General features: G+C 44.3%; 2 protein-coding genes across 5 annotated transcripts; both read right to left on the bottom strand.

The window, feature by feature from the left end:
• Positions 1–6,060: 6,060 nt before the first annotated feature.
• Positions 6,061–99,184, bottom strand: MYOCD (myocardin). 4 transcript variants are annotated; one of them, XM_061391116.1, is made up of 15 exons: positions 99,087–99,184; positions 67,532–67,597; positions 62,569–62,612; positions 57,819–57,874; positions 56,153–56,228; positions 53,958–54,119; positions 40,800–40,975; positions 33,306–33,419; positions 29,173–29,417; positions 28,035–28,188; positions 23,385–24,326; positions 20,493–20,636; positions 18,926–19,054; positions 15,520–15,577; positions 6,061–12,171 (listed from the first exon to the last, which is right to left on the bottom strand). In XM_061391116.1, exons 5-15 carry the CDS (start codon positions 56,166–56,168, stop codon positions 11,600–11,602), a joined length of 2,712 nt encoding a protein of 903 aa, XP_061247100.1. In that variant the 5' UTR covers positions 56,169–56,228; positions 57,819–57,874; positions 62,569–62,612; positions 67,532–67,597; positions 99,087–99,184; the 3' UTR covers positions 6,061–11,599. The 4 variants fall into 4 exon arrangements, with proteins under 4 accessions (XP_061247100.1, XP_061247101.1, XP_061247098.1 ...); XM_061391117.1 differs by lacking the exon at positions 99,087–99,184 and adding an exon at positions 98,224–98,240; XM_061391114.1 differs by lacking the exons at positions 62,569–62,612; positions 99,087–99,184 and adding an exon at positions 98,224–98,736.
• LOC133232114 (small integral membrane protein 20-like) lies at positions 38,354–40,791 on the bottom strand. The gene has a single exon (XM_061391118.1). It carries the CDS (start codon positions 39,097–39,099, stop codon positions 38,845–38,847), a length of 255 nt encoding a protein of 84 aa, XP_061247102.1. The 5' UTR covers positions 39,100–40,791; the 3' UTR covers positions 38,354–38,844.
• Positions 99,185–121,896: the final 22,712 nt, after the last annotated feature.

Here is a 121,896-nt window from a genome sequence, read left to right as displayed (position 1 = left end):
AGTTGGACACGACGGAAGCGACTTGGTGGCAGCAGCAGCATTATAGTGCTCTTTTAATTTGCAGCATTTTTCTTCTTTTTCACAGTAAACATGCGTCTCACGTTTCAAGGCTATGAGCATTCCTTCTTCAGTTAACTGCTCACTTCTTCATGTCCTCAGCCTGGTTTTCTCTTATGGGGCTCCATATTATCTTATTGATTTTAAAAAGCTCTTTAGTTATCTTAACTACACTGATGCTATTGTTATCTTATGTCAGATATTTCCTTACTTTTGACCTTCCCCCTTTAATATCTCTAATGTTGATTTTTGTCTTCCAGGAATTTTACATTTTTAATATGGTCAAAGCCATCCATCTTTTTCTTTATGTTTTATGCCTCTAGTTTAATGCTTAGAAAGCCTTCCCTATCCCCAAAGGGTAGAAATATTCAACTGTATTTTCATCTAAGATCCTTCATTTGTTAATTCTCTTTATTTAGAGTAAATTTTAAATTCTGTTTTGGGGACCAAAAAGTTAAGTAGAGCCAGTAGCTTTGACTCATTTCTTCCTCCAATATCATTTTGAAATAACTCAAATATATCTACACACACACGCACACACACACCAGAGAAATTCTATGTCACTCATGGAAATTAGGGAAAGATCCCACTTGCTATCTTGGCAGAAAATGGAAGCAGTCACTACATAGGAAAACTCAACCTTAAGAGTAGAGACTTCATCTCGGACCTCTTTTTGCCCAAAATAAGACCTGGGTATGTAGAAGACGTTCAACAAGCGTTGATTATGATAAGGAATATATACAATGGAAATGGAAAACTGAGATGGAAAGAACTGGGAGGCTTATGCAGTAAGTTCCGATGGCAACCGCGTCAGATTTTAATGAAGCAACACGACATGACTAAGAAGCCCAGGATCAGTCTTGGCGTGGTCACTTACTGAGTGATCCAAGACAAGTTACTCAACTTCTCTAGTAACTCAGTTTCTTCCTCTGGAAAATGAAGGCAAGAACCTTGTCTCTGCTGGTCACCATTATACCTGCAGTTCCTACTTCGCAAGATTGTTATGAAGATCAAACACATTAATGCACACATGTGAAATGTTTGCTACATTGAAACTAAGGAAGTGGTCATTATTACTACATATATTAATGCTAATAAATTTTGTTCTTACAGGAAAAAAAAATGATACCAGTGATTTCTGAATCAGGGAAGAACTGGCCAGGAAAAAGTTACAATGTGTGGTAACCTCTTGAAGGAAATTAAATGGAGACTAATACCATCTCTGATAGATCACCTCCCCCACCATCTCAGCCACCAAATCCTGACTAATCAGACCTCTCTACCTGAGAATTGAACAAACAGAAAAAAATCAGTAATTAAATATAATAGTAAAGATGATGATAAAGATGATGACTACAATGATGATCGCAAGATACAATGAAAATAATAAATCATATAGTCTTAGTTGTTTAGTCATGTCCAACTTGTTGTGACCCCATGGAGTTCTCCAGGCATACTGGAGTGGGTAGCCATTCCCTACCCAGGGGATCTTCCTGACCCAGGGATCAAACCCAGGTCTCCTGCATTGCAGGTGGATTCCTTACCAGCTGAGTCACCAGGGAAGCCCAAGAATACTGGAGTGGATAGCCTACCCCTTCTGCAGGGGATCTTCCCAACCCAGGAATAGAACTGGGATCCCCTGCATTGCAGGCAGATTCTTTCAACATACATCATCTTATTTAATCCTTAAAAGAACTTTAGGATGAGGGGTTTATTACACCCCTTGAATAAATCAAAGCTCACAGGGTTTCTGTGAAGAGTCATTCATGCATCACCACTGAGATGCCAGGTTTTTCTAGTTCAAATGCTTGTGCTGTTATTACAGGTTATTACCTCCATAAAACAGGGAGGCTAATCTGAGAATTCAGAGAACTGTCCTCCAGTGAAAAAGTTAATCAGGAAGTAAGGGAAATATATTTTTAAAGTCTAATTTGTATTCCTGGTGAGAACAGAGAGAACACTGCTTTAATATGACAGGAGCAGGCTGCCATGAAAAAGAGCCATTTTAAACAAGGAAGGAAGAGTTCTCGCATAAGAAACACATGACTTCTAAACTAATGAAACTCAATAGAGGAAGGAAATAACAGATTTGCCACTGCCCGAAGCCAGACTTCGGAGTCCATTCCAGGATGGGCTGGAAGAAATCTCCCAAAATTCAGAGGAAAGAAGGAGGTAATTCCATGAAAAGAAGGGAAAAGGCAGAGATGCAGAATCTTCCTCAGAACATTGAAAAATATATATGTAATAGCATTTCCAGAGCAGATGATGAAGAAGAAAATAGCATGGAAATTCTTGAAAAGATATTTTGCACAGCTGCAGAAAGGCCCAAATCAAGCTTGAAATCATTCATCAAGTGCCAGAAACCACTACTGCGGCGGGTAGAGGTGGGGGCCCCAGAAGTAACTGGGTAAAATTTCTAAATTTCAAAGCTAGATACATGTTGTATGCTATATCTGAAAGTTGCTAGGAGAGTAGATCAGAGAAGGCAATGGCACCCCACTCCAGTACTCTTGCCTGGAAAATCCCATGAACGGAGGAGCCTGGTAGGCTGCAGTCCATGGGGTTGCTGAGGGTCGGACACAACTGAGCGACTTCACTTTGACTTTTCACTTTCATGCATTGGAGAAGGAAATGGCAACCCACTCCAGTATTCTTGCCTGGAGAATGCCAGGGACGGGGGAGCCTGGTGGGCTGCCGTCTCTGGGGTCGCACAGAGTTGGACACGACTGAAGCGACTTAGCAGCAGCAGCAGCGGCAGCAAGAGAGTAGATCTTAAAAGTTCTAATCATAGGAAATAAATGTAATTTGTGTGGCATGGATGTTAACTAGACCATATTAACTAATGATCACTGTGGTGATCATTTTGCTGTATGTACAAACATCACATCATTACATTGTACTCCTGAAACTAATATAATATTATATGTTAATTACACTTCAATGGAAACAACCACCAAGGCCAAGGGGTGGCGGCGGGGCGGGGGGGCGGGTTGGGTGAGTGCTGAAGTGGGAGTCTAGGGTTAGTAGATATAAGATTTTATATATGGAATGGATAAACAACAGGTCCTACAGTATTTCACAAGGAACTATAGTCAGTATCCTATGATAAACCATAATGGAAAATAATGTAAAAAAGAATGTGTATATAGTATATGTATAAGTGAATCACTTTGCTGTACACAGCAGGAACTTACACATTGTAAACCCAGTATACATCAACAAGCAAATTAAAATAAAACCACCACCACAATATAAATACAAAGATAGATATAAATGTATATAAGTACTGTTCAGAGAAAAGAAGTTTCTCTCTGAAGAAACGCTGATTCCCTCAAGCTTCCTTTTTGCAACAGTGTAATAAAATTTTGAGCAATATTTACAGAGCTCAATGGAAACAGGTTGTAACTAAAGTGGGACTCAAAAACTGCATCTGGTCTAACATTCACAAACAAGGGTGAAAAATAAGATGTTTTTAAACATGCAATGAACTTAAAAGGTTTATCAGCCACCCATTCTCTAAAAAAATTATTTTTCCCAAGAGAAATAAAAATCAAAATAAAGAACAAGAGAGAAGATTTTCCATAGGATCTTGGAGCAGGGAAGGATTCCTTAAACATGATACCAAAAATTCTCACCTTAAAGGAAATCTTTATAAATTGTATTACTTAACAATAAAAGACTTTGGTTTATGAGATAATATCATTAAGAGAATAAAAAAGCAGTCCTTAGAGTGGGAGAAGTTACTTGCAAAAACTATATAATAGTCAAAGACTCAACTCCATAATACGTAAAGAGTTCTGCAATACAACAGGAAAAAGGCAAGAAACTTAAAGGAAAAATGGGCAGGGGACCTGAACGGTCACCTTACCACAGATAGGAATCCAAATGGCCAAGATAATATGAAAAGTTGCTGAACCTATTGGTCATCCAATCTATGCCAGGCAATTTTACAGGGAATACCAAAACACATCCACAGCATGGCTAAAACTGAAAAAGACGGGCAAAACCAAGTGTTGATGGGGACATAGCTCAGCCGAAGCTCATGTATTCTGATGGGAGGGGTATGCGGACAAGCCCCTCAGAAAGCTGTTTTTACGTCATTGGCTACGACTTAACGGTAGGCAAACACCACGACCCAACAATTTCACATGTTCAACAAAAATGTAAGGAGACTTCCCTGGTGGTTCAGTGTTTAAGACTCTGTGCTTCTACTGCAAGGGGCATGGGTTCAATCCCTGGTTGGGGAATTAAGATTCCACATGATGCAAAACTCAGCCAAAAAAAAAAAAAATTGGTAATGTCTTTACCAAAATGGATGTGCCAGGATGTTTGTATCAGCAACATTTCCAATCGTCAAAAATTGGAAACAACTGAAGTGTCCATCAACAGTAGAGTGGATAAATAAAAAGTGAGACAGATGTCCTTTAAATTTCTGTCTGCTCTGGTCTTGTGCACTTTCTTCCTCACATGGCCATGCCCCTTGAAAGGAGATGCCTAGAGTCAGTCTTCATTTTTTCATCACCCCCACCTTTTTCTTTTTTTTTTTGGCCATGCAGCACATGACCTGTGGGGTCTCATTCCCCGACCACGGCAGTGAAAGCCGGGAATCATAACCACTAGGCCAACCAGGGAATGGCCTCTTCATTGCCTTCCAATTCCTTGGTCCACATCCACCTGGCTTTACCACTGCACCATGATGCTCTCACCTTTTCTACCGACCAACCACCTCCTTATTATTAAATCAAACAGTACTCTTCCTTACCTTACAGAAACAGCAGCACTAGACAGGATTGAAGATTCCCTCTTTCTCCCACCTTGGAGCCTGGAATACTTCCTTCTTCCGGTCTTCTTCCTGGTTTCCTAGTCCCGCCCCTTCCTCCCCTCTACCAATAGCAAACCATGTTGGTGGTCCTCGGCATCCCCTTTTCTTATCACTCCACAGGTTGTGTAGGCCACAGCCATCCTCATGATTTCAGTGATCTTCCAAATGCTGGTATCTGCCACCTCTAAATCTATGTGCAAAGGACTCTGAGCTCCAGACCTCTCTAGTGAATGCTTTTGACTTGAGCGTCCTACAGGTGACAGGCACTCAGATTCACGATTTTTCATATTAAGGTTACTCACTCTGGCCTTTTGCCTCTGTGAATGGAATTAACATACACTGGACATTCATCTGGGCTTCCCAGGTGGTGCTAGTGATAAATAACCCACCTGCCAATGCAGGAGACATAAGAAATGCAGATTCCATCCTGGGTGGGGAAGATTCCCTGGAAGAGGGCCTGGCAATCCACGCCAGTATTATTGCCTGGAGAACTCCAGAACAGAGGAGCCTGGTGGGTTACAGTCCATGGAGCCACAAAGAGTCAGACATGACTGAAGCAACTTAGCATGCATGCACGGACATCCACCTCTCTCTCCTTTGCCATTCCCATCCCATGATCAAATCCCATACTTTCCATTCTATTAACATGTTTCAAAACTACCTTAGTCTCTATTCCTACAGCTGTTTTTCTTAGTCAAGTCACCATCTACTTGGCTGGTTTATTAAAGAATCTTAAGTTATTACTTTCACTCCAACCCTTACCGTTACCCCATCGTTTCTTCTGTACTGAATTCAGTATGTTGCATTCCCCTTGAAGTTCTTACATCTGTAGACTAAGGAGGGCACCAGTGATTTATCAAACTAATTCACGATTTACTGCGTGTATTTTAATAGCATATATGTAACTGTAGGCTCACTAATGTCCTCATTTGATTAGTGTGGGTGAGATGTACAGTGTGTGAGATCAGAAGCACTGCAGATAAGTAAAGTGTGATTGCTGGTTCTGCCAGGTTGCAGATGTGTAACCTTAAGTGATTAATTCAGCCTTTGCAGACTCAGTTTCTTCATCTGTAAACTGGGGGTGATCGTAATACTACTGTTTCATGGTACCACTGCGGGGATTTGACAAAATAACAGCACAATGCCTGGTACATTGCACAGTCAAGAAAAAAACTTTCATCTCTCTCTAAAATAAACATTTTATTTAAAAATATACATATATTTTTTTTAAAAAGAACACATGCCAACTTTGGTATTTAGCCATTGCTTCTTTTCTCTTCCTGGTCACCCACATTTCTTCCTAGTTATGTATAGTTGAGTGAAGGAGCCAACGTGAAAGCTCCACCACACGGGGTCCCTGCAGAGAACATATGCTGGCTCTTTGGATTTCTTTGCAAAGTGCCTCTTTGTGTTTCCAGGAGGCAGGATTTCAAGCACCCAGCTGTGCACTGCCCTCTTTCCTCACTGCAGGCACGTTGGAGAGAACTCTGGGGAGCAGCGTGGGTTCCCTTCCTTTGGAAAACGTTACAGCAGCCTCCAGGATTGCCATCATTCTATGACCTTCTCCCAAAAACCCTCTGGAACTGTTAAAGCACACACAAGGAGCTCACAAGGCTGAAGGTGATTGAAGTAAGCGCAAGAGACCACCATGAGTTTGTCTTAACCCATAGAATTCTAGAAACTTAGATTCCACCAACTCCTACCATCAGAAGGGAACTTCTTCATGTTACCAAACCCAATGAGTCTACAGCAATTTCCCTGGGAGGTAATAGAGAAATTTTTCTCGGATCTCTTCCGGTCTTAAAGTCATTTCCTAATGCATAGTCTCACCCTAGCCAGGGCTCCCCTGAAAACGTGGATTCCAGAATCAAACCCAGCTCCTCACCACGCTGAGCAGCTCTCTAGCTTATAGGACTGTCTTGTTGTATGTGTAGTAATATCATCTAATGCTAGTTGAGTTTCCGCATCTCAATTGCCCCGCTGGCTTCTACTGGATTTGTAAGAAAACTGAAGACTCCAGACTCTCACTCTGAGTTTGCTTACAGCTGACAGCAAACTTGGTGCATCTGTGGGCCACAGCCAAGCCCTGAAGGTGGAGGGCAAACTGCCCTCACAATCCTGCAGCTTTTTTTCCCTAAAAGACAGAGGCTCTCCATGGACACCCTACCTTGTAGGTGTCCCTTTTGTCCAGAGAGCTTGTTCTGAAGATCAAGATGAAGGCATGGGACAAAATAATAATAATAAGTTTCCTTTGTCCTTCTCTGATTTTCCAAATGTTTCTGTATCTGGCAATGAAGATAAACCCTAAGAGCTCAAACAGATGTTTTAAGTGGTAGAAAGACATCTAAGTCATATGTTGCTGCTGTTTGATCACAGAAGAAAAAAATGCAGCATGAGTGTAGGTTTTAGCTAAAAAGCCCCTCTCCTTTGGGAAAATGAAAACCACCCCCCACCCCCTGCCTTGTCATCATAGGTAAAGGGATTCTGGTTGGAAGACTTGGAAATTACCAGGCTTCTTGCAACCTCCCAGTCCCTCAAGATCGGAATCACCTGTGCAGAGTCTACATGGTACTGGACATCTGGGACAGGGGATGTGCTCTGCACAGGTGAGACATCAAGTTATTATCTCCAGGATGAGTAAATCTGATGCAGGAGTTTTTGGCCAAACCAGCATTGGTTTCTAGAAGAGGTAATAGAAACCTCTTCAACAGGTCTTTAGAAAAGACTGTCTTGAACGCTTGGGGTAGGTTTTTGATCCGCCCCACCTCCTTTTTTTCAGATTGGAAATAAATGTTTCTGGACGGCAAAGGCCACCTGTTCACAGATGTTGGTTGTTCAACTGAAGACCCTCCTGCTTTCCTTATCTGTCGGGGCGATCACTTCATGGAGAGAATGGTTTCTCATCCCAAACTTTTCGATTTCCTTTTCGTAATGTAATGTCTCAGCTGAACTGAGAGGCTGTGGCCTGACCTTCCTTCCCTTCCTCCCTCTTTCCTTCCTTCCTTCTTTCCTTTCCCTCTTCCTCTCCCTTTCCTTATAGTAGAATGTGTGCCATCTCAGTAACAGTGTTAGAAGCAGGGCTTCTACTGAGCACAGGCTTAATGAAGTATTTGCGCAAAGGAACTTCCTGAATCCATTGGATAAGGGTGAACCCACAGGACTGCACCAGAGTTGGGAGCAGCTGCAAATGTCTGCAGGTCAGCTTAACCACAGGGTGCTCCTGGGGGTCTTGAGAGGACCACATGTGGTTAGTTTCAGGCTCTAAAAGCCTGAAGAAACTTGACCGTGGCCATCTTCTTAAGCCTCTGTACATCTTTTAGTCATGCCCAATTTGTCACCAGAATAGAAGACACAATTAAGAGTTTAAAAGAACTTAAAAAAAAAAAATCTCCCTTATAGGAAACATAAATTAACACAGATGATCAGGGAGCAACCAGCTTCATCAACCTTTTCCCAATTATCCTCAGTTTTATCTTTCAAATCTCACATCAGATCTACAGAAAGAGAGCGTGAATATGGTGGGTGGGGGTTGTGGGTGGAGGTTGAAAGCAATGATCCAGGAGTCTGCTCTGGGTTGCGTGCTGGTTTGTAGCAGCAAATATCTTTCGTTAACTGTGAGGCATATATGTCAGTGCCAGATAATAGCCTAAAAATATCCCAATGAAAATGCATAGCCTTACAAAGACAGAGGCCTCCTAGCCAAGTCTAGCCCTTCAGACAGAAATACCCAAAGGAAAAAAAAATAATTGACACTCAGACCAGAGTCTCAGAGATTGCTGTGAGGTTGTTCTCCAGAGGAAGGGGGATAAAAATAACATTAAAAAATTCACACAACTTGGCACATGAGAAATGGACTGACCAGTGAGCTTTGTCAAGATCCCCCCAAAATGTCAATGTCTGAGGAACACACAAAGGTGAGGAATGTGTCAGGAAGATTTTCTTCCCCATAGCTTCATCATCAAAGAAGAGATGGCAATTTTCCCCTCAGAATCTTTGGTTTTGATGACAGACATCAAAGCAAAGTGGAAAATGTACCGTGTGGCTCTTTTAAAGCACAAGGCAGATGAAGGAATGTAAAACGACTGTCGTCTTCCACCGCTGCTCTCTGTGAGAGGAGGCAGTACCTTTCCAGTGACCAAAGGTGAACGCTCCCTGTCTCTTCACATCACAGTCACTCTCGAGACGGGCTTGTTCATCGTGAGCAGGTGGCTGTGCGTCACTGGCTTGGAGCCATGAGTCATACATAGAAGCAACTTGTAGTCTGGGTGACGAATCGGGAACTCGCAGTGAGAAAGGCCAAGATCATTTCACAGCAGATGGAGGCTTAAAGGCTTTTGGTATAGAACTCTGTTGCACTGCCTTGAAGATACACACACATACACACATGTGTATGTATATGTACATATGGATGTGTATATATGGATACACATATCCACACACACCTATAGACACACATACATATACATATGTATATATCTATACACACATGCATATGTGTGTGTGTATATATATATATATACACATATATAATATATATATATTCTCCTCCTGCCCTCCCCACCCCCTCAGTAAGATGCGGCAGCTTTCAGAGTAGCAATCACCAAAAACACTCTGTGTTCACACATGTTAACAGGTTAACAATGGAATGACTTCTAAATCTTTTTTTTTTTTCAAAAAGAGAACCTCTAAAATCACAACATGTTTGGTTATTTTCTCCATAAGTGCACAGTGAACATTTTTTTTTTTTACAAAAGAAGAAAACAGTGCCTTAGTGATTTAAATAAAAAATAAAAACAGCGAGAGCTACCTTCTACAGCATGCAACACTATGAATCCGTGCATTAGAACCACAGTGAGCCTTAGAGACTATCCTGCAATTTAAGTTTTCAACTCCCAGCAAAAGCAGGGGAAGTGGTGAGGAATGCACAGTAGACCATCGTCTTTTTTCCCTTCCGTCCTTTTCGACGTGCGATTGTGTTTTCTTTCAGAAACCCAGACCTAAAATACTCTTTCCTTGGAACTATACTATATATATAGTATAGTTACTATATATACAACGTAACGATTTCCGGTTTTCCCCAGAGCAACCCAAATCAGTGATCTCGAACCAAATGAGGGTAGGGAGAGCTTCACGACTGATGGACGGAATCATTGGTTTCTTTCCTTTGATTTCTTTCTTTTGACTTCCTTTTACAGCAAGTTATTATGCAGATGGAGAATCGGTTACCCGGGAGAACCGTGACTTTCAGCTTTTTAACGTATGGTTTTATTAGCAGTAGGACAGCTGATAAATGGATGAAATCCTCTTCTCCAAACGTTGGGGCAGAGAAAGGGAGATCTTCAAAAGAAGGGAGAGAACGGATGGAAAATTTGAAAGAAAAGTAGAGTGGGAGAAAGATAATGGAGGTGAACCCCTCCTTCCAATAAGAAAATAAAAAGAGAAGCCGAATGTCCATAAATAATCACCCTGTTATATGAATAGTAACCCACTGTGTTTATTCCCATCATACATGAAATGATGTTCTTTAGTGCTGTCTGCATTATTCCTGATAACAGTTACTTGAGACCAGAGAGATACTCTGATTTGCTTACGTGGTCGTCTCTAGTCTTTGACACTAAAGGAGGTTGTGCTGGAGAATGGCAGGAGGTTTTGTCTCTCTTCTTGCTTTAGGGTTCTCTCCTGTTTCACAATGCTTAACACCATGGCGGGGATTCCCAGGTGGCTCAGTGGTAAAGAATCCACCTGCCAATACAGGAGACCGAAATTTGATCCCTGGGTTGGGAAGATCCCCCGAAGGAGGACATGGCAACCCACTCCAGTATTCTTGCCTGGGAAACCCCACGGACAGAGGAGCCTGGCGGGCTACAGCCCAGGGGGTAGCAAAGAGTCGGACTCCACTGAGCAACTGAGCATACACATCACCATGGAGACAGTGACAGTGATCCGGCCACTGGTTAAGAAAGGGAAATTTCAGGTGTGCTTCTTTGGGCCAAAGGTAGGTTGGTTGTTATCTGTGACCACATGGAGTCCTGGGTACAGGGTTGGGGTCACTCTAGCGGGGGCAGCTTTGTGGCCAAGGGATACTGAATTCACTTCACTTCCCTGGGAATGGATTGGTCCTGTCCCTCTGTTCTGCCTTAAGAACCTGACACTGGGCCTGACCTCTGTTTTGAAAGGCAAGTGATGGAGACATGAGAAGCAGCCTTCAGGGGTACGACTTCCATCTACTTTGAAGGACTGGCTTCTGTGTGTTCCCCAGAGAGCTTACAACTTCTTTCCATGGTAAGAGTAACAAATTCATGAGAAAATCTTACAAAGTGAGATTATGCCCCAACAGTGCCTGAAAAAAATACAAGCTAGAAAAAAAGATTAGTGTTTGAAAGGCATTGGAAGCAAAAAAAATTTTTTTTGTATTCTTGATCTGAAAAAACATAATTTTGAAACCATTGCTGAAATCAATAATAGTCACTGAACGTTGGCAAATATTACACTATCCATCTATTAAAAAAAAGACTCCTGTTTGTTCTTGCTGGTTGTAACTGAAGTCTCCATGCTTGTTTTTCATTCTCTCCAGCTCCTCCTCCCCTTCTTCCTCCTCCTTCTTCTTCCTCTCCTCCTCCTCTTCCAGCTCCTCCTTCTTTGGGAGAATGTAAATATTTGTGGTCATGTGCTTTCCCCGATGGGATTCCTCTTGGCCTTCCTTAGCACTTCATCAGGTGTTTACCACTGCTGTAAGTGGAGGTCCATGGGGGAATTCAGATTGAGATCCGTGACATCCAGGAAATCAATGTTGAAGATGCTGGGGCCCCCGGTAGACAGGGAGCTGAAGCTTGGGGTGGAGCTGGGCGGTGTGAGGTCCAGCCACTCCATGCTTTCCCAAGGAGATTCTGTGAAGCTTAAGGGCAGTCCACTGCTGTCCACAGAGGAAGGTGAGAACTGGGTCTGCATGGGGGACAGGGGGCCCGGCAGGATCTCGTGTGCGTTGAAGAGGTCTTCTGCAGCCTTCCCTGAGAATCCATCCATCATCCCGTCGAAAGGAGGCTCCTCACTCCCGATTTTCAGAAGGGTGGTGTCACTCACCTTCCCCAAGGGGCTCTGAGAATTTAATAAGACTTCCAGGTGCTCGTCGCTCTCAGCACCGAAGTGATCAAAGGAGAGCTGGCCTCCTGCGGATGCTGGTTCAAAGGCTGCTGAGGACTTGGGGAGGGCACCAGTGGGGCTTCGAGAAGACCCAGGTATCTTTGGGACTCTGTGAAGACATGAATGATCTTCTCTGGCGTCAGCGGGCATTTCTGTTGGTAAAACACAACGGGAATTGTTCAATCACTTCCGATCGATTGTGATCATTCAAAGATTGATCACTCAAAGATTGATTCATTCACTTGAATGAATCTTTGGAATGAATGAATGACTTACAGAAGGAGATGGCCATGCTTCTTGGGTCACGGCTCTTCACCTGGTCTCACCCCTAAACCACTCTGTATATTGCAAGTTCTTCCCTTGGGTCTCTCCCCAAACCCTCTCTTGCTGGAAATTCCACTCTGCGATTATCAGACGCTCAAAGCAGGTGCTTTTACCTGCTCCTTCACTGACACCTGGCTGCCCCTGAAGACACTGCACCCTCACTATACCCTCACTGGGGGCTCTTTGCTGCCCAGCCAGAAGATGAGTCATCAGGTCCTTTCCTGCCACCACTGTCTGATCGTTACTCCTCCTCCTTATTGTAACTCCTCAGTGGTTTTGAAGGTCATCCTGCTCTCAAAGTCCACCCCCCACCCCCCCCGTCTCCTGGTCCTTCCTCCTCATCCACAAAAAACTACTCCCTGTTCACTGCCTTTCTTCCACTTCAACTCTTGTCATTCTCCGTGACTTCAGTATCCCAGAAGTGACTTGTTGTCCAGGGGGCCTCTCTGTTCCCTGATACCCCATCCCCCCCAGTGCAAGTGATGCTGCCATTGCCACTCTGCTGGACACACCCTGGACCTTGTGGCCCCAAACACTGCATCCTCTGAAAGTCCCGTTTCAATCACCCTTTCCAACTCCCTGTCCATCGCCTCCCACTCCTCAAGTTCACTTCATAAGGACCCTCTGATAACAAATTCTCAGCCATTTTGAGTCACCCCAGTCTACTGACTCCACGATTTTCTCACCATCCATCAGCTTCTTCTGATTTTTATTTATTTTGGCCAATACATGCGGCATGCGGGATCTTAGTTCCCTGAACCAGAGATCGAACCTGCCTTCCCTGCAGTGGAAGCATGGCATCACAAGCACTGGACCACCAGGCAATTTCCTCGCTTTTACTCCTTTCCTCGTGCAGTCTGTACTCTTGATCCACCACTCTAATTACTCTCACATGTATCCTCAATCCCCCTGCCCTTTCCTTCCATCACCGTATTCCCTGGGCAAAACCCCACACCTGGATGAATCTAACCGTCTGTTTTCTCCGAGTCCTTCCAGGATTGGTTGGACTTTTAAGAAAAAAATTGCACAATGAAGTTGCCCAGTTCATTTTTAAATTCATGATGTTAAGTCGGCACTTAATACTGCCTAGTAGGGGGCTTCCCAGGTGGCGCTAGTGGTAAAGAACCTGCTAGTGGTGAAGAACGGCCATCTCCATTGTAAGATGTGAAAGACACAAGAGACGTAACAGACGCAGGTTGAATCCCTAGGTTGGGAAGGTCCGCTGGAGGAGCCCGGCAGGCTACAGTCCATAGGGTTGCAGAGTCAGACACGACTGAAGCGACTTAGCACGCATGCATTCAGGCACAGAGAGAGGGTGATCCTGCTGTTGTTTCTTTCTTTCTTTTTTTTTTAAATTTTATTTTATTTTTAAACTTTACCAAGTTTTGCCAAATATCAAAATGAATCCACCACAAGTATACATGTGTTCCCCATCCTGAACCCTCCTCCCTCCTCCCTCCCCATACCATCCCTCTGGGTCATCCCAGTGCACTAGCCCCAAGCATCCAGTATCGTGCATCGAACCTGGACTGGCATCTCATTTCATACATGATATTTTACATGTTTCACTGCCATTCTCCCATATCTTCCCACCCTCTCCCTCTCCCACAGAGTCCATAAGACTGTTCTATACATCATTTCTTGTGATCGATTCATCACTGTTCTTCTTTCCTGGAATTTCCCAGGCTCCACTCCCACACCCTGTTTGCAGACCTTGCCACATACTTCATTAAAAACATAAGGGTATCTTCACTGCTGTATTTAAACTGGATAATCAACAAGGACCTACTGTATAGCACAGGGAACTCTGATCAGTGTTATCATGTGGCAGCCAGGATGGGAGGGGAGTTTGAGGGAGAATGGATACGTGTATATCCATGGCTGAGTCCCTTTGCTGTTCACCTGAAACTTTCACAATGTTGTTAATCGGCTATACCCCAATACAAAATAAAAAGTTTAAATACAAAATATAATGGTGTCTGATAGGAACCTGCTCATCTTTCCATCATGAAACTTAACAACAATACAGACATCTATGCCCATGTTTTTCTTCTTCACTTTTGTTACAGGGGAGGAACTGCCTATTTCCTTGCATGATGCCCATCTCTCTTGCCAGACAGCAAACCCCCTAAAGGTGGTGGTTTGCCTGATTCAGCGATGGACCTAGTCCGATGCCTGGCCACTTTCTCTCTGAAATTTTCAATGCTGTCACTTAAGCGCTCAGCACTGAAGAATTGATGTTTTCGAACTATGGTGTTGGAGAAGACTCTTGAGAGTCCCCTGAACAGCAAGGAGAGCAAACCAATCCTAAAGGAAATCAACCCTGAATCCTCATTGGAAGGACTGATGCCGAAGCTCTAGTACTTCAGTCACCTGATGCAAAGAGCAGACTCATTGGAAAAGACCTTGATGCTGTGAAAGACTGAAGGTAGGAAGAGAAGGGAATGATACAGGATGAGATGATTGGATGGCATCACTGACTCTATGGTCATGAGTTTGAGCAAACTCAGGGAGATCATGAAGGACAAGGAAGCCTGGCATGCAGTAGTCCATGGGGTGGCAAAGAGTTGGACTTAGGGACTGAAAAACAGCAACAGCTTGAGGGCTCCAATATGGAGTCTTTTCTTTTTATCCACACATTCTCCTTACATGGTCATAGTCACTTGTGTGCTTTCAGATTTTAGGCACAACTGTGTAACTGTTTAAAAAGAAACAAACGAATGACTTACAAGGAGGCAAAAAAGAACACATTGACCACTGACACTGCTTGAATGACATGTGAACATGAAGGGCCCATCGGTGGGAGATTCATTTTGAGCAGACTTGCTTTACCTGCTTCCTTCTTCTCATAATAAGAAGAGAGGGACGTTGGGATTAGAACAGTAGGGGAAAATGGTTTAGCAGGAAAAACATTTAGGAAAACAAGGACCAAGCTGAAAGATGAAAACTGTTAAAACGATTGCTGAAAAGTTTTCTGAGGAAAATGGGACAAAGGTGATGAGGGGTCACCCTCTAGGACTTCTTTTATCTGCTCCAAACATGGACAGGAGGCTCAGAGGCAGAGACGTTCTACCCCGACATGGCTCTTTCGTCCAACTCACAGTGAGCATCTGACCTTGGCCCTGAGAGTCCACACCCTAGAGTGCACACAGGGGCAGAGCATCCTGATGTCTTACCTCCACTTTCAATGAGGACATCCAGGAGTTCGTCCATCTGCTGGCTCCGGGTCATTTGCTGTTGCCAATTAACCAAAGGAGAACAGAGAAATTAAAACGTAGCGACTGCTTCTGTAGGAAATCATCGGAAGCAGTATGACAGGTTCTTGAATTAGGTTTGGTTAGTAGTGTTTTTTTTTTTTTAAATTGTGGTAAACTATAAACAACATAAAAATTTACCATCTTAACCATTTCAGAGTACAGTGTGCAAATCCACTAAGGTCATTCACGTGGTTGTCCAACTGGCACCACCGTTCAGCTCTGGAGCTTTTTCATCTTGCAAAACTGCAACTCTGACCCCACTGAACACTAACTCCCCACCCCCTCCTCCCTACAGCTCCTGGACACCACTGTTCTGTTCTCTGCTGCTGTGGATTTGATGACTCTAGGTATCTCATATAAGTGGACTGATACAGTATCTTTGGGGCTTTCCTAATAGTTCAGTTGGTAAAGAATCTGCCTGCGATGCAGGACAGCCTGGTTTGATTCCTGGGTGGGGAAGATCTGCTGAAGGAGGGATAGGCCACCCACTCTAGTATTCTGGCCTGGAAAATTCCATGGACTGTATAGACCATGATGGGGTCGCAAAGCAGACACGACTGAGCCACTTTCACTTTCACAGTGTCTTTCCCTTTGTGGCTGGCTTATTTAGCTTAGTTTGGCCACCTCATGCGAAGAGTTGACTCAATTGGAAAAGACTCTGATGCTGGGAGGAATAGGGGCAGGAAGAGAAGGGGACGACAGAGGATGAGATGGCTGGATGGCATCACCGACTCAATGGATGTGAGTTTGAGTGAACTCCGGGAGTTGGGATGAACAGGGAGGCCTGATGTGCTGCCATTCGTGGGGTTGCAAAGAGTCGGACACGACTGAGCGACTGAACTGAACTGAATGTCTTCAAGGTTTTGCAGCAGGAGTCAGACTCTCCTTCCTTATTAACTCTGAGTAATATTCATTGTGGGGCTTCCCAGGTGGCCCTAGTGATAAAGAACACCTGGCAATGCAGGAGACTATAAGAGGCTTGGGTTCAGTCCCTGGATGGGGAAGATCCCCTGGAGGCAACGCACTCTAGTGTTCTTGCCTGGAGAATCCCATGGACAGAGGAGGCTGGCGGGGTATAGTCTATGAGGTTGCAAAGAGTCAGACATGACTGAAGCAACTTAGCATGCAGGCATAATATTCATTATTCATTGGATGTATACAATATGTATTTCATTTATCCATTCATCCTTCAATGAACACTTGGGTTGGTTCCACCTTTGGCCTTCATGAATACGGACGTTAACTGGCTAAAGATTTTGGTAGCATGCGTTTTTGGACAGGAAAACTACTAAATAAAACGATCTGACACAACAAGAGAAGGGGGAAAGGAGGCAGAATGATCCCTAGCCCAGAGTCATTGAGTAAATTCAGTTGTTTGAGAAGTTCCCATTCCAGGAGATGGGCACCTTAATATATAAGTAGTATGGCCATTTTTATCACTTTGAAGTGACTTGGCTAGGACACAAAATAAGCCTCAACAATCAAGCATCTTTTCTGATCACAACGTTAATTGCGGGGAAGCCCCACAATGAATATTACTCAGAGTTAATAAGGAAGGAGATTCTGACCCCTGCTGCAAATTAATCAGAGAAATTAATCAGAAATTGATCAGAGAAAAAGCAATGGAAAAAAATGCTTATTTGGAGGCTAAACAACATGCTACTAAAACATGAATTGGTCAGTGATGAAATCAAAGAGGAAATTAAAAGATACCTAGAGACAAAGAAAAGTTGGACTTAGTCTAAAAGTTGGACTATAAAGGAAGCTAAGCACTGAAGAATTGATGCTTTTGAACCGTGATGCTGGAGAAGACTCTTGAGAGTCCCTTGGACAGCAAGGAGATCCAACCAGTCCATCCTAAAGGAAATCAGTCCTGAATATTCATTGGAAGGACTGATGCTGAAGATGAAACTCCAATACTTTGGCCACCTGATGAAAACAACTAACACATTGGAAAAGACCCTGATACTGGGAAAGATTGAAGGTGGAAGGAAAAGAGGGCAACACAGGATGACATGGTTGGATGGCATCACCAACTTGATGACAAGAGTTTGAGCAAGCTCTGGGAGTTGGTGATGGACAGGGAAGCCTGGCGTGTTGCAGTCTGTGGGGTCGAAAAGAGTCAGATGTGACAGAGAGACTGAACTGAACTGAGAGACAAATGTCAATAAAAACACAAGCATGCAAAATCTATGGGATGCAGCGAAAACAATTCTTAAGAGGTAGTTCATAGGGATACAGAAGTTCCTTAATAAAATAAGAAGAATCTCAAATGAACCACCTAACCTATCATCTAAAACAGTTAGAGGGACTTCCCTGGTGGTCCAGTGGTTAAGACTCTGCACTCCCAATACAGAGGGTGTGGGTCCTATCTCTGGTTGGGGAATCAGATCTCTCATGCTGTGCAGTGTGGCCAAAAAAAAGCAACTAAGGAAGGGGGCTGGGGAAAAAAAATTAGAAAAAGAGCAAACAAAACCTAAACTCAGCAGAAGGAAGGACATTAAAGATCAGAGAGGAATTACATAAGATAGAGATGAAATAACAATAGAAAAAAAATCAATAAATCCAAGAGCTGGTTCTTTCAAACAGAGAACAAAATAGACAAACCTTTGGCTCACCAAGAAGGACGGACCCAAATAAAGAAAATAAGAAGTGAAGTGACTTGGATCTGCCTCCCGTCTGGGTGCTGGGGATGTGGCTCCCGTTTCTCTGGCTCTCCACTGCACTTGTAGTGAACACAACTTCCCCTCTGGCTCATCTGAGTTAAGTAAGCTCTGTCTGTGGAAGTCCACTTTGCCTGGCCCTCTTCTTTTCTTTTGAAACCACAAAGGATCCATTTGATGTTTACAGATACCAGGGCATGGGAATGAGGAGGACAAAGGCATACACGGATCTCAGTCCCTGGGATCACTGAGTTTGGAAGCTAGGAAGAACCTTAGAAACAGTTGCCCCAGCATAACTCTCATGTGTTAATATTTGAGTACGTATCTTGTGTCAGGACAATGCGATCAATGCTATGTCATCTAGCACCCTTATCCAGTAGATACCGTCTTCATTTCACAGAAGAGAAGTTGAATTCTTGACCAGTGTTTGTGGCAGTGGCAGCTGGCACCAAGTCTGGACATTTGGATGCTAAGTCAGCCTCTTGTCTCTCTGCCTCATACAGCGTGTCTACACACACCACGCTTCTTCACAGTGAGCATCTGGACAGTCTGCTTGTTCTGGCAGGGGAGGCCACAGAATCTACATGCGTGAAGCCACATCGTATAAAACAACATGCACTGAGTCAGCCTGTTCTTCCATGAAGATCAAATCGTGCGCTTACCTGCTTCACTGCATCTTCGTAGGATGGCGGCTGGGTTATTTCTGAAACTGCGGAAGTGGACTTGGAAAAACTTGGGGATGGAATTGGAAACTTTGGCCCTGCCTTATCAGAAGAGTGCAGACCCGCCATCTGCGTGAGTAAAATTCAAAGAAAGACGATCAATCCATGCATCGACATTGTATATAGCTCCTGTTTTAGAAACTATAGACTCAACTGTAGAAAAAATTGATTAAAGGGGAGAAAGATCTGGGGCTTAAATATATATCACAGATATGTTACAGATGTATATGAACAACAGGACACATCACTGTGGATGCGATGCTGGAGGCATCTCAGGATGGGAGCCTCAGAAATTCATTCCCCTCCTCTAAGGGGCACCCTGTCTGTTGGGAGAAAGCGAGATGAGAAAGAAGCCAAGTGTCTGTTCAGTCCAACACAAAGAGCTCTATCAACCCAGGCATTTCCAGAGTAATTTATCTCTCAGCCTGTGTTGTTCCTAAGTGAAAGTATTAGTTGCCCAATCATATCCAACTCTTTGCACCCCATGGACTGTTGCCCTCCAGGCTCTTCTGTCCATGAGATTTCCCAGGCAAGAATACTGGAGTGGGTAGCCATTCCCTTCTCCAGGGGATCTTGCTAAACTAGGGATTGAACCCAGGTCTCTCAGATTGACAGCAGATTCTTTACCATCTGAGCCACCAGGGAAGCCCGTTTCATTCCTAAGTGAGTGTATATGCAGATATTGCTGGAGTGTCTCTTCATAAGCCAGCCCTGTGTGCTGTAAGTGTGTTCTGTGGGGGTACCTAGGACATTACAGAGTCTCCATCCCCAAATGATGCCCTGCCCTGTGGCATGCAGCGCTTTTGTGTCATGGTCAACTCGTGTCTGCCACCTTCTTTTTTTTTTTTTTAAGACTAATTTTATATTTTTTTTGAACTTTTAATTTTGTATTGGGGTATATATAGCTCATTAACAGACAATGCTGTGATAGTTTCAGGTGAAGAGTGAAGGAACTCAGCCATACATATACACGCATCCATTCTCTCCCAAGCCCCCTTCCCATCCAGGCTGCTACATAAAAGTCTGCCTCCTTTTTGACTACCTTCCCACTGCTCCTTGCATTCCCCATATCCTGCATCTTTTACCTCTCTGATTCTCCCGCCTACTGACATGTGTCATCTCCTCCCTTTTACTTGGCGACTCCAACTTTCTGCACCTCTCCATTCATTTCCGAGGATCCACTATTTCTCTCATTCTCTGCATTTTTCCCCCCATGCTCCCTGACTCCTATCTTCAACTTCACTGAACTTGGTCTGTTTGCCACACTCTTTTGCAAACCTGCCAAGGCCATTTTACTTGTCATAATTTCTGGGATGAACCAAGGAAATGATGCCTTGGAATACTCGGACTTATATCCGTATATCCATTTCTGTCCTTTTCAAGTAAACTTGTTTCTATCCAAAATGTCATTTCTTTCTGTTTGAACCTCAACACGGGGAGGAGAGGGGCCACAGAGATAGACGAGGCCAAGTTGGCTCCCAGCTTAAACCTTTCTCCAGGTGCCTACCTTTTGCTGCACACCTGGGCTTTTGGGAGAAGGTCTGCCCCCGACAGCATGACTGCTGTCTGCCGCAGCTCCAGAGAAAGGGGGGTGAAGGCTGGGAGGCTGGGGAGAGAAGCTTGGAGGGTGGCCCTCGTGTGCCCCTGAGTTCTGTGGAGAGGAAGAAGGACAGATGAAATGGCTGATCCCTGCCCTGGTGTCTTATCTTTCCAAACCTCCCTAAATTCCATCACCAAGGCCTCAAATCCAGCTTTGGACACTTCACCTTCTGCTCACAAACTCTCCATGGTTTCCACACGTCTACAACGGAGGGTCCACATCTAACCAGGGTGAGTCTTCAAAATGCTCCACAGTCACGCATTATTCATTTCCCTCTGTGAGCTTGCGTGTGGGCATGTTCAGTTGCTTCGTCACGTCTCATTCTTTATGACCCCATGGACTGTGGCCCACCAGACTCCTCTGTGCATGGGATTCTCCAGGCAAGAATACTAGAGTGGGTTGCCATGGCCTTCTCCAGGGGATCTTTCCAACCCAAGGATCAAACCCATGTCTCCTGTATTATAGGTGGATTCTCTACCACTGGGCCACCAGGGAAGCCCTCTGAGAGCTTAAATTCTGCTAATCCAGCCACAACTTGTACATTTTGCTTATGCTTTTTTCACATGGAATGACCTTTTCCTGATTCTCCTCTTGCAACTCCTCAAGTCCAAATCCCTTTGCAAGTCCTCCCACTCTGCTAGCCCTTCGTGGTCGACACCCACTCCCCTAAGGCTCTGTGTAGCATTTAACATCATGCTGCTCAGTGATGTTATCCTATATTGCTCTTTGTCTTTTTATTTATTCATTTTTTATCATGGAATCATTCATGCCTTCAAAGAGTGCTTTGTAAGCCATCAATTACTGTACAAGTGGTGGTTCTTCTTGATAGCATCCATATCATTCACTTCAGCATCTTATGGTCCAGAGGTATTTCAAGAGCTACTTGTACTTTTGATTCCGAGAACACCACATTGACACCTGTTGTCCATAAGGATGAGAATCCATGTTAAATTTCAGCTCCTCCCAGAGTGCTGACTCAGGAGTGAGCATCCTTCATGTGAATGTGTTGCTCTAGTGGGTTCATAAAAATGTATCTGCATTACCCCACCTCATACTCCCAGGGTAGAGAATATTCAATGTGAAAGAGGCATACATTTTATTAATAGTATCAGATAATCCTTGGTTCCATGACCCTGGGCAACTGGCTTCACCTCCCTGGGCCTTATTTTCCTCAATAGTGAAGAATAGCAAATTGTAATTTGTAAGGCTGTTTTGGAATTCGTAAGGACTTCCCTGGTGGCTCAGATGGTAAAGCATCTGCCTACAATGTGGGAGACCCGGGTTTGATCCCTGGGTCAGGAAGATCCTCTGGAGAAGGAAATGGCAACCCACTCCAGTACTCTTGCCTGGAGAATCCCATGGATGGAGGAGCGTGGTAGGCTACAGTCCATGGGGTTGCAAGGAGTCAGACACGACTGAGTGACTTCATTTACTCACTCACTCAAGGCTGTTTTGACAATTAATGAGTTGCTCACATACATACCTCTTTTGAAAAAAATACAGTGATTTTTTTTAAAAGATCATCTTATTGTTATTTTTTGACTTATTGACAGATTGATTTTGTTGCTCTGGGTCTTAGTTTCAGCACATGAGATCTTCAACGTTCGTTGTGGCATAGGGGATTTATAGCTGCCACTCGTGGGATCTAGTTCGCTGACCAGGGATCAAACCCAGGCCCCCTGCATTGGCAGCATGGAGTCTTAGCCCCCGGACCGCAAGGGAAGTCCTGTACATTGCCCCTTAATACCTGGCGCATGGCAGGGATCCAATTAACTTTTCTTATTCCCTTCCTAATAACATAGATTTCAGAATCTTCGTAATTTTCTTTCTCAAAGAGACTTAGACTTTTCTAGTAATTCTTCGGTTTCATGGACAGAGGAAGTCTTGGATGCTCCCCTTGGTCTAGTCTTTGAACCGTATGTTCTTCTGGGCCTTCCCTATGACACCCTTCACTCTGCTCCCGCCACACCAACTTCTTTCTGGTCCTGGACTATCCCACATAGGCTCCTAGAACAGGGCCCTTGCACTTGCTCTTCCTCCTTTGCGTATAATGCCTTCACCCCAAGCACTTACAAGGTTTTCTCCTTTACCCCCTTCAGATGTCCCTGGCCCTTCCATTTAAACTTCCAAACTTCTCATTTCCCTTGTCTGCTTTTTCTCTGTAAGATGTTTCATCTTCTAATATATTAAATACTTTACTTAGATCTTTTGCTTACTGTCTGTCTCCCCATGAGAATAGGAATTTTTGTCTGGCTAGCTCAACACTAATCCCCAGATACTAGAACAGAGCCTGGCACACAGTAGGTAAATATTTGCACTTTACAGACCATTACTCAGAGAGAACAGTAAGGTCTGATAACTTTCCCTTTGGCCCTTTTGATGAGTTAGTTTGGCCTACAATGAAGTTTGACACCAAGGGGTCTTGGGAACAGCCCCATGAGCCAAATCCAGTCCCCAGCTTGTTTTTGTAAATAAAGTTTTATTGGAACAGCCATGTGCATTCATTTACCATGTTGTCTATGGCTGCTTTGGGGCTCCAGAGGTAGAGCTGAGTGGCTGTGACAAAGACTGTACATTCCACAAAGAAAAAACATTTATCATCCAGCTCTTTACAGAATAAGTTTGCCATCCTTGTCTCATAAGTGAGTTTGTCTGACTGTAAAGGTTTGTGGATCGTGGTGCCCGGGAGTTACTATCAGACTTTTAGCAAACCCTCCCCATGCAAAGTTCCAAGGTCAGCTCCTTAGCAGTTGTAAATTCACATCGCACTTTCGGGAAGAGCACGGGGCCAGTTCTTACCTGTGCAGTGCACACCTGGCTGCTGACAGGTGAGGAGACCCTGTGTTCTTCTCCTTGGGCGCCTGATGATGGGGGAAGGAAGTAATGGTTGTTTGGCGATGGGGGCAAACTGATGTGCTGTGGGCTTTTCACAGCCCCAAGGGGTGAATGCTGCGGTGAGCACTGCGGGCTGAGGAATGTGGAAGACAGTACGTTGGTCTGACCCGAGGGCTCTGCACAGTGAGTGCTCCCCAGGGGCAGGAGCTGAGCGTCTTCGCGAGGCGGTGGCGGCTGGCCCTCCGAGCCAGTGCTCTGTCTTTTCATGGCTGTTTGCCGGGATGAGAAAGGACAGCTGGACACGGCATCTTCCTGCTTGATGGGGGCGGCTGGGAAGGGGGGCGGCTTCTTGTCGGGACAGCCGCTCCTCTTGTGCTTCTGCAGCTGCAGCCTCAGCTCCTCCACCTGCCTCTGTTCTTGCTGGAGCTTCCAGGTGAGCTCGTTGATCACCTTCTGCTTCTCCACCAGCATCTTGTCCTTCTCTGAGTCCAGCCCGTCCAGCTCCGGAAGCATGGAGCCGCCATTCAGACTGCCCATGAGAGTTTCCTCGGCGCACGCGGGGACCGGGGAGGGATGCAGGCCAAAGGATGGGGAGGCGTCGTTGAAGGTGTCCGGCAGGGACCCCGCCACCGACAGGTCAGACGAGGCGGGTGAGATTGGGGGGCTGGAGCTAGTGCTGCCGAAGTGGTAGAAGCCGTTGGACAGGGCACCGGTGGAGGGGGAGGACTGGTAACTGGGCAGCGCATTGCTGGGCGTCACCGGAAAGGTGACAGTCGTGATGTCACCGAAGTTGGGCACAGGGTTCCCAGAGCAGTCCTGGAAGGGCCGGAGTCGGTCCATGAGGGCCGTCTTGGTACCGGACACAGGCAAACCTCGTATTCGAAGCTGTTGTCTTAACTCAGAGACCTGAAGAAACCAGGCTGGCGTTAACGCTGCTTAGTGACAATCTTTTTTTTTTTTAAGTATTGTTATGGCAGCTTTAAGATGTCACAAATGGAATCTAACATGTCCCCTTATTTGTTAACAATTTTGATATCATCTTGCACATTTTCAATGATTTGTAAAAAAAAAAAATCATACACCATGTTTTCATGGTCTCACATTATAGAAATGTCCAGCTCAGATGAACCACGGGGGTTATCTGGTCTATTGCCTTGCAACCCCCATCCTAGTCCTTGCCCCCATTTAACAGGTGACAAAGCTGGTACCTGCCTGGGTTTAGACGTCAACCCTCAACCAGCAACACAGGGCAGCCTGACATGCTAGGGCCTCTGTGCCTTTGGTGAACAGCCTGCTCATCCCATTTTCCCCACACCTGGCAAGAACATTAGAGCAGAGCCATGCCCCCCCATGGGGTTCCTGATTCAGCAGGTCTGGGTTGGGCACTGAGAATCGGGGTCTCAAACAAGTTCCTGGAGGATGCTGTTGGTGCCAGGACCAAGTTTTGAGCATCACAGTTCTGCATTGCCATGAATGTCCTAATTTTAGTGACTGGCTGGATAACAGTCATATACTGAGAGAAGTGTGTGCGGAGATGAGACCATCAGTTCAAATCCTGGTCCTGCCTCCTCCCAACTCAGTGATCGCTCTGTGAAATGGGGTGACAGTACCTCTCTTACACAGTTTTGTGGGGATAAAAATGGCTTAGGATTTGTTGGTGCAAGGTTCTTGCTTTATTGTTATGTGGACTCACAAGGAATTATTTTAACCCCACATTTATATCCATAAATGTCTGTTGCTGTTGTGTTAGCCACCCCAGTCGTGTCCGATTCTTTTCGACCCCATGGACTGTAGCCCACCAGGCTCCTCTGTCCATGGGATTTCCCAGGCAAGAATACTGGAGTGGGTTGCCATTTCCTTCTCCAGGGGATCTTCCTATCCCAGGGATCAAACCCATGTTTCATGCATTGGCAGGTGGATTCTTTACCACGGGAAGCCTATAAATACATGTACGTGTATATATATCTAAACGTCTGCTTGCAGATGAAAACGTCTGGATAAAAATAAGCTAAAATTCTACCAACAGTTCTCTTTATCTGCATTTCTAAAATAGCCCTCATCAGCATATTACTTTTGTAATCAAAATGGAAAATGTATCAAATACCTAAGTGTCAATAATTCAATACAACAGCCAGAAATCAATAGGGAGATACTCTTGTGATGTTTTGTACAAAAAGGTCTTTTTGAACCTCAAAGCTAAGAGACTAATAATAAAAATACTGGCCACAAAACTGAAAACTATAGGTCAAAAATACTGGGAGAAAATACAAATAGCCATCTCATTTTTAAAAAAAAAGCAGGGAAAATAATAGTAAGCTCAGCATATCCACAGGAAAATATTGACACCCAAACTAAAACTGGGTAATGGACACAATCCAACCCTTCACAAACAAAAGATAAAATTAAAAGAAAAATGGGGTCTTCCCTAGCAATACATTGGTTAAAACTTCACCTTCCAATGCAAGTTTGATCCCTGGTTGGGGAGCTAAGATTCCACGTGCCTTGTGGCCAAAACACCAAAAGATAAAACGGAAGCAATATTGTAACAAATCCAATAAAGACCTGAAAAATGGTCCACATCAAAAAAAAATTATTTTTTAAGAAAATTAAAAGAAAAATAACCTATAACATCTGAGTACCAGCTAATATTCCAAGAAATAAATATGTACCTAGCTTTGCGTTTACCAGATAGACAAAGAAATGAATAATAACACTTTGTGTCAGTGAAGTAGCAGCAAAAATAATTGTATAAAAATGTTGCTGCTGCTGCTGCTAAGTCTCTTCAGTCGTGTCCGACTCTGTGCGACCCCATAGACGGCAGCCCACCAGGCTCCCCCATCCCTGGGATTCTCCAGGCAAGAACACAGGAGTGGGTTGCCATTTCCTTCTCCAATGCATAAAAGTGAAAAGTGAAAGTGAAGTCGCTCAGTCGTGTCTGACTCTCAGCGACCCCATGGACTGCAGCCTACCAGGCTCCTCCGTCCATGGGATTTTCCAGGCAAGAGTACTGGAGTGGGGTGCCGTTGCCTTCTCCGATAAAAATGTTAAGGAAAAAAAAAAAGCTTTTTAAACCTTGCTATTCTGACCATGGGCCCAGCAGCATCAGACAGCATCTGGGAGCTTATGATAGAAATGCAGACTCTCAGGGCCCTCGCCACACCTATCGAATCAGAATCTGCCCAGGTGGACCACTGGGCACGTGCCGGCTTGAGGGGTTTTGCCCGAACACAGTCCTTCTGGGAACAGATTGGCACAGACATTCAGGACAGGAATGTGACAACACGGACAAAGAGCTTTCAAAAACAGTCATGCGTTTAGGTTCAGGAGTTCCACTCCTGAACCTGTATTCAGCCTGGGGAGATAACTAGAGAAATTAAATGTGTATGTGAATTATACATTTCATAGCAAAAATTTGGAAGCAGAAGTCCAATAGACGGAGGTCAATGAGGTGGAGAAATGATATGCCAGTACTAAAAAGAAAAACCTTACTGAAATATTAAAAGTTATGAAAAAGTCCATGATAAATAATACAATAGAAAAGCATGCCAGAAGTATATACTCAGTAATTATTTTAAAACCAAACATATTCACAAATATTTTAAGTCTAAAAGGAAATACTATAGAATCTGTGAGTCAATTGTCTTTTAAAATACTTTTTTTATACACTATCATATTTCAGTAGTGAGTATATATTACCTTAAGAGTTACTTAAAAAATTATCTTCAAAAGGATTGCAATTACTGACTATATCACAAGCAATAAGATACGCTCTCAGCCCCCTAGCCTGGCTAGCCTTGTCTTGCCATTTTCTTCTATATTCACTGGTTTGAAAAAGTGAAAAATGGCAACTCGTTATTGTTTTAATTTAGAATTACTTAAAATTAATGAGCTCTACATTCATTTTTAGAATCCTCTCTAGCACTGAATAATTTAAACTACATTATTAAATAATGCAGCTCATATTCTAAAATAAAATGAATACTTGTTCAGTCCAGTTTACTTTAAATTTCAGACTGTTATGCTGTGTAGGCTTGCTTGGCACAAAGATTTGTATTCACCTCTTTTATACATTCACTGGTGTTTTAATTGTTGATGAATTTTTAAGTCAAACCAGCCAATCCTAAAGGAAATCAACTCTGAATATTCACTGGAAGGACTGACGCTGAAGATGAAACTCTAACCCTTTGGCCACCTGATGTGAAGGGCCAACTTATTGGAAAAGACCCTGATGCTGGGAAAGGTTGAGGGCAGGAGAAGGGGGCAGCAGAGGATGAGATGGTTGGATGGCATCACTGACTGGATAGGCATGAGCTTGGGCAAACTCTGGGAGCTGGTGAAGGACAGGGAACCCTGGAGTGCTACAGTTCATGGGGTCACAAAAGGTTGCACACAACTGAGTGACTGAACACCAGGGCCTTCTCTGGTGGCCCAGTGGCTAAGACTGTGCTCCCAATGCAGGGGACCTGGGCTCCATCCCTGGTCAGGGAACTAGATCCCACACTCTGCAACTAAAGATCCTGCATGTCGCAACCAAGACCCGGCACCGCCAAATGAATACATAAATAATTTAAAAATATTTGTTTTAAAAAAACAAAATAATGCCAAACCCTATACCTTCAGATCATCTAGGTTGGATGGGAGTGGGCCTGGCTTGAGAGAGGAGACACCAGTTTGTCCAGAAAAGCTGTTTTTGGCAGGAGACAAAGGGGTATTGCTCAACGGTGCTGAAGAAGCATTTGGATTTCTGGCCATCTGCTCATTTGGTTCCCTGTAAAACAAACACAGAAGAGGTACTGAAAATACAGTCAGATTTATGTATGGGGATATGACATTGTGATTTATAATAGGAAATGTATATATTTGGTCTTCATCCTGGTTTCTGGCACAGCTTCTAAAACCCTGGGGGTTTCCTAAGTCATGAAAACAAAAGCTGTCTTTTGTTATCCTAATGAGGTGACTGTTGGAAGCCACTTAAGCTTGGAGGCTGGTGGCCTGGAGACTGAATCATGTGATTAGAGAGTTGGAGTTTTCAGTCCCACCCCTGACCTCTAGGGAAGAGAAATAGCTGGAGGTTGAATTGATTCACAAAGGCCAATGATCTACTCAATAACGTAATGAAACCTCTATAAAAACCCAAAAGAATGGGGTTTGGAGAGCTTCCGGGTTGTGTAGCAGGTGGAGATTTGGGGAGAGTGGTGTATCTGGAGGGACATGGATGCTCTGCCTGACTCCCATGTACCGCCCCAGGCCTCTCTTCCATCTGGCTGCTCCCATGAGGACCTACATGCTTTTACAACAGACTGGTAGTCTAATAAGTAAAATGTTTCTCTGAGTTCTGTGAGCAACTCTAGGAAATTAATTGGAACCCAAGGAAGAGGTTATTGGAAAGTCCAGTCAATAGCTGGTCTGTCAGAAGGACAGGTGACAACTTGGACTTGTGACTGGTGTCTGGAGGGTGAGGGGCCAGTCCTGGGGGACTAAGCCCTCAAGCTTTGAGACTGAGATCCAACACCATCTCTGGGTAGAGGGCATCAGAACTGAGTTGAACTGCGGGACCCACCCCCCGACCCAGCTGGTGTCTGGTGGTTCGGGGAAGACTGGGCGACCCGACCACAGGACGTGGTGCGGTGTGGGACTCGCTGGGTCCTCTGATGGAGAAGCCACAGCCAGCCTCCATCCCCAGGTGCCCCCCCACCCCCGCCACGTCCTCCCCCCTCCCCCCTCCCCCGCCCCCCAGGCTTGGCTGACTTACTTGGGTGGAGCTGCGTGCAGCCCGGGGTAGCTGAAGCGGTGCTGCTGCTGCTGGCTGAGGATCTGCAGCTGCAGGAAGAGCTGCTGCTGCTGGAGCAGCCGGGCGTAGGCAGAGTCCATGGGCGGAGGGGACTTCTCCGCCTTCTGGTCTGGGGGGATGTACTGGTGGTACTTGAGCTTCTTCACCTTTGGCTTGGGGTCCTTGGGCTTTTTGTGGCGGTTCTTGCTGTCGCTCAAGGACTTGGACTGCAAAGCAGATGGAGAGACGGCATGTGCTTTTAGGTGGTGGATGGGAACGGCTTGGCATCAGGAATATTACCTCTAGATTTTATCTGATGGGTGTCCTTGAACCCCCGACACACAATATAGCAAAGACAGGAGGCACGAGGAGGTCCTGGAAGTTAAGGTACCTAACAAACAAATCCATGCAAATACATCGCAAAGGATGGACACTCCTTAGGCAGGAAGTCTTGAGTCTTAGAAGTGGCTTCGGGGAACTTCCTTCCCAGAACAGAGAGGTAAGTCTATGTTTCACTGAGGCCAGCTTCCTAACCTAAAACCTAAACCTGATGACTAATGAAGACGACATTCTGTTCTTGGGTTAGGTTCATAAGAAGGTTCTTTTTTTTGGAGGGGGAAAAAAAAAGTTCACTGTGGACCATTTTTAAAGCCTTTATTGAATCTGTTGCACTGCTGTTTCTGTTTTGGTGTTTTGGTTGTGAGACATGTGGGATCTCTGCTGCCCGACCAGGGATTGAACCCACACTCCCCGCATTGAAAGGGCAAGTCCTAACCGTTGCATCACCAGGGCGGTCCGAAGAAGGTTCTTTAGTCTGTATATGTGTCATCATCTTTAGTGAAGCTCCTCGTGAGCTGACTTATTAACAACATAAAAGGAGATGAAATTAAGGCTGTCTCTAAAAACCCAAAAGGTGGATTCTTGTTGCTTCTAAATCAATTCCCCTTCCCACCAAATACTGATATAAAATCAGGAAGTGACACCCTCTGAACTAAAGATTCTTCACTGACTACAGGAAGGACAAGTCACCCACTGAGACCTTTCCAGAAGTTACCAATCATGGTGTACAGTTTGGATCCTTGAAAAAAGTTAAGGACGGAGGCCTGGAAGTGAAGACACATTTTTGAACATGGTATAGTTATCCAACTTTACTATATCTCAATGACCCCGACCTGCAAGTTGGGTAAAATATTCTCTACTTTTGATTTCAGTAACCAACGGGAGAATGGTAAAATATATTGTTGAAACAATTAAGATTTCAAAGGACAGTGTGATTATATTTATAACCTGTCCCTGAAATCCAAAGACCTCCAGAGACTGAGAAGCAATAGGTCTGTACTTCACTCAGTTAAAAAAAAAAATACATTTCCAATTCCTGACTGTATTATAGAAGATTGAAATGAACAGGGATGTGATGATGGAAGGGTCTTAATCTGAGAACAAGCCGGCAAGGGAAGGTGTGGTACCAGCAGTGTCCAGAAGAGGGAGCTCCTGAATAGCCAGCAGGCAGGTTGTCACAGGGAAGCTTTCCCATTTTAACCACGAAACACACATCTGTAGGTGACTTATTGGATTTGCTTTTCTCTGACTCAGCGTGCCCGTCCACCAAAGCCTTTTTGTGTGTGTGTTCTCAGGAAGGCTTCTTGTACACTTAGCTCAAGGATTCCTATGGGCCAGGGGCCCTCCTTCCTGCTCAGTCATCGATGAGTTAGTGCTCCAGGTAACGAGTCAGCCTTCTGTTCTTGGGAGAGTTTCCCCCAGCTCCTGCAGTCAGCTCTGCCCTGCTCGCACTCCTCCTAGGACCTGCTTGTCTGGGGAAGCTGCAGCCTTGCATCTAAAGCAACTAAATCAGGGGCTCAGCCATCTTCTCTATTTGTTGCCTTATTATCACGGAGACTCTGAGCATTCAGAAGGTATTGTAAATCAAACCGTTTGCTCCAGATAGTGAGAAGCATGGACCACGGAAGCCACGGAACTCTGAATCACTGGAACTTTGTGTGTGCTGCACTCATTTGCTCAGTCATGTCTGACTCCATACAACCCCATGGGCTGGAGCCTGCCAGGCTTTTCTGTCCATGGGATTCTCCAGGCAAGAATATTGGAGTGGCTTGCCATGCCCTCTTCCAAGGGATCTTCCCAACCCAGGAATCAAACCCGCATCCCTTATGTCTCCTTCATTGGCAGGCGGTTTTTTTTTTTTTTTTTTTTTTTTTACCACTAGCATCACGTGGGAAGCACACCTGGAACTGTATAGTTGCATATTTTTGACATGACTCTTAATTGAAATTGATTGTCCTTTCTCAGGACAATTACTACACTTTCTTAGTACGAAGAGGCTGAAGGCTCTGCTCACTTGCATTCAGTTCAGTTCAGTTGCTCAGTTGACTCTTTGCGACCCCATGGACTGCAGCACACCAGGCTTCCCTGTCCATCACCAACTCCTGGAGCTTGCTCAAACTCATGTCTATAGAGTCGGTGATGCCATCCAACTATCTCATCCTCTGTCGTCCCCTTCTCCTCCTGCCTTCAATCTTTCCCAGCTTCAGGGTCTTTTCCAACTCTTTTGCATTAGGCAAAATTTAAACACTTCAGTAGAAATATTAATACAATTTCTCTTTGCTCCCAATGGTGGAAATCACTGAATCATATTAATATTAAAATATAAATATTCTCCCAAGTCAATATGTCTCTTCCCTCTACCTGTAATGAACAAAATTCACCAATAGCCACATAATTTCAAAGCTGTTGAGCTGAGTGGATTGTGAAGTGAAAGTCACTCTTTGCGACTCCATGGACAAGTCCATGAAATTCTCCAGGTCAGAATACTGGAGTGGGTTCCCTTCTCCAGGGGATCTTCCCAACCTAGGGATCGAACTTAGATCTCCTGTGTCTCCTGCATTGGCAGGTGGATTCTTTACCAGCTGAGCCACCAGGAAAGAGTGGATTGTAGGCTGGGTTTAAGCCACTGCAGTCTGGGGAGCTTTCCTGGGAATCAGAAATGCCTGTCATCCATTCAGAACATGAAAACTAGTTTTGTGGGCTTCTCTGGTGGCTCCGTGGTAAATAATCTGCCTGCCAGTGCAGGAAACATGGGCTTGATCCCTGATCCAGGAAGATTCCACAGCAACTAAGCCCAAGGGCCACAACTGCTGAGCCCACTTGCTGCACCTGCTGAAGCCCGAGCACCCTAGAACCCGTGCTCTGCAACAAGAGAAGCCACCGCAAGGAAAAGCCCGAGCACCGCAACTGGAGAGCAGTTCCCACTCTCCGCAACTAGAGAAAAGCCCATGCAGCAGTGATGACCAGCATAGCCATAAAGAAACAAACAAAATTAAAAAAAAGAAGACCACTTTTGTGTATATGCATGGACAGGGTGGCAGGGCCATTACTTTAACACTGATTCTTACTCAGCTTGCAAGCTTTTAAAAGTATTTCTTAAGAATCATCTCAGCATTAAGTGCCAGCTTTAGAGCTGAGAAAATATTAATATGCCCCCAAGTCAATGAGAAGTTATTTGGGATAAAATATTATGAAAAAAGTCAAATGACTACCAGTTAACTGAGGAGAAAGTACTTTGTGAATTGTTAGATATAATGCTGAGAAAATTAAACCCAAACTACGCGATCCTGCTTATTCTGTGCCTCCTGCGAATATGAGGCCTCCGTTCATGTCCACAGGGAGACTGGCTTGACTGACAGAGGTTTTACTTTAGGCAAGACCTTCAGGCTGGCCTCCCTTGTGTAAAAGCCACTGTCCTATCTAAACCTGTGTTACAGCGCGTGCAAATCCTGTGTGCACTGAGGTCAGTGTCTGTCTCTAGGCTAAGCTACCGAAGGCTTTCAAGTCAGGAACCTGCTGGCTGAACTGTGAGCCCAAAGAAAGGAGCCACAGACGCTTCTTGTCTGTGGGGAAGATCCCTGATGGGCAAGAGCCTCTTGGTCCATGTACGGTGATAGCCCACTTCCCACCCCTGTCTAGTGATGCTCCCAGTGGACTGAATCCATCCATCGGTCCACATGACTTTCCCCGTTGCCAGACCTAACTCAGCATGCCCTGCCCCGCAATGGCCCCGTGAGCTGCATGCTCAGGCGGGCGTGGAGGCTGGCCCATCCTACCTTTACGGCTGTGTGCCCAGTGATGGGGGTGCCCAGGGAGCCAAGCCCCTGCTTGCCCGGGTCTGGCTGGTTGCCGGGGTGTGGGGCTGGGTCACTCCTCTCATTTTCTGAATCCTGAAAATCCAAATTTGAGCCTGATTAGGATGCAGGAGCAGAAACAGTGACACGGGGATGCTGCAGTGGAGGCGCCCACCCTCACCCTCCAGCTCTGCTGCATCAACCCCAGCTTCTTATCTGAGGAAAACCTCAGACTCTGTCCCCAGGGGTGGAGAGTCAAGTACATGATCTGTCAACCAATTGAGGACTCTTTTTAAGAGAGAAAGCAGGCATGATAAATAATCATTCCATCCAACAAGTATAGAACTAGCTTGGGCTAGGCGAACTGGGACATCTGGTCACCCTGTGGGCGGGATCTACCTACTTGCAGTGAGGTCTACATGTTGGAATTGACAGTGGATTGAAAAAGAGAAGAAGCGGGAGGAATGAGTGGAGGGACTTTGGGGGAAAGGTAGGACAATGAAAAAGTCAGATGAGAAGGGGGTTGGCAGATGGAAGGAAAGTGTGTAGGTATGTGTGTGTGTGTGTGTGTATGTGTGTCTCTGTATGTGCATATATGTCTCTGTGTATGCTTCTGTAATGTATGTGTGCATATGTGTATGTGTATACATTCCTTTGCATGTGTGTCTGTGTGTGCATACCTGTGTGTCTGTGTGTATGTCTGTGTATATAAATATGTGTGTGTAGGGGTGCAGCATCAGGAAAACCTTAATGAGAGGCACGTTCCCACACATAGAGGATGCAGAAATGAACGCAGCATCCTCTTCCTGTCCCACAGTCCTATGCCATGACTTTCAGAAAAGGCCCCTGAGCTGCCCAGTCTTTGCCTGAGCACGTGTCAAAGGTCTGTAGCATCCTTTTCTCTCAGAGCCCATGCCCTCATCTCTCACTTGAGGCTGCTGGATTAACTGATGCAAAATGATTTTTGCATTTTGCCTGACATTGCTCAGTGCTCATTCCCTTCTTCCCACTTCAAGGGTGAAAAAGAAAATGCTTGTGTCTTCTCCCCAAACCATCTTTAAATAAGAAGCTGAAGAATTTACTATCAGAGCACTAAGAATACAAATGGCCTGAGGTACTGTTTGATGTTATCAAAGACTCTGGGCTGCAAAGAAGCTTGGGATGCAGAGAAGAAAAAATGCTTTGATTATAAACTCTTGCACAACAAACATGCAGCTCTTTTGGCTCTGCTTTTTCTGTCTTCTGTCTCCCTCTTGTTCCACATTTCCTCCTGGCAGCCTTGAATTTGCTCTGATGGAGTGAAGAAGGGCCTGACAATGACCAGTAACAGTACAGCTTCAGGAAAGAGGGTCATGGTAAATAACTCCTGAAACTGTCTCTGATCCCTGCATGCTTTACAGTATAAAAATGTTTTCAACTAATATGGGTTTAAAAAGTACAAACATCCAGGTATACAATAAATTGTGCTTCCCTGGTGGCTCAGCAGTAAAGAATCTGTCTGCAATGTAGGAGACCCAAGTTCAATCTCTGGGTAGGGAAGACCCTCTGGAAAAGGAAATGGCAACTCACTCCAGTATTCTTGCCTGGAGCATTCCATGGACTGGGGAGCCTGGCAGGCTACAGTCCATGGGGTTACAAAGAGTTGGACAGATTGAGCTACTAACATACACACACACATCCGATAAATAAATCCTGGGGGTGTTATGTTCAGCATGGTGACCATAGTTAACAAGACTGCATGGTCTCTTTGAAAGTTCCTAAGAGAGTAGATCTTAAAGACTCTCATCACTAGAAAGAAAATTTGTGACTGTATATGAAGATGGATGCTAACTAGAATTATCCTGGTGATCATTTCACAATATACATGATGATATATTGTATCTATCATATATATTGTGAAATACACACATAATTCACACATGTATCACATGTATATGTTACAGCACATGTAACATATACACACATACATCACATGTATATGTTATATTTCACAATATATACAGTAGATATAATATCCAACAATTATGTTCTACAGCTGATATTGACAGAATGATCTCTGTTTGTTTCCAAGGCAAACCATTCAATATCACAGTAATCCAAGTCTATGCCCCAACCAGTAATGCTGAAGAAGCTGAAGTTGAATGGTTCTATGAAGACCTACAAGACCTTTTAGAACTAACACCCAAAAAAGATGTCCTTTTCATTATAGGGGACTGGAATGCAAAAGTAGGAAGTCAAGAAACACCTGGAGTAACAGGCAAATTTGGCCTTGGAATATGGAATGAAGCAGGGCAAAGACTAATAGAGTTTTGCCAAGAAGTGCACTGGTCATAACAAACACCCTCTTCCAACAACACAAGAGAAGACTCTATACATGGACATCGCCAGATGGTCAACACCGAAATCAGATTGATTATATTCTTTGCAGCCAAAGATGGAGAAGCTCTATACAGTCAGCAAAAACAAGACCAGGAGCTGACTGTGGCTCAGACCACAAACTCCTTATTGCCAAATTCAGACTTAAATTGAAGAAAGTAGGGAAAACCACTAGACCATTCAGGTATGACCTAAATCAAATCCCTTATGATTATACAGTGGAAGTGAGAAATAGATTTAAGGGCCTAGCTATGGAATGAGGTTTGTGACATTGTACAGGAGACAGGGATCAAGACCATCCCTGTGGAAAAGAAATGCAAAAAAGCAAAATGGCTGTCTGGGGAGGCCTTACAAATAGCTGTGAAAAGAAGAGAAGCAAAAAGCAAAGGAGAAAAGGAAAGATATAAACATCTGAATGCAGAGTTCCAAAGAATAGCACGAAGAGATAAGAAAGCCTTCTTCAGCAATCAATGCAAAGAAATAGAGGAAAACAACAGAATGGGAAAGACTAGAGATCTCTTCAAGAAAATTAGAGATACCAAGGGAACATTTCATGCAAAGATGGGCTCGATAAAGGACAGAAATGGTATGGACCTAACAGAAGCAGAAGATATTAAGAAGAGGTGGCAAGAATACACAGAAGAACTGTACAAAAAAGATCTTCACGATCCAGATAATCATGATGGTGTGATCACTGACCTAGAGCCAGACATCCTGGAATGTGAAGTCAAGTGGGCCTTAGAAAGCATCACTACGAACAAAGCTAGTGGAGGTGATAGAATTCCAGTTGAGCTATTCCAAATCCTGAAAGATGATGCTGTGAAAGTGCTGCACTCAATATGCCAGCAAATTTGGAAAACTCAGCAGTGGCCACAGGACTGGAAAAGGTCAGTTTTCATTCCAATCCCAAAGAAAGGCAATGCCAAAGAATGCTCAAACTACCGCACAATTGCACTCATTTCATACGCTAGTAAAGTAATGCTCAAAATTCTCCAAGCCAGGCTTCAGCAATATGTGAACCCTGAACTTCCTGGTGTTCAAGCTGGTTTTAGAAAAGGCAGAGGAACCAGCGATCAAATTGCCAACATCCGCTGGATCATGGAAAAAGCAAGAGAGTTCCAGAAAAACATCTATTTCTGCTTTATTGACTATGCCAAAGCCTTTGACTGTGTGGATCACAATAAACTGTAAGAAATTCTGAAAGAGATGGGAATACCAGACCACCTGATCTGCCTCTTGAGAAATTTGTATGCAGGTCAGGAAGCAACAGTTAGAAGTGGACATGGACCAACAGACTGGTTCCAAATAGGAAAAGGAGTACGTCAAGGCTGTATATTGTCACCCTGTTTATTTCACTTCTATGCAGAGTACATCATGAGAAATGCTGGACTGGAAGAAACACAAGCTGGAATCAAGATTGCCGGGAGAAATATCAATAACCTCAGATATGCAGATGACACCACCCTTATGGCAGAAAGTAAAGAGGAACTCAAAAGCCTCTTGATGAAAGTGAAAGTGGAGAGTGAAAAAGTTGGCTTAAAGCTCAACATTCAGAAAACGAAGATCATGGCATCCGGTCCCACCACTTCATGGGAAATAGATGGGGAAACAGTGGAAACAGTGTCAGACTTTATTTTTCAGGGCTCCAAAATCACTACAGATGGTGACTGCAACCATGAAATTAAAAGACGCTTACTCCTTGGAAGGAAAGTTATGACCAACCTAGATAGCATATTCAAAAGCAGAGACATTACTTTGCCAACAAAGGTCCATCTAGTCAAGGCTATGGTTTTTCCTGTGGTCATGTATGGATGTGAGAGTTGGACTGTGAAGAAGGCTGAGCGCTGAAGAATTGATGCTTTTGAACTGTGGTGTTGGAGAAGACTCTTGAGAGTCCCTTGGACTGCAAGGAGATCCAACCAGTCCATTCTGAAGGAGATCAGCCCTGGGACTTCTTTGGAAGGAATGATGCTAAAGCTGAAACTGCAGTACTTTGGCCACCTCATGCGAAGAGTTGACTCATTGGAAAAGATTCTGATGCTGGGAGGGATTGGGGGCAAGAGGAGAAGGGGACTACAGAGGATCAGATGGCTGGATGGCATCACTGACTCGATGGATATCTCAGTGAACTCCGGAAGTTGGTGTTGGACAGGGAGGCCTGGCATGCTGTGATTCATGGGGTCGCAAAGAGTTAGACATGACTGAGTGACTGATCTGATCTGATATATTGTGTATTTCATGACATATATGGTATCAAACAGTTGTGGTGAACACCTGGAATTAGTATAGTGTTATATGTCAATTATATACCTCAATTGAAAAATTAAAAGTGCACACAGATATAAAATATCTATATATAATAAAAATAAGATATAAGATATCTATATATAATTAAAATATATAAAATAATGCATGCTCAGTTGTTAAGCTGTGTCCGACTCTTTTTCGACCTCATGGGCTGTAGCCCACCAGGCTCCTCTGTCCATGATATTTCTTTTTTTTGTTTGTTTGTTTTTAAGTAAGAGAAATCATTTTAATATATATATTTTCATTTCAGTCAATTCAACAATGATTTCTAATAGGCATGCAGACCCATTTAGTTTGCTTCAAATTTGTTTATTTCTCAACATGCAGCAACCTTCCTAATGAGATAGTTGAGTTGAACTATTTATTCTTAAAGAGTACAATGTACCTTGTCCTCAAAGAGTTTTATCAACTTTAACATTTTCAAAGAGCCCTATGAGCCTGCTCAATGTGGTAGCTTCCCCCTGAAATTTCCTATTTGGAGGATAGCAAAACAGTCTAGAATCTTCCCCAGTCTACTAATTGCTTGTATTCATATCACAGCTTGGCTGGCTAAGAGGTAGAGAGTGAATAATATGTAGATAGCCTTCAAGTCCAGCTGAGTGAGACAGCTTCATTTTTAGAAAGGATACCAAATCATGAAAACCCTCCTAATAGTATGATTTGTTCCAGGGTCCTTTTAAGAAGGGACCTACTCCTCATGCATAGGACTTTTTACGGTCTTCTAGAGTTTTCTGCTCCAGCCAGCGTTCTCTAGCCAGGTGACTTATTGAACTTACTGCAGAACTGAAAGCATGAAGTCTCTTGTCTACTTTCATAGTTAGAGGTGGTGTTAGTCTTCTCACTTCCGGCCAAATGGATCCGACCACACTTTCAACCTTGGTGGCTGCACGTCTTCTTGAACAATACCAGCTCGATTTATGGCTTGTTCCTTCTTGCACTTCTCCAGCCGCATTAAGGGCCAGAAGTAGATGGGGTAGAAGGCGGCGCCGATCAGGGAGATGAAGCCACCGAAAATGAGAGCAGTGCGCAGGCTCCGGGACATGGCTCTAGCCAGGGCTACCCGGATTCTCCGAGTGCCCGGGACTCTGTCCATGATATTTCCCAGGCAAGAATACTGGAATGGGTTACCAGTTCCTTCTCCAGGGGATCTTCCCGACCCAGGGATTAAACCTGCATCACTTATGTCTTCTACATTGGCAGGCAGGTTCTTTACCACTGAGCTACCAGGGAAGCCCCATATAAAATAATATAAAAAAAATAATAAAAATAGGCAATGTGTGTGTGTGTGTGTGTGTGTGTGTATATATAGTATCTGATTTCAAGTCATTGAACAATTCCTGTGAGGCCAAGAGGAGTGAGGTCTTCCTGAAAGGAGGGGGCTGAGGGTGGAGGGTTCTCTCCAGAGTCGGAATGTGGTGGAAGATTCACATCTTGCTGTCACATGAGTGTGACCCCTTCTCTCCTCCTCCTATGCGGACGCTCACACTCATCTTCTCTGGGGGCTCCAGGAATACCATCCTGCCAGGCAGAGGGGAGTGTCATCAAGGCTGGATGTGGCTTCTAGAGGGGATGCTCCAGAGTTGGAGGGTGGGTGGTCTGTGGTGCTCCCAGGGCCACACTCAGCCTCACCAACTCATTTCCTTCTCTGTAACATCTGATAGAAAACGCCCGCAAGGTGCCTAGCACTGGTCCTGGTACACAGCTGGTGCTTAATCATGGCAGTAGCTGTTGACAGCTATCATCCTGCTCTTTATAAATGTGCTTTTAATAGTATTTGCAACATATATTTATCATGTCTGGACAGTCTGTAGATTTGTCCAGAAAGAAGGGAGTGCTACGTTTGGGCTAGGGCTGGAGGCAGCCTTTGCAGAATTTGGCGTGTGGACACCTGCTAAAGGCAGGAGCAGCTTGGGTCTCCTGCTTTTTAGCCAATCAGTTTTTCCAGTAGTGAAGTACGGATGTGAGACTTGGACCATAAAGAAGACTGAGTACCAAAGAATCAATGCTTTTCCATTGTGGTGCTAGAGAAGACTCTTAAGAGTCCCTTGGACAGCAAGGAGGTCAAACCAGTCAATCCTAAAGGAAATCAACCCTGAATATTACTGGAAGGACTGATGCTAAAGATGAAGCTCTAATACTTGGTCACCTGACATGAAGAGCCAACTCATTGGAAAAGATTCTGCTGCTGGGAAAGATTGAGGGCAGGAGGACAAGTGGGCAGCAGAGGATGAGATGAATTAAATAGTGTCACTGACTCAGTGGACATGAATTTGAGCAAACTCCTGGAGACAGTGAAAGACAGAGGAGTCTGGTGTGCTGCAGTCCTTGGGGTCACAAAGAGTTGGACATGACTTAGCGACTGAACAGCAACCACCAGCACCTCCAGCTCCTGCTCCCCAGATCCTACAGTGGCAACTCAATCACAGGAAGGACCGTGAGCTTTGAAACCAGTCCTGCAGTGGCCCTTTCTTTCCAGGAGACTGTCGACTGACTGTCAAATCTTTGGGAGCCTCATTTCTACCTTGTCTGCAAAAATGGAGATAAAAGAGATCTACTTGGTCAAGTAGATACTGAAAATTTAAGTCAAAGGACATATTTCTGGGGACTCTCTCTCTTGGTGTTTTCTGGAAGCTCCTGCCCTCACACACAGAACCCTGAACTGAACACGGTGAGAGTTAGCAACAGGATGATGTGTTGTGAAGAGACATCTCTCAGGTCTCTATGCTAAACCCGCCGTAGCAGCCGTGATTTCAGGACTGAAGAGATGAGCAGGCTGGAAGGGGGTTTGTTTACCTGGACTGTCCTGCGAGGACCCGCCAAAGGGGTCTCCATAGCTTTCGTGTCCGGGGGGGATCCCGCTGAGCCTTGGAGGTCTTCCCCTCGAGTCTGATCTGGAGAAAGCCCATCACTGCTGCTGTCCTCCTCAAAGGCAAATGCATCCGCCGACTTGGAGAAAGTCACCTGGTTCCCTGAGGGAGGGGAAGCCAAGAACTGGGTCAGCAGACAAGCTTCCAGATGTCGCCCCCATTCGGAGCACTACCAGCTGCCTTCAGAGTTCCCAGCTCAAGGAACCCCGGTCCCCTGCACTACAGGTAGATTCTTTACTGTCCGAGCCACCAGGGAAGCCCAAGGTAAGAGTGAAGGTAGATTTAAAATGATTTGGTCTCTCCTCTATTTACTCCGTAGAGGGGGATGTGCATTTATAAAAGTGGCATGTTTGGCGGGGAGGAATGAGTGACATACTAGAGGTCTATCATCACCTGTCAACCTTTACTTAGTGTTGATCCATTCCTGCACATTTTGTTATGTGAACCCCTATCTTTCTGGAGCTAAATCAGGGAAGATGAAGGAAAGAATGTGGGCCACTGGGGGAGAAGGCCCCCTGTCTCCCTCGGGCTTTACGAGGAGAGGTGAAGTTGATGTGACGGCGTGCCATTTGCATCGTGTTCACATACAAAGCAGGCACCCGGCACGAAATGTTTTGCAAACTTTGCTATTAAGGATAAGCCAGGGGAGCGCCTAAATTTAAATTTCTAAATGTCAGAAGAGGCCTAATGTCACCAGGGTGTACTGAAGCTCCATTCAACAAACGCATATCTGTTTATAAAAAGCCATAAATGTGTCTCAGAAACTGGAGCGTGATCTTTATTATTTTTTTTTAATTCTTTGGATTTTGTTGTTATTCCTCTTATCTTTGTGTCTATTTTGGAAATCCCCAGCGACTCATACATGTTCAGATTCTTCCCCAGCAGCCTTCATGGTTTTGGGAGGGGAACCCAGGCCTGGGCTTGGAAAGTGGGGTTACCAGACCAGGTGGGACTGTGGTGACATCCTTGAATGTCCCTCCCATTTCTTAGTTACCAGATCTCCTCTCTTATTATCCAAGTGCAGAGTACAAAATGTGCCGAGGCCACAGAGCCCTCCTGACCCGCTTGCAGGCACAGCTCTTGGAAAGGAATTTATGTATTATCAGCAAGTTTTCCAGCCCGGTGTTCCGCAATCACGCTGACAAGAACTTTTGACTCAAGCTCTGGGCAGATAAGAGAGAGGAGCTCTCACTGGGGAGATTGGAAAGGAGCTGGAAGTAATGGAACAAACGTGGTTTGGGGCTTGTCACCGCCACCGCTGCTGGCATGCGTCCCAGACCCCCACTCAGACACGCAAGCGTCAAGTCAGAAGGGAGGCCGGGCAAGCACAGAGCCGCTGAGAACTCCAGTCGCTGGGCAGACTGCTAATCTGGAAAGGCTAGGGGACCAGCCCTGCTGCTTCTCGGCTTCCAGGATTCCTTATAAAACTCAATGTCACTTTTCTATGATTATAAAAGTAATTTTTACTTATAAAAATTCATTCGCACCATATGAAATGAACATAACAAGGTATATAATAATCCCACTTGCATTAATGATTTATTTCTTCTTCCGGATTTAATTCTATCCATATAGCAAGACACACACGGATTTAAAAAGCATTTCATTCAGTTAGGACTGGGTGAAAGAGACCATGCTGAAATTTGCTTTAAAAAAATATATATATTTTTTAACTCCACAGTGCTTCTTGGAGATCTTTGCATGTGAACACATAGAGATGGGCCTCAATTTTTTGGTAACAGCTACACAGTATTCGACTGTCTTAATAGGAACTTTTAGTTTTCAACTTTTATTCCCCAAAGGGCCCTTATTTGTATCTATAAAAATTTGAAATAATAGAAAAGTGCAGAGAAGAATATAAAACATCTGTTCATGTATCATCTGAAATAAATACATGCCAGTATTTTTTATGTGTGTGTCAGAAACCAATTCATTTTCTAACAGAGGGTTATTTGACAAATGTCTGCTTTTTCTTTGCAATCATGGGTCACTTTTCTCTCCCATCTGGTCTCAGACCACTGCACCCCTGCCCCCATCCTCTATTTTAAGGGTCCAGAGTTAGATCACTCCCTCCCTTCTTTTCTCATGGCAAACCCTGGACTCTGCAAAGAAGCTCAATTTGTTTTTTTCACACAACGTGAAGGAATTTTTATACTGTTTTCCCTTTCTCCAGGAGATTGTGTGATCTTCCCCGGCAGGTCCTTCTGGAAGCCTCTATGAATATGCTTCCATTGTAACTCAACCTGTTAATTTCTTTACTTTAGAAAACACGTTTTCACTGGCATTTCAACTCCTACTTCTGTTTGTGGAATTAAATAAAGGCTTTGTCCCGGGACTTCCCTTGTGGTCCAATGGCTAAGACTTTGCACTCCTGATGCAGGGGCACTGGGTTCGATCCCTGGTTTAGGAACTAGATCCCACGTGCCACAGCTAAAAAACCTGCAACAAGGATGGAAGATCTCATGTCCCACAACCAAGACCCGACACAGCCAAGGAAGTAAATAGATACATATATCATTGTTAAAGAAGGCTTTGTCCCTGTTTAAAAGATGACATGTGTTATTCAGGGCCAGCTGGGCATAGGAGTTGGGGCTGAGTGGGTATTAAGGCTTCCTCACTGGCTTAAAACTCAACATTCAAAAAACGAAGATCATGGCATCTGGTCCCATCACTTCATGGCAAATAGATGAAGAAACAAAGGAAACAGGGACAGACTTTATTTTTTTGGGCTCCAAAATAACTGCAGATGGTGACTGCAGCCATAAAATTAAAAGACGCTTGCTCCTTGGAAGAAAAGCTGTGACCAACCTAGATAGTGAATTAAAAAGCAGAGATGTTACTTTGCAACAAAGGTCCATCTATTCAAAACTATGGTCTTTTCAGTAGTCATATACAGATATGAGTTGGACCATAAAGAAGGCTGAGTGCTGAAGAATTGATACTTTGAACAGTTGGAGAAGACTCTCGAGAGTCCCTTGGACAGCAAGGAAATCAAACCAGTCAATCCTAAAAGAAATAAGTCATGAATATTCATTGGAAGAGCTGATGCTGAAGTTGAAGCTCCAATACTTTGGCCACCTGATGTGAAGAACTGACTCATTAGAAAAGACCCTGATGCTGGGAAAGATTGAAGGCAGGAGGAGAAGGGGACAACAGAGGAAGAGATGGTTGGATAGCATCACCAACTTGATGGACATGAGTTTGAGCAAGCTCTGGGAGTTGGTGATAGACCGGGGAGCCTGGTGTGCTGCGGTCCATGGGGTCACAAAGAGTCGGACACGACTGAGCGACTGAACTGAACTTATCCACAGAAATTGCAGCATTTTGTTGGGGTTTACTTGGTACAGGGCCTGAGTGCACAGCGACTCAGAGAGCCCAGAACTGACTGTGCTAGCCCCCAGGGGCTGTCAGCCTCCTCTGCCCAGCAGAACTCTTGATGGCCGAGCATTAGCATCTTATATTCCCTCCCCACTTCCTTCAGTCTGAACAGGTATGGATCTTCTCTGTGTGATCTGACCCTTCATGTGACAAAGAATTGACCCCCTGCCTCCCTGCCCCCCAACCCCCACTCCCCACTCCATACAAGAGTATTACATCTGAAACTCATACAAATGAGAGTGAATTAATTAAACCACAAAGTTGTCCAAGGGTTCTAACTCATGTAGAAATATCATAAGAAGGGTGGGGATGGAAAAAGAGAGAAAATTTCTCTTACTCCCTGACTACTCCCCTTCAATGACTTTAAGTGGAAAGATAACACATGATGAAAATAGTAGTTTGTGCAACTTCCCTGGGTGGACCAGTGGCTAAGACTCCATGCTCCCAGTGTGGGGGGCCTGGGCTTGATCCCCGGTCAGGGAACTAGATCTCACATGTCACAACAAAAAAGATCCCTTGTGCCGCAACGAAGATGAAAAATCCTGTGTGCAACTAAGGCCCAGTGAGCCAAATAAATAAACAAACACTAAAAAACAAACAATTCCCCCCACCCCCCCACACACAAAAGATAGTAGTTCAAATCAGCAGTCCATTTAGCAGTGGCAGCAGTAACAGAAACAGTCAACTTGTGTTTGGCTTCAGAATGGCCCAGGAAGTCAGAGTAAGGACTGCAATCTCTCATCCCTCATCACAAGGTCCAGGCTGGCCCCAGTTCTCTAGAGATTGAGCTAAGACTGAAGGTCCAGCCTTCAGATGCTCAGAGTCCCAGCAGAGGGGGTGGCAAAATGGATTTTCCTCCAGGGAGGTTGTCAGATGTGTGTTGTTTCGGGAACATGTTAAGACCTGCTGGGCTGGTGGGTGAGGTGGGGCTGATGACGTAGAAATCAGCCGTGTCCCTTTTTCTGCACATGTGTGCTAAGGACAGCTCCATCCTTCACAACATCTTTTACTTGAGTTTTTGAGATCTGAGGGAATGAACGTGACACCCTGACCGTGAGAATAAAGGAGGCAGGGGATCACGACAGTCTTGTTGCCATTGTCTCAGAGAAGGCGTGGGAGGACTGTGGAGCCCTGCTGTCGTGGTCATAAATCAGCATGTCCTTTCCACTCTGACACTGTGAGTACATGCTCAGTCACTCAGTCATGTCTGACTCTTTGTGACCCCATAGACTGTAGCTCGCCAGGCTCTTCTGTCCATGGGATTCTCCAGGCAAGAATACTGGAGTGGGTTGCCAAGCCCTCCTCCAGGGGACCTTCCGGACCCAGGGATCGAACACATGTCTATTACATCTCCTGTGTTGCAGGCAAATTCTTTACCACTAGTGCCACCTGGGAAGCTCAGCATGCAACAACTAATATGCAGGGCAGCCAAATTAATAAATAGGTATTTTTCAAAAATCAATGAGATAGCTTTCTTAAAATAAAAAAGCATTGAGGTTGACATATGTTATATGTTATTCACAAGGTTCCTGACACACAAGTGTCCAATCATTTCTAGCTGTTGTTATTATTATTGGTTTTGGTAGGAGTGTCTGCCTGTCTCAAGTTTACCATGATCAAAAATTTTAAAAAAGACCACCCAAGAGGCAGTTGATCCTGTGGTTAGCTGTGCAAAAGTCAGCACAACTCTGGAGCCAGAAACATCAAGAGGTTCATTCTGGGAAAGCGAAGCAGACCTTCTCCAGAGCACAAGGGACATCGCAGGAAAGGCTGTGCGCTCCCCCCTCTCTTGCCTGGTTCAGGCCAGGCTCAGTGAAGAGGGACAGAGGTCACCTTATCTGGCTGCCGCAGGAACAAGCAGAGTCTATCAGCTCCGTGTTGTGACCCAGGGCCCCTGCTCCAATCTCCCGGGGCTCGCTGGGAGCTGCTGGAGTGTAGGGCGCTGGCTATTGTCCCTGGAGACACGTCGGGCCATGTGATGACAAGGACCCGCTTCGGGAAGTCCTGACATCACCCCGCAGCTATGCCCACAGGGCTGACTCCGGGCCTGGCCTCTTGGGGATCTCAGTCTGGCCCCTTGGCGCACCCCCACTCCTCTTTCTCTCTCTCGGAAGTGATTAGATGAATGAGTCAGTTGGACTTTCCTCTGTATAAACATTTAAAATTCCGAGATTACAGTAAGATAGTAAGGGTCCTGGTTACCTTGCCTCTGGATCCACACCACGGACTGGAATGCAGGGGGTGGAACACGAGAACGAACTTCACTCGCTTATCTGTATGCAAGCCTGAGCGGTGCATGTATGAAGGCTATTTTAATTCTCGGTCAGCCCTTCTCCTAACATCCTCCTGGAAGAGGCGGAAGCCAAATCCACTTCCTGAGGGAGGAGGTGGTCGGGTGCCAGGAGCTAGTTTAAATGCAGCTTCCGCCTAAAGAGGTTCCTATACACTGAGGATACTACAGTCTGGAGGAGACTGATTGAACTGTCCAACAAAGGCCGTGGAGCCCACGGCTCTTGAAGGGGATCAGATGGCTTCAGGAAGAGAATAGGTGGACATGGGACTTTGGAGAAACAAGCATTCCTTTATCTCAAATTCCTGGCACTTTAGAAATTGACTTTATTAGGGGAGAATATATATACATGAAAATAAAAGTGTTAGTTGCTCAGTTGTGTCTGACTCTTTGTGACCCCATGGACTGTAGTCCATCAGGCTCCTCTATCCATGGGATTCTTCAGGCAAGAATACTGGAGTGAGTTGCCATGCCCTTCTCCAGGGAATCTTCTTGACCCAGGGACTTCTCTGGTGACCCAGATGGTAAAGAATCTGCCTGCAATGTGGGAGACTCAGGTTCCATCCCTACATCAGGAAGATTCTTGCCTAGGAACACCCATGGAGAGAGGATCCTGGCAGCCGACAGTGCATGGGGTTGCAAGGAGTAGGACGTGGCTGAGCGACTAACACGGTCCTTTCTATGTGCTGTGCTGTGCCTAGTCACTCAGTTGTGTCTGACTGTTTACATACATACATACTACAGTGTACATATTCATTTATGTACATGTATTGCTGAATCTCTTTGCTGTCTACCTGAAACTATTATAACATTGTTAATTGGCTATATTCCAATACAAAATAAAAAGTTTAAAAAGAAAAAAAAAGGAAACTGACTTTAAGTCTCTAGACAGACCCTGATGCTAAGGACTACAGGAGTTGGGAAAAACAGTTACGCTGCATCAGCACTTGTTCTCTATTGACCATTGAAACCAATTCTCCAGGAACAAAGAAGATTGTTAGGTGGGTAAAGATACATTAGCGTCATCTTAGAGCACCTGAACTTTCCTCCTTGACATCCCCGACCCCCAAAGCTACTGGCTTCCTGGTTCTCTTTTCCCACCACCTTTTTTAGAATCTTCCTCAGAAAAGTATTTATCACATGTTTCTTTCCCTCAAGGATCATTTGCACTTTGGAAATCCTTTCTCATTATGGAATGATAGATTCTGGTCATGAGAAAGTTATGCCAAAGCAAATGACCCCGCCATCTGGTTTAGGGGCCATGGTTGGTGTCTATTTGCCTTGAAAATGGATGATTAGAGAGTGTTGAGACTTCTAGAAGTCTGAAGGATGGCTGGATTCCTAGTAAACAAGAATTTTTGTTTTGTTTTATTATAAAGTCTTAGCCTTGTGGTTATAAGTGAGCTGAGACTATCGTAGGGTCTTTTAGAAAAAGGTACATGACACTTGTAAATGGATGATTTCTGGGCCATCCCCCAGGGACAGAAATGTTGCTTCCTGTGTTGAAAGGTTACAGTGATAGAAAGAATGACTTCATCTTTGAAAATGGGGCTGTATATTCTGAATCAGGCTTCACTGGTGGCTCCAATCATGAAAGAATCCACCTGCAATACAGGAGACCCAGGTTCAATCCCTGGGTCAGGAAGATCCCCTGGAGAAAAGAATGGCTACCCACTCCAGTATTCATGCCTGGAGAATCCCATGGACAGAGGAGCCTGGTGGGCTACAGTTCATGTATGGGGTCGCAAAGAGTCAGGCACAACTGACAGAGTGACTTTCATTTTCTTTTCATTCTGAATTGAGGGTTCACTTTTTTTAAAAGAAGCTGAAAAAACAAATTCAGGCATTCAGGTGGGAAGCCTGGCTGAATCCAAGGAAAAGAGGAGGACACTTTAGGGTGGAGGAGCTTGCCCCCTGGAGCAGGACACCAGGACCCTTTTATTGTCTAAATAGCTGGGAAAGCCAGTCGGGGTTCTCCTTTCCTCAAGCAGAAGCCAGGCCTCTGGACAATAACAGCTTCCTTGGTAGCTAAGGGATGCTCCTGGCAGTGAAGGAGATACTCGGATGACCAAAGAGAGGATTAACCAGCTCGGAGGAGAGCTCTCCAAACTGAGAGTGTGAAGTGCCGATGACCACACACAAGCAGAACAAAGCCAGGCTCAACTCCAGTGCACATCTTCTGGTCTCGCACGGTATCCCTCCCTTATGGCATTTGTTACATTCAGTGTTCTGGCCTGAGAGAGAGAGAGAGGCTGTTGGTGGTTTTCTAAGTAGGAGAAACAGGAAAACAGGTGTAGGCTGTGAGATGTAGCCACGAGGAAACCCCGAGTCAGTAAAATCAGAAAACCTGGTATTTACCATAGCTAGGACATGGAAGCAACCTAGATGTCCATCAGCAGATGAATGGATAAAGAAGTTGTAGTGCGTATATACATGGAATATTACTCAGCCATACAAAAGGAACACATTTGAGTCAGTTCTAATGAGGTAGATGAACCTAGAACCAATTGCATAGAGTGAAGCAAGTCAGAAAGAGAAAAACAAATATTGTATACTAATGCATATATGTGGATCGAGAAGGATGGTACGGATGAACTTATCTGCAGGGCAGCAAAGGAGGCATAGACATAGAAAACAGACTTGTGGACACAGTGGGGAAGGAGAGGGAGGGGCGAATTGATAGAGCAGCACCGAAACGTACACATTACCATATGCAAAATAGACAGCCAGGGAGCCCAGAGCTGGTGCTCTGTGACAACCTAGAGGGGTGGGATAGGGAAGGAGGTGGGAGGAGGGTTCAAGGATCGGGGGACATAGGTATACCTTGGGCTGATTCATGTTGATGCATGGCAGACAACAACACAGTATTGTAAAGCAATTATCCTCCAACTAAAAATAAATGAAAACCAAAACAAAAAAGAACCTAAAACACAAGCCCCCTTTTCTTTCACATCATATCACGGTAGCCCACACAAGCCTAAGTTTCCTCCAGCTGGAATCTGTAAACTTCTACCTGACTCAGAAAATAAACCTGCAGGCTGGAAGAGTGAAGGTTGGCTGGCACCCTGAAGGAGAGGAAGGTGCAGGGGGAAAGATTTGCTACAGTCACTCAGCTGAGGGCAAGGGTGGGGACATCTGCCAAGGAGAAGAAAAACCCCACAGTGGGGGCTGGTTCTCTGTCAACAGCCTCCTTGCGAGATGTTCTAGTTTATTTCATCTTCGTGTTGAAGAAAAATTGGTCTTGAATAAAACCTGGGCGGGGGGATGGGGAGGAAGACAGTGAGAGTTTCGCTCTGGGATTGGCAGAAACACAGACGCACAGCTGCGGAGGGAGCTGGAAAATGTAAACACATCTGGAAAGGCGCGTGGACCAAGGACGGAATATACACAGAGGCCAGGAGAACAATACACAGAAAACCACCACCCTGAGTTGCTGCTTTGCTGAGGGTGGAAGATGAGATCCAGAGAAGTGACAGCCAGGAGAGGGGTGGGGACCATCAGTGCCATTGGAAGGGTTACTCAGAGGGCTATTTCTACAGCTGGTCTCTGAGAAGCTTCCTCTGTCCCTATGACATGTCATAAGATAGATGACATGTCATAAGATGCCACTCATTTGAAAAGACCCTGATGCTGGGAAAGATTGAAGGCGGGAGGAGAAGGGGATGACAGAGGATGAGATGGTTGGATGGCATCACCAACTCAATGGACATGAGTTTGAGCAAGCTCCAGGAGTTGGTGATGGACAGGGAAGCCTGGTGTGCTGCAGTCCATGGGGTTGCAAAGAGTTGGACGTGACTGAGAGACTGAACTGAAGATGCCACTGCCTTGCTGGTAGAAACTCACGCACGTTGAAAGATTGCTGCTAAACAGGCTGACGCATGGGGGTTCCCTGGATGAGGTCAACCTCTGCCGACCTTTTCTCTAGCTTTTCCTTCTCTTTATTCTTCACAGATCCCTACCTCTGTTTATACATTATTCTCTTTGTTCTTTATACTTCCTTCCTTCCCCCCAACCACCCTCTACTGGGCACTCTGTACCCTGCACAACTTCTATTTTCACACCATTTATCACTTTTTATTAGGATATATAATTATTCACGGGTTTTGCTGATCATCTGTGTCTCCTGTGCTAGAATATAAGCTCTGCTAGAGCAGACGTTTTTGTAGGTTTTGTTCATTAATATGTCACAAATGCTTGAACAGTGCCTGACACACAGAAGATGCTCCATAAACATTAAATGAAGAAATGAATACATGAAAGGGATCTCTTAGCAAGTCCATCAGTTTAAGTTTCCTTAGTCTTCTAAGTCTGTAGCTCTAGACCAAGACTTTCTTCTGCAGTCTAGTTTGGTTGAAAGCCCTGCTTACTGAACCCCTGCCCCTGGAGTTCCTGTGGACCCCTCAGCTCCAACATGAAACAGGAATTCATCATCTCTCCCCTGATCTGCCCCTCTGCTCACAGTCCCCATCTTGATACATGGCTGCCATTTAACTAGCTGACCAGCAGGGGAACCAAGGTTGGTCATCTGTGACTCTTCCATTTATCCACACTGACACATTCTACCAGTATCTAACAATGCATATCAAGTACTTCTCAGATGCTCTTTTTTTTTTTTTCTGTGCCCACAGCATGGCTGTTGTTCAGGCTCTTGACCAAAAGCTACTCATTAAAATTTATACCCCCCCCCCCCTTCCACAGTACAGAGATATTCCTGTGAAATTGCTGTTCCTTCCTTTCCTCTTCTCTGGCTAGATTTGGAGGATGATAAGGCTGCAGGGCACAGGTTGGCAAATTTATGGCTGGTGAGCCTGCTGTCTGTTTTTGTAAATAAAGTTTTATTGGAACACAGCCATGCCCATTTGTTTATGTATTGCCTGTGGTTCCTCTTCCACTACGATGGCTGAGCTGAGTTGTTGTGACAGCTCGGAGAGCTTGCTTACTCTCTAGCTCTTTAAGTTTGCCGCCTTTGTGCTAGGGGATGATGGAGCAGCAAGACCAAAGGAGTCTGTGTGCCTGAAACGTTTGCCATAGAAGAAAACCCTCTCTGGACCATTTATAAATAAGAAATAAATGTCTGTCAAGCAGCTGAAACTTTGTGGTTTGGTTAGCAGCTTCTGTTATCCCAACTAATAACAAAAGAGATGTAAAATTCGCAAATAAAATATTAGCAATTTCTAGGGGGGAAATATCCATGTAGGATTTATTTCCAGAAATACAAGGATGATTAAGAAAGGCAGTAGTATCACATTCCTAGAAGAGAGAAAGAAACTCAAATGGTCATCTTTTCATGAACGTGGAAAGCATTTTAAAAACTAAACATCCATCTTGCAAGCTACTCTTAATAATGGAATAGAACAAACACTTCCTTAGAATATCTGTTTATAGCAAAAGTCAGTATCATATTTAGAGGTGAATGACTAGAGAAATTCCCAAGGAAGACTGAATCAAACAAAAGTGTTATCACCAACATCACAAATAAAACTGGACTAACTTTTTGGCCAATCCAATATATAACATTATAATACTGTTTTTGAACCACTGGCAATATAGCAATAATAATAATTTTCTTCTATGTAATATATCAATAATTATTAAATTATACAATAAAGCTGTATAATGTAAAGATATAAATTATATGTGTTTTATATAATTCATACATATTTTATAGGTTAGATACACACCTGTATATTTTATGTATAATAAAATATATATATTATTAGACTTATATAATATAGTCTATTGTTATCATTTATTTATCATTTACAAATACAAACAGGTAACTTATAAATAAAATACACAAAATTATATATAATTTGTGCTATGAATATACTGCATGTAACTTAAAATGATATTTTGCAATTTACTAATAATTCCATGATGTTTCTTTTCAACAACCAGCCAGTGTTTCCAGACAGAAAGGAGGAACAAACCAGAAGGCACATCTTCATTATTTGCAGATGATGTGATTATATATCCAAACAATTTAAGATAAAAATGAGAAACCACTGGAACTATTAAGAAAATCTTCAAAGTGCCCCAGTTACAGAATAAACGTGCAAAATTAATAGGTTTCCCATACGCAAGCAATAACTGAGATGAATTTATTTTTGAAAACCTTACCAAGGGAAATTTTTAAAAAAGGCTCGTGTAGGTGAAAAGAGATACTATCTTTTTGCCACAGAAGAATTCATATAATTTAAACATATGAATTCACCGTGACTTAACCCATAAATTCACTGCAATCCCGAACAACATTCTAACAGGATCGAAGTTGGCATGTTACAAACTGATCCTAAATTTCACCAACCAGAAACTTAACAGAATAGCCAAGAAACATGAGAAAAATCAGGCCAATGTAAAAAAAAACTTGTGAAGACAGAGATCAAGACACATTATAACACAAACCACTAAAACTGTGGAAAAAAGAAAACTAAACCTTGTCTCTTAAACCACGCACTCTCATATATAAAAGTGTAAATACTTTTATATTTCATCATAAAGACTGAAATATAAAAATGAAGTATAAACATGTTAGAAAATAGAATAGGTGAATAACTCCATTCTTGAGGTAAGAAGTGTTTTCAGTAAGCAGTAACATCCAAAAACTCAAAGAAAAAGATTAAGAGATTGAACTATACAGAAATTAAAAACTGCTACAGGTAAAATACACTACACAGAAAATCAAAAGACAAAGGACAGAAATAAAACAAACAAAAAGGTAAAGGACATGTTGACAAAAGGATGTGTAATATTTGTAACAGATAGAGGATCAGCTTTTTAAAGATATATTTTGTGTATATATATTTTTTTTTTTGGGGGGGGGTGGAGGGGGCTTCCCTGGTAGCGCAGACAGTAAAGAATCTGTTTGCAATGTAGGAGACCTGGGTTCAATCTGTGGGCTGGGAAGATTCCCCTGGAGAAGGAAATGGCTATCCACTCCAGTATTCTTGTCTGGACAGTTCTCTAGACAGAGGAGCCTGGCGGGCTACAGTCCATGGGGCGGCAAAGAGTCAGACACAACTGAGTGACTAACACTTTTCAACCCACAGAGCCCAAACTGGGCTTAGCGCCCAGTTCTTCCCACTCAGGTCCAGTGCTCTTTCTGTTCTGCCAGTCTCCACCCCTTTAAAAGAGGGAACCAAGGAGCACCATGACTCCAGAGTGATGGATCCCCATGGGGGAGATGTTCTGACCTGCTTGACCAGAACCACCCTGGTCTATGTCAACCTGACGTTGGAGGCAGGTGGCTGGGAATTTCTTCCTTGTTCCTGGGATTTCTGGGAACATTTTGGGACAGTAACCCCTGGATAGACTCTTGTTTAGTGACACACCTTCACCCCCAGGACCTCAGCACTTCAGAGCCACGGCTGCCCTCAGATCCCAGCACGGAGGAAGCCTGCCATTGGAGCTAATTACCTTTAATGGCCTCTTTCACAGCAGAGTCCACAGGGAGTATGTTCTTCTCCACCAGCTCCAGCGGCCCCGGCCGGAGAGCAATCTTTTCGTTGAGGTCATCTGCGAGACGGGCTCTTTTCAGCTTCATCTGGGCAGTTGGAACCGATCTCTCTGCAGTGGAAGCTGAGGGGTTAAAATCAAGAGGATTGGCTCTAGAATTTAATATCATTTTTGTGGTTTTATTTTTATTCTGTTTCTTGCTTCTGTAACCCAAACACTCTGACACATTGTATGCAGCCATCCTAATAATTTTTTGATGCAATCATCCTCCTTTCACATGGATTAGCAGCAAAGACTAGACAGTTCCAAATAAAGGCAAATTGAAGAGCATAGAAGTGTTAGACAAACTGGCTTTGTGAGGATTTCGGGAGAAAAATGTGCGATTTGTCGATTCTGTAAGCAAACAGTCCACAGGGCCTGCCTCGTTTACTGACTTTAAACAACAGCATTCACATGCCCATCCAGTCTGTATGCGCTTCCCTGGTGGCTCAGCTGGTAAAGAATCTGCCTGAAATGCCAGAGACCTGGGTACTACCTGGCCCATGATGAGCTGGCAGTAAATATTATCTATTGTTATAATTGGGGCTTCCCTAGTGGCTCAGCGGTAAAAAAATTTGCCTGCAATAAAGGAGATGCAGGAGATGCAGGTTTGATCCCTGGGTTGGGAAGCCCCTGGAGAAGGAAATGGCAACCCATTCCAGTATTCTTGCCTGGAAAATCCCGTGGATAGACAGCCTGGCGGGCTACAGTCCTTGGGGTTGCAAAAGAGTCAGACACAACTGAAGGGACCTAACAATCCGATTCAATTGTAATAATTGCGATAGCATGACTTCTTAAGGGTTTCAGACCTGTTGAGGTTGTGATACTAACCGATTCAAATGTCCTGATCTGGTTGTAAAAGAGAAACAATTTTGGAGGGAAATGGTTATTTAATTAAACAGGGATTTAAAAAAAGAATATACCCAACAGGCAGCTCAGCTTCTCATCACTGGGAGGGTGAGAACGATCACTGACAAGCTCTAAATCACTCTTTATTCCTCTCTGGGCGGGGCCCTGACTTATTTCTGTGCAAGAACATGGAAGAGAGTCTTGAAAGCCAGTTGTTGCAATAAGGCAGAACCGGAAGTTAGGGTTCCATGAGAGTTTGCCGCTTTCTGCTCAACTCTGAAAATTTAGAAGGTGAGATCTTTCCAGACCTCATAGTACCACTGTTCTATTCATGTGTGTGTGTGCTCGGTTGCTCAGTTGCATCCGATTCTCGGGGCTCATAGCCTGATATTTTAATTCAAGATGCTAATGATGCAACAGATAACATTCCTTTTTTGATTATGTATTCTTATACATATATATTGCTGGAAGTGTAGAAAATGTTAAAAAAATTATGCAAAAGAAATGAAAGCATTGGGAAACCTCCTCCACTTAGAATCTACTGTTTTTAATAATTGGGTGTATTTCTTAATTACTTACACAGTATTTATTGTTAGGTCTTTGTCTTTTCATCATAGAATCTGACTATAAATACAATTTATGTATATACTTTGCTTTCCTGAATTCGACTGTGAATATAGTTTTGTTTTCTGGTCTCCTCAGTAAACATCATTTGGTAAGCCTTGCATGCTCAGCTGCTTCAGTCGTGTCCAACTCTTTTGTGACCCCATGGACTGTAGCCCGCCAGGCTCCTCTGTCCATGGGATTCTCCAGGCACGAATACTGGAGTGGGTTGCCATGCCCTCCTCCAGGGGATCTTCCCAACCCAGGGATCGAACCTGAGACTCCTGCTTTGCAGGCAGATTCTTTACTGCTGAGCCCCGGGGAAACTCTTTCAAAACTAAACATTTATTACTGGTATGAAGGATGGACATTTTAAAGGAAGTTGATATATGTTGGCCATGCCCTGTGTGCGCAGAGAAAGCTGAGCAGTGGTGCAGCTCAGATTGGACCCCAAGTGTGGTACCTTCTGGGGCCACCATATGGCTTCTCAATTTGACCATCAACATGGCCTCGAATGACTAGGTGACAGCTCAAAAACCACTTCAGAATGGAAGTGGCTCCTTTCTAAGCGGACTCAGCCACTGTGCAGAGACAAAGAACCGTGAGCAATGGTCCGTGTTCCCTCTCACCGACAGTACTGCTTTAATGATCTCGAGCAGCCCTACCTTGGAGTATGTGCATTTTCACCACGGCTGCACGGTCAGACCTGCTTCTTGCCTTGCGCTTCAGGGTGTCTTCAGCCTGTTGGACACGAACATGGAATCAATTCTACTCTCAGTATCATACAGCCGAATCATCTAATTTTAACTTTAAAAGAAACCCCTTTTCTCTCAAAAGGAAAAAAGCATTACTTTCTTACAAATGAAACATGCAAATAACCCTGTTCTACATTCTGATGAAGGAGGACTCATCTAGTAAAACCTCTCTAGTAATTTCAGGATGGAGAAATAAGATAAAGAGGTCAAAAGCTTTGGTCCATCTCAGCGCTCCAAACTTAAAGGGCAGACAGGTACAATCCCAAGGATGGAGGAGCCTGGTAGGCTATAGTCCATGGGGTAGCTAAGAGTCGGACACGACTGAGTGACTTCATTTTCACTCTTCACTTTCATGCTTTGGAGAAGGAAATGGCAACCCACTCCAGTGTTCTTGCCTGGAGAATCCCAGGGACGGAGAAGCCTGGTTGGGCTGCTGTCTGTGGGGTCATACAGAGTCGGACACGACTGAAGCGACTTAGCAGTAGCAGCAGCAGCAAAGTTTTTTTGATGATGGAGTTGTCTGCAGAGACGGTGTGGGCTGTGGCAGAGCCATAACCGAACTTCAGGGCCCTCATTTCTGGGTTCTGATCTCAGTGTATTGGCCCCCAGAAGAGGAGTCTGGGGCTCACTCCAGTTCTGATGAAAGGCAGTTATTCTCCAGGCAGCAGGAAGCACAGCCTCCCATGAGCAGCCCTAGGGAGTCCTGGAGCTCCGCCCCTCTTCCCTGCTCCCCTACCCTCTCGCTAGCCACTAGGATTCTCTAGCAGTGGCCTCCCAGGAGAAGGAACTTGCTGGCCTTCCTTCTAGGTGCGCTGCTGATGCTCCCTAATTAGCACTTACGGTATCGATAAATTCAATTGCAGAGGCTTGCTCTGAAGGTAGAGAATACATGCTAATTTCCCCCCTCAAATGCTAAAAGAAAGAGAAATAAACAGAATTCCTTCAGCCTTCCATTGTTGTTTAGTCACTCAGTCGTGTCCAACTTATTCGACCCCACGGACTGTAGCCTGCCAGGCTCCTCTGACCATGGGATTCTCCAGGCAAGAATGCTGGAGTGGGTTGCCTTTTCCTTCTCCAGGGGATCTTCCCAACCCAAGGATTGAGCCTGCATCTCCTGCATTGGCAGGCGGATTCTTTGTCACTGAGCCACCAGGGAAACCTCTTCGCCTTTAAATAGCCTCAAATAAGCCAAGTATCCGCAGGCCTTATCCTACCACTGAATTGGATTTAAAATCATCTGTTCATCACTGAGAAACGCCTGTTATGAAAGACAGGCCAGCTTGCCAACCCACTTCATCTACCTCATTTCATGTCTCTGAAAACTCCTTGTAGGGATGCCCCTGCCGACATCAGAAAGACTGGGGACATCTTTTTTTTTTAAAGCTCACCAATAGCAGTTTCAAAGCCAACATCATTGATCCTATTTCCACAGTTTTCAGAGCCTAGGAGGAAGATGCCACACAGTGTGGGGGGAGGGGACCAGCCAATTGTAGGAGAAATTTGCCCAAACTTAGTACCTGGAGATCCATAGCCTGGAGTCTGAGATCAGAAAGATGGGAGGTTTGCAGAAAGTTACCTTGTCACTATCCAAACGTTTTCTTTGTTCATGGAATTCAGGTGGGCTTTTCAGGGCTGAAACAGAAAGATACAAACGTGAGCAGGGGGCCTTGGGGCCCGGAGCAGCGCGGCGGCGTTTGCCGGTGTGCTTGCTGAGCTGTGCACGGGGGCGGCGGGGAGGTGATCGCCTTCTTCAGGCCACAAGCAGTTGAAGAAGAAAGGCCTGGAGGTCACCAGCTTCCCCGAGGCCGGAGGACACAGAGAAAGGTGGACGTCAGCCTCAAACAGGAGGAGCAGCAGGGGCAGAATACACAATAGGAAAAGGAGTGGCAGAGACGGGGCATTCCAAGATTCCGAAGAGGGGCAGGCCCAGGGGTGGGGACAGGTGATGCTCTAGTTTTAGGGAGATGGGGAGACTGGGGTGACCACCACTCTCTTTGACTTTGCCCTGCCCTTGAGTGCAGAAGTCTGGGTGGAGGTCAAGGTCAGTGGAAGGGCTGTGATCCATGTTGTGGGAGGTGACTTGTCCTTTTGGGTCAGGGAGGTGGCTGGTCGGGCAAGAACATGCAACCAAAGGGTGTTGAGAGAGAAGCACGGAATGAGACTTTGAGGGCTGGAAGGGACCTTGGAGATGGTAAAATAATGGGGAAACTTAAGGCCCCTGGAATGGGATTGACTCGCCCAGGGTCACACAGGTAGGGCTAGGAGCCAAGGTCCTCTGACCATCTAACTTCTCTTCAGCTGTGATGCTCAAAACACTGATGACCGGGAGACACGGGCACTGGGCCCTCACAGTCCACAGCAGCCAGGAACGACCTGGACCGGACGCCAGCCTCCTTCTCTCCACGACCCCACTGCTTTTCCTCCTACCAGCTCCCAGCAATGCCTCACGGGGATGAACTTTTGGCTTTGCTTTTGCAAAAATCTGCCTTTTCGTTGCCTTTCCTGATCCCCTGGAACAATCACAACCCAGAGCCATAAACAGTAACTTTTCATCAGAAGTGATGAGGTTGATCAGCGGTTGCAGAATTGCGTCAAATATTCTCCTGGACTGGAGGTCTGAACAAGTGGGTGGATCACGTGATCCAGAATTCTAATATTACTTCAACAGATGTCAACTCACAAGCTGCAGGCAAGGAAACAGTCTTCTAAACTTTGACTGGCATAAACAAACAAACAAAAAATTGGATATCTAACCAGATGGACACTTGTGTGTGAATGTGTGAGCACGTGCATGCGTGTGAATGTGTGTGTCTCATTCAGCCTCAAAACCATGCCTCATGTGAGCCCAGCTCTTGGACGGGCTTGTTGGAGAGAAGGGAGACTCCACTCTGGGTCCTGGCAGCTGGTCAAGCCCATTATCCTTGGATATTGCTTGGGGAGCTTGAGGAGCTACTGAGGCATCTCTCCCTAGACTTTCCTGTCTCACCCAAACTACTGCAGAGTTGACCAAAGGAACAGGCAGACTGGTCCCAGCTGGCTGCCTTGTGCCAAGGAGACTGGACAAGTCCTTTTCTCCTCAATTTGACCAGAGACTAAGGGGCTTCCTTTTTATAGGAGAAAAAAAAATAAATTATTGCTTGACCACCACATCTCCCATCGATCTAACACCTCCAGTTTCTCTTTGCTGCTTTTCACTCTTAAAAGGAACCTCTCTGCCAACTCTGCCCTTTTCAATGGCCTCTTTCCCCTCCCCTGTCCCCTGACTCAGTGGCTCTGGAAAAATGTGACGGTCTGCTGCATTGCTCATACAGTTTCTCTGACTTGGGTCTGACCCCCATCCTGAGTCAGGAGGCTTGTCTTTATTTGCCTTTGATCACAGCTGCAATTTACACTGATGGAGTTCTGAAACCATCTGCTATTTCCCCAGGCAACCAGATCCTACAAATCTGCTTGAGGGCCACTGGGTCCTGGTGAGTCTGTACCATCTGAACCCATGGGTCTTCACCTCTGTCCAACAGTCTGGTGGTCACCTAGGTATTATAATACTGATGTGGCTTAATCCCTTCCACAATCCAGAAAAGGAATTGATTTTAGTGTGGCCTTCCTTACTAAGTCATTAAAAAGAGTGACATAACTTTTTCCTTAAGAAGCAACCCTAAGGGGACAGCATGAATCTATCTTGAGATGGCTCTTACATTCCAAACTCAATTGGTTTTAATTGGGCTTAGGGTTTAGGGGGAATTTATCTGCTTCTCTTATCCCTGAGGCTTTTCAATTCTTATTAGTAGAGCTTATTAACTCTTCCATGAAATGCTGCATTTCCTGTATCTTAGAGTTACAATTCATCACTCTTTGGTGGTAACAATTCCCCTGTGAAATGACTGAATAGTCCAGTTCTCTGATGCCAGGCACACAATGGTCTTCTGGAACCTTCTGCCACAGGGTGGGAGAGGCTATGACCATTCAGCAAGGACTTGGGAAGGAAGCTAAAAAGATTCACACACTGGGTTATACCCCATGCTCTTCTTTCTAGGACTTAAAAGATGTTACATGGGGCACTGGGTTGGCCTGCCATGGCCTCTGTGACACGTATCTTTTCTGGGATTCCAGAGAAAAGAGGGTTTCATCCCCTCCCCCCAAGGGCCAAAGAAAGTGAAACTGCATTCCTGTGTACCACATTGACTTTTTGGAAAATCCATGAAGGACCTCCTCTGCTGACAGCCCTGGGAGTATCAAATGGCAACATTTTGTATTTAAGGGACATTGACATTTAGGATTGAAAAAGGAATTTGGATTGCTAAATAAAAAAAAATAAGTCAATGTGATTCCAAATTAAAATACGGTTGTAAATTCAGTCAGCCACACGTCTCGCTCATCCCCTGGGAAGAAGATGAATCGCTTCTCACAGGGGAATTCATGTTCTCGATGAGGAGTTTAGTCACGGGCTATTCCTATTTCTGTCTGCGCAGCTCCGGCTAATTTGGGTCAGCTGTGTGTATAAACATTTGCTTGCTTAGAGCTCAGGAAAAGATCCCAAGATATGAACAGACCTCCTGCGGTGGCCCCCTGCTTCTAACCTCCTGCCTCCAACAGGGACCCGGAAAAACGAGAAAACGGTCTGGAGGGCCGTTGACAATCTGTTAAGGGAGAGAAGCCTGGGGCTGGTGGCAGTTCTGATGGTGGAGGCGGAGCCTGCCTTCTCCCCTTCGGCTTGGAGGGGAGAACCCAGCTCCTCCTCTGCTGTACGGGTCAGGACCAAGAGGCTGTGTCCAAGAGCTGGTGTTCTGGGGCAGCAGCTGGGGCAGTGGTTCCCAAAGTGTGGCCCTGGACCAGCATCTTTGGCATCATCTGGAAACCTGCCAACAGTACCAATTTTCAGGCCCCACCCAGACCTACAGAATCCAAAGCTTGGGTGAGAGGCAGAGGGACAGAGGGTCTGTGTTCGGACAAGCCCCCAGGGGGATTCTGGTTCTCTGGCATTTCCATGGCAAGTAGGTCCTGATCTGTAGATGGGAATCAGAGGTACTTGGGAATCAGAGACTTCAAAAAGGGGTGCCTGATGTCTACGACTGATTTCTCAGTATTTCAAAGAGCTGAAGAAAAAGGGTGTGTTTGTCCAGAGAAAGGCTGCTTAGTTTCATGAAACTGCCACTTTTCATAGTTGCTGCCTAGAAGCAGAACAACTTGGTTTAGAACTGCTTGTTCTCATCAAAAAGCACTGGCTGGTAAGTTTATATGCCATTAATTAATCAAAGACAGATATATGGATAATAATTCATATATATAGGGGTTTGGGGGGAGGAAGACACAGCTGATTTACATACAAGCTCTACAATAGTCATGGGTATAATTAAAGAAGTCTTGGGTGACTAAAGTTTTGGGAGCCATCCCTCTGGGTTCTGTCTTTGCTTTACCATCTACTTCTGGTGCAGCCTTGAACAAGTCTGAGAGTCTTCCCATGTTCTCAGTTTCCCACTTACAAACAGGTTTAGCAATGCTTGTCCTCTTGACTTTGCTTTTTTTTTTTGGTCATGCTGTATGGCATGGGGGATCTTAGCTCACCAACCAGGGATCGAACCTGCACCCTCCTGCATTGGAAGTGCAGAGTCTTAACCACTGGACCACCAGGGAAGTCCATTGGCTTTGCTTTTAAAGACAAATTGGACCAGGAGTATTTTTCTTCCAAACAAATGGGATCCATGGTATGCATGTGTGGTTAATACTTTGGAAACTGTCTCATCTCTTTAGGGTGGCAACAGATGGCCCATTCAAGACCCAAATGATAGTCTCAGGGGGCCTGAAAAGATTGCCTTTTCCCAATGGACCTTTGTAATATTACAGCCTGGCTTGCATGCTCAGGGAATGCAATGCCTTATACACAAATACTCCGAAATTTCTCAGAAGGGTCCACAGATACATTCATGTGATGCCTGCATTGCTAGATCACTAATTTCTAAGGAGCAAGGAACTAGAGATGAAGCAAAGAGTTGGGGGAAATAGAGAAGTTAGGATTTTGGACCCAAATGGGCTTGGTATGAAAACCGAGGAGGCTTTTTTCTCACTCCACATTTGAGATGTTAGGAGGGAGCGAAGGGGGACAGATGAAACCCTTGTGCGTGTTCTGCTCAAACAGCCAACAGTGGGGGGTGGGGAGGCGGTGCTGTGGGGAGAAGCCAAGTCAGATGAAGGCATTGAAGAAAGGAAGGAAGGCTCTGCCCCGCCAGCTTCTCAAAACTATCAAGACGCTGCGTGTGCTGTGGGTGCAGGGACCGGCCCGTGACGCCTCTCGCTATTCAGGAGGAGGACCAGAGAATCCAGGGATTTACCAAGGCTTTGCCGTAAGTATGCGGCTGCGGAGGCCTGGATTAGTCTGCAAAACAAATAAAGGCAGCACCATTCACACACAGCTCATTGTATCTTTCCATTCATCGACATCCATCAGACCACGGAACCAAGCTGCCCAGATGCTTCTTTCTGGCCAGCGGGGCTTTCTTTGAGTCTCGGCGAAGTCGCAGCCTCTTGGGCGCCCCCTGGGCTTCTGTAATCGACTTCAGTTCTCTAATGCCGTTTTCTGGATTCCAGGAGAATCAACTCAATGTTCCTGCTTCTCTCCCCTGGATTCATAGAGATCAGCCCCAGTGTACTAGCAGAAGGAGAGAGAAAGTCATTTCTTTCCTTCAGGTCTCCCAGGAACCTACTCCATGTAGTTGTGAGATGTTGTCCAATATTATTAACAGGCATAACTAAGCAGGAGAATTGGGAGAACATTCTAGACGGTAAGCTCTTTGAAACAGAATTCATGTCTAACTCCTCTGTGTTCCATGGGGCTTTTCTCCCAACAGACGGTCAAAATATCTACTGAACTGCTCTATGACTTTTTTTTTTCATCGAACACTCAGAGCTGAATCTCTTTCTGCACTAAGAATTCTGAAGGGGTTGGAATAAAATAGTATTTAAGATTCAACTCAGGAGATATGTGTTAGTCACTCAGTCATGTCCAACTCTTTTGTGACCCCATGGACTGTAGTCCGCCATGCTCCTCTGTCCATGGGATTCTCCAGGCAAGAATACTGGAGTGGGTTGCCATTTCCTTCTCCAGGGGATCTTTCCCATCCAGGGATCGAACCCACGACTCCTGCTTTGCAGGCAGATTCTTTACCATCTGAGCCACAGCATTTACCCTCCAACCCAGGAGATTGGTGCCCAAAGAGAAGAATGTAGTGGAGAAAACCTGCATGAGAAATGATGAGCAGACCTCAGCCTGCCCACAGGAGGTTGGGCTGTGTCCCAAAACAAGAAAAAATAAGAGAACCCTGATGTCCTCTTGCAGCCTTGAGCCTGATGGGGATGGTGGCAGAGCCATGCTTCTGAATTCCAGTTGATGGTGGCAAGTAGGCAATTTGAAACTTTCCTCTTGAGATTCAGAGGTGGGATTCTGGAAGGGAGTCTGAACCATAAATTCTTAAAGTAATATTTCTACACTACTGTTGAGAGGCTAGTTCATCAGCTTTCCTGACTCTTTTGAAAATGTGAACTCCACCATTGATACTATAAATGTGAAAGCAGTCTTAGAAGCCAGCCTGGGGGTGTACTTCTGGCTGAGAGCACTTTCGTACTGTTTAAAGGGGCTCTGTGCTGGCTGCTACTCCAGGATCAAGAGATGCAGGTTTTGGCCTCAGCTGCTGCAATAGGAGGGGACTGCAATTTCTTCTTTTTGCAATGGGCAATGGCCTTGGGTCAATCTAATGCACAATTCAAGAATAATTCTATCCAAGGCGAGCAGGTGTTTCTGTGAACAAACTAAACCAGCAGGGCTACCTGGTAGTAACGGAAGGACAATGAACAATTCACCTGGCCAGCAGCTCTCCACTTGAGCAATTTATAACAAGTTTGAAAACTCAGGGGGAGCACTGCAGTTATTTCGGGTGTTATGGACAAGGTGAGGCTGTGTTATCATTTTACTGCGCGTGCATTTAAAGTCTCGCGGTTCCAGTTTGTAAATAGGACCGCTCTGGGCTCTGGCTTTGGGATGTTTGACGCATCTCTGAGGCCTCTCCAATCTCAGCTTCATGAAGGTTAAAGGCAGTGAGACTGGGACTAGGGCAGGGTTTTCAAACTCTGTTTGAAGAGGACCCTGGGGAAGAGAAACAGGGTTATCTAAGAGGAGTGAGGGGGGCCGAGTGAGTGGGGCAGAGGCCCCTGACCCTGTTCCAGCCAGTATGTGTGTGTGTGTATACACACATAATACACAATATATTTAACTATTAAAAAACACCCAAAATCATCAAATTAGGTGATCTCCAATGACTACCGGCTTTGATTCCCTATGTTCTACTCACTTTCTTCCTCCTTTCCTCTTTTCTTCTGCTTCAGAAAATTCAAATGATAGAAGGAAGACATAAAAAGCCCTCTTGGGAAATATAACCGGTCTCACTTTCTGTGTTTCTTGTCACCTTTTCCCCTAAAATCTTGAGCCTCTACAAAGTACAGCTGTGTTCACGGTGGTCCCCACAGCGCCCAGCATACCACCCTGCACAGAGTCTGGGGCATCTTGAAATATGTTGAATCTGATTGAGTAGAAAAGACCCAGAGACTGTGAGTTCCTGTTCCTTCTCTGGAGCAACTGCCTTTACACACGTGTGCCTGGTCGTGGTGGGGTGGCTGAGTAGAGAGACTAGTGTTTAAGCTCTGGGTCAATGGGGCCACCATCTGGGCTCCCCATCTCAGCAGGTGCAGAGGCTTGTCTGGGTCTGGCTTCCCCAGAAGTGCTAAGTCCCTGAGATCTAGGGGCCAGGCCTGCACTGGGCGGGTGCACCTGCTGTAGCTTTGACAATTTTCTACAGCAGAAGTGACGCCCTTGGAGAGGAGGTGGTTGAAGACTATGGGAAACTGATGCTGCTTAATCTACCTTTCTCATTTTGCTGAATTAAAAAGGAAATATCACTGCATGACTCATAGGACTTTCCCCAGCAACTGTCTTCAAGACACAATGGGCTATGAGTGCAAAATTTCTGTTAAGCAGTATTTCATTAATATATACACTATCTGATTCTGGAAATCCTGGAGAAAAGTGAAAAAAAGTGAAAGTGTTAGTCACTTAGTCATGTCCAACTTTTTGCGATCCCATGGACTGTAGCCCATCAACCTCCTCTGTCCATGGGGATTCTCCAGGCAAGAATACTGAAGTGAGTTGCCATTCCCTTCCAGGGGATCTTCCTGACCCAGGGATTGAACCTGTGTCCCCTGATCTGCAGGTAGATTCTTTACCATTTGAACCACTGGGGAAGCCCCACACTATCTGATTCTGGAAATCCTGGATAACAAAAGATTCTATTTCCTTTGGACCCTACTCTGCAAATGGACATTTAATCTGCATACCTTACATAGGGGTGTTATGTAAAAATATGCTGTTAGATTCATTCCTGTTTTTATTAGGTGTCTTATTTCTGAAATTTAACTCCAGAAACTTAAAAAAATTTTTTTATTTTCCTCCAAATGGCAGCTGCAAGACCCAGGTTTGGATTATTTAAACATGTAGGTTAAACTTTAAATCAGTTGTGAACAGCTTGAGCAAATGTAAAGATACTGGGTCTCTCTACTTCAATTTTCTTTCCAGAATTAAGGAAAGACATGTCCATGAAGGATTGCTGTTGTTATTGTTTAGTTGCCAAGTTGTGTCCGACTCTGTGGGACCCCGTGGACTGTAGCCAGCCAGGCTTCTCTATCCTTGGGGTCTTCTAGGCAAGAACACTGGAGAGGCTTGCCATTTCCTTTCCAGAGGATCTTCCTGACCTGGGGATCGAACCCGAGTCTCCTGCATTGGTAGGTGGGTTCTTTACCTCTAAGCCACCAGGGAAGCCCCCACGAAAGAACTGAGTATTTTAATCCCACTGAAACTGACGTATTCATCTTATATTTGAAGGCATGTGGTAGAGAATGTGATCTGCTGAGAGGATCCTGGTGGATCTACACTTGTCTACACTTCACTGTTAGTGAATCGTTCAGTTCTAGATGGTGGTTAAACAAATTCAATTCTACACATTTGCAACAGGATTCAGAAATAAGACTGGCCTGCTCGGCTTTGAGCGCCAATGTATTTATCTGACATGAAGCCTGTAGACTGTGGGTCTCTCCTGTGTTTTAACACCTGCCTTGCTGGGCTGGCTAAGATGAAACAGGCCACACAGCCTTGTGCCTTTGGTTTCTCATTCTAACTGTACATTTGATCAAAGCAGCCTTTCAGTTGCAGGGTGAGATCTTTCTTTTGCGCTTAGCAAATCGCTAAAAAAAGTTGTTCTGCCATAGGTCACCTGCTGTTTATTCTTTGCAGGGCTGAGCCATGAACAAAGAACTTCATCTGAACTCCCAAAGGAAAGAGCTTGAAATATTCTTAGTTCTTTTCTGGTTCTGAAGCACCGACTATACTTAAAATGTTTAGACTTTGGATCACAGGGCACCAAGGTTACTAACTGTAGGACATTCAATCAAGGGCAAATGCTTGCTTGTTGCATGCTTAACTATGAAGTCACAGTCTGGACAAGGACCTGGATTTCTGCAGGAGTCATTATGGATTTTTAGTTTTAAAATTTTAATTAAAAAATTAAAAATTTTAACTTCTGCGGGAAGAAGTAAAAAAGTGTAACCTAAAGGAGCTTACATGGTAATTCCATTTATTTGGTACTTTTTCTGTTTTTATAGCTCACCAGAAGGTAGCTTCAACTGCTAAACTTGACGTTTTCAAGTTTAAAGGTAGGAAATTTCAAATATATCTTCCAAAAGATAGGATAATCCTTCTTTGACCCAAATGATGGGCAGCAATTCAATGTTACACCATTTATACTAGAATGGTATTGCTGCTCATTATTCCAGAAAGGAAGTAATTGACAATATTCAATTAACTGGGGACTCAAGTACTCAAATAGAAGTGAAACCAAGGAGGTGAGAGAAAGATGATACAATTGATGCTTCCAGGAAGAACAATGATTATGTCCAATTCTAAAAATAGAAGGGGATGGAGGCCCATAGAATTGTGTTTGTCTTGTAATCAAATCCACTACATTAGAATTTTAGGTACAACCTCTATGAGTAAAGGGAAGCCCTGGCAGGTGAGTAGCATTTGGGACAAAGCCTCTAAGGTCTGGGATTCCTGCTGACCCAGAGTCCGTGAGGATCTGGGGAGACTGATCCATGAAATTGGATTATGACCTCTGAGGTGCTTTCCAGCTCCCAAATTGCATGCCCCCCTGCCACCCCCATATAGATCAGTCCATAAGAAACAGAGCTACTCACATGGTACGATGCCTTGGTTAGCCAGCTGTTCTTGGGTCCTTCTCTGTTGGAGTCGTAACTGTAAAACTTAGAAAAGGAAGTGTTAGTATGTGAGCTAGGCTACGACTGATTGCGATCACTTCTATTTGCCTCGTATCTTTTTTGGCCTGATCACACTTCTCATATTTCTAGAACAGTTCTGAAAGTCTGAAGTGTGTGAAGGACACTTGTGTTTTGTTATAGACATGGGCAAGAAAGGATGAGAGAAGCTGAGGGGTTGCAGGGTTTTCCAGCAAGTGAGTGACCACTGGAGACTAGAAGTCTAGTCTCCTCTTTGAAGTGAGCATTATTTTCAGTGTCACACTCTGTTCCCCCTGCTATGCTACCTGGGAGATGAATACCATCAAATGCTGCCACGAGTTCAAAACAGGAGACAGAATAAAGAAAGTTTGGTCTCAGAAGTGTCACCTGGGTTCAAATCCCACCTGGGATTGCCCCTTCCTGGGTGGATAACTCTGGGCAAGCTGTTCAACCTCTTTGACCCTCAGCTTTTTCATTTGTAAATGGGAACCATGCCCTGTGGGATTGCTATACTTTGATTAAAACATGTATGCAGTTTGCTTAGCAGAGTGCCTGGTACCATAAGTCATCGATAAATGGTAGTATTGGGACTTCCCTGGAAGCCCAGTGGCTAAGACTCCATGCTTCCAATGCTGGTGGCCCAGGTTTGATCCCTGCTCAGGGAACTAGATCCCTCAGGCTGCAGCTAAGAGTTCATATGCTACAACGAAGCTGGAAGATCCCATGTGCCACAAGCAAGACCTGGCACAGCCAAATAAATGAATGAAATAAATATTAAAATAATAATCGTACTATCATGAGAGTCTGGAATTCACCTGGAAATTCAGAGAAGGGCCAATGGAGTCATGCTTTGGTTAGAAAATGTAAAACACTATAAATTGTACACACTGTAAATTATGGAACTTTCTGTTACTATGTGTAGCACAAGTAGATTACATATATATCACATATATTTATGTATATAAGTAAGTTACATATATGATATATATTATGAGTGTAATACTTATTATTTCCTTCTCACTTAACCCCCTAAAAGAATCTATCTTTGGACATATACATTTTCTCAGGGAGATTCAGAGTTTGCCGTCTTGATTCCTGGGTTTAAGCTGCTCAGGATGAGAATAGAAAGAGCAGAGATTTTCAAAGAGAGGAACTGGTTTGATCACCTTATAATGAAAAGAGAGAACAAGCATTGCTTTTATGAAGAGAAAATTAGAATGGAGAGAATAAAAATGAAAAGGCTATACAGCTGTCTTTCAAGTTCATTTACTATTCCACAGTGAGGCTTCAGAGCAAATGCAGTCATAAGATATACTGAGACGAGCTTCTCTGGTGGCTCAGTGGTAAAGAACCCACCTGCCAATGCAGGAGACACGGGTTCGATCTCTGATCTGCAAAGATCCCATAAGCTATGGAGCAACTAAGCCTGTGCCACAATTATTGAGCCTGTGCTGTAGAGCCCGGGAGTTGCAGCTACTGAGCCCTAGAGGCCATGCTCCACAAGAGAAGCCACTGCAATTAGGAGCCTGCACAACACAAGGAATAGTAGTCCCCGCATGCCACAACTAGAGACAAAGCCCATGTAATAAGGAAGACCCAGCACAAAAATATATAAATAAATAAACATAAAAAAACAAGATATTCTGAAACAGTAATGAAGATGAGTAATTTTTAAAGGTGTTGCTATGGGTTTTGAACTGGCTTCTCGCCAACCTTCATGGGAGAGACCAATGTTGCTGAATTGCTATCAATTCCTTTTGGTGGCTAGACTGTGCTTCGCTGAACAGTCTCATGTGACTCCATCTTAGGACTGAACACACAAAACAGAATCAAATGGAAATACAAGATTTACAGTAGAATATCTGAAGTAAAAAAAAATTCACCAAAAGGCCTAAAAAAAGAATGAGTATCAAGTCAGTACACTTGAACACAGAGCAAACTGAAGAAGAGAGATAAAATGATGAAAAAAGTGGTCAGACCCTCAGTTTCCTGCGCCCCAGTATCAAAAAGTCTGTTAACAACATCAGCTCATTCAGTTTAGTTCAGTTCAGTTCAGTTGCTCAGTTGTGTCCTACTCGGCGACCAAATGGACTGCAGCATGCCAGGGTTCCCTGTCCATCACCAACTGCCAGAGCTTGCTCAAACTCACGTCCTTCGAGTTAGTGATGCCATACAACCATCTCATCTTCTGTCATCTCCTTCTCCTCCTACCTTCAATCTTTCCCAGCATCAGGGTCTTTTCTAATGAGTCAGCTCCTTACATCAGGTGGCCAAAGTACTGGAGCTTCAGCTTCAGCATCAGTCCTTCCGATGAATATTCAGGATTGATTTCCTTTAATATTGCCTGATTTGATCTCCTTGCAGTCCAAGGGACTCTCAAGAGTCTTCTCCAACACCACAGTTCAAAGGCATCAATTAGATCATTAGATCTACCTGATGTATATATAATAATTGGCTCACTAGAGCCCCAGAAAGAGAGCAGAAAAATAAATAATTGCCACAACTCCCCAAATTTGGTGAAAAACAGAAATGTACAGATTCAGAAAGTTCAAGAAGCCCCAAACCAGATATAGTCACAGAAAAACCACACTTAGATTCATCATAATCTAATGGCTGAAAACCAAAGAGAAGGAGAAAATCTTAAAAGTAGCCAGGAAAAACAAAACATTACATAAAGGAAAACATTGATTTAAATAACCACAGACTTCTCAGCAGAAATCACAGTTCAGAAAATAAAACAAAATGAAAACCAAACAAAAACTATCAACCCAGAACACAGAATATCCTCTAGGAATGAAGGTGAAATAAAGATAGTTCAGGTAAAGGAGAAAATCAGATAATTTGTTTGCTAGCAGACTTGACTACAATAAATACTTAGGGAAATCCTTCAGGTTGAACGGAAATGATATCAGAAGGAAATCAGGGTATTCAAGAATGACTAGAGTATATCAGAAACGGTAACTCTCTGGGTAGACTGTAAAGACTGTGTTCTTCTCACTAGCTAAGTGAAGCATGGCTGGCTGCCCGGCGCCCCTGGCGTTGCCCCTATTGTCACCTGGGAGCTTCTGTAGTCCTTCTCTCCAGTGAAGGACTGGTGGGCAGGCTGTCAGTTCAGCACTCCAAGCCTAGAGGGAAAGGCCAGACAGCCAAGGGCAGGATGATCCTGGCAGTGGCATTTGTCCCTGGGAGGCTTCTTCTCCAGGTCTGGCAAAGCTCCAAGGCTAGAGGTGGAGATTGAATGACCACATCCCTTTCTGCGCCTACTTCCTGCTGCACCTGGGAGAGTCCTGACACTGGGCCAAAACCGCACCACCAGTGGCCGGCACCTTTGGGCGCAGCCGTCTTTAGCTACTGCCTGGCCTCCATCCCCGATGGTCTCTTCGTGCTTTACTGCCCTCCCTGCTTTCAGCTTGCTGTGGTCATCTGTGTCCCCAGAGCCCTTGGCAACCCTCCACTGCTCCACTGTAGCTAAAAATACTCTGAGCAGAGGGTTGCTCTCCAGTCCAAGCCTAATGCCTGCTTCCAGGTCCAACCAGCTACACACTACAGGTGTCCATGAAGCTCTCTCTTCACTTCATTTGAGGCCATATGGTTTTCTTTGGGAGGTGAAAGGGAGGGAGTTCTTGATATCTTTTCCACATCATCCCAACGTGTTCTCATATGGTTCTGGCATTCAGGTGTCAATCTGTTTTAGCTTTCAGAAACAAAGCAATTTTTTTTTCTCTAGTTTTATATTCTTCTAGTCATCGCTATCAGAATTGAGAGTCCTGTGTTTATACTCAAGTTGCTTCTTTTTTTTTTCAGTAAGTTTCTTTATTAAAAAAAATTAAAATCACTACAATGTTATATTTAAGGACAAAATGAGATAATAAAAAACAATGTGATATGTCCCCCGAATGTTAAAATAAAGCATGGTGATTACTGTGACCAAGTTGAGTTAGGCAATATTTATGTCATTCTAGAAATTTCCATAAATTGCCTAGGAACCAATAAGTAGATCTGAGAAGATATTAAGTTTAGAACAAGAAGGAATCCTCAGTACATGCTGTTCTTTTCTACACAATACTGAGATTAGTGATTTTTATCTAATCATAAAAATATCAGCTCTACTATATTAAATTCTCTTCAAGACTGATATTAGCCCAACTTGGTTTTCTTGGTGGAGAAGGAAATGGCAACCCACTCCAGTTTTCTTGCCTAGAGAATCCTGTGGAGAGACGAGCCTGGTGGGCTGCTGTCCGTGGGGTTGCACAGAGTCAGACACGACTGAAACAACTTAGCAGCAGTAGCAGAAGTTTTCTTGGTACAAACACAGATGTTTATACTAATCAAGTTGCTTCTTTATTCAGAAGTTCTGGGCTCTCAATTCTGATTTTCTCATCTGTCTGCCTTTTCCTGTCCTAGTTCTACACTATTTGAATTATTCTAGACTTAAGCATAGATGTTCATGCCTGGTAGTGAGGATCTTATACCAATCTTCTTTTATAAACGTGTCTTGACTACTCTAGCCTGCTTTCCCACCCACCCCCTCAAATGTATTTTAGGATGTGAGTAGCAAGTTCTGCCACCACCTCAAGAACCTACCTCTCTGGAAGCAGAGGGGATACATTCCTGTAATATTCTATAAGTGTGAACCCTAACCAGCCAGGGAAGCATTTCCTGTTTAAGATTATTAAAGAATATATAGAAACTTCAGGATCAAGGATTGTGCAAGACCAGGAATAGGTTCTCTGAATGCAGCTGGGACTGAGACTGGGTACCCAACTCAAGAATGGGAGCTAGAAGTACTATTCACAGTAGCCAAGATATGGAGATAACCTAAATGACCATCTACAGATAAATGGATAAATAAATCTGTGCTATACACACACAACGGAATATTACTAAGCCATGAAAAAGAACGAAAGACTGCTATTTGCAGCAACATGGGTAGACCTAGAGATTATCACACGAAGAGAAGTAAGTCAGAAAAAGGCAAATAGCATATGATATCACTTATATGTGGAATCTAAAATACAACACAAATGAGCACATCTGTGTGTTGGGGAAACACGTAGGACTCCCAAACACAGAGGACAGTTGCCAAAGGGTGATGAGGAAAGGGATGGATTGGGAGTTTAGGCTTAGTAGATGCAAAGTAGTATATAAAGAATGGATAAACAACAAGGTCCTGCTGTAGAGCACAGGGAATTATATTCAACATCCTGTGATAAACCATTGTGGGAAACTATGAAAAAGAAGATTAGATATATCTATATCTGAATCTACTTTGCTGGAGAGCAGAAATCACATTATAAATCAACTATACCTCAATAAAATACATTTTTTAAAGATGGTAGCTAGAATACATCTACACACCACTGGCTTGCTACCAGAACACAACAGTGGCCTGTGCCCAGCAGAGCAGAGCCAGCCAGGATGGGAAGGACCAGGTCTAGCGGGGCACGTCTCTCAAGAGTTTCAGGTAGAAGAGGAAGGGAATATAGGAATTGATGGATATAGTGACATTCCTCTTGTCACATAGACTTTGGACTCTAAAGTTTAGCCTCGTGGGTGCAAATTTCAAATGAAACAATTTGGATGATAAAATGTATTTCTTCCATTGGAAGGTATCCTTTCAAATGAAGAATCAGAAGCCACTAAAACAGGAAGCGTGTTTCATTTTCACTGCTTCCTTGGTAACTAAGCACAAGGGACCTTCAGCTCAGTATCACTGTCCGTAGTGTTTCCATAGCAACAGTCATGTAGGGTACCATTCTCACCAACACAGGTGAATGGCTCAGCCGTGTCTCTGGTTAGGATGAGGCTCCTGAATGATCCCAGGCTCTGACGGCATCACACAGAGTTGTTACCATGGTTTTGGTGAGAAGTATTGCTTTTCTGAGGATTACAAAACACTTTATGTTCCAACCCCATGCTGGCTCATTCCTGACAGAGTGGAAAATGTGTCTCCTTGGCTGAAATGTTCCTCTTGAGTCCAGCCCAAAGATGACATTTTTAGGAAAGTTTGAGAAGAATCCTGAGGCTGTTACTGAGTCACGATAGAGTAGAAATGGATCTTTTCTATTTAAAGAGTTTTGTGCTACTGTTTGAAAATGTCACATTGCTAGGGAACAGTGGAAATGGAAAACTTTCCATTTGCCATCAACAAAGGAAGATCGTTACTGAATGTGAAGCAGAGGAGCTGAAGAGAAGTTCTGTTACCTGTCTGACCAAAATAGAAGGAGGCTGATGGGAATTTGATTTAATAATATTGGTCTGAACAAGCTTGAAGCTCTAAAACGGGATCACTCATCTGGAATGTAGCACACATAATTTTAACTCCCACCCCCATCCCCCACTCCTACGAAGCTGTAGTTTAGACTGGTTCCAGAATCTCTCTGGATTGCAGTTTAATACAAAGCAAAAGAAGAGATTAGCTTAGCTTAGATCAAGGATTTCCCCAATTTATCTTATATCAAGAGTCACCTGGGTCCTGGGGGAAAAAAAACTATCTCTTTGGTACCTTTCCTGGAGACTATGGTCCAATAGTCCTGTGGTATATTGGAAGTATATTTTAACAAACACTCCAGGAAATTCTGAGGAAAAAAAGTAGGTTTGAGAAATAGAAATAAGCAAATATACTATGTGAAAAAATGAGACCACGTTTTTACACTGTTTTGTGACTCTCTTTTTCATTGGTAATATACTGTCATTTTTTGGGGTCAGGGGTATATATGTACACCATCATTTTTAATGACTGCACAGTATCTGGTCATGCACCAATAACTGTTTAACAAATCTCATTTTATTTTACATTTAATTTTTCACTCCTACTGGGACTATTGGAGGGTTTCCCTTTCACTACACCTTTATTATCAATGCTATTAAAGAAGAAAAAAGCCTTACTAATTTGATTGGTATCCATTATACTTTCTAATAAGTCAGACACATTTTCATAGATTTGTTGATTATTAGTATCTTTTCTTTTGTGAATGACTTGATAACAGTCTTTGCAAAGTTTTCCATTGGCATTACATTTTCTTATAGGTTTTGGGAGAGCTATTTTTATCTGAAGCACATTAAACATAGTCATATGTTGTAAATTCCCCCTGGGTTTTAGTTTCCACTCAGTTTTGAGTGCAATGGTTTTTGGCATTTAACATTTCTATATGCAATCCTTTTAAAAGCTCTTTTATGATTTCTATCTTTGGTGTATACTTTGGAAAATCCTTTTCATCTCCAGATTATATATTCATTTAAATGTTCTTATATCTTTAAGATTTGGGGTTTTGTATCTGACTTTGGAATGCATCTGGAGTTAAATTTTGTATATAGTATTAAAAAAGGTTTTCATTAATTTTACAAATTGTTAACTAATTATTCTAACATAATTTCTAATCAAATGGATTTTAGATGTTAATTTTGTTATATACTACATATATAACCCTTGAATCTGTTTCTACTCTTTACATTCTGACCTCAATATTTTGTTTTGTTTGCTTACAGGCTGGATTTATTCCTGACTTAAATATACATTTTGTATGGCATGGGAGTCTGATTTGGGAAACCCTCAGCTCTCCAGTTGCATAATAATTGTGTAGATGACCCAGTCCAAGCCTTCAGAATGATTCCCAGTTACAAGGGTCCAGAGTTCCAAACAATAAAATTATCTTCTAAAAGTATACATTTTCTAGACTTTCAGCAGTAATAGTAGATGCCAAAATACATGGAACTGTATCAAAGTTTTGTGTGAACATAAATTAGAAATCTAGCATTCTGACCATACTAAATCAAACAAGTGGAATCAGAATGTTATAAATATTTTAGATAGACAAAAATTCATAAAATTTCTATATATATACACACAAAAGCTTCTCTTCACAGGGCTTTTCAGGTCTATTATATTCTTCTGGGCTTCCCACGTGGTGTTAGTGGTAAAGAATCCACCTGCCAATGCAGGAGATGTCAGAAATGTGAGTTCGATCCCTGGGTTGGGAAGATTCCCCTGGAGGAAGGCATGGCAACCCACTCCAGTATTCTTGCTTGGACAATCCCATGGACAGAGGAGCCTGGCAGGCTACAGTCCATGGGGTCACAAAGAGCTGGACAGTACTATGCAAGCATCTGCATGCATATCCTTCTACTTCTTTGTATATTCATTCTATTAATTTTTGAGAGCTTGATATTGAAATTCCACCTAAAAATCTCATTTTGTCTACTTATAAATAATTGTAATATATAGTGAAACTATATATAACCTTGTTCTGTATTTTCTAAGTCTCCTGTAAATGTGTCCTCATGCTTTCATAATTAAAAAAAATAAAAATTGAAAAATAAAACAGTAGCTTCTATCAGCAACAGAGGTGACATATCAAGTCCAGACAGTGCCATGTGTCCATGAGCATGTTTACATATGGCAGATGTGTGTGTGTGTGAAGTCGCTCAGTCATGTCTGACTCTTTGAGACCCCATGGACTGTAGCCTACCAGGTTCCGCCATCCATGGGATTTTCCCAGCAAGAATACTGGAGTGGGGTGCAATTTCCTTCTCCAGGAGATCTTCCCGACCCAGGGATTGAACCCGGGTCTCCCGCATTGTAGGCAGACGCTTTACCGTCTCAGCCATGGCAGGTAGGGAAAGCTTAATCCAGTGAAGTCTGAGTCTGAATCAATCCTGAACTACTCATTCTATCAGAAAAGGGAGAAGACAAAAGAAGAGAAAGCAAAGATGGGCTAAAGGTAGAAAGAGGAAGTAAAGAAGAAAGAGAGTAGGACAGAGGGTTAATTTTTTATTGTAAGAAGAGTATTTGTGTTTGTGTAAGTACTCCAGTGATGGCTCTCAGTTCATATGTAATTAACAGAATGTAAAAGATGGGTCAGATTAGGGGCATATGAGTCCTGCTCCAGAAAGGAAGCAGGAGATGGGCCCCGTGTCTTAGTGTTTCCCAGCTCTTTGGCAATTGTGAATTCTTGTTTATTACTTTCTGTCTAGAATGTGACATGGGCCCATGCAGTTGTATCACACAAAGAATCCCAAAGAAATTTCTGGGATCTGTGCATTAAAGTTTTATTTGGTCCATCTAAAAAAATTATTACAAAGAGCATCATCTTTATCCTTACCCACCACTCCTCCCATGCTGCCATGGAAACAATGGCTTCCTAAGACTATCATATTATTGGTATTTGATTGATTTTCTGTTCCACCCTTCCGCCACTCAACTTTTTTTTCTTTCCCTACCAAATTCTCCATTTTTCTTAAGTGAATCTCTCTTAGCCTCGTCTCACCCATGGTCTCTGTGCAGCTAACTTGCCATCACCTCTACAGACTCTAAGAATGGTCATATTTTCTAAAAGAACACCAGAATGCATGGATTAACAAGATTTTGTCCCCAATTTTTAAATTAATTTGTATTTAAACATAACAAACATCATAACCTAACTTTTATTTATTTTACATTTAGTAAGTCATTTTTGGGTGGGAGGAGAAATAAATTAAAAAAAAAACCTCAAGGAAAGTGAATGATAAACAGAAGACATGTACTCACTAAACCAATCATATATTCATCATCTATATGAATATATATATTCATATGGATATATATGAATATATACGATGAATCATATATTCATCGTCATCATCTTTCTTCTAATGTTCCACAAAATCCAGCCCAACAATGGCACTGCCATGATTACCAGGGAAGGTGAAAGCAATTCCCTAATTTTGATGAGTGAACCCAAGAGTCTTCTTCCAACAACATTTCAAAATAATAACACAAGGAGGTCCTCTCTGGGCCCCAGTCTCCCTTCCCATGAAGGACAGGACAGACAAAGTCAGCAATAGGTGTTCTCAAACTTAAAAAAAATCACTGAAAACTTTTTGTTTTTCCAAGCTGAAATCCTACATGGAAGGAAAAGCAAAAACAAAACAACACCCAGGACCAGGGTGCACAATAAAAGCAGAACCTCTTGTGAAATGTCAGAGTTCTAAGAATCAGAGTTTGAAAAATCATTGGATTGGATCGTCTCTAAATCTCTTCCAACTTAAATATGTTACTTTCGTGATTTTGATCTGAAAAAGTCTCAACCCGCCAAGGAGACATTGCTCAGGAATAGATGGGTTGATTTTATCCACGGAGTGAGGACTGAGGGGTGGATTACGACACCACCTTTGCCTCAGCAGAACCCTGTTTCTCCAGCCCTTCTCCGTCCTTTGAATGTCCTTGTGTGCTCAGTAGCTTCAGTCGTGTCTGACCCTTTGCGACCCCATGGACTGTAGCCCACCAGGCTCCTCTGTCCATGGGATTCTCCAGGCAAGAATACTGGAGTGGGTTGCCATTTCCTTCTCCATTGAACCTCTTTGCAGGGGTATAAAGCCTCACAAGATGCAGGAAAGCTTCGGATTCAGAGGACCACACCCAGGTTCCTTAGCAACAGCAGCAGAGGGAAGCCTTTCTCACCAGCAGATGGTGGTGGGCTGTTGCTCTCTTTCTGCATCACCTTCTTACAGTGGGCTCTTGGCTCCCAGTAGAATCCTCTGAACCCTACTTAGCAATCAGCATCCCTTGGTAACCCTGAGAGCCATCTTTCCATCAGACCTATAGCGCTGCTTTTACTCTCGTTGCTCTATACTTTCTTCAAGTCCTGCATATGCAACATGCCCTCTGTCTAAATACGAATTCTTTTAATCATTTGAGTATTGGATAATGGAGGTCAAAGTCCAGAATCCCAGAGAAAACCAAAGTGAACTGCATTCAAAAATTAACCTGCATCTATACAGAATTCCTACTTTGCACACAGGCAAAATACTTATGGGTTGCAGTTAGAAGATCACCAGAACTCTGTCTGCTGAAATATATCAGTGGATGTCCTCTGCAAGTCAGAAGAGAGTTCAGGGGACCAGGCCCTGCTCTTCCCATGAAATAGCTGTGTGACCTTGGTCAAAGATACGTCACCTCTCCACAACTCGGCTCTCTTCTACTAAAACAAGAAAGATGAGCTGGTGATCCCGGAGGTCCCTTGGAGTGTTAATATTTCATGACCCTTGGCTTCATCTTTGACCAGGGTCTTTCTTTGTATGTCTCCAAATTCAAGCCACTGAGATGTTTCTTAATCTCAAGAGTTTTCCCCATGAGATGATGCGACATGTCTTGGAATAGTTCTAAGCATTATGTTCAAACTGCAGGGAAAAGGCAGTTTTTTCCTTTTTGGTTCTAAGAAGTCAGATGTGAAATGCTGGGTCTTGAAATGAACCTGGAGAAGGAAACGTGACCCCAAATACTATCACTTTTACAAAGACTCCAGAAATCTTTAGGGACCCCAGGCCAATTTGATGATCACACAATCTTGCATGAATCTACCAACTCAGTCTCTCAAAAAGGATTCAGTCGCTCCTTGCTATAGGCTGAGGCATCTCCAGACACTGACCATGATATACAGTAATTTAAGGTGTGAATAATCTAGTGAGGAAGAAAAGACACCCACACATGAGTCAGAGAAATAAAGTGTTAGGCAACACATGATTAAAGCATCCATATTCATAGGAGGCTACCAAGGATAAAAGAACAGAACCTTTACTTTTTCAAGGGAGAATCTTATTAGAAAGAGGGCTGATAAAGGGAATTGCTGATCAAGGGAAGAAGCACTCATTGAAAACTAGAATATGGAATCAACATGGTACCTCCTGTCCAGTGCCAGCTTTGTGAGCATATCACCTGCCACCAGCATCCCATGAAGGGCCCCGTGCTTAGTCTAACGCTGTGTTTTCACCACCTGAAATTGTAACCATTTACAGGGCCTCACATTATAATCCTGCATCGGACCCCACCCACTATGGAGTGTACCCCAGAATATCACCTTGTTCCAGGAGAGGGATCCTACTATGGGGTGGGAAGAGATAGGACTGGAAAAGGAAGTGGGGTTCATGGACAGAGGGCCTTGAATTCTATGCTGTACTGCTCAGACTTTATCCTGTAGAAAGATAGAAGGTTATTTTTTCAAATTTTAAACTTTTTTAAGAGTTTAAATTTTAAACTTTTTTGTATTAGGGCACAGCTGATCAACAATGGTGTGGTAGTTCCAGGTGAACAGCTAAGGATCTCAGCCATATCTGTACATGTATCCATTCTTCCCCAAACCCTCCTCCCATCCAGGCTAACATAACACTGAGTAAAGTCCCATGTGCTATACAGTAGCACTTTGTTGATTATTCATTTTAAGTGGAGCAGTGTATACATGACCTTTCCAAACTCCCTAGCTATTCCTTCCCCTCCCCACCTAGGCAACCATAAGTCTGTGAGTTTCTTTCTGTTTTGTAAGTTCATTTGTATCATTTCTTTTTAGATTCTACCTATGAGGGATGTCATATCATAGTTCTAGAAGGTATTTTTTGAGCAGCACAGTTATATGGTAACATTGAGATTTTAGGACAAATAATCTTGTGATTACAATGAATGGGGGAGACACGGCTGGTGTGAAGACCCTTATCAGGATCCATTAGCAAAGTAAGAAAGTTCACTTAGACATGGTGAGAACAGAGAGGAGAGGTAAAATTTGAGAAACAAATGGAAAAGAGGAATCACTGTGTCTTGATAATAAATCGAAGACGGAGAGACAGAGACATTTGAATCAAATTTACATGACAATTTCTTTCCCCAGGCTTTTGCAAAAAAAGATAAAAATAAAATGACAAACACTAAAGCACGGTGACTGTAATTATTGGTGGCAAAATTGGTAAGTCTGTCAGGGGCCTCTGAGGCAAGGCTTTCATTGGCAGAAAGGTGAGTGGGTTAACATTGTTCAATCTTTCATTTTATCCACTCAGTATTTACTGATCTCTTCCTAAATGTCTAGATACCACTTTAGGTATTAAAGATCTGGCTGCAAATAAAGCAGTCACAGGCTCTGCCTATGAAAATTTTACAGCCTAGGAGGGAAAAGATGTTAAACAATTACAATTGTGGGTATATGGTGAATGGGAAGTGGCACGTCATTTTGAATCAGAGAGACTTTTCTGGTCTTTTCTCCCAGGAAACTTAAACAAATAAATAAATGGAGTTGTTAAGCCCATGACACTTAATTTGCTACCTTTCCATTTCACTAAACTACAGCCTACTTTGTGTGTGTCTGTGTGTGTGTGGGTGTGTGTGTGTGTGTGTGTGTGTGTGTGTGTGTGTGCAATGGTAATTTCCGTTTCCAAAAGACTTGGCTTCCCCGATGAGAAGGGGAGATTTTGACAGAGTAAAAGATAAAAGAGAAAATGAGAAGCAAGTGATACTTGCCTTCCGTTCCCTTCTGAATGGTTTTCCACTGAATTACCAGGCAATGCTCTTTTGACCTACTACAGAGATGGGTTTTGTGTAGCCAAGATGTTCCCACTGGATGGCCTCTCACCCAGCCAGGCTGGGCTTTTCCCTAGAAATTTTGGAAATAGGACTGGGAGACAGATGTCTATTTTGGAGCTGTAAGGAGTGGCCATTTTCAACCACATGAACTGGACAGATGGTGAACCTGGCTGACAGGATGCAAAGAGCCAGTGAGAGTGTGGCTGGAGGGTGTTCCAGTCCCCAATTCCAGCCCATCCTCCTCTATGGATCAATCACGTTCCTGTTGCTGAGTTCCATGAGACATCCCTGTATGCTTATAAGCTTTTCTGTTTAAGCTTGTTCAGGAATTCTATTTAATTCTCTACTGTTTGCAAACCACGATGCTCCCTACTGATTAGCATTGAAGAGGGACAGCCGGTGGCAGTGGAAAGTTACCAGGACAAGCAAGCAAAGCTCTGAGACCTATTTTTAAATCCTGGTTCACTAATCAAAATCCCTAAGGTATGGACCCAGGGTTTGTAAAGGTGGCCAAAACATATACTGCAAAGTGTGACATTGGCAGAGCCTGGAAGCCGGGATAGGCATGTTGCAGGAAACGTCTCTGAGTGGTGTTAATGTTGCATATTCTCTCTGTGGGGCCAGGTAAGGACCTCAAGCCCTAGACAGAGCAGAGCATCAGCCAGCTGCAGGTTCTCCCCTCAGAAGGGGCAGTCATATCTGTCCATAACGTAGGCATTGAACTTCTTTTTTTGACCTCCACCCTGGGTTTTGGGCTTCCTGGGTGGCTCAGCAGTAAAGAATCCACCCACAATGCATGGGACATGAGTTCTATCCCTGGGTCGGGAAGATCTGCTGGAGGGGTAATGGCTTCCCACTCCAGTATTCTTGCCTGGGAAATCCCGTGGACAGAGGAGCCTGGGGGGCTACAGTCCATGGGGTTGAAATGAGTCAGACATGACTGAGCAACTAAAAAACAACCACACCCTGGGTTTAGCTGAACCGACCTTCAGGTACAACCCCTGACTTTGACATCACTGTCTTCAAGGACACAGGCCAGTGGATGGTTTTGTGAAAAGTAACAAGCAAGGGACTTCTCTGGTGGTCCAGTGGCTAAGATTCCAGGCTCCCAATGCAGGGAGCCCAGGTTCAATCCCTGGGCAGGGAACTAGATACCACATGCCTCAACTAAGAATTAGCATACTGCAACTAAAGATTTCCACATGCTGCAACTAAGACCTGGCTCAGTCAAATAAATAAATATTTAATTTAAAAAATAAGATGTTTAAAAAAAGGAAAGAAAGTAACAAGCAGGACCACCCCCAGAAGTTTCAGTGATGTTGTGGGCTGGAAGCTGATACTGTTGGACACAGACTGTTGAAATAACTGCTCTCTTCTTGTCCAATAGGTGGCCTGCCTCAGAATCCTTTCCTCTACCTGCCACTTCATGGCAAATAGATGGGAAAACAATGGAAACAGTGACAGAATTTTTTTTTTTTTGAGCTGAAAAATCACTGCAGATGGTGACTGCAGCCATAAAATTAAGAGACGCTTGCTCCTTGGAAGAAAAGTTATGACCAACCTAGACAGCATATTAAAAAGCAGAGACACAAAGGTCTGTCTAGTCAAAGCTATGGTTTTCCAGTAATCATGTATGGATGTGAGAGTTGGACTGTAAAGAAAGCTGAGCACCGAAGAATTGATGCTTTTGAACCGTCATGTTGGAGAAGACCCTTGGACTGCAAGGAGATCCAACCAGTCCATCCTAAAGCAAATCAGTCCTGAATGTTTATTGGAAGGACTAATGCTGAAGTTGAAGCTCTAATACTTTGGCCACCTGATGTGAAGAGCTGACTCATTGGAAAAGACCCAGATGCTAGGAAAGATTGAAGGCAGGAGGATAGGGGGACGACAGAGGACGAGATGGTTGGATGACATCACTGACTCGACCGACATGAGTTTGAGTGAGCTCTGGCGGTTGGTGATGGACAGGAAAGCTTGGCGTGCTGCAGTTCATGGAGTTGCAAAGAGTTGGACACCAGTGAGTGACTGAACCGACTGACCTGGTATTTTCCAACTCTGGGACAAACCGCCCTCCCAGGAGCAGCCTGCATCACTTGTGGGTCTGATGCTGTCTCGGTTGGGGTACACAGGCATCAGCCCACCTGGTACAGAGGACACAAGCCGATGAGAGCTGAGAGAAGGTGGCCTTTTAGCCCAGGTTGTCTACACTGTTCCTGCCCCAACCCTGGCCGTGTTTTTCAAACAAGGCTGAAAGCCAGGGATTATCTTCGTGTGTCCTGTTGACATCTGAGCACACTCTGCTCCTCACCTTCAGAGTCCAGGCACCAACAATAACTGTTCCCTTGGCCACTTACCCTGTGCACTGACATGCAGCCAAGGACAGCCAAGGACTGACCAAGGACAGAAGTGGACCGTCCACCCATCCATGTCTGGGGACACCCAGAAAGAGGAGGAGAAAATGACCATCGGGTGACTGAAGTAACCCTTTGTGGTCAGACGGAGAAGGGGAGCCTAGGGGCTGCTAGACTGGCCTGAGCGGTCCTCATGGATGAGCACGGGAAAGAGGCTGGGGCCAGGCACCACAGTTCTTTCTTCACCTCACAAGACGTCCTGACTCTACTTCCTTTGAGGCACAGAAGGAGACACACGAATTCAGGTCAGCTTCCAGTGCTGGACACACGTCGGGTAGAAAACCATGGGCATGTTCACATGCCAAGAGCGCCAGCTCGGGCTGACCACGCGGTTGTTTCAATGATTAAGCCTCACGCACAGAGTCGAGTTGTTTGAGAACGACGTCTGCTCACACAAACACTGCAAAGCGACCCTTTCCCTAAGCACCATGCTCTCAGTTTGTCAAAACATTTGAAGAAGACTAATTCAGGCCTCAAAAGGAATTCTCTCTCACGCAGCCAGCTGCCAGGTCTGTGAGCCGAAGGCTTTATGTTACAATATTTCAAGACACTAGAGACAGGAGGAACGCGGGCCTCGAGTGGACGTCCCGTGGGGCTGACGACGTCAGTAAGGGGACCGAAGGCTCTTCACCTGCTCTCTGGCAGGGGGGATGGGACGAGGAAGCCAGCTCTGGCCAGTCTAGATGCCTGTGAAGAGCAGTACAGGGCAGGAGTCACAGACGTGGGCTCTGAAGCCAGGGGTAGGTGCGTTCAAGTCCCAGCTTTTCCATTTACTACTCGTAGAGTTTTATGAGATGTCCTTTGGGGCTGGGTGCTCCAATTTCTCCATCCATGAATGTGGGGGGACAGACAGGGGGCCAACGTACCACCCCCTAGGACTGTTGTGAGGAGTCAGTTCGTATAACATATATGTGATGTGCTAATAGCTGTACTCAGTAAGCAGTGAGCACGTGATCATTCTTGGGGTGCTCTAAAGGACTGTGGTGTGTGTCCCCAAAGTCCTCCCTGTGTGGGGAGGACCAGCCAGCCTCGGGCCACGCTGTCATCAGAACTGCCCACTGAGCCCTGCCCGCTCAGCCGTGGGGAAATTTTTTCCTCCATCGCAAACAGGTCCCTGGAGCGCAGAACAGCAACTCAGCAACTGACATAACAATTTCAAACAATCATTTCAAAAGACAAATGGCTCCATTTGGGCATCAAGATTCCTCCCAGAGGCTTTCCCTGCCTGTTTATGTGTTCCGTGGCCTTCAGCCACAAGTGAATTAGGCGGACAGCGCGCTCACGCCTGGGGAGGCGGGAAGGGCCCGTGCGGACCAGCACCTGCTATTTGACCTGCTTTCCTTGAAAGCTGATGCTGGGGGTGGGGGATACTGGAGGAAAGAAACTCGCATTTCCACCTGCCAGTGCCCACCTGTCATGGGAAACATTGTGAGATACAGGGAAAATAGAAAGTGTAGGTATATTACAATTTTTTTACACATTAGAAAATAATCTTGGCCCTGCTTTTTTTTTTTAACAAGGTTTTGCAACAATCAAAAATAATATTTCAGGACTTCCCTGGTGGCTGCTACTGCTAAGTCACTTCAGTTGTGTCCGACTCTGTGTGACCCCAGAGATGGCAGCCCACCAGGCTCCCCCGTCCCTGGGATTCTCCAGGCAAGAACACTGGAGTGGGTTGCCATTTCCTTCCCTGGTGGCACAAGTGGTTAAAGAAGATGCCTGCCAATGCAGGAGATGTAAGAGAGGCAGGTTCGATCCTTGGATTGGGAAGATCCCCTGGGGGAGGAAATGGCAACCCACTCCAGTATTCTAGCTGGAACATTTCCTGTCTCTGGGACGTTCCATGGTGCTGGGTTCTAGTCTATGTGCTAAGACCAGAAACTTCTGCAGAGGGTGGTGCTTTACCGAAGCCAAAGTCTCCTTTGCTTCTATGCCTATTCAGTTCTCTCAGTAGAACTTGCTGAATTCCACCTCTCCTAATTCAGTCCTTTCTGTCTTGAAGCCAGAGGAGATAGCTGCTTCCCGCTAAAACAGCTCTAAGCAGAAGGACCATTTATTTTGTTGAGAGTGACTGGCTTTGAAAAAGCCAGGCGTCCACCCATCTCTGCACCATCCCCATGGCTTCCCCCTGGCTGTGTGTTCCTCAGAGGAACCACGTGGCCAACTTGGTTCTGGGAGCCCAGAGCCCAGGCTCTGCTTCTAAATCTACTAAGTGACCTTGGGCAAATTTCTTAACATCCCTGACCCTCAGGTCTCCTCATCCGCACGACCAATTTTGCAATCTCACAGAGTTGTTATGAAGATATAGGCACAATGACTCGAGAGTTTAATTCACCATAAAAATAAAAGATGTTATAATTTAGCAGACTGCTGTCTGAACCCCAGGCACTGCTCCCTGTAGTCAGAGCTCTCCACCTTGGTTTCAGCTTTAGACAGAATGACATTTTCAGTTGTCAAGGTGGAGGATCTGGGATATCAGGGGAGCTGGAAGAACAGTCATGAGCCATGCTCATCCTTAGAGCTGACTGGTAACCTTGCAAGATTCGGCTCTCACTGGAAACACATTAAGACCTGAGCTGAACAACCACCACCTCTGTCTGGAGAATGAAAATGATAACAATGTCTTCCTCAAAAAGTTTTTTTTGAAAGAGAGGGAAAGTGATAGTATGTATATAAAACATTTATAGAATATATTGTAAATGCTGCAGTGATAATGACTATCTGTATTACTTGCAAACACCACCTGGGGTTGAAAAGAAATGAGGGACTTCCTTGGTTGTCCAGTGGTTAAGACTTCATTTTCCAATGCAGAGGGTGCAGGTTCAATTCCCAGCTGGGGGGTGGGGCTTAGATCCCGAATGACTCAGGGCCAAAAAACCAAAACATAAGACAGAAACAATATTGTAACAAATTCAGTAAAGATATTAAAATGGTCCAAGGACTTTCTTGTTGATCCAGTGGCTAAAACTCCACACTCCCAATATGGGGGCCTGGGTTCGATCCCTGGTCAGGGAACTAGATCCCATATGCTGTAACTAAGATGCGGCACAGACAAATAAATAAACAAATAAAAATAAATATTTAAAAAATGGTCCACATTACAAGATATTTTAAAAAAAGAAAGCAATGAAGAGAGTTAGCAGCAAATCTTATGACATAATCATCAGAGGCTAGTGGTTGGTAATTTACAAACAATATGATATTTTATAATAATATTAAAGGTATTTAAAAATACTGTACAACAGCCTATAGTATACGGATGTAGGTAAGGAGAAGGCAATGGCAACCCACTCCAGTACTCTTGCCTGGAAAATCCCATGGATGGAGGAGCCTGGAAGGCTGCAGTCCATGGGGTCACTAAGAGTCGGCCCGACTGAGCAGCTTCACTTTCACTTTTCACTTTCATGCATTGGAGAAGGCAATGGCAACCCACTCCAGTGTTCTTGCCTGGAGAATCCCAGGGACGGGGGAGCCTGGTGGGCTGCCGTCTATGGGGTCGCACAGAGTCAGACACGACTGAAGCGACTTAGCAGCAGCAGCAGCAAGGATAAAATCATGAATACTAATCTGTGAATAAAAGTGCTAGCTTTGTTGAAGTCTATAGACACATGAAGGCAAAAGGAGAAGGGGGCAGCAGAAGAAGGGATGGTTGAATGGCATCACTGATTCAATGGACATGAGTTTGACAAACTCTGGAAGAGAGTGAAGGGTAGGGGAGCCTGGAGTGCTTCAGTCCGTGAGGTCCCAGAGTCGGACACAACTTAGCAACTGAACAACAGCAAGCACATCCCTGTACTAGATCAAGTACTTTTTATTTGCCTTTTCACTACAGCCACACAAAATTTCCACAGAGCAGGCAGTTTTTGGTACCATGTTCTCAGATGGATAAGAGGAGAGCTTGAAGAACATGCTCAAGTTCACACGATCAGGAATGGAGGAGCCACAATCTGAACCCAGGTCAACGAGACAGCAGGGTCTGTATCACAACATACATATTGGAATTTTCCGACATAAATTAACCAGAGGGATTGTCAGTGTTCAGTCTCAGCTGGGGACCAGGTTTTCTCTGTTGTAGTTTGAATGTGAACATGCTCTTGAATTAGTGGGAATTTATAACAACTTCAACCTCCCAGGTATTCAGCCAACTTGGCTCAGCAGCTCTTCCCATCAGGAATCTTTATCTCCTGTGACTCCATGGCTTAAACATAAACATGCAAGCAAAGCCCACTGCTAATGTATGAATCACCCAAGTTATTCTTGATGACTACAGAAGATGCAGGAGACACTGAATAGATCTTTGAAATAAGGAATATAGGAATATAAGAAAGAATATAAGAAAAATTAAAAATTACTTATTGTCTAGATACCCGGAGATTATCACTGAGAATGGGTCTTTTTAGACTTTATTCTATGCTTGAACACTTCTGGTAGTTTCTGGTATGTTTTGATCCCTAATTTGATGAGTTTAAAATATTTCAACTTTCAAAGTAGTTTCTGTTTAAAGGGAACCCTCATGCACTATTGGTGGGAATATAAATTGGTGCCTCCACTTCGGAAAATAGTATGGAAGTTCTTCAAAACACTAGAAATACAACAACCAAATGATTCAGCAATTCCACTCCTGGGTATACATTTAAAAAAAATGTTAATTTGAAAAGATACACACACCCCAACATTCACAATAGTATTGTCTATAAATGCCAAGATATAGAAATAACCAGAGTGTCCATCAACACCTGGATAAAGATAAATAGATGAAGAAGACATGGTATTTACACACAGTGGAATATTACTTGACCATAAAGAAGAATGAAAATTTGTCACTTGCAGCAACATGGATAGATTTGGAGGGCATTATGTTAAGTGAAATAAGACATATAAAAAAAGATAAATGTTGTATGATACCACTGACATGTGGGATTTTAAAAATACAACAAGCCATAATACCTAAATTATAACAACGAAAGAAGCAGACTCACATATATAGAGAACAAATTGGTGGTTTCCAGTGGAGAAGAGGGAGAGGACTAGTATAGGTGTAGGGGATTAAGAGGTACAAACTGCTGGGTATAAAATAGGCCCAAGGATGTGTTATACAACATGAGGGATATAGTCAACATTTTGTAATAACTATAAATGGAAAGGAACTTAAAAATTGTATAAAAATTTTAAAAATACAAAAAATAAAAGAATGCTTTTTAATTGCCATTTGATCAAGAAATGAGATAATATATAACATTTACTGACATTTCTCTGTGTTTGGGGAGGGCACTAAATTTAAAACTGTCTTCTAGGGAGGTGGGAAGAAGGTTGAAGAGAGAAGGGACATAAATATACCTGTGGCTGATTCATGTTGATGTTTGGCAGAAACCAACACAATTCTATAAAGCAATTATCCTTCAATTAAAAAATAAATAAATTTAAAGAAAATTTTCTTCTAACATGTTATGCCTCATCAGTTACTCTCTGTAAAACTGAGTATCAAAAAGTTCCATGTGATTATTTGGCAAAACTAATACAATTACGTAAAGTTTAAAAATAAAATAAAATTAAAAAAAAAAAAAAAGGAGAGGAAAAAAAAAAAGTTCCATGTGGAACTTTACCTCGGATAAGAAGCCAGACCAACCAGTCGTGAGGGCAACAAAATTGAATGACTTCCTGAAAGGAGAGTTCCCGGAAATAGGAAAGTAAAAAGCTGCTTATTGGGGTATTTTCAAGTCATTATCTGTGGAATAGGGACATTCCTGGGGGCTACTGGACTATATTTAATGAGAAAGAACTGATGCCTTTGTACCATTTAAGAGTCTAAGGGGAAAGAGACGCAGATTGAGGGCTGGATAACTTACTTGAGAGGCAGTTCAGATGGAGATGTTAGGCAAGACATACTGAGAATTTGACAGGCTATAATCACTGACCATTGCTACACATACCCAGTGATGACTGAGGTTCTAGATGGGGGACCCAATAAATACATTTTGCAATGTTACAGTGGCTTAATCCACTGCTTCTACTGCTTGAATCCTATTGCTTTCTCTAATGATCTAAGGTATCTGAATACAGCAAACATCAACTGGAGTGGCTGAAATGTAAGAGAAGTATTCTAGTAGTATCTATAGGGGAATAGGAGAATTTATCTTCCTTCAAATAACAGGAGAAAAGAAAGAAATGATTCTTTCTTCAGTGGTTCCAGGGAGCACTTTGCTACGCTCTGTAAAAATTAAAGTTGGGAATCAGCTTTATTTATTCTAAATTTTTGGGAATAAATGATACATCTTATTGTAACAAAATTTGGAGATCCTTGTTTTTTACCTAAAAATATTAATTCAGAGAATTCTCTGGTGGTCCAGCAGTCAGGATTCTGCACTCTCACTGAAGAAGGTGTGGGCTCAATTCCTGGTCAAGGAACGAAGATCCCACAAGCCATGCAGTGTGACAGAAAAAAAAAATTTTTTTTAAAGCAATTCAAATCTAGTTAAGTAAAGCTTGACTTACCAGCTATTCTGGATGATGTCAGGATGGAAATGACTGCAAATCGCTGATTTAAACAAATGCTCTCTGCTCAATAAAGCTGAAAATCTGAGTACTTAAATCATAAGACTGCAAAAATTTGTTATTTGGCTAATGGTTGTGCTGATGTCTTAAAAATCATATTTAGGACTTCCATGGTGGTTCAGTGGTTAAGAATCCACCTGCTAATGCTGGGGACATGGGTTCAATCCCTGGTCCAGGAAGATTCCACATGCCATGGTGTAGCTAAGACCATGCACCGCAACTACTGAGCCTCGCTCTAGAGCCTGTGCTCCACAACAAGGGAAGCCCCCACAAAGAGAAGCCCATCCCCACAACTTGAGAGTAGCCTCCGTTTGCTGCAACGAGAGAAAGGCTGTGCATAGCAACAAAGACCCAGTGCAGCCCAAAATTAACTAATTAAAAAAAATCTTATGTATGAACTCACCATTCTATGCCTCTCTCTTGTGCAATTCACAAGCCACCAGATCAAATAATCCCTTCTCACATGGGGAATGCAGAGAAAGCCTCAGTAATTCTACGAAGGTCTTTCCCTCACAAATGGCAGGAACCATTTTGCCAGCATGGAAACAGGTACCCAGTGAGCTGAGCTGACTTTCCCAAGATTGTGAGTCAGAGAGTGGGTGTGTGGGCTCCTGCATAGGTCTAAGTTCTACCCACTTGGAGAGCGGGCATAAGATTTCAAAGGCTGGTACCTGGGAAACACACTTGCTGACTTCACCTTCCTGATCTAGGCAGAGATGCAAGACAGCTAGTCACTATCCCATAGAGGACCAGTGAGCTCGTGCTACATGAGAATGAAGCAGATGAAAGACCACGTTATGCTCCAATACCTCCTATTCAGGTTCGGCTTTTCTGAGGTACATGAAACCCTATCCCTCCAGTTGAGCACTTGGACATTTGCCATGCAATTCTATTAATTGTCCAGTTCAACTCAATTAGATCAGAAGCCATTAAATTTGGTTCAGTTCAATTTGATAAAATCTTACTGTGTCTATCATGCACTGTAGCAGATAAAAGAGGAAGGCCACTCTTTATGGTCTTAAAAAACATTTTCATTTTTCCAAAGATCCCAGGTACATTAAATTGGATTCATTATTGTCCTTAGTACAGGTCGCATTGTCATCACTGACCCATGAATGTTGTTGTTCAGCCACTAAGTTGTGTTTGATTCTTTTCGACTCCATGGACTGCAGCACGCCAGGCTCCTCTGTCCTTCACTGTCTCCCGGAGTTTGCTCGGATTTATGTCCACTGAGTCAGTGATGCTATCTTACCATTTCATCCTCTGCAGCCCTCTTCTCCTTTGCCTCCAGTCCTTCCCAGCATCAGGGTCTTTTGCAGTGAGTTGGCTCTTCGCATCAGGTGGCCAAAGTATGGAGCTTCAGCTTTAGCATCAGTCCTTCCAATGAATATTCAAGGTTGATGTCCTTTACTATTGACTGGTTTGATCTCCTTGCAGTCCAAGGGACTCTCAAGAGTCTTTTCTAGCACCACAATTTGAAAGCATCAATTATTCAGCACTCAGCTTTCTTTATGGACTAACTCTCACATCTGTACATGACTACTGGAAAAACCATAGCTTTGACTATATGGACATGTGTTGGCAAAGTGATATCTCTGCTTTTTAATATGCTGTCTAGGTTTATCATAGCTTTTCTTCCAAGAAGCAAGCATCTTTCAATTTAATTCATTTGATTAAAAATCAGCATGCATGTCACCACCAATCAAGCTAAAACCAGCATCACGATAACCTTTCTCTTCCCTTGGACCACATTCGTATCTACTCTCCCCGTGTCTCCCACTTCAGAAGCAACTACTTTTCAGAATTCTGTATTTATATCCACTCATTCTTTTTTTTTGTTGTTCTAGTTTTAAGCCCCTACCCTTGACACCAATATGCCTAAAAATATATAAAAGCATACCCCGTTTACTTTTATTGTTTCTGAATAGTATTTGGTGGGAAAATAAAATGTACTCATTCAAGGCATTTTTAACAGTGCCTAATCTATGCCCATCACCGTTTTCGGTGCCAGGGAAGAAAGCAGTGAAAATGAAGGAACAAACAAAAATTCCTGCCCTCGTGGACAAATAAACAAATAACCAAGTAAAAAGTTTAGTGTCTGCTGTAGTGGTTAGAGCTAGGGATAATAATAAGGATGGTTAGGTGTGGAGGGGAATTTGGGAGTGTTGCCATGGTAATGAAGATGCTAGGGAAGCCAAGCGCCTCCGAGTATATGAAGTGAAAGTAATGGTCTCAGGCAGGTGACCTGACTGAATATTCCGCTAGCTTTTAAAAAAAATTTATTTATTTACTTATTTTTGGCTGCATCGCGCCAGCTTCACTCTGGTTGTGGTGCCCTGCAGCATGTGGGATCTTAGTTCCCTGACTTGGGATTGAACCTACATCCCCCTGCATTGGAAGGCGAGTTCTTAACCACTGGACTATTGGGGAAGTCCTCCCCCTCTAGTTTTTATAAAAGATTTAAAATTCCTATTTAGGACTTGAAATACACTCATCTTCTAGGATCCAGCTAACTGTGTTGTCACATGGGCTTTTAGACAGCACAGCTTAAAGGAATCACACACAGAGAATTAGAGGGTTGGCTCTAACATCCCATGTGAGGACATGGGCTAGGTCTTTTCTGTTCCCCAAATAGACTCCCAGCTCCTAACACAGACTCCATTACAAGGGCAACAGGAAAGAGATATCTCATGCATGTCTGTTGAATGAATGCATAAATATGTAACTCTCATATAGCATTGTTCAGCACTTTCCAGGTGGCCTGTGAGCTCCTAGGGGACAGGCATTATATATAAGCCTCTGCTGGATATTCCTGGGATGGGGCATTGGTGACAATAAATAACAGAGGTTTGAGGAGTGAGGCGGGGGAAGGAAAAGCATCAGAGTTTACACCTGGCTGGTGTGGAGGGCCTGTCGGTGACCTATGTGTAGAGATTAACCCCGTTAGAGAAATCACGCTCGGAAACTGTGAGGCTCTCTGTCCAGAAAAAATTTTCCATGATGTGTCTGTCCAGCTAAACTTGCCCTCTGAGGTGCTGTGTGAATAAAGGTGAAACATGCCTGGGAATCACTGCCTTTTAGAAGCTCATAACTGACATTAGAAATAGTAAAGTCTTCAGAAATTCTGCAATTAAAAATCCAATTTAATTTTTCACTATACTCTGTTCCCTCTTTCCATTTTCTGGTTTTGATGTGAGCTATTTTTTTTTAGAAGCCTTTATTGAGTTTGTTACCATATTGCTTCTGTCTCATGTTTTGTTTTTTTTCCCTGAGAGGGAAATCCCCAACCAGGGATCGAACCTGAACCCCCTGCATTAGAAGGTGAAGTCTTAATGCCTGGACCACCAAGGAAGTCCTTGCATCCCTCAAATTTCCTGCTGAACAACTTTAACATACTATGAAATGAGTCTTCTGGGGACCACCCTGTGGACAACAATGGGATTAAGGCTGGATAATCCATATGCAGGGAAAAGGGCTGAAGTACAGTCTGTAGGACAGAGGCATGTGGAGGGGTTACAGTGAGGAATGACATAGTGGCCGCTACTATCATAAGGTAGAATAATGTCTCCTTCCCCACAGATGTGCACATCCTAACCCCTGGGGCCTATGAGTATGTGACCTTAGCTGTTCTTATGGACTGAACTGTGCCCCCCACCCACCCACCACATACCACATTCACATGCTGAAGCCCTAACCTCCGTATGTGATAGTATTTTTTTTTTTTTTTTTTTACAGACTTGGTTTATTTATTTTACTTATTTGGCTGGCTGGGTTTCAGTTGCAGCATGCAGGATCCAATTTCCCGACCAGGAATCAAACCAAAATCCTCTGCATTGGGAGATTGGAGTCTTAACCACTGGACCATCAGGGATGTCCTTGGAGATGAAGCCTTTGGGAATAATTAGGTTTAGAGGAGGACTTGATAGTGGGCCCCTCGTGATGAGATCAGGGTACTATGAGAAGAGATCAGAGAGCTCGCTGTCTGTCTGCCTGTCTTCCTGTCTGCCATGTGAGGACACAGTGAGAAAGCGACCGTCTGCAAGCCAGGGAGAGAACTCCGACCAGAAAATTACCATGATGGTAATGTTGGATTTCCAGCCCCCAGAGAAAATAAATGTCTGTTGTTTTGCTACCCAGGCTATGGTGTTTAGTCCTCGCAAAATTCCAAATTACGAAAAGAACACTGAATATATGAAGCAATTGAAAAGACTGCCTTCAGAATAATCTTAGGATAATAATGGGCTAATCATAAAGTCAGGGCTTCCCTGGTGGCTCAGTGGTAAAGAACCCGCCTGCCAAAGCAGGAGACGTGGGTTCTATCCCTGAGTTGGGAAGATCCCCTGGAGAAGGAAATAGCAACCTACTCCAGTATTCTTGCCTGGGAAATCCCATAGACAGAGGAGCCTGGCGGGCTACGGCCTGTGGGGTCACAAAAGAGTCAGACACGATTTAGTGACTGAACGAAACCAACAAATTATAAAGATGGCAGGTGTGAATTATTCATCAATCCACGCAAGACAAACTTACTGAACATCTACTCTATGTCTGGTTCCCCAAGGATATGACAGTTAAAAAATGACATAGTGATGCTTTTATGAAGCTTATAGTCACTAAAACTTTACAAAAGTACTCAGGCTATTCATTCAGGAAAATTTAAAAACTGACTGCAAAGATGAACCACTCAAATCCTCTATTTTGTAGATGGAAAAAAAAAGAGATCTGAAGAGACCAATTATATTTGGTGATATACATAGTTTTATAGCCCAGCTACCACAGAAAATGCAGAATGTCCAGTGTAGGTGAAAGTATGCTCCTAATATTGCAACAGGCTAAAAAATTAATCACTGCTTATCTCAAATTCAACTAGGGATCTTGCATTTTGATTTGCTAAATATTGACAACCCTAAATTTCTGGGGGATAGAGTCAAGGTCATGGCAGAAACCAGAGTCCACCTTGGTATGAGCTGTTTGAATGGGAAGAAGAGAAAAAGAGAACAAAGCAAAAGAAACACAACAGTTTTTTTAAAGGGAAACCCACTAATGGACCTCTCTCTCTCCTTTTGATCTTTTGTGCATGGTGTGTGTGTGTGTGTGTGTGTGTGTGTGCATGTGTGCACACATATGGGTCCTTGTGTCTTCCTGGCAGAGGATTATGGTAATGAGGAAAATTATCAACAGTGATACCGACTACAGATATCGACATAACTAGAAGGTGGAATACAATAAAATGTGGTTAATTCAAAAACACTAAAATGACTGCATGTAAGTAAACTGCCTATGATGTATGCCCAACTGACACACAGCCCGATCACAGTTTTACGTATTCTAAATCTTCGCATTTTCACAGAACCATAAAATGTTTCTCAAGGGTGGGAGAAATCACCGAACCTAGCCTAGACATTTACAGATGAAGCAACCAAGAGTCACAGGGAAGAAATGTCAAACCTAGGACCACCCTGTAAATGAATATGAATAATAGAACAGTATTTTTTTTGTGTGGGCTAACTAAGTGCCAGGCATTTTCTTTTTAATGCTCTGCTTGTATTACCACATTTGTCACAACAATCTTATGATTCTTCTTATTATTCAAACAAAACAAATTGAGGCAGAGAAAATTATGTAATTTATCTAAGGTTTCAGGTTACACAGCTGATAAGAACAGGTACCTGCTAAAAATCCAGGGAGTCTGGCATTCCAGTAGGATGAATTTAGATCACTAAACATGTTTGTCCATGTAAACTTTCATGCGTATTGCTCCGGTAGCAGACTTTATAGTTCAATAACAAGGTCACTCAAATACAGTTTATAGAAAGTCAGTTGGAAACGGTTACCATAATGTTAGTTTCAGAGTGGAAACAGTTATCTGCTCCCTTATAAACCAGTCCTACCATCTTACTATGATCAGAGAACAATTGTTTCCTGCTTTTTGAAACATTTTAAATGAAATACACCAGAATCTACTATCAAAGCAAACATTAGCAGTGAGATGGAGTTTTACAAGTTTACATTTTGAGCAGTTTGTGAAAGAAAAGGAGTAGAAAAAAAAAGAAAACAAGAGAGAAAGAGAGAGAGAGAGAAATCAAAACAGAGAAGAGGCTTCTTGATCCATTGTTAGCCATAAAGTAAACTGAGGACTCTTGAAGAGGCCCTTGTGCTCTCAAGCTGCCAGCCAGACTTCTGTGTTCCTGCAGCTACAGCAGTAATGATCTCCAGGAAGAATAATCACATAAGAAAAATGATGCCTACTTAGTTTTACATTCAGTTTGTCTTCTTCTCTATCTTTCAAGACATCATCAACTCCTAACATCTCAGATGACCAAAACACTTTGTCCATTTTCAGACCCTCTGTTTCTGTTTATAGAAAGTAGAAGATTAAGCCTGCCTTTGTCTGCTTTGATAGCACGTTTTCCCAAAGCAACACTTTCTGTGACACAAAAGCATGTCCAAGTTAAAACAAACAAACAAACCAAGAACGACAAAAGTGAGGCTGCCATTGGAGTTCTCAGAAGCTCCAGGGTCCAGGTCTGCAAGATCTGCCTGGGAGACACAGGACTCCACCAGCCCACCAAGGCAGGAATTGGGAGAACCGTCCGCCTCTCCTCTGCACTGCAGCTGAAGGAAGCATCGCTTGACAAGCCTGTTTCGAAATTCCACTATCAAGTACATTCCCAAATCCATCCAGAGACAAACCAGGCCCTCCCCTGGCCCTACAGGGAACTGGTGAGGGCGCATCGGAAATGTGTGGAGCTTCTCACAGAACAAACTCACATCCTCTGTTCTTCAGAAAGGTGGCAGTGTTGCCCTGCGGTCCCGACCAAATTGCGAAGTGGTGGCCGTGTCTCTGTGTCTCTAGTGGATTAACGGACCAAGCACCTCACCTCACCACGGAAAGGATGGATTACTCCGCTGCAGAACGTAGTGCCTCACAGACTCGCCCCGGATCTTCAGGGCGCTGAGTCTTGTTTCAGGGCGCTTTGTCTTGAGCCCAAGTTCTCAAGTTTTTATCTCGCTTTGACAGTACAGAGCCATAGAAAATCTCCATGGGATCCCACAGACATCTAAAAGCCAGGCGCACCTAAGGAGGTCCCAGAGGGCCCTACTTTACAGCATCCACTCTTCTCATTTTTTGTAACCTCCTTCCAAGTGACATGCTGAGTGGTCCCATGTAGAAAGGCTATGGAAAACTTAGCAAACTATGCCAGCATCCTTATAACACCTGTTATGGGCAATGTTCACACCACAGTTTAAAGTAACTCACAGCATCTTCTGGGCTTCCCAGGTGGCAGTAGTGGTAAAGAACCCGGGCCTCCCAATGCAGGAGGTGCGGGGTCCATCCCTGGGTCAGGAAGATTCCCGGGGAGGAGGGCATGGCAACCCTTTCCAGTATTCTTGCCTGGAGAATCGCATGGACAGAGGAGCCTGGCGCGATACAGTCCACAGGGTTGCAAAGTCAGTCACGACTGCAGCGACTGAGCATGCAGACATGGCATCTTCTAGGTAGAAGCTGTACCATTTATTGAGCGGTTTGTCACCACTTTTCTAAAACCAATATTCTACACAGAGCTGCTGACAAAGAACTGAAGAACTGTCCCTGTCTCGGCGTGCAGACCCGCACACCAATATCTTCCAGGGGCGAGTACACGCAGCGGCCTGTTTGCGGGGCAGTTAAAGGCCCCGTCTCCTCCCCCACTCACCTTCCCTCAGTGTCCGCGGAGAAGTTTCTCTATCGGGACAGAAATTTGGGGGGAAAGTCTCCATTTATAAATATCAGATGGTTTGGGAAAAAATATTTGTGGCACTAGACTTTTTTTTTCCCTACAGTGATGTCATTTTGAATACTTGGTGCGCTCCAAATTTGCTATTTTTACTTTCCCCAAGTGACTTTTTTTGGGAAATACATTTGTTTGGATTAGCTACATTTGAAGTGGCTCCTGTATGTAATGTCCAGCGCCAGGTTCATCTTCTCACAGTTCTCAGCTCTCAAACCTGAAATCCCCATGAGCTCATTTTCAAGGTTATTCCTTTTGGGATGCACCCTCCCCCCACAACTAATTTTTTTTTTTTCTAGACACAGATACAGAAACAAAAATAAAGGGATTGGCCTTCTCACAAACCAAACCACGCTCTGCGGCTCAAAGCATTGACAACAGAAGACATGAAAGCCACCCCCCCCCCCCGCCCCACCACCCAGGCTCATAAAATTCTTGACTTCCCAAATGTGCTTCTGGGGGACAGAGGTGCAGGAGCCAAGGCGGGCTCTGAAACGCGCACTGGAAGCAGTGTGCAGCTGAGACGTAGAAGAGGAGGAAGAGCTGAAGAAGGAACGCTCAGTGTCTTCGCCCTACCTGATCTGAACTTGGTCCTAATCAGCAAAGAGTGCTCAGACCCCAGGAGTGTCATGTTGAGTTGAGTCTCAGAGAGCCGCTGGTCCCTTAGCCAGACGCCCCCTGATGTCCACCAGGAACGGGCTCCCGGGAGCTCAGCTGACCGCAGTGAACAACCCAGAATTCATCCAACTCTCCTCGAGCTCCCCTGGGTAGGAGTACAGCGGCAGCCAGGGACCGAAACCAGTGTCCCCGGAAAGCGGCGGCCTCCCCCCTCGCCGCAGCGGGGCTACTGCGCTCTCGGCCGGCGGGACCCTGCGCCTCCTCGGGGTCTGGCCGGGCGCCGCGGGCATCCCAGGCGTGCGCGGCTGATGTCATAGGCTGCCCGCTCCTCGAGCATCCCCACCACGCCTTTATGAAGGTCCCCAGTTTGCTATCTGATCCTTTTTTACTACTGACAGGAGCTCAACCAATCAGGAGGAGCGAGCGGCGCCCGGGACTCTCAGCCGCCGGAGTCCCGGGAGCCGGTCTGGATTCGGGCTGCGCGGGGGTGGGAGGCCGGGATGCGGGGGCGCGGGCGGGGGGCGGAGCCGGGGAGAAGAGGAGCGGAGGGGCGCGGCGCCCGGCGCGTAGGGGGCGGGCCAGGTGGGAGGGTGGGGACCCCCGGGGAGCGGACTTTCCTTGCCCGAAGCCTGGGAGACGGCGGGGGTGCTGTAGGCTGTGTGTGTGTACCACTCCAGGGGGACACTTGCGCTCCCGCGCTCCCGGGGCGCACGGAGCTCTGACAAATAACCTAGGATCCCAGGGTTCCCAGGGTCCTCACGTTCTCTCCCCGTCTGCAGAGGCAGAGACCGAACAAACATCCCGCAGTTCCCGTATCAAACCTGGACACACGTCCACGGAGAAAACGAAACGCCTTTCATTTTTCTAGGAGTCAGAATGGCTGCAGATCCAGCCGGGGCTCAATGCTCTCCCTCCAGGGGGAGAGGCAAGAGTTGGAAGCCCTTTGAAGAGCTTCCTTCCCTTGGGCGGGGCTCAAGGAGGGAGAGTCTCAGGAGCAGAGGGATGTCGGACCTGGGCTTGGGTTCAGGTTGGAAAGACTGACTTTTCCCAGGAGGGGGTCCCTCCTTCCTGAGGGGCAAATCCATCTCGAATCCGACCCCGAGGGATTGCGCATCCAGAATGTGCCAGATGTGCTAGGCGCCTCTGTAAATGAAACCTGCTTTCAAGACCTGAAGAAGTTTGCTTGTTAGCAGCACAGAAAATAAAAACTAAACTATATACACATACAGCGTTGGGTTAAATTTATCTGCAACGTTCTATGCATGTGGGCCTCGAAGTAAGCATCTGTTACTTACATACATGCCTGCTTATTGTCTTAGAGTGCAAAACCCTTCCAAGATAAGTGGGTGACAGATGAAGACTTGATGCGACCATACCTCCTGGGACAACCTGTAATGCTCTGAGTTTGGGCCTTGCCCATATGCTCGGGTCCTTGGGATCTGACCAGCAGTTTGCATAACTGAGATGTTCTGGAATAGACCATCTGACTCCTGACACATCAGAGAGGCAGAGCAGTCGGGTCCTTGTTCCTCTTGGAAATAGGGTCCTGTCCCTGGAGGCCTGTTTTCCGAGGATGAGCTCATGAGCAGCTCAGGTTCTGTGCCACATGCTCCTGCAGAAGACCTCAGTCTCCTAGTCTTGCTGGAATAAATTACACCTTGAGTAATTTCATATAACACAGATTTATTATCTTGCAGTTCTGGTGGTGACAAGTCCACAGTGGGTCTCACCCGGCTAACCTTCTAGTCTTATCAGGACCACCTTCCCTTGTGGAAGATTTAGGGGAGAACTGTTTCCTTGCCCTTTCCAGCTTCTAGAGGGCGCCCATGTTTTATGTCTCGTGGCTTCTTCAGGTTCAAAGTCATCTTGATGGGCCCAGTTATTCTCACGTGAGATGGCTCTGCCCTCTCCCCTTTGTCCCCCTCGTCCACGTTTAAGGACCTTGTGATTATACTGGGCCTACCTTGGATAAACCCTGTGGTAAGGTCAGCTGATTATCAATCTTAATTCCACCAGCATCTTTTTATTATATAATATTAAAAAAATATTTTTAGGTTATCGTGGTGCACTGGATTTGAGCTTTCTGCCTCATACAGTGCATTTCCACTGGCTATCTAATTTTACCTAGAGGGTTGGGATGGGGTGGGAGGTGGCAGGCAGGTTTAGGAAGGAGGGCACTTATGTATACCTATGGCTGATTCATGTTGATGTATGTTGGAAGCCAACATAATATTGTAAAGCAATCATCCTTCAATTAAAAATATTTTTTTGAAAAAAGAAAAAATAGGTAAAGAGCATGCAAATATAATTCATTTTAAAAGGAAATAAATATGGAAGCAAACAAAAAATTTACTTTTCATTTTTCGGCCATGCCATGTGGCATGTGGAAACTTAGTTCCCCAAGCAGGGATCAAACCCACACCCCCTGCATTGGAAGCACAGAGTCTTAACCACTGGACTGCAAGGGAGGTCCCCACATGCATTCTTTAACTCTTCTTCGCCATGTGATGGAAAATACAGATTCCTGGGGTTAAGATGTGAACATAGGGGGTAGTGGCATTATGTTATTTGTGACACAAAGTGACCACTTTCCCTACCAGCATGTTCTTGTCCTTGGTTGAACCCCAGGCTCCTGATCTTCAATGAAAAGAGGTCAAGGGGAGGAAGATTTGGGAATAGAGATGCCCTGGGGCCTGGAAGAACCCTGGCCAGCTTTGAGATGCCTGTGACAGGGAGGTACTTGACAGGGGAGAGACTGGTAGAAGAAGGAATGTTGCTAAATGATCTGAGTAGAGAAAAAACTATTCTGAGCCACATAAAAAAAAAAAAAAAAAGCCAAACAGATTTTTATCCTGAGGGTTGTGGAGCTGAAGAGAGATACATGGCAACTTGGCAGAGAACTCTTCTTGCAGTGAAAGTTGGGATAAGGGTCTGCCTGACCCAGATGAGTTGGACAGGAGTAGATTGTTTTTCCTCTGCAGGCCTGAGCGAGGGAGAGAGAGACGGAGAGAAAGAGAGAGGAAAAAAAGAGAGAGAGAGAGAGAGTGTGTGTGTGTGTGTGTCTGGGAGTGTAGTTTCTTTTTTGAGTATGTTTAAGAAATACTAGTAACTGTAGCCTTCCTGAAGTTTCCCATCTGAGCATGGAGCTGCTGACATCTTCTCTCTGGGATTTATACCGCCTATGGCATGGAATATCTATGGATATAAATACGCTCATATAGAAGCTCATCCATCCCCCTCTCTATGCAAGCAATTTTTCTGGAAAAAAATTTTGGTGGAATTTAAAAGAGGATATCCCCAGGGAAGCTGATCTTCCAGGCTGCTGTGTTTTGAGAGCAGCGGGCTAACACAGCACCGCAGGCCCCCAAGCCTCTTTCTTGCAATTTGATCACAGCGGCTATACTTCTCAGGGGACTTGCTCTCCCCCTGAGGCCCGGAGAGAGCCTGGGATGGGATGTGATGTAAGGGAGAGACAAGAGCTGCCAGGGAGATCTCCATTTGAATCTAAGCTACCCTTGTGACCTGGAGTGATTCAAGTCTTCTGAGATGCATGGTCAACTGACCAGAAATGGCAACACAGAAATGTTTCCCAGTTACAACCTGGCTTCCCTTTCCCACCTGGAACTCTGGAGAATTCCCAGCTCCTCGAGGTACCCATACTGCCAGTGCAAGATGGGGGACCCCCATTGCCTTCCCAGTAAATCTACCTCTGAGGCCGGTGAAACATGTGTGAGCTCAGGGAGACTTGTGGTTCTGCTTGGTGACCCCTGTGATGACATCTGTGCTCTGACCTCCAAGGGTCTCTATCTAGATTCCAGAAGGGAGGGGTGAATCTGGGCTACCAATCACCTATTTAACGAATTCAGCCTCTGCCTATCAATTTCTCAATTTCCTATCAGTTTCAGTACCAGAAATGTGTATAAAGCACAGAATGTGTTCTAGAACTCTAGGGGTTATAAAGATGAAGCAGACATGATCTTGGATCTCTAAGGACTAGAATAGAGTGGCAGGACCCCCCAAAACTCCCAATAAACCAGAAATCCCATGTCATTATTACACCAGCAATGAAATCTCAGATGGAACTCATATGAACCACTCTATTAACGTAGCCTGTTTTCTCTTATGAATGTGAATACAAAAGGACTTTGGCCTGATTTAAACAAAGACTTTAAGTTAAACAATTGGAGAAGGACATGGCAACCTACTCCAGTATTCTTGCCTGGAAAATCCCATGGATGGAGGAACCTGGCAGCCTATAGTCCATGGGGTTGCAAAGAGTAGGACATGACTGAATGACTTCACTCTTAAGTTAAACAAATATGAAGAAAGTAGTTTCAGTTGAGAGTTTCGGTCACAGCTCCTTCTTCTTCCTCTGCCTGCCAGCAATGCCTCTCACCTTTCCTTCTCTGTCTCACCCCTGCCCAAGACAAGGGAATCTAATTTGATAATTCAGAGTTAGAGCCACTGGGCTGGGCACTTTTGCAGAATAGGGTCACTGTGTTGAAAAGTCATGCATATGCATTTTGCCTACTATTCTGCTTCTTCCTTGATGCTCTCACTTTAAGAGGTGGGGAGGAGTGTAGATCTGAAATAAAGAATGTGCATCTGGCCCCTATGGGCTTCCCTGGTGGCTCAGACAGTAAAGAATCAGCCTGCAATACAGGAAACACAGGTTTGATCCCTGAGTTGGGAAGATCCCCTGGAGAAAGGAATGACAACCCACTCCAGTATTCTTGCTTGGGAAATGCCATGGACAGAGAGGCCTGGTGGGCTACAGTGCATGAAGTTGCAAAGAGTTGGACACAACTGAATGACTAACATCGTCTCATCATCATCATCTTCCCCTGTGTTCATAGCAGCAGGAGTCACAAGAGCGAGGCCATGGAGACAACATGAATGTCCATTGACAGATGAATGGATTAAGAAGATGTGGTGCATATACACAGTGGAATATTACACAGCCACAAAAGAACACAGTAATGCCATTTGCAACAGCGTGGATGCAACTAGAGATGATCGCACTAAGTGAAGTAAGTCAGACAGAGAGACTAATCCCATATGATACCATTTATACGTGGAATCTAAAATGGGACGTAAATGGATGTATCTATGAAGTAGAAACAGACTCACAGGGAACAGACTTGTAGGTGCCAAGGGGGAGGGGGTTGGGCTTAGCAGAGGTTAAGTTATTATATATGGAATGGATAAACAACAAGGTTCTATTGTACCGCATGGGGAACTATATTCAATATCCTATGATAAACCATAATGAAAAGAATAAAAGGATGTATATATATATATATACACACACACACATATATATATCTGAATCACTTTGTTGTACAGTAGAAATTAACAACGCTGTAAATCAACTGTACTGTGCTTAGTTGCTCAGTCGTGTCCAACTCTTTGTGACACTATGGACTGTACAGCCTGCCAGGCTCCTCTGTCCATGGAGATTCTCCAGGCAAGAATACTGGAGAGGGTTGTCATTTCTTCCTCCCGGGGATCTTCCCAACCCAGAGATCGAACCCATGTCTCCTACATTGCAGGTGGACTCTTTACCATCTGAGTCACCAGGGAAGCCCAAGAATACTTGAGTGGGTAGCCTATCCCTTCTCCAGGGGAATCTTCCTGACCCAGGAATTGAACCGGGATCTCTAGCATTGCAGGTGGATTCTTTACCAGCTGACCTAACAGGGAAGCCAACAACTGTACTTCAATTCTTTAAAGAAAAAACAAAAACATCTAACAGTGTTTGACTCAAACTACTCCAGTCATCTCAGCTCCATTAGGCTGGTTGGTACTGAATTTAAGCCATGGTGGTGTCCCTGGCCCAGGGTATATGCAAGAGCCTGTCACACTGCTGTGACTTGCTTGCCATGGAGGGTATGGAAGATGGAAGCACACTGCCCACAGCTGGACTCAGGGTTGTCATTCAGTCTTGGGTGGGTGCCATGGATGTGGTGCAAATTCTTCAATTCCCCTTTGTATTGTCTATTCTGCAGGGGCACCAAGATGACAAGTAATGACCCACTTGTTCAACAGACACTTGTCAGTTTTTGTCTCTAGATTCTCTCGGGCATCAGGCAATGTTGGTCCTTTCTCATGTATTCAAATGCCTTCTCCACTGGGGTTTCTTTGAAAATAAGAGGTACAAAACCTATCTTGTACTCCCTCTTGCCAAGTTTCCCTACGAAACTATTCCTTTCCCAGCAGTTCCTATCAAGTGAAGGGGAGATCCACCCCTGAGTTTCTGGCTTGGGTGATGGCTTACTGTCCACACCCTGTGTTTTCCCCACCCCCAAGCTTTCACCATGATTTTCCATTCTCCTCCTAAATACCTCCTAACCTACCCCTTAATTTGCTCCTAATGTCTCTTCCTTACTTCAAGCCCCCACCCCTTGTTTTTTTCCTGGTATATTTCAAATGTCTTTTGAGTGGTCCCCCTCCTCTTTCCCTGCTCCAATTCATCTCCATGTTGTCATCAAGGTGATATTTCTAAGTCATAAGCAGGATCAGTCTGCTTCCTGCCTACACCCTTCTTTGGCTCCCTAGTGCCAAAGGATAATGTCCACACCCTTAAGTATGACATGGAAAACCCTACATAATCTGCCCCCATTAACTCTTACTTTATTTCCTGCCTTTCTTTCTACTTCATTCTCTGTATACTCACAGTAACAAAGGATTTTAAAAACACTGAGTCTTTTCTCTCTTTGTTCCTTTCCTGCCAGAGTCCAGCCCCGGCTGATCCAGGGTATTCAAAGGAGAGATGGCATCGGTGACCTATTTATTTAAATATTCATCAAAGATATAAAGAGTAATAGAATGAGGATAGCTCAGTGAGAAAATTCAGTGGAGAAAAGAGGCTGAAATAAGGATAGCTCAGTGAGTAAATTCAGTGGAGAAAAGAGGCTGAATAATTCAGCCAGAAGGTGAGAGAAAGAACGACATGGGGAGACCAAGTTTCGGTGAATAAGGCCCGCATTTTATTTTCCAAAGTAGTTTTTATACCTTAAGTTATGCATAGAGGATAATGGGGGAAGGGGTAGAGTCATGCAGTAAGCCAGGCTTTCTTCCTGCAAACTTATCATATGCAAAAGTTTAGGTGATTTGCATCATCTTCTGGCCCAGAGGCCTGTTAACATTTTAAGAAACTTATTTTTATCTAAAGGTGATTATTCCAAAGTCAGGTGCCAGCCTCCAAAAAAGCATTGGACACAGCTGCATTCCTATAGGGCAAAGGTGAGGTGGGCTCAATCAAGAAAAGAATTAACTCAAGGGTCCAAGGTTACAAACATTGAGGCTACTACTTCCATTTCTATACACCCATTATATCAATCAATACACTGCCAAGGACACAGTAGGTAAGGGGTATGGAGACTTAGCAGCAAACATTGGCCCAACAAGTGAAAAACCCTTCACCAATATCATTTCTAATCAATCTTTTAACTACTCAAAGGAATCTGTGTTTAGACAGTTTAGAACATCTCCTGCCTCTCACAGTTGGGAGGCTCTGAACAATCACTTGTGGCTGGAAAAACCTATTCAGGCAGGCTAGAGGATTTCCAAAGGAGTTTGTAGGTTGAAACACTGTCACACCCAGGAACTTTATTAACTGGAGCTATAAGTTAACTCTTTTTTCAGAGAGAGGTAGTGGGGGACAGCCCCCCATAAAGTCAGAGGTGTAGGTGAAAGCACAAAGCAGAAAGTAGGCAGACTCTGGTTTTGGGGGTAGATGCTTGAGAAATTTCCAGGGGGACCCCTGAGGCTCGATCCCGCCTTTGTGTATGCCGAGCCTCCTTCCTCATGACCTTTGCCACGGGCGGAGTTCCTCACGCTGGCTCCCGGCAGTGATAGAATTCCAGTTGAGCTATTCCAGATCCTGAAAGATGATGCTGTGGAAAGTGCTGCACTCAATATGCACTATGCAGTCAATATGCAATATGCCAGCTCCCAGCACTTTCCTGTTTGTATTACCTAGAATGCCTAGTATCCTTTCTCTGTCTAGAGACAACCTACCTACTCAGTTCAGTCCAGTCGCTCAGTCGTGTCCAACTCTTAGCCATAAAAAGGAATGAAATTGGGTCATTTGTAGTGATGTGGATTGACCTAGAGTCTGTCATACAGAGTGAAAGAGAAAAACAAATAACGTCTATTGATGCATATATGAGGACTCTAGAACAATGGTACTGATGAATCTATCTGCAGGGCAAGAATAGAGACGCAGGTGTAGAGAATGGACATGTGGGCAAGGCAGGGGGGAAGGAGCGGGATGGACGAATTGGGAGAGTAGCATTGATGTATATCCACTACCACGTGTGAGAGAGAGCTGGTGGGAAGCTGCTGTCTACCACAGACTGCTCATCCTGGTGCTCTGTGATGACCTAGTGAGCTGGGATGGGGCGGGAGGGAGGGAGATGTAAGAGGGAGGGGATATATGTATACATACAGCTGATTCACCTTGTTGCACAGCAGAAATGAATACAATATTGTAAGGCAATTATACTCCAATAAAATAAAAAAAATCAAATTTTACCTTATTGAGAAAACCTCTGACAGTCCCAGGCAGAATTAATCACACCTGCTTTGCTTTGCTCTTTTCATATCTTGCTTATACCTCTGTTATTGCATTTGTCAAGGAGTATTATCCATTATTTTTTACATGAAAATCTCTTCACTAGTTTCTCAGCTATTGGGGGTCAGAAATGTCATTTTCATTTATCTGTAACTCATTGCCTAATATTTTTCCTTTCGTTCTATTTTACTATTTTCTTGTATTACTCCTGTTGTCATAAACTGCCCTTTGACATACTTTGTGTTTGAATTATTGTCTATAGAGTAGTGTTTCTGGTTTTTGATCATCTCTTCTGCAACTATATTATGAACTTCTTGAGGGCTCTGGATACATCTGAGAGGCTTCATCTCTGCCAAGGCATCTTAAATGATGGTTTTCAAATAGTCATTACAACAGGGGTTGTAACAGTAGGGACTGTTTGGTTCTGATTCACTCCATTCAGAGCCTGATACAACCTTACACACTTTCCAGAGATGACGAAACCGCTTCTGGTTCATAAAGTGTGCTCTGATGTGGGAGTCTGCTTTCTCTTCCAAATCTTTTTTTTTTTTTTTTTGCAACTGGTCACATTCTGTTTCCCAACTCCTCCCTTTGCATCAGTTGCCTGCCATCTCCCCCGCTCCCCAGAAAACAGAATGGAGGCCCATAAATCCCTGACCCGCTTCAGATGACCTTACGAATCACGCATGTCTACTCTCATTAACCGGGACGCCTATTACGGCCAAGGAATGGAGACACACCGCCTGGCCAGGTCAGGGCGGGCAGGCCAGCATGGACTCCTCCTGGACCCCAATCAGTCAAGAGCTTTCCAAACCTCATCTCTGTCTCACCCCCGGTTTCCAGGGCTGTGAATCAGGGAGGGGGAGCTTTTAGTTTTAGGGGAAGTAGTGTAGGGAGGACATTTCTCTTGCTTTGGAAATATTACTTGGGGAGTTGGAATAGGTGAACTGACATCTGACTGTTATAATCACTATGCTCCAAGTGAGAATGTCTGAAAAGGGGGAAACCCAAGTGCTGTTGCAATCAGCGATGACAATAGGCAAGACCGTTCATAGTGGGAGGTTCATTAACACATAATATCCTCAGCTCTTCTCAGTAAAAGGAAACTAAAAAAAGAAATCAAATCATTTCAGCAAACAGCCAAGGGACTTTCAAATCCACTAAATGCTTCTACCACAAAATTCCTCTTTATGAAGATGATATTTAAAAGATTTATGTTTGGCCGTGCTGGGTCTTCAGGGCTGTGTTGGCTTCTCTCTAGTTGTGGTCTTGGGCTTCTCAATGCAGTGGCTTCTCTTGTTGCAAAGCACAGGCTCTAGGGCACGGGGCTTCCATAGTTGTGGCTCTTGGGCTCTAGAGCAAAGGCTCAGGAGTGGAGGTGCACAGGCTTAGTTGCTCCAAGGCATGTGGTATCTTCCTGAACCAGGGATTGAACCTGTGTCTTCTGCATTGGCAGATGGATTATTATCCACTGAGCCACCAGGGAAGCCCTATGAATATGATTGGAACAGGCACACTAGCTAGATAGAAATGGATTCCTGAAACTCTCAGACTAAAACTTACACAACGTTCAGGCAGGGGCTGCGATCATCAGTGGTCTTCTTTTTGCAAGATTTGTTTTTATTAAGACTTTTTGGAGCAGTTTGAGTTTCACAGTAAAATCGAGAGGATGGCAGCGAGATTTCCTGTAAGCACCTTGCTCTACATGTGTGCGGCGTCCCCCTGAACATTCCACTACAGCGATGCATTTGTTACACTTTGTTACTGATGACCTCCCACTGAATCATCGTTATGACCCAGAGTCTACAGGTCACATTAAGGCTCAGCCTTGGTGTTGTACATTCTCGGGGTTTGGACACGCCCCAGATGACACCATTCTAAAGGAAATGACACAATCCTAAAGGAAATCAACTCTGAATATGCATTGGAAGGACTGATGCTGAAGCTGAAGCTCCAATACTTTGGCTACCTGATGCGAAGAGTTGACTCATTGGAAAAGACCTTGATGCTGAGAAAGATTGAAGGTGGGAGGAGAGGGAGTGACAGAGGATGAGATGGTTGGATATCATCACCGACTCAATTGACATGAATTTGAGCAAACTTCAGGTGGTAGTGAAGGGCAGGGAAGCCTGGTGTGCTGCAGTTCATGGGGTCACAAAGAGTCAGATATAACTTGGCAACTGAACAGCCACACAATGGCACAGACCCATCATTATAGCATCACACAGAGAAGTTTCACTGCCATGAAAAATCCTCTGTGTTCCATGTTTTCATCCCTCTCCTACCATAAGATTTTCCTGTCTTATAACTGCACTATTTTCATGCTTCTTTCCCCCTAAGGACACATATACTTTTCACTTTTTAAAGCCCTTGAGTTTAGACAGTCTGGGAGTCATTTGAGACACTTTGTGACAGCTGAAATAATTGATGCAGAAGACAGGGTCTCTGGTCCATGAGAAATTGTCCCTCTAGATAGAGGCAAGACCAGGGCTTGGGGCTCAAGGCTTCTGCGTGTCTGTTTTCAATGGCTGATGCAGCCTTTAATTAAAAAAAAAAAAATCTTTTATTTTGTATTGGGGTATAACCCCTTAACAAACAATGTTGTGATAGTTTCACAGTGAACAGCCAAGGAACTCAGCCATACATATACATGTATCCATTCTCCCCTAAACTCCAGGCCCATCCAGGCTGCCACTTAATAACATTGATCAGAGTTCCCTGTGCTCTACAGTAGGTCCTTGTTGGTTGGTTGTCCATTTGAATACAGCGGCAGTGTGTGCACAACCATCCCAAACTCCCTAACTACCTCTTCCCCCCATCCCACTCCACACCTCCCCCAGCAACCGTAAGTTCATTCTCTAAGTCGTGTGTCTCTTTCCTCTTTCACATAGCCTCTGGTTTGACAGGTGACTCAGAAGCCTGCTCCAGTTTCAGTCTCTGGGTATACACGTGCCCAGGGCTTCAACAGGTGTTTTCTTTATTCCCCTGGGTGGTCAGTATTCATGTCAGAGAAAATTTAAACATCTCTTCATTGCTTCCTGGCTCATGCAGTATTTTCTTACAGTACGTTGCCAATTTCTGCTTTTCTTCTGGAAAATTCTTTATTACGAACTGACCTTGGTACTGACCCATTTCAAAAAAAAAAATCCATAAAACCCAGGATTTTGTTACATTAGCCTTTAACGCTAAAGGAGGGTAACTGTGTGTTGAAGCCTTTCGTGACATGAGGCTGGGGTATCTTCCAGTGTGTTTGAAATGAAATTTATTAAAAATGACTGAAGGTGAATCCCAGAAGAGTCAGTAAAAGTTACACGTCTGCCGAGGTTTAGGTTTGGAAAGGTTATGGAAACATGGAGCTGTTGGTGGTGTTTCCTCGTGTTCAGGGGTGGTAGTGGCTTGAGGGCTAGTTATGGAAAAAGATGTGGGTTCTGGAGTAGGATAACTAAGTGTTATTCCTTGGCCCCACATTTTACGAGCTGTGTGATTTTGAGCAAGTTACTTAACCTCTCAGTTCTCTGTGCCTCAGTGTCCACATCTGTAAGACAGGAAGATTCAGTTTGAAAAGTTACGGAGAGGATCTGATTGGTAAATAGATACATACAAAGCACTCAGGGAGCTTCCCTGGTGGTTCAGACAATAAAGAATCCACCTGCAATGCGGGAGACCTGGGTCCCATCCCTGGGTTGGGAAGACCCCCTGGAGGAGGGAATGGCTACTCAGTCCAGTATTCTTGCCTGGAGCATTCCATGGACAGAGGAGCCTGGTGGCTATGGTCCACGGGGTCACAAAGAGTTGGACATGACTGAGCAACTAACACACACACAAAGCACTTAGGACAGAGCCTGGCAAGTGGCAGTTTCCCAACAGAGAGTGGGGAAAAAGAGTCTCCCCATCCCATAGATGGCTGTGAAGGTGGTGGTGATGGCTGCACTGACAATCATGCGTTCCTTATTGACCAGCCCACTTATAGGCAAAACCAAGGTACAGAGAAGTCCCTCACACAGTCACAGTGATCTACAAAGGCTGCATATTACAGTCTGTGAATCATGGTCACTCTGGAATAACTGTTTTCTGTGGAAAAACTAGCCGGAGCTATTTCCAAGTGGTGAAAAATTTAGCCTTCTTTAAACCCCGGTTTCATTAGACCACGCTCTCCCTTCACAGCTGACTGTGGTCCTGCAGGTGGGGACCCGTTGCCAGGGATGCTGCCATCAGACCCCTGAGTTGCAGGTTTGTCTTGGCCGGCATCTGAGTTTTTTTTTCTAAAGGTTCCACTGGAAATACAAATGTGGAATGACCAGTGCTTAAGTGAATTCTAATAGTTGGAACAATATTCAGTTTTGAGGCATTTAGACTTTGGAAGTTTTCTTCTTACCCTATCTGAGAAGGAAAAAAAAAAAAACCCTGCAAATTAATATCTGCTTGGGTGGAAATGTGTGAAGCTAGAACTAACAACTCTAAGAGTTTTGAGTCCCCCTTATTGTTGCTGTTGCTCTGTGGGGTTTGCTGACTGGTGATTTGAAGCTGAACACACACTGCACCTGCTGGAGAATAGAGCCAAGTGCTAAATGCCGAGGGATCAACTGTCATCAGAAAGTCTTCTGAATCTGGGGTACAACGTACATACTTCCGTGTACAAAGTCATGTGTATGTACGTGTGAGTGTGTGAGAGAGAGAAAGTCACTCAGTTGTGTCCAACTCTTTGTGACCCCATGGACTGTAGCCTGCCAGGCTCCTCTGTCCATGAAATTCTCCAGGCAAGAATAATGGAGTGGGTTATCATTCCCTTCTCTAAGGGGTCTCTTGACCCAGGGATCAAACATGGGTACCAGCAGTCCTGCTCAGAGGTGAAGTGATTTGACTAAGACCATCCAGTTACTTAGAGGCAGGCTGTGATTTGACCTCAGTTGTGTCTTGAAGTGCTTCACACACTCTTTATTCTTAAAGCTACTACAATATATACATTTTGCAAAAAACTCACAAAAGATCAGTTCCCTCCACTGTCCTAAGTCATTTGTTCTAAGTTATTTGCAGAATGAGCCAAAAACCTTTCCACAGTTTTCTTTGATCTGTGACCACCTACATGCTAGGCCTGTCTTCCGTAAGAATATAAATTTAATTGTCTACCTAGGACTATTTATGGAACATCAGAACTTCCCGAGGAGTGAATAATGGTTTGGGATTGATACTGGGTTGGCCAAAAACTTTGTTCGGGTTTTTGTAACATCTTTCAGGAAAAATCCAAACAAACTTTTTGGCCAATACAGTTTTATGACATCAGCCTTTAAGCTGCTCATCACTGATACAGCCTGTGATTGAAGCGATGTTCATGGGTTTTTAGAGACATTGATGGATTTTAGTTTTTTAGCTGGAAATGATACCCCATCTGGGAACACAGCGAAAGCATTTTCTGATATCTGACAAAACTATCAAAGAGAGAGAGAAAGAGGGAAAAAAATTCTACAAACATTCATGACTGTGGAATTTAAAAATTACTGACGTTATTTGTTTAGTGAAGATTATAACTCACTTCAACATCACAAAGAATGAAATCCCTTTGACCAGATAATAAGCACAGCATGTTCTTTACGACAATGCCAACAATAAAACTAGAAGACTTTACAATTTGTTATTTATCAGGTCCACCAGACACATCATTTTTCTACATGCCAGGCTTGGGAAATTCTTTATTTTCTCTCTTCTTCTTATAAATAAAGACAGCACAGAGCTGGCATGTTTCTCTCAATGCACTTTGTACTATAAAAGCCATATGACTTGGCACTAGCGCTGAGGTCCTGGAGTTTGCAGCTCTGAGGGTGTACGTGTATTCTTATTTCCCATCAGGGTTGGAGAAGGGTCTCCTTTATCTTACGGCAATGGCAGAACTTGCCTTTAAAATGGTTTTTTTTTTTTCATCATATTTCCTGAATCTATTTATTTTTCTTTATCTTCAACCACCATGCTAGACCACCCCAACATAAATTTTTATTTTGATGGTGTAATAACCTCATAAATATCCTCCCAACTTCTAGTCTTGCCCATGGAAAGTCGATTCTCCTCATAGAAGCCAGATTAATCTTTTTAACACAAATCAGTTTAAAGCATCCCCGTACTGGGACTTCCCTGGTGGTCCAGTGGTCAAGACTTCACCTTCTAATACAAGGGGTGTGGGTTCGATCCCTGGTCAGGGAGCTAAGATTCCACATGACTCAAGGCCTCAGAAAACAAAACATAAAGCAGAAGCAATATTGTAACACATTCAGTAAGGATATTAAAAATGGTCCACATCAAAAAAAAAATCTTACAAAAAAAATAGTATACCCCTTACTTAAAACTCCCCAGTGGCTTTCTAATGGCCTCAGAATTAAACCACACACCTGAGCCGTTCTGGGTATATCTTCTACTATCTTGCTTTTTCATCTCTGATCTTCCTCCTGCCTCCTCTGTCCAACCCCCCACTCTGGGGTGGGGTGCAGCGGGGAGGCGATGTCCCAGAGATGGAGCAATATGGCTGGCATTCATAGATTTCCTTTGTCCTCTGACTTCTGGGTGTGTTGGCCAATGTGGAGCTCTAGCATGGATTCCAGGGAGGTGGGAGTCAGGGGTTGTTGTGTTTGTTTCCCAGGGTCTCGTGACCTCAGCAGCATCCCTGTGAAGACCGCAGCTCTCAACAGGCAGTCTTATCTATTAAGATCCCTTCCTGTGGGCCCTGCTGACCACTCCATCCTTTTGCTTCAGCACTAGGAGTGCCTGAGGTGTCTTTCTGGCTGCAACATCCTTCCCCAGATCTCCACGTGCCTGGACTCCACTCACACAGGAATCAGCTTCGTACAAAGTCCTTTTCTGACCTTCTTCCCCTAGGTAGCCTGCCCGCCCCAGCGTCTTTCTATCAATTTCTCCACTTTGCTTTTTTCCAGTCCCTCACCATTAACTGAAATGCTCATATTTAGTTACCTGTTTGTCCGTTTGTGCGTTTGTCTCTGCTACCAACACCCGAACAGGAATCGTGTCTTTCTGGTGCCGCTTTGCGACCCTGGTGCCTAGAAGTGCACCTTGCACAGAGCTGGTGCTCAGTATGACTGACTAAGACTCATAATCGCTCAGTTGTCTCTGATGCTTTGCGACCCCATGGACTGCAGCCCACCAGGCTCCTCTGTCCATGGGGTTCTCCAGGCAAGAATACTAGAGTGGGTTGCCATGCCCTCCTCCAGGGGATCTTCCTAACCTAGGGATCAAACCTGCATTCTCCTGTCTCCTGCACTGGCAGGCAGATTCTTTATCACTGAGCTACCTGGGAAGCTCCCAAGCTAAACGTCTGTTGAATGAATGCAATGGGACCATCTCATTTTACAGTCAAGGAAGCTGAGATCTGTGGAAACAGACCCTGTCCAGCTCCTCACGTGGGAATGGAACCAAGATTTCTGTGACCCAGGCTGCCTTTCCTGTTCTCAAGTTCCTGAGTCTTTTTTTTTTTTTTTTAATTTTTGATGTGAAACATTTTTAAGCCTTTATTGAATTTGTTACAACATTGTTTCTGTTTTATGTTTTGGTTTTTTAGGCTGCAAGTGGGATCTTACCTCCCCTGTTCAGTTCAGTCCAGTTCAGTTGCTCAGTCATGTCTGATTCTTTGTGACCCCATGAATCGCAGCACGCCAGGCCTCCCTGTCCATCACCAACTCCCAGAGTTCACCCAAACTCACATCCATCGAGTCCGTGATGCCATCCAGCCATCTCATCCTCTGTCATCCCCTTCTCCTCCTGCCCCCAATCCCTCCCAGCATCAGAGTCTTTTCCAATGAGTCAACTCTTCGCATGAGGTGGCCAAAGTACTGGAGTTTCAGCCTCAGCATCATTCCTTCCAAAGAAATCCCAGGGCTGATCTCCTTCAGAATGGACTGGTTGGATCTCCTTGCAGTCCAAGGGACTCTCAAGAGTCTTCTCCAACACCACACTTCAAAAGCATCAATTCTTTGGCACTCAGCTTTCTTCACAGTCCAACTCTCACATCCGTACATGACCACTGGAAAAACCATAGCTTTGACTAGACGGACCTTTGTTGGCAAAGTAATGTCTCTGCTTTTCAATATGCTGTCTAGGTTGGTCATAACTTTCCTTCCAAGGAGTAAGTGTCTTTTAATTTCATGGCTGCAGTCACTATCTGTAGTGATTTTGGAGCCCCCCAAAATAAAGTCAGACACTGTTTCCACTGTTTCCCCATCTATTTGCCATGAAGTGATGGGACCAGATGCCATGATCTTCTTTTTCTGAATGTTGAGCTTTAAGCCAACTTTTTCACTCTCCTCTTTCACTTTCATCAAGAGGCTTTTTAGTTCCTCTTCACTTTCTGCCATAAAGGTGGTGTCATCTGCATATCTGAGGTTATTGATATTTCTCCCGGCAATCTTGATCCAACTTGTGTTTCTTCCAGCCCAGCGTTTCTCATGATGTACTCTGCATATAAGTTAAATAAACAGGGTGACAATATACAGCCTTGATGAACTCCTTTTCCTATTTGGAACCAGTCTGTTGTTCCATGTCCAGTTCTAACTGTTGCTTCCTGACCTGCATACAGGTTTCTCAAGAGGCCCTGACTAGGGATCAAACCCCTACCACCTGCATTGGAAAGTGAAGTCTTAGCCATGACCACCAGGAAGGCCCTCCTGTCTCATTTTCATCCCACTTTTCCTGTAGAAAGATCTTTCCTCTCTGGAGGGGACATATGTTTCAATCAGTTCAGTCACTCAGTTGTGCCCGACTCTTTGTGACCCCATGAAACGCAGCACTCCAGGCCTCCCTGTCCATCACCAACTCCCAGAGTTCACCCAAACTCACATCCATCGAGTCGGTGATGCCATCCAGCCGTCTCATCCTATGTCGTCCTCTTCTCCTCCTGCCCCCAATCCCTCCCAGCATCAGAGTCTTTTCCAATGAGTCAACTCTTCATATGAGGTGGCCAAAGTACTGGAGTTTCAGCTTCAGCGTCAGTCTTTCCAATGAATACCCAGGACTGATCTCCTTTAGGATGGACTGATTGGATAACCTTGCAGTCCAAGGGACTTTCAAGAGTCTTCTCCAACACCACAGTTCAAAAGCATCAATTCTTTGGCACTCAGCTTTCTTCACAGTCCAACTCTCACATCCGTACATGACCACTGGAAAAACCATAGCTTTGACTAGACGGACCTTTGTTGGCAAAGTAATGTCTCTGCTTTTGAATACGCTATCTAGGTTGGTCATAACTTTCCTTCCAAGGAGTAAGTGTCTTTTAATTTCATGGCTGCAATCACCATCTGTAGTGATTTTGGAGCCCCAAAAAATAAAGTCAGACACTGTTTCCACTGTTTCCCCATCTATTTCCCATGAAATGATGGGACCAAATGATTACTTAAGGCTGATTCATGTTGAGACATAGCAGAAACCAACATAGTATTGCAAAGCAATTATCCTCCAGTCAAAAAAAGGGAAAGTGTTAATCACTCAGTCTTGTCTGACTCTTTGCAACCTGATAAAGTGTAGCTGACCAGGCTCCTCTGTCCGTGGAAATCTCCAGGCAAGAATACTGGAGTGGGTAGCCATTCCCTTCTCCAGGGGATCCTACTGACCCAGGGGTTGAACCTGGGTCTCCTGCATTGCAGGCAGATTCTTTACTGTCTTAGCCACCAGAGATGCCCAATTAAAAGTACATTTAAATTTAAAAAGATACCTTATTTTTTCAAAAGAAAGGGGCCTCTCTTCTTTGCCATCTCTTTACTGACTATGATTTTTTAAATAAAATGAGTAATTCCCTTTAAAGGATGGATGCTCTAACCTGCATCTCCTCCCTGCTGCTGCTAAGTCACTTCAGTCGTGTCCGACTCTGTGCGACCCCATAGACGGCAACCCACCAGGCTTTCCTGCCCCTGGGATTCTCCAGGCAAGAACACTGCAGTGGGTTGCCATTTCCTTCTCCAATGCATGAAAGTGAAAAGTGAAAGTGAAATCGCTCAGTCATGTCCGACTCTTAGCGACCCCATGGACTGCAGCCTACCAGGCTCCTCCGTCCATGGGATTTTCCAGGCAAGAGTACTGGAGTGGGGTGCCATCGCCTTCTCCGGCATCTCCTCCCATCTTTCTTTATTCTCTTCTTTCTTTCCTATGTCCCATCTCTATGCCTTATTGTAGCTATGAGCCACCGATTAAGAGTTGATGTTTAGAACCTTAGAAAAAAAGCCATGCGAGGACTGGGGAGCAACTAGGGAAATGAAGACCTGGGAGATTTTGGAGGCAGTCAGAGCCTCTGTCCCTCACACAGTGATAGTAATATAGTTACCGATACTTAATTGATGAGCACTCAGTCTGGACCAAACACAGCATGAGGCACTTTACGTATAATCCATGTAAGTTCTTACATAGTCCTAATGGCAATCCCCTGACCTATATATCTTCCTCTTCTTTTAGGAACAGAAGTCAAAATTCAAGGTTAGGAGATGGGTGAAGACATGGGTCTGCCTCACTAAACCCCATTTACTACTTTCTCCAAGTCTAATGAGGTTCCTGGTAATTCAGGATGGGGAGCTGCAGGTGACCCTTCAAAGAGAGGGATGAGACAGAAGTAAGATGCTGAGTGGGAGGTTAGCCAGAGCTTGGAAAAGTCAGATATTAGAGGAGGAATGAAGCCCACAGAATAGAGAGCACACGCAGCCAGTTTAAAGCATAAAGTTCAACATTAGATCTTTCTGAATTTTTTTTCTTTTTTAAATTTGGCTGTACCGAGTCTTTGTTGCAGCAGGCGGGATTGCTAATTGCAGCATGGGGGATCTAGTTGCCTGACCAGGGATCAAACCCAGACCCCCTGCACTGGAAGCAAGGAGTCTTAGCAACTGGGCCACCAGGGAAGTCCCTTGAAATTAGATCTTAAGCCTGAAGTGAGACATGGGGATCCGAGGCTCATCCCAGAGACCATGTTTCCTGGCCCTTTGATGCTCTGGTGCCTTCTTTGCACCTCTAAGACTATTTTTTTGGAAAGGACACTGATATTCAAGGAGGGCCTTTCTCTCTAACCCAGTAATGAGGAAATACTGGCTAGACTTTCTCTAGGGCAGAGAGAAGTTGCCCCTGAAACAAGGTGACTAGCTTTCAGGCCTAATAAAGCATCACTAAGGACAGAGTTAGGGAGAAGAACTCAGAAGTTAGGAGTTTCTGCAAAAAAAGAGGACCAAGCTGAGGGCTGTGTGTCCTTCAGCTGCCAAACAAGACTTTGGATTATTGAGTGTCAGCTCTTCCTTGCAGCCCCAGGTTCCATATCCAGTGTATTTCCTTGACTGAAGTCACCGGCAAATGGCCACTCCCTGACCCAGAAGACTTTCTCTGCATTTTCCAAAAGGAGCGAGTGGACAGAAAGGATGGTGAGGCTGCTCCATCACGGAGGCAGTGTCCGGCCATGAAACATTAATCTCCATTCTTCAAGCATCCCAGAGAAATGTCTTAATTTATTGCCATGCAGAGGCTGTTGTGCAATTGACACTGACACAAAATACTTCTGCACTTTCCTAAGTCTACTTTTGAGCCGCCCCATGTTTTCATCATAATATTTACTTCTGGGTAAATAGGCTAAATTCTCCGATTCTGATACAAAACAGAAAGATCAGAGAATGAAAATAAATAGATGACATGGCTGTTTAAAGATCATGGAAAATGTTTTTGAGCAGCATAAATATTTGATTGTAAAACTTTCAATATGTTGTGTCTATTAACTAGCAATGTACAATATTTAAATAATTCAGCCAGTCGAAATGGGCCAGGGTCATTGCGGGAGGACAGAGCGAAGGCCCAACGTGGCAAGAGGCCAACCTGCAGTCTTAACATAACCCCAAGACTGACCCCAGACACTGTCCATGCCATCTGGAGTTCTTTGGTCAGGCCGAGCCACAGACGGGAGCAGGGGGTTTGAATGAAACACCCAGGGACACTGAACGTTTCCCAGTCACTTTCCATTGCTACCGTGGTTTGCACAGAGCCTTCCGTGTGTCGTTGCCACTTGGACCTTCAGATGCTCAGTTCAGTTGGCACTCTTTGGTTTGACCCTCTGATTTTGTGTTTGGAGGTTGCGGGGTGGCGGTGATGTTTCTAGAATGCCATCTAGGACTTCTGTGGAATTACTCTGAGATTCCATCCATTCCCTCTGATATCCGTGACATGATAATCTGGCAGAAAGCATTTGATTTACAGTCAAGAGGCTTGAGTTTGGGAAGCCTCTGTAGCCATCTGGGTTTGGGCAGTTCTCTGAATGTCTCTGGGCCTCACCTTCCTCACCTGTGAAATGGGACTGAGATGTTCCCTGGCTGTTACCCTGGGTGGTTATGAGGGTCAAAAATCCAAGTGAGGAACTTCCCTGGTGGTCCAGCGGTTAAGAATGTGCCTATCCATGGAGGGGACATGGGTTCAATAGGTCCAGGAAGGTCCCACATACTGTGGGGCAAGAAAGCCCGTGCACTGCAGCTTCTGAGCCCACACACCTAGAGCTTGTGCTCGGCAACAAGAGAAGCCACTGCGATGAGAAGCCCTCTCGCCACAGCTAGACAGTTGCCCTGTGCTCGCCGCAACTAGAGAAAGCCCGCGTGGAGCAATGAAGACCCAGCACAGCCAAAAGCAACACGTGAAAGTGAAAGTTGCTCAGTGGTGTCTGACTCTTTGCGACCCCATGGACTATACAGTCTGTGGAATTCTCCAGGCCCAGAATACTGGAGTGGGTAGCCTTTCCCTTCTCCAGGGGATCTTCCCAACCTAGGGATCAGACCCAGGTCTCCCGCGTGGCAGGCAGATTCTTTACCAGCTAAACAACATAAATCAATTTTAAAAATGAAAAGTACGAAAGTTCTCTGAAGGACGGTCCTCATTTAAGGAAGCATCGCGCTCACATGAGAGTGTATTCATCACTGCGTGTGTTCTGCTACCTGAGACCAAGGCACACCGTAAACCTCTTTATAAATTTGTTGATCAAATAAATGAGCATTGCTGGCAGCCTACGCCGTCCTCTCCTTGCTCAGTGCTGCAAGGAGTGTGCTCAGAACTCCCAAGATTGAGGATCCCCAGGTGATCAAGATTGCAGTGGGCCCTTGCTGTTCTCAAGGGGTGTATCTTGCAAACCCAAGGACCCTCAGGTTCCTGTAGAAACTTGAAGAGGAGAAGGACAAAGCTGTAACGAGAGGCTGAGATGCTGGGGGACAGTCTGCACCCACCCCTGGCTTGGTGACTGCCCAGGTGACTGAATCCCTAGGACAAAGGCAAATTTCTAGACATAGTGGACTCTAGGGTGGCTCATAAACAACGAACACCAGAAATCTGAAGTTAACAAATGACAATAGCTGATTTGCTGTTGTAAATAACTGGGGAGAAAGTAATTTCATAAAGCAGTGTGAATGATGCACTGATTCTAATTTTCTGGTGTTCCTCTGCCCCTCTCCCCTGCCCCCTGCGAATCCTTGAGACGGCTCCTGGGCACATCAACACAACACAATTGCTTCACCCAGTTTTTGAATCTTTCCCTCCTGACTGGTGAAGTCCTGTAGAGATGCACATTGAGAGACCTATAAGCTAAGTAGCTTTAACAGACTGTGTGTTCTCTTGTGTCTGAATTTAGAACAGATTTTATTACATTATGTACATCTATTTTTACTCCTTGTTGTTCAGTCATTAAGTCAGGTCCGACTCTTTGTGACCCCATGGACTGCAGCACGCCAGGCTTCCTTGTCCTCCACTGTCCCATTTTTACTCATTACCTCACTTTAAATATTTAGAGTGCCTACTATGTGCAAAATTATGTGAACTACTACCTACCAGGGGACATATATTGCAATCCATTAATTTCTACCTTTAGACCCTTTCTAGGGGGTAAAGGCCGTAAAAAGCACAGATCCAACAAAGCATGAGCTTGAATGTGGGTGCCTTGTCTGTATTGTCTGTATTGGACATCCTTGGTACAGTGCTGAGCGTATGGTAGGCGACATTTACTGAGTAAGTTTACTCAGGAAATATGTACTGAGTAAATGAATGTGTGTATGAATCTCCCACTGTATTTCACTGAATCCAAGATGCACATTTTTCTATCTTTTGTTGTTCAGTTGCGTCCAACTCTTTTTGACCCTATAGACTACAGCACACTGGGCTCCCCTATCCTTCACTATCTCCCTGAGTTTGCTCAGATTCCTGTCTATTGAATCAGTGATGCTATGTAACCGTCTCATCCTCTGCTGCCTCCTCCTCCTTTTGCCTTCAATCGTTCCCAGCATCAGGGTCTTTTCCAATGAGTCGGCTCTTTGCATCAGGTGGCCAAAGTATTGGAGCTTCAGCTTCACATCACTCCCCAAAATAATACCTCTTAAAGAATCAATGACATGCAGGGACTTCCCCAGTGGTCCAGTGGTTAAGAATCTGCCTTCCAATGCAGGGGATGCGGGTTCAATCTCTGGTTGGGAAACTAAGATTCCCACATGCCTCAAGGCAACCACTGAGCCCACACACCATCACTAGAGAGAAGCTAGTGCCACAACAAAGGGCTGACACAGCCAAAAATAAATAAATAAACAAATATTAGAAAAATCAATGGCAGCAAAGCGGAAAGGGGAAGGTGTAAGTGAAGAGTCTGCGATTCACATAAACACACTCTACTACCATATATAAAACAAATAACCAACAAGAACGCGCCATAAGGCACAGGGAAAGGGAACGTGCAAGTCACTCAGTCGTGTTTGACTCTTTGCGACCCCATGTACTGTACAGTCCATGGAATTCTCCAGGCCCAGAATACTGGAGTGGGTAGCCTTTCCCTTCTCCAGGGGATCTTCCCAATCCAGGGATGGAACCCAGGTCTCCCACACTGCAAGCAGATTCTTTACCAGCTGAGCGATCAGGGACTCCCTGATAGCATAGGGAACTGTGCTCAAGATTTTGTAATAACCTCAGAGGGAAAAGAATCTGAAAAGGAATATCTGTATCTTTATCTGAATCACTCTGCTGAACATCTGAAACCAACACAACATTTGTAAATCAACCATACTTCAACCAAGAAAAGAAAA

Source organism: Bos javanicus, chromosome 19 (genome assembly GCF_032452875.1).
Source record: "Bos javanicus breed banteng chromosome 19, ARS-OSU_banteng_1.0, whole genome shotgun sequence".
Classification (NCBI taxonomy): domain Eukaryota; kingdom Metazoa; phylum Chordata; class Mammalia; order Artiodactyla; family Bovidae; genus Bos; species Bos javanicus.
Note: the sequence above shows the minus strand (reverse complement) of the source record. Positions and strands in the feature narration are given on the sequence as shown.

Excerpts from the sequence above, each read along its gene's own strand:
- LOC133232114 (XM_061391118.1), bottom strand. The coding sequence starts at position 39,099 with ATGGACAGAGTCCCGGGCACTCGGAGAATCCGGGTAGCCCTGGCTAGA.
- MYOCD (XM_061391114.1), bottom strand. The coding sequence starts at position 98,278 with ATGACACTCCTGGGGTCTGAGCACTCTTTGCTGATTAGGACCAAGTTC. Across the intron at positions 40,976-53,957 it reads TGTGAAAGAGGCCATTAAAG|GGAACCAGGTGACTTTCTCC; the intron begins GTAATTAGCTCC and ends CCCCTCCCTCAG. Across the intron at positions 29,418-33,305 it reads CTGGGCACACAGCCGTAAAG|TCCAAGTCCTTGAGCGACAG; the intron begins GTAGGATGGGCC and ends TCTGCTTTGCAG.